Consider the following 144,179-nt stretch of genomic DNA (forward strand, 5'->3'; position numbering starts at 1 on the left):
AGGAACTGCATGTAATTGTAACATTCATGGGACATTCACAAAAAAAAAAATACACTGCTTCACCACCACGAGAGCCTCTGATTTTACTCTACGTCCAACATCAAGATGGGAGGCTTTAGAACTGCCACGCCCCCTCGCCTGAGTCTGTCCAATCACAGTGCTGCACCTGAGAGAGCGTGAGATGAGTTTAAATGGAACAAAACACACAAGTGTGTAGAAATGAGAGTACAAATGAAGAAAACAAGAACAGAGGAGAAAGAGAACCGAGCGAAAAACCAGAGCTTCTGCTCCTCGCTCCTCACTGCTGTGCGCTCGGGGGCGGGGTGAACAGCGAGCGGCTCGTTATCATTTAAAGAAACAGGCGCTAAAACTAAACACACTGAAAAGGGCTGTTCACACAGAGGGAGAACGCTGCTGTGGGGCTTGATCTGGCTTTTTGTTAACTTTTATTTAACCCTTTAAGTCCTGGGTTATAAATATTTTATTCAATGTTTATACACATGTTATAAAGCCTGTACGCAGATGCCGTGGAAATGCAACGTTTCCCACTGTGGGAGGTCGTGACGACTAAGTGGTTGTGTCCACATTTTGAAGTCTGAACACAGATCAGCAGAAGCGTGTTATTAGATTTCACACTGAAGTGAAGAGTGAAGGGCAGTTTTTCTCGTTGGCGAATCTTGAAATGTGTCTTTAACACCTCGTGTCGAACTGCGCCATAAAGTCCAGGTGTTCCTGTGGAGTTGAAAACTCAGTGGGGAATTAAAAAAAAATTAAAAAAGGAAATGAAAAATCGGGTTCTCTCCCTTTTCCTCCATTTCACTTTCTCTCTCTGGCCTCTGTCTGTAGGTCTCTCGTCCCTCTCTCTGTCCCGGGACCAGCCTCGTCATATTTCACTTTTTTACTTTAAAAATGACCCTTTCAGCAGCCCCCACACCCACGTTTTCCTCTCGTTCGTCCTGCTCAGCGTTCCCTTTCCACCAGGGGTTTACACTACATCCAGCGCTGTGGACGACAGGGCAGTGACACCAAACAACACAACTGTGACACCTTTTTCACGCCTCATCCTTCTTTTGAGAGATTATTCGTGGAGGACTTGTGCTTATGTGTAGACTTCATTCAGTCAGTCACAATCTGTTTGTCGGTCTCTCATTCGCAATATTCACTCAGTAAGTAATTTAGTCATTCACTCATCCAGTCACTCGCTCACTCACTCACTCACTCACTCACTCACTCATCCAGTTACTTATTCACTCATTCATTCATTCACTCACTCACTCATCCAGTCAGTCACTCACTCATTCACTCATCCAGTCACTCACTCATTCAATCACTCATTCACTTGCTCACTCACTCACTCACTCATTCAATCACTCATTCACTTGCTCACTCATTTGCTCACTCACTCACTCATTCAAACAGTCCAGCAGTCAGCCGGTCACATTCTGTCACTCAGATCTGGTTATTTTTAAACAGGGAAAGTTTTGAAAACTTCATCAGTGGCGTTGTGTTTACGGCAAAACTGAGCTTTTATAAATAAGCTGACGTCACACAGCGGCCTGTATCTGTCTGGAATTCAAATAGCTCCCCATTCCCTTTATAGTGAATTACACAAGTCATAAACTACAGTGTATACATTCAGATAGCACAAGATTTCAGGTTCCCACATGTGTACAAATAAAAACAGTGCTGTATTAGAAACATTAAATGCACTGTTAAGCTCTAGATTCAGTAATTTAACGACTTGTGGAGTGCACTACACTGGGAGTATGGGGTGATTTGGGATTAAACCTGTGTTTCTCTCATGCGTCGTGGTGTTTTGATGTCTCTTTTTAAGAGGAACTATTGTCCCCTACTGGACAGGTATGATAGTGCAGCCTTTTCATATTTGTCTGAAAGACTCAAAGACTCCTTCTGTCTCCCAGTGACACAGTCAGAATGTTAGAATTTCATTATTATTTTCAGCTCATCATACACACAGTCTCTCTCTCTCTCTCTCTCTCTCTCTCTCTCTCTCTCTCTCTTATAATTCTGTCCTAAGGCAGTGTTCCAGTTCTCTGGATAAGGTCACACATTTCAGCGTTGGTCCCTTGGGGACGAGAGTGAAGTCCACACCTTCGCGGGAACGCCGGCTCCCAGAGCCTGACAGCAATTACGGACCAAATTCCTGGGAATTAACATGCCAAAATCTATCTGAGCACGGCTGCTTAGCGAGAGGCTTTCCCCACACTGTGCTAGCTCAGGGTCGTGTGTAATAACGAGCTGTGGGACCCTGAGGAAACAACACGGGTCACGTGCTTCGTACGGTCTGCGTTCGACAGTTGTTTTCAATTAAACGTTACAGAATGGCTTTGTGATTTCAGATGGAGGCTACTAATGGCTAATTGCTAATCACGGCTGCGCGAGGCCTGTTGTGCAGGCGACCCGTGCCAAGACATCATCAGTGATTGCGGTAATTACTGCAAAAAGGCCTGATTTTTCAGGAACTTACGCTCAATCAAGTGCTTAAGAGGCAAAATCCCGAAAAAAAGTCTTCATTTGTCTCTGGAGGAACTCGGTGAAGATGAGGCCAGAGGCCTGGAAAGGTCACTGCTACGATGTCCAGACCTGGGTTCGGAGAAGTGGGGAACTCTTAGGGTTTTCTAGGCCATCCACATATTCCATTCATTCATTCATTCATTCATTCATTCATTCATTCATTGGTTAGAGCAGCAGACTTGGGACCAAAAGTGGCCAGAGTGGAGAAACTTTCTTCTCCCTCAACATCCATGAATGAAGTGCCCTTGAGCAAGGCACCTAACTCCAACTGCCTCCTAGCTCCAATCCACTCAGTCACACACTCACACTCACTTCATACACTCACCCAGTCACTCACACTGTTGGACAATTTCACACACTCGCCCTGTCACTCACACACACCTGTGGATGAACTCTGGACACTGGACATAATTGGAATTCATTCGTTCATTTGTTTGTTCATCCATTCATTCATTCATTAGTTAGTTAGTTCATTCGTTCATTAATTCATTCATCCATATATTCATCCATCCATTAATCCGTTGTCTCTAACTGCTTATTCAGGTTTGAATTCAGGAAACAGCCAATCAGGAATGCTTTTTCTTACTTGCTGTCTCTGCAGATTTGGCCAAGCTCTTTTCCTATTGGTCAGGACATCAGGAGCTGAACTGAAGGCTTTACTCATAACATGAACAACCATCATTACAAAATGACAGAGATATCAACTAATCATGCTCAGGTTAACACGGAGTAGTGAGTTAAAACATCACTCCAGAAGCTAACATAGTATTGGAAACCTCTTAGGTGTGCCAGTAAATATCAGCCTTATTGTGTTTGTTGCTGAAAAGAAGCATTCAGTACACCACAGGCTTTACACGAATCAAATAGTTACAACATTTCCACAGTTATAAAACAAATTATATCCAGGTCTATTAGAGTATGTTCTCATGGCGTTTACTGAGATAAGAAATGAAAACTGAATTACCCTTAGCAAGACAGCTACAAATAAGACACTAGCAAAAACATTAAAGAACAGAAGGACGTGGAAAAGCAAGCCCATGAAAGAAAAGAAAAGGGGCAGAAGAGAGAGAGAGAAAGAGAGAGAGAGAGTGTTAGGTTTTTGTCAAAATGAGACAGAGGTCACTTAGTCATCTGCAAAAGTGGAAAATGTGTCACATTGCACAATAAGGATGTGTAGCTAAGGCACAGTGTTCCAAACGAAAGCTGCTCTCTCCGGTGTAATTTCACTCGAATCCCTCGTCGTAGATGTTATGCAGACGCGGTGAGGTGGCCCAGGGCCAGAACCTGCCAACGTAGAGTTGGGGGAATCCCACCATCTGTAGAGAAAGAGGGAGAGAAGGGGGGGAAAGTAGGGAGAGGTTTACGTTAAACGCTCACGTCCCTCATTCATTTCCATCCAGCCCTGCACTTCTCCATTCCTCTGAAAGTTGCAGCAGTTCTCAGGCTGTTTCATCATTCTGTGTCTGGAGCTCAGCCCCAGACTGAACACTCACTCCGGCCGGCATTAAAGCAGCAGTTTGGCAGCAGGTCAAATTTATATGATTTTCGGTGGGTTGAGGGTCCTTCGTCCAGTAAAAGTACTGTTACTTGGGTATCGTCGCTGTCCAAAGAAACACATATATCTTTGAATGGCAGTCAATGTAAAAAAGATTTTATTCTGAAGTCATTCTGGCGCATTTCTATTGGCCCATTCATCAAGACATTGTCACACAATGTGAGCAACAGCTACTGTGGACAAATTAGACATGAAATGGGTACAAAAAATGACTGACGATTACAAATACCACTTTAATGTTAATTACCGCAAAAAATGTACGACTCTCACATAATTTACAGCACCAGCCAAAGTCGGAAAAGTCTCCCAGACGCACATCACCTAGCGTGGGTTTGTTTTGTGTCAGGGGAAAATCCGTGTGGTGCCTACTCTCACCTCCCTGTCGTGATTTCAGTCCCCAGTGACCCACTAAACCAGGGGTGGGTAAAACAGGATGGGGAGGTGAGATTGGGCACCACACCCAATCTAGCTTATGTAGCTGGATTAGCTTAATTATCTTATCAATATTAGCTTAATTAGCTTATTACTGAAGAGGAATAAGCTAATAGGCTAACAGGCTAACTAATGGGCTAACAGGCTAACTAATGGGCTAATGGGCTAACATGAACTGTTTATTATACACTAGCAGTAATAATGTGCTGGTTTAGTAATTTTGTTTTGTTTTTATTGACAAAGAATGCAACTTAGCCAGAATTACCACCCATTCCACCTTAAATGGTGCAGCGCTCCGTTCCACTTTAAATGGTACTGTAATTATGTGGGTGCCCCACCACCACTTTATATTATGTAAAATAATACAAGAGACTCTTTCTACCTTAAACTGTGCTTGATAATGTTCTAATGACAATATTAACATTAAGTTCCACCTTAAATGTATCGAGCACTTCTTCCCTTATGCGCTAGGAGCTGATTGAAGTAAACATGCCTGTGATAAAAAGACCTCGGTTTCGTCTTTGTGGCAAATGTATTTCCACGTAAAATTGATGTTCATACTCCTATGATATTTAATATTATATCATTAAAGGAAAAACCTAATAGAAAGATTACTATCTTAATCTCACGCGACTTTAACAGGTTTACAGAAGGGAAACAGAAAAAGAAGACTGCAAAGGCCTTGTGGAAGTTGTGTGTAGTGACAAGTCAAAGAGAGCATCCAACAATAAAGAAAGGCTTGTTCATCTCTTACACAGTGATAGGAAACTCAACAGGACATAGAAGGTTCAACCACACACCTACACACACACACACAGGCACACTGCAGTCAGACCCCAGCGTCCCCCCTCAGTGACGTGTGGCTGTGAGTGAGAGAGAGAGAGAGAGAGAGAGAGAGAGAGAGAGAGTGTGTGTTTGCTGAGACTCAGAGAGGTCAGTGGTCAATTTATAACCTCACTGTAACCACACAGAAGCGTCTGCTCTACTTCCCTTAGGTCCTTAGTATCTTCACATTCTCTCCATTCAGAGCTTGAAGACATTTCCTAATGGCTGACATCATCATTACATCATCATCATCTTTTTCATCACTCTTCAGTGTGATTTTAAAAAGCCTAGTGATATTTGTGGGCAACACTTAAGCGACAGAACACAAAAGGGAGTGAGTTACGTTTAAGATTATGGCTGTGGCCACGGTTTTCATACAGTTCTGGACATTAAAGGTGAGGTTCACGATTTTAATCAACTACGCCTTTTAGTAGTTTTCAGGGCACTGGGAAAAAGGTCCGGTGTTTGTACGCAATCCGGGCTCAGTAAATGAGAAACAAAGAAATCCCTCGGTCGAAACTGGCTCTTTCTCTCACTCTCAAAACAAAATCTGGAGGTGTTTGGATGGTGGAATATTTACGAACGTTGAAAAGCATGAAAAGAGATCGGGATGTTGCTCTATTCCTGCTCCAGAGGTGGGTTACACTGATTATTTTTGCTGTTACATTTACATTACTTAAGGTGGAAATGACACCTTACAATTGACTTTCTATGGTGATTCAAATATTCATTCATTCATTATCTGTAACCCTTATCCAATTCAGGGTCGCGGTGGGTCCAGAGTCTACCTGGAATCATTGGGCACAAGGCGGGAATACACCCTGGAGGGGGCGCTAGGAGGAAACCCACGCAGACACAGGGAGAACACAACACACTCCTCACAGACAGTCACCCGGAGGAAACCCACGCGGACACAGGGAGAACACAACACACTCCTCACAGACAGTCACCCGGAGGAAACCCACGCGGACACAGGGAGAACACACCACACTCCTCACAGACAGTCACCCGGAGGAAACCCACGCGGACACAGGGAGAACACACAACACTCCTCACAGACAGTCACTCGGAGGAAACCCACGCAGACACAGAGAGAACACACCACACTCCTCACAGACAGTCACTCGGAGGAAACCCACGCAGACACAAGGAGAACACACCACACTCCTCACAGTCACCCGGAGCGGGAATCAAACCCACGTCATTCAAACAGTTGAATTAAAAATTTAAACTTCAGACTTCAGTCTACAAGAAGCTACATTTGGCTTCATACTCAGAAATTCCATTCCACCTTAAGGTTGCAAAGATTCTGAACAAACACCAACTGGAGGTTTGAGTTTGTGTTGCTGTGAGAGCATTAGTTCCCCAGAATATTCTATACTGCCTTTAGGGAAACAATCGAAGCAAGAACCCCTTGTACAGAATATACTGACCCCCCTTTCCACCAAAATCAAGTAGCTCTACCATCAGTGGAGCCCAGTCCTCAGCACAGAACCCAACCCCAGGTCAAAAGAACCAGTTGATAAAGCTGAACTTGACTCTCTTAGTTCACCAGCTTCTTTGATTTTGCCATTCCACCTTAAATATTGAAGCGGTAAAATTCTGGCGGCTGGTGGAGGGGCAAATGCCGTACAATTCAAAGTGGTGTGGACAATTCAAATTTAAACTTGGACACAATTTATGGTGGAACAGAGGAACTTGGAAAAAAACTGCTGCACAATTTAAGGTGGAGTGGAGTGATACGGAATGGCCTCTACCCAAATAATGTGGTGTAATGGAGGTCCCATTCCATGGACGAAAGAAACAGGTTGGTACATTTTGTTTCTGATAAACTGGTCACTGCGTATCAGTATTTCATTTGGTGTGGTTCTGTACACCCCCTGTTGTTCCTCATAGTGAAATCAAATCCCAAACTTGTGAAAACGGAGGGTCTCTAGGGTTATTTAAGGTCAAATACAGCTGGAGAAAGACATTAGAAAGACCACTGTCATCTTATCCGAGTGAAAACAAAGGAGCTTCCTGTTGAGTTCCTCGTATGGAGCCACGAAGGCCATAAACAGAGCGCAGACGGCTCCTTCTGTCCCCACAGTCTTAAAGCAACAGTTTAGCCAACATTTACAGTTTCCCATTATTACTTATAAAAGTACAAAGACTACAGACACAGCACTAGCTTCTGGATGAATCCTGCTGTTGTTTTTAGCTTTATGCTGTGTTTATAGACAGCAGTGTATGACACAGTGTTAGAAACCACACAGTTTGATCAGGGAGAGATTATCAAACAAGTCCAAATGGATCGTCAATAACACTAATGCTAATTTGTTGGGCATAAGGTTCATCCACTTGCTAGCGACATTAGCCAAGTAGCTCCAGTGGAAAACAAACACGTCTAGACTGTTTTAGGGGTAAAGGAACTGGGACTTTCACCAAACCCTCACAGTAACCCTCTCACTGATGTAGTGCTAAAAATAAACAGTGGTTAACACCCGAAAACGGTGGGTAAATGCTAATTATTATGAAATGTTACAGCGTTTAAATTTGTTTAAAAACCACCACTACATTAGTTAAAATAATAAATAAATAAAACATTTGACTCCTCTTATCATCCCCCACTTTTTCTCTGATTGTTAGCTAGTGCTAGTGCTCTTTGTGCTAATGCTAACAGCAAAGCTATGAAATGTAATAAAAGAAATACACAGTAGGTCCTGTTTTCATTTAACTGGATTATTTTCAAAGTGTAGTGACAACAATATTATGCCCTTAGGAAAATGCAGCTGATGGGCAGCTTTACAGCAGTGTGCTTGATTTAATTAAGGTGAAATCTTAAGGTGGAATCCCAAAGTTTGTAACTAGCTTTAGGAGAGTGGACCAGTAAATGCTAATTCATATTTAAAATGGTAAGTAAAGACGGTTTAGGTGTGTTTTATCTGACAGTGTGATCTTTTACTACATTTGAGTGAACAGGGTTCAGTAGTTGAAGTAAACAATTTTTGGGGGCCTAACCGACTTGAGGGCTTCAAAATAAGGGTCTATTAAAGATAGTTAAGACAGTAGTAATCATTACTAATTGATTAGTCAACATCTAAATCCATTATAAACTAATGCTAACTCACATTATTTTGTTAATACGTGCAGTAATCTGACTCAGGACATAAACACTAATTAGGACAATATTAAACATTCATTCTTATGCTAATGCTAAACTAATGCTAGTATTAATACTGTTATTGGCTACCTTCGCTATAATTAGATGATTATTTGAGATATAACAATGCTTTAAAGCTACTGTACATTAATGTATCTTTATTGTAGAGTGTTACTGGCTAGTTTTAAGTGTGTGTTGGAGAAATGGAGGATGGTTTAATGTATGTTTTGCACCGGGGAAATGTGGCGTTGTCATGTTTTTGTTAATATGTCCTCGGCAACACATCATTAGCCACATGTTTATATTAGCGCTCTGACCTTTCATAACTACTCAACACGTTTTAAAATGAGGGTAAAACTTTTAATATTCTCCCCTCTTTCTCAAGCCCCTGTATAATATTCATAAACCAGTGGTGACCTCAGGCTTTCATTTCCCCATCTCTCTTCAGGCTCAGAGTGGACAAAGTGGCACTGCTTACACTCTCCTCGGCTTTTTAGAGCTTTCTAATCCTGGTGGTGTCGTGATGTCACCCCCTGAATTTCCTCTCTAGTGCTCTCTCTCTCTCTCTCGCTCACACATACACACACAGTCTCTCTCTCTCTCTCTCACTCTGTCTCTCATCCCTGCTGCAGGACATCCCGCCCCCGCTGACGGGTTTAGGTCTACAGTGAGGCGCTGGAGCCTGGGCAGCGAGCCTGGATCTCCCCCCTCTTTCTTTCAACCACCCTTCGCCTCTAAAAGACCTGCCCTCACCCATCCTCCCCTCCCCCCTCACTATGACCATGCTGCCGCATCATGTGACCAGGAAGTGTGGCTCCGGCCTTCCCCCTGCCGGCTGAAGGGGAACTCTGGTGGGTGGTGCCGGACCCTCTTACGCGCCGGGTTAAAAATAACCAACATATTTAAAGCGGAGAAGGAATCCCTGCACGAGCAGAGGCAGCGCTGCCTGCCTGAGGACAGGGTCTCTCTCTCTCTCTCTCTGTCTCCTCAGTGATTCATTTGAAGTCAACTCAAGTCAACTTTTACTGGCATTACGTTACAGTGTTAGCAAAACATTTAAAACTGTTTGTCATACATCAATCCATTAACCCCTTCAGTTCCAATTCTGGATGTCGGCGCAGAACGTCATAAATCACACAAAATAGGTTACAGTAGGTTATTATAAGTTAAACCACACTTAAAAAATTATAACCCAACTCAATAACTCCATAATTATATGAAATATATAATAATATAAAACCCTGAAATAATAGTAAAAAAACAAACCTATAATTAGTTTTAATAAGGCGACAATAATCTTATAATAAACATGTTATAAGCTCATAATAAGCCTGTAAAGGTCTGTTATAAGCCTTTAATAAGCCTATAATGGATCAAGTGAGTTAATAATTCAGTAAATGCTCGGACACACATCACCTGTTTCTTCTACAAGAACACACACACGCACACACACACACACACACACACACACACAACACATTCAAAGTTCACTGAACTTTCACTGGCTATTTTATGGGGACAGCCCCCTGTAGACACTAATCCTTAAAATGTCAGGTTAATGGAAGGTCAGATCAGGTCAGTTGCGATTAACAGAGATTAACAGAAAGACTTTTATTGTATATACTTTTAGAATAGATCCATGATAAGAACCTGCTGAAATTCATCTTCTGTAACAGCTTTATCCACATCATGGTGGGTCTGGACCCAACAAAACCATACGTGTATAAATTCTCTGTCCTGATTGGCTGTGGCTCATTCAGACTGCCTAAGAGGGCGGGGCTAAAGTGCTGTGAGCGGCTTGAATATATGTAAATAAATATTTAAATTTCTATGACGTTATAAAAGAAAGCCAATGAACTGAGGACAGGCTTGTGATCAGTGCCAAGTTCTGAAGTTTTGGACCATCTCTTTAAAGGAGAATTATTCTCCCGTGGGTCTCAATGCCACAAAACAGCAAAATACCACAAGGATCAAACCGCAGAGCAGCATTCTCCCAGTCTAAACAGCACTGTGCAGAACGCCTGCTTTCGTTCTCGTTTTCTCTGTTTTTACTCAGTGCTGATTTCTCCACACTTGTTGTGTCTGTTTTGCCTCGTTTAAACTCGTCTTTGCACTCTCACATAACTGCAGGTCCAGCTCTGTGATTGGACAGACTCAGACGAGGGGGCGGGGCAATTGTAAAATCTCTGCACTATGTAAGAAGTAGCGCAAAATCAGAATGACTCTCTTTACCCCGTGTTTTCTGACTTAGGCAGCTCACCAAACCACTGACTGGCTGATTGTTTCACAGTGTGTGGGTTGGTGGGCTCCAGATTCACACATTAACGTGAACAAGCATTGAGAAAGGGGTTATTAATGCTTTTCTAAATGGTTTTATAATCAAAGCCCATCATGTCTGTCAGCCGTGAGCAGTGTTTCTGTCTGCACTCCAGACTTGTGCTGAGTTAAAGTGCGTTAATGTTTTTGACTCGTCTGATTCTCTCGGTCAGACCTGTGCCGCTGTTGCTCTTGGCCCAGAGGAGCTCCTTTTAAATCTCCTCAACACCCCCCCAAACATCAAAATATTGAACTATGTGAGGCGTGGTGTGTCCAGTTGTGGAGAAATTACATCTAGCCTTTGACTGTGTAAACATTCCCTCTCTCTACCTGAGATAACTCCATTACCATGGAGACGGAGACATTCGCTTCCCATCAACAGCTCCCAGGTGTTGACACGGGGCCTTTTTTCCTAACTATGAGTGATATAATCTGCTGCCATCTATTTTTATATACATCAGTCCACACATTTAAGACCACGGAGGGGTAACGGGAATAATCTGTTACAATGGCTGCTGTTGAGAGGTGGGATATGAAGCAGCTAGTCGAGATCTGAGAGAGCTCCCCGTGTGCAGTGGTCATTACCTACCGAAGTGAACCGGCGACAGGGTCATGCTTGTCCAAATGCTGAGATTCCCGTCAGCTCTGCGTCCTTTCAGACCCATACTGCTGAGTCCTCGCCTCACAGATGGAGAATGGACACAAACAGCTGTGGACATTCAGACAGTTTTGGTGCAGTTTTGGTCGTTATAAGTCTACTCTGCTAATTAGCATATTAATGATATGCCTTTATTAAGATTAGCAGCACTTAAAACAGTAGGCGCTATGACAACACTTGAATTTTGGCTCTATTTTGGTCTAGGGTTAATGCTAATGGGTGAACATGCAGTTAGAACCATGCTAATTGACGTATATAAGCTTCCATTTCTTATTAGCGACATTAGCTTATTAGCGTCACTGTAAAACTACAAGCAAATTTAACAGACGAAACCAAACATCTTGTCTCAGGATCCCGGGTGATGCAGTGGTCTTAGCATTGACCCTGTTATTGGGAGTCAGCTAGTTTGATCCCCGGTGATGGTGTTAGTGTTCTCCTCCAAGCGTGTTGAGCTAGCCATTGGTGTTTTGTTAGCGGCAGTTTGAATCAAAGCTATAGTTGGCTTCACATGTTTCCGACGAAGCATGTGCTCCTCATCCTCCCAGGTTGTTGGCACTGTGTGTGACTGGTTGGTGGGGGGGGGTGTCTTTTAGCTTAAAGGCGGATTTGGCAATGAATAAATCAGGGAGAAAACAATAAAAAAAATGAGCCCCTGTCGTTTTACCATGCCATTTGTGCTCGGATTCATTGGGAAAACGTAAATGAGCTCCGAATAACGGGAGCAAAAGAGGACGAGGTATAAAGAGAGAAGGAGAAAAAGAAAAGCCTGCGAGTCAAAGGGAGAGGCTGCGAGACGGATGGGCCCAGGAGAACGAGTGTAATCTTATTAGCAGCGCTCTGGAGCTGTGTGTGGAGATGAATGAAGACGTGCGCGGCTGCTGTGAGCGAGGGAACGAGGGAAAGTGAAGACTTTAACCAGGAATGTGAACTGAAGCTTAATAACCACAGAGCATCTGAGGTAAAGAGAGAGAGAGAGAGAAAGAGAATCTCTGACAGAAGAGCAGTATGTGAAATACAGGGGTCCGAGGGGGTCCAGAGTGGTCCTGTTTTCCCAGACGAACCACAGTAAAGATTTGTTACAAGCTAAATGCTAGCTTAGTGCTATCATAATATGAGAAACCACATAGGTGGGCTAGCAGAAATTGGCACTGGCTATATAGTGGTTTACTCTGGTGACAACTTTTTTAGAGAGAATCCCAACTATTCCAGAAGCAGTTGAAGTCTTGTAACATTTTTATGTATGTGTGTGTGTGTGTGTGTGTCTAATAAGAGATGTGGAAGCAGGACTCACACACAGGTGAATCCTGATCTGCTTTGCCGTAGGCGAACGCTAGCTCATATATCAAAGGAGGGATCACCTGCTTGTTTGCATACCTCATTTGCATTTTTCTTCCCGGAGCTGTGAGAGAATTCCCGGCTCTCCCGCACAAACACTGTTTACCACGCCACACACACCACAGCCCCCAACCCCCATCCCCCGAGAGGTCAGTCACGACTGATGTGATCCACCCCTCCGTTGATGTTGAGCTCTAGGCTCTGGGAGTGGTCAGTGCATCATTCTGAGAACAACCAACAGCTTCAGGTGGTTCTTCTTTTTTGTCTATTTCCTTTTCCCAGTCCTGGTTTATTCTCTCCAGCTCCGTGTCCTTTCAGACCCATAGTGTCGGGTTATTCTCAAAGTGAATGAACGACAGATACATGGCTGTTCGCTCTCTGGAAGTGAGAGCGGAGCTGGCTGAGGACAGTTTTAGGGAAATGCTAAGTCTTGCACCGTTATTATGGGTTCCATTTCCCCAGGTCTTAACAATTCAGTCTGTAGTGTAACCAGGGTATGTAAACTAAAAGCTACTGGGGTATGGTGCCATCATTATAGACATTTGCAGTTGGATTCGGATCAGACTCTGTTGTATAAAATGTCATGCTTACACACAGTTACTATTACCATCTCCTCCATTTTGTGCTGTGTCTGAAATGGCTCCCTATTCACTATTCCCTACATCACTCACTATACAATGCACTATTTTAGTGAACTGAATTCAGGAGGGCCGTGAGTGATTTCGGACACTACCACATGCAGGTTTTTACCGAACAACGCAGTGGATTATGGGTATCTGCTACAAAATGGCAGAACCAAATACCCAAGTACTTATAGTGAATACTGAATATGGCACAGTTTCATTACTACTGTATTGCAGTAGAAAGCCCCGCCCCTTCAGCGTCACCGAAGCCAAAGCAGTAGCGCTACTGGTCGAAGTTTCACTCATGAAGTATATTGTCTCTGGTTGTCCACATCGAGTTCCATTCAAATTTCCACAAAATATGGCTGACTAATGTCTACAGTGACCACAGCTTTAAACTAAATAAGCAAAGGTCAGACATCAAGCACATTTTGGCTGATCTACATTTGGAGTAAGAGAGGAAGGGTTTTGGTACCGTTTGATTTCGGCCTAAATACCATGGTGTACTTACACTACTGAGGTCAGTGTAGGTCTTACAGCTTGTGATGAATCGTGCTAAAATGTGCACTCATCACATGCACTGACGGCCCCTCTGGGGTTTCAGGAGACCTGTTCCTTCCAGAAACATTCAGAAACACGCAATGGAAAACATGACCCGTTAAAAAGATTAGGTTACGATCACATGATCACGGTTGCTGTTACAATAACATTACCTAAATATTCCCCTCGGGCCGTGGAGTTCAGCTGATTGGGGTCCTCAGCCTGGTGCCAACCTGCTCTGCTTTCTGTCAGTGGATACCAGACTTACAGCGAGATCCGATCGTTTCTGATGCGAAAGTAAGAGTAAGAGTAAGACCCTGTGTGTCGTTTGAGGCTTTGCAAAGAAATGTCCCAAGTGAGAAGCCCTGCTCTGCTTTTTTTTGTGTGTTGGCAATGATGCAGGTTTTGGTGGGTACAGCACCCATCTTGGGCCACCGTCTGCGAAGTGCTGTTGCTGTGTTCTCCCTGCGTCTGTGTGGGTTTCCTCCAGGACCAATACGTAAATGTGTGTGAACATCCAAACCACTGGCACCAGAGGATCGCTGTTTCTATTCCCTCAAGTGGCAGGAAAGGTGGGGGCAGGGGAGGAGTGAAGGAACAGCACTGTCTCCTCCCTCAACATCCATGGCTGAAATGCCCTTGAGCAGGACACTTAACCCCTTGTGTGTGTGTGCTCCCTGCCATGGATGGGTTAAATGCAGAGACACAATTGCATGTTGCACCACAACACTAACAATAAAAAGTTTGTTTACTTTAACCTTTACGTTTTTAAAGCGGCCAGTGAGTGTCTCTGATGGAACCGAGCTATACATTAACTACAATCTACGGGAAGAGCAAAGACGATCACAGGAATCACTCTGTACACTTACATCACAAACTCAACTCTCCAAACAATCCTAATCATCCTGTAACACTGCCGCGAGATGACACTGTGGCTGCCCTCATCGTGTATTGTGTGTGTATTCAAACATATCAGGCATATTCAGCAGCTAAAGCGAAGGCTTTTTGTTGACTGAGTCAAACAGACAAGATCCTGATGCAACAGGATCGTCACTGAGCCGTGTTTGCTCTTCACACACACATTCATACACACACACACACACTCCAAACTCTGATACAGAAATGAGTTTATATTGGGCTTGATACCTCTGCAAACACAGCTCAGCCCTCTTCAAAAACATTCCCACTTCACAGGCGACGATAGCAGCTGATGAAATTACATTCATTGGCCACTTTATTAGAAACGCCCTCTTTCTACTTCACTCTCATTGGTCACTTTATTAGAAACACCCCCCCCCCCATCTACTTACACCCACTGGTTACATTATTAGAAACCCCCCCCCCCCCCTTTCAATTTTACTTGCACATACTGGTCACTTTATTAGAAACGCACTCATCTACTTACAGCCACTGGCCACTTTATTAGAAACACCCCCCTTTTACTTTCCTATCATTGTTCACTATATCAGAAAGGCTGATGTAGAATCATATTTTGTGATGAAGAACACCTTCCACAGAGGGTTTATCTGATCCTGGATCAGGGCTGCATTCTCATTCGAGGCCTGCAGGTTTTAATCTGCACCTTCAGCGTCGGCGTGTCTTCTGAGAGCAGATTAAATCCCAGACTGACAGGCACTTTCACAGGGGAATCCCCTATTCAAAGTGTAACACGGCTGCAAGACGTCTAATGGCTTAAACTTGAGTCTGGAAACCTTCAGACGTGTCTCTGAGATGTGTTTCTGGCAGAGAAGTTGGTGACATCAGTCACTACGGTGAAATGCTAGAGTGTAATGTGTGGATTAAAAACAGAAAAACAGCGCTACATTTTCTGTGTGTATTTTTTCGCTCCTTAAAGGTGACTTTCACAAATGAGATAAAAAACACTTTTTATAAAATTCAGAAGATGTTTCCTCGCCTTTTGCTGCTCTCCGATCTGTTTGTGTTCTTGTCTAAAGTGTTTACAAAGCCCTAGTGTTAAAAAACGAGTTTAAAAAACAAAGTGGCTAGGTCAGAAACGCTAGGCATTCTTTCTCTCAGCTCACAGTAGAAAAATGGCAAAAAGCCATCAACATGTTGAAAATCATGAAAGGAGAGATAATAATGGGTAATATTGACTCAGTTTTGTTGTTTTTGATCTTTTAGGTAGGAGCCCACTCAATTCAGGATAGAGCAAACTGCATTCAAGTAAATAAATAGCTACATTCGTCTTTCCACTGAATATCCCTGGATCACTGGACTATATCATGAAGGTAATGCTAACACAAGCTAACAATCCAGCACACGGAAATGATCAACATTTCCTGTGTGTATTAAGTGCTCTTGATTTTTCTGTAGACAGTCCAATGTTGTCAATAAGCTAAAGCTTGAAAATGTATGTAAAATCAAGCAGTTAGCAATGCTAATATTTACACTATAGGCTTCCCGCTACATTTGTATTTCCTGCTAAAACTCATCCTGTGGAGGTCAACCATGATTCAACATGTCTTGGTTAATCGACTACACTTGAGGTATGTTTGTTTATTTAAAGTACACTTCAGCTTTGTCCAAAATGACCCCCTATTTATGTTTTCTTAGGGTGCGATTGAGTACGTCTGCTATTTTCTCTGAGTGTCTGAGTTGTAAAATCGAATTCGAATGTAATTTTGAGGGCACTAGTCTCCCACAATGCACTTGTAAAGTACATTAAACATTGAAGTTGGAGCTAAATGTGGACCAAAAGGAAGTTTCTTTGTTGCTAAGCAATGGACAGTGGAAGTGTCTGAATTAACTTTTGTTTAGCGCTACTTTAGTGAACTAAATAGTGCCACACTATATAGCACACTGCTAATAAGGGATTTAGGATCCATTTTGTTCACATTTTCTTGGATGGTGGTTATCTTCAGCTTACTCTAACTGAACCTATTTGCATTGATACGGCGAGCCAGATTATAACAGACAAACGCAGCCAGGCCAGATTAAATATTTACAGTTATCACCGCAGAACGTTCCTGAGGCATCTGTCTTCTTCCTCCTGCAGCCCTAATGCTCCCTATCAGGAATCCACGGGTAATAATTACCACAGCGGCTGCTCGTTAGCATCCATCTGATATCATGCAGGAGGAATTCCACCAACACTGATGAAGATAATGGTGAGTTCCAGATCTTTTTTTTTTTCTTCTTTTGAAGCTTCAGACAGAGAAGTGAATGAGGGACACGGTGTGAGGAGCCAGACCAGTTTCACGGGTCAAACTCAACATCCACTTTTCAAACTTGTCCAAGAACCAAGGCTTTATCACTGACAGTTATGACTGGTAATGGCTACAGAATTAATATCCTGAAATGTGAAGCATCTCCTGGGGCTGGGACTCATAACAAGAACGTTCTGAGGAGAACACGGAAACTGCACAACGTTGGGCTAATGGTGAACTTAGGGTCAGAAAAGAGTTTTATATGTTCTGGTTCAAAGGAGGTTTGTTTTTAGAACAATGCTTAGCGTATGCCTCAGTTATGGATTATGCTGTGTTTAGCATTGCCTATATCCCACCAACCACAGGAGTCAAAGGTCCACCCACTAAAAATCTGGTTATGTTTGTCTGATTGTCTTCACTCATTGTGGTATGTTTGGGATTAGTTGTATTTGGAAAATCCCTGCTAGTCTGGGAGTTATTCCTGCATCGATTGAGACTTAGTTGGAAGGATTCCCATCACGTTAGCAGAGTTGACAAGCTACAAGCCAGGGACTTTCTTACCATCGTTGCGGAGTTGATAAAGCCTGAGCTGGGGATAGTCACACCACTGGAGTGGCAGAGTTTACTCACCAGGAGCCAAAGACTTCTTTTTCTTACCATGTGAGTTGACCAGCCTCTTGACTCTTGGCAGACTTGACCAAACTTGAGCCTTGGTCTCATGGTAGTAGAGTAGCTGATGAATCGCAATCTTTGGACTCAGATGAGAAGCCTTGCACTTGGGACTTTCTCATGGTGGTAGCAAACTGACCAGGTTGTGGAGATGACTGATTACAGGCTGTGAGTTTTCTTCCTGTAGGCTCACGACTATCTCACCACAGTAGGGGAGTTGACTGATCATGTGCCAAGGCCTTTTGTATTTAACAGTGTAGCACAGTTGAATATGCTTGAATGGATAATAACTCAAAAGGGCAGTGACACTGATCAGTCGCAAGCCTTGTCCTTTGTATGGCAATAGTGCTAGCTGCAGACTTTCTCACCAGAGTTGCGGAGTTGACTGGTTATATTCAGGTGGTTTGTTGCAAGCCAATGACTGTCTCACCACAACAGTGCAGTTGACCGACCATGTGGTCTGCTTCAGTATGGTGCCGGAGTTGAGCTTAGGTGAGGTTTGATGGAGGAGTTGCCTAGTCGTAAGCAGGGGACTTTCTCTCCATTGCTGTGGAGTAGTCCAAGCTTGAGCTTGGGCAGTTCTCATGGCAATAACACAAAGGACTGAACACGTGCTGGGCACTTTCTCACCACCATTGCGGAGTTGACTGACCATGTGCCAGCACCTGTTTCAGCACTGTAGCAGAGTTGAATAGACTTTGGTGTGGATGCGTTGACTAGCTGCAAACTGGGGACTTTTATCACAACCATTGCGAAGTTGACCAGGTTTGAGCTGGCGACTTTCTCATGGCAGTAGTGGAGTTGACTAGCCATTTTGTTCATGGTGGCGGACTCCAGTTTTTAGGTGCGTTAAAATCAGGCCGGCCAATCAGAGTGCCGTTGTCATGGTTGCAGACCAAACACATGAGCAGGAAGATGGCGGATGAACAGCTCATTACAAAAGGTTAAAGAACAAGTAACACACTGAATGCGATGGTTAAAAAACTCTGTTTAGCCGAGTACCTTGTGGTTGGCCGAATGTTCCTGTCGATTTGTAAATGTCTTGACTTTGAAGTCTCCATGAGGTTCAGAAAGGCACACTTGACATTAAAATAACTTATTTATTAGTAGTAGTAAACGTGTTATCTCTGAGGTCACGTCTGGCCTTGCGGGATTATCCACCTGAGATGACCCGAAGATATCCAAGGTCTGGATGGACTGGTTTGGTGAAGCCCCGGGGGAGGAATAACCTGCCTGTGAGGTGTTGCCCTGAATGTCATGAATGAAGCAGTGAGCAGATGAATGAACGAATGAAAGGGCAACAGGTGTAACTTCCTGTTGTTTTTTTTTTTTTTTTACGAGGCAACCTCTTCAACCTTGCAGCCATTGTTTGGAGCTTTTTTTTTTACAAACCGTACACACCTCAGATCTCTGGCAGACGGCCATGTGTGAGGGTGCAGCTTCAACCTGCGAACACTTACAAACAACGTAACACCACACACACTCTTTCTCACACGCTGGTTTGTTTTCATACACTATCAGGACATATCAGTATCTCCAAAAATAGTAACTTTACAGGACAAAAGATTGTATTCAGAGTAATTCCAAAGCTTCTCTATTGGTCTATTCCTTATAAAATTTCTGTGCAAAAGTCAGAGACCATGCTTCAATCAATTTCTAGTCAAAACAGTCATGAACTACACGTTAGACTTTTCCCTGAGGAGTTTAGAAACAAGAAAATCCACTCATGGGAAATGAGCAAAAAGAAAAAAAACCCAGTCAGAAAAACAACTCAAAACTATGGGTCAACCATGGGTCTGAAAGGATGTGGCGCTATCAAAGAAGAATCTCAAGTAGCTGCTGGAGTTCTCAGAAGAATGGACTCACCCCTGAGACCAGACCTCAACCTCACTGAATGTGCAACCATTTTCTAAGACTGACCTCCACTGATAACTTTGTAGTGTATTCCGTGGCTCTGTATACTTTGGGTATCCCCCTGTTCCTCAATGCTCAGGACCCCCACAGAGCAGGTGTGATGTGGTGGTGGATCATTCTCAGCGCTGCAGTGACACTGACGTGGTGGTGGTGTGTTAGTGTGTGTTGTGCTGGTGTAGAGTGGATCAGACACAGCAGTGCTGCTGGAGTTTTTAAACCCTGTGTCCACTCTCTGTCCACTCTGTGAGACACTCCTCCCTCGTTGGTCCACCTTGTAGATGTAAAGTCAGAGACAGTAGCTCATCTGTCGCTGCACAGTGTGTGTCGCTCGTCCTCTAGTCCTTCATCAGTGACACAGGATGCTGTCGGCTGGGTGTTTTTGCACTCGTACTAACACTGCTGTGTCTGATCCACTCTACACCAGCACAACACACACTAACACACCACCACCACGTCAGTGTCACTGCAGCGCTGAGAATGATCCACCACCACATCACACCTGCTCTGTGGGGGTCCTGAGCGCTGAAGAACATAGTGAACAAGGGCTAATAATGTATGCAGAGCAACAGAAGGACTACAGTCTGTTATTGAACTACAAAGTGCTTCAGTAGGGTCAAGTATTAAACAAGAATTTGGCTTTTATATTATGGCTGATCTGTGTGTATATCTATAGCTGTGTGTGTGTGTGGCTCGTTGCTAGCTGCTACCTCGTGTGTGTGTGTGTGTGTGTATAAACACAGGCTGAGGCTCGTTCTCTGGCCTGCTGCCCACTTCTCTCCCTCTTGTCGTCACACACCACGCAGACACATATACACACACACACACACATGCTGTGTTTTTTTTGTGTTGCTAGGGAACGGGGGGGCGTGTCCCGTGTTTAAGAGACAAGGGAAGCCCGGCGCAGTCACAGAGAGAGAGAAACACACACACACTGCACTCACTCACACACACGGACAGAGAAAGAGAGAGAGAGAGACTCACTGAGACTGAGAAACACTGAGATAGAGAGAGAGCCATGGAGTGAGTGGACAGTGTAGAGGACAACACGAGTACGGACTGGACACTGTGTTTATGTATGGGATTTCTAAACTGACCAGAGATGAGGTGAGAACTGATACTTCTCTCCCTCCTTACAGCAGCGGGCTGTCCTTCTCTCTCTCTCTTTATTCTCTCTCTCTTCTCTAGTTTCAGTCCGATTTCTCTTTCTTTTTATTCCATCTTTCTCTATTCTGTCTCTCACTCTCTAAGACTCTTTCTCTCTGTCTTTCTCTTTCTTTTACTTCTTTATGACTTTCCCTCTTCTCTTTACTGTGTACAAGGATCGGGACTCTCTCTCTCTCTCTACCATTCATTCACTCGTTCTTTCTCTGAGGTTCTGTAAACAGAGAAGTGTGTCTTATTTCTTTTTTTTTTTCATTTTCTCTCTCTGTTCTTTTTCTTAAAATCTGTTCTTTTTGGTTCTTTCTTTTCTTCAATTTTCTTACATTCTTCATCTATTTAAATCGTATTCTTTCTTCTTCCTCTGCCCCCCCCCTCTCTGTGTGTGTGTGTGTGTGTGTGTGTGTGTGTGAGAGAGAGAGAGAAAGTGTGTGTGTGTCTGTTTAGTTGCTGTATACATTGGAGTGTAACTTTTAACTGTCTTAATCCTGTCTGTCTAGTCTCTCTCTCTCTCTCTCACACACACACACACACTCACTGACACACTCACACACACTCTTTCTCTCTCCATTCTCTTGACCTCTACTCTCTACTCTCTTCTGTAATTATGTAGTCTTCTTTCCCATATGACTCTCTCTCTCTCTCTCTCTCTCTCTCTCCCCCTCTGTGTGTGTGTGTGTGTGTGTGTGTTTTCTCTGTTCACTTCAGGACTAATTCAGGCTTAAAATCAATATGGGCATATTTTAGTTTACTTTACTGTAGTTTGTGTTTCTGACTGTCTCTCTCTCTCTCTTTCTCTCTCTCAGGCAGCCTCCGAGTGATGTAGAGAGAGTGGCTCTTGGTGGTGGTGGTGCGCTCCTGCCCTCCATCTCCACCTTCAGCAGCAGCACTGCACACACAGTGAGTACACACACACACACCCCAGAGAATAAAGCTACTCATTAACCAGTATGAATTATGCCATACTCACTGTAAATTCTCCAGTATTTATTACTTTCTAAGTGGTTTTCCAAATCCAGCCCCAGTTCTTCAGTGGTTTTTAGAAGTTATTCATTACACAGTGTGAATTGTTGAGGGTGAACCGGCGGTTATTTATTGTCCAGTACGAATCCCTCAGTCTACAACCGGTCCCTGAGTCCAGTGTGAATTGTTCAGACTCTACTCTAAATGAGTTATGTAAGTTCATTCAGTTTGACTCTCTCTATCTCTTTATCTGTTTCATTTCTGTCTCTGTTTATCCTCTCTCCCTCCCTCCCTCTCTCTCTCTCCCCTCCTCTTCCTCTCTCGTTTTGGACTAAGAGATGGAAGGAAGAGAAGCGTTCGTTTGACGCTGTGCTCGCGATGACCAAGAAAGAGCCGGAGGAGCTGGAGCTGCTGGATTACGACTTCATCCTTTCGAACAGCACGCTCCAACAACAGCAGCAGCAGCTGCTGCAGCTGCAAAGCCACGCCCCTCAGGATGAGGACATGGGTGTGGCCGGCCGAGCCCCACCCACTCCCCCCGGAAGCTTCTCCGCGTACCAGGAGGGGGCGCTGTTCCCGATCGCCGAACTGAACGACGTCTCACCGTGCGGCGGCTTCGTGGCCGAGCTCATGAGGCCCGAACTGGACGCCGCGTACCTGCAGCCGCACGCCAGCGTCCACGGGAAGTTTGTGGTTAAAACTGCAGTCCACACGGACTACAGCCAGGGGGTGCCAGCGAGCAAAAGTGGCGCCGTGTCCTCGGAGCCTTCCGTGCTGTTCTCCTGTCGCACCATAAAGCAGGAATGTCCCAGCAAGTGCGCTGTGGGGCGGCAGGTGGACCCTCGCGGCTTTGGCCACGCTCCTTTGTCCTCGTGCGCCGCCTCTGACGAACATCACCTAATGGGACATCCACTCGGGTTCCCCCCGAACGCCGGGTTCTCCGCATTCCACTCGCAGCCCCCTCCGACGTCTCTGCAGTACCAAGGTCAGTCATTTATATTAACACTTGTCCGGTGGTGGGCAGGGGGGGCTAGGTCACACCTGGTCACTCTATGGATCCGGGTTCCAGGCCGGGATTTTAAAATGGCCTGCTGACATCACACCTGGTGCAGCTCTAGTGTCATAGCAGTTGGATATTTAAAAACCCCGGCCCGGAACCTGGATCCAGGGTCTGGATTTGAAGACCTCTGCTCTACAGAGTGTATTTTCTGAGGAGGATGTGTTCTGCTTTAGAGGTCAGTGTTAGTTTATATCGCTGTGTTATTATAATCCCATATCTGAAAATGGGAATTCCACCCATTCCTGAAATTCCCACCACAATCACAGCGTTGGAGCTGTAGACTGAAAACTAGTTGTTTGGAAGGAATCCGATTTCTTCACTAAAGCAGTGAATGGAACCAGACGTCTCCGTGTCTTTAACCCAAACCCGGTGTTTTATTCCCAGTGAACTCCACCAGTCTAAGGGGTTAATAACCGGACAGTCCCCTCTCAACAAGCTCCACCAGGAACAGAGTTGTAGACCAAGACCTTCTCAAGGCCGTGGTCCGCCATCGGCAGTGTGTTCAGAACCACGTCATAAATCAGTGTCTCAGAGGGACGTCTGGTTCCGTTCGCCACCGCTGTGAACAGTCCTGACCCGGTCAGTTTCCCTAGAAAGGATCCTTTCACGCCGAAGCAAAACACCTTAATGACTTTGTTTACATCTCTCCCAAATAATTATGTGGAAAGTTCAACAAAATCCCCAGTGGAGAAGTGGAATTCCTTTATCTTTGTCCAGTAGGAGGCGATTAAGGGCCAATGTCATTGTACAGGAACCGCTCAGGCCTTTTCTAGTTGTAATAACGTACAAGAAACACTTAGAATATGGGCTCAGTTCCTGTTCAAAACTAGGGAAGGAGGAGTGGATCTTTTAGAAATGATTGAACTCTTTTTCTGATCAGAATTGAAGGTGTTTGCTGTGTGTAAGTGTTAAAGTCACCCTCTCCCTGCGTCCTGTAGAGATGATGTCCCCGTCCGAGTGCGTGGCGGACGAGCCCAAGCCCAAGCGAGGCCGGCGTTCGTGGCCGAGGAAGAGGATCGCCACACACACCTGCGATTACGCCGGCTGTGGGAAAACGTACACCAAAAGCTCCCACCTGAAAGCTCACCACCGGACGCACACAGGTGAGCGGCCATCGGACCGACACTGTTTCACGTGTGGCTTAGCTGGCTATGGTGGTTTCGGCTCATGTGCAGCTGCTCCACATCCTCCAAATCCCATTCGGCTGGATAATGCTGAAAGAATTAAAGGGACAATAGAGAATGAAAAAGTGTGAGAGAAAAGGGAAAGAGAGAGAGTGAGAGAGAGAGAGAGAGGGCAGTTTGTAGGTGGAGTTGGCAGTAGTTGGAACAGGAGGCTGATAGTGATCCGTTCTCAAACAAAAACCCATGAGAACCTGATCGTTTTCTCCTCGTTCTCTGACGGACTGGACCGGCCACTTTTCTGCCGGAGCGTTGTTATTGTGTCCTCCCTCCTCCCCCTCTTCTGTTCGACGCTTATGTGTTTAGGAGTTTCTCATTCACGGCTTTATTGCTGTGTGTGTGTGTGTGGGCGGGAGTATCCAGATATCATCGCTGCCTGTAGAAAAAAATGTATCTCCATTTTTTTGAATCATAGTTGTTTTCTCCATCATTTGAACACATTGTGTGAATGGACCAATAGAAATGCTTCAAAAAAAATTTTTTTTAATTCCCCCTTCTCCTATAACATTAATTTTTTGGAGATACACGCTTTTCTTTGGACGGTGCTGATATGTATCACGCTGTCAGGACCAACATCTGTTTACACACCGACTTTTGCGCCAATCATCACGTCCCCACAACGTTTATCGTTACATTTGTAAGTGAAAACACACGTTTGTGTTAGAGTTGTGGCTGTGGATAAGGTTAGAACTAAGATAAAGGTTATTCTGAGGGGTTTGTCGCGTTGGTCGGTCAGTGGAGTCGTCGTTAGGGTTAGGTTTAAAGTAGGGGTCCGGGTTAGTAACGTGAGCTCAGGGTCTGTCTCCCCAAAGCCAAAGGAAGTCTATGGAAAGTCCCAACGTTGCATGGAAACGCGTTTCTGTGTGTGACCCACATCTGCCCTTAGTCTGACCACACCACCCTCCTGAAGTCACCTGTGGGTGATCACATTATATAGTTCTGTTCAGTCTGGTCTCAGTTTAACCCTTTGTTGACTTAAAGAGAGACTCCATCACTCAGCGAAGGGAGCTTCAGTGCAACGCCGCCCAACGCCAGGGGCCTTAACACCCCTCGAAACCTCTGTTTTCTGTTTGTGTTTAATCTCTGTAAATATGAACACCTTCTCTGACCTCAGACCAAAGCTCTAACAGTTCCCTGTGTGTGTCTGTGTGTGTGTGTGTGTTCAGGAGAGAAGCCATATCACTGTGACTGGGAAGGCTGTGGATGGAAATTCGCTCGCTCCGATGAGCTCACGCGTCACTACAGGAAACACACGGGCCATCGGCCGTTCCAGTGCCAGAAATGTGACCGAGCTTTCTCACGCTCGGACCACCTCGCCCTGCACATGAAGCGCCACCTATAGCCCACGGCATTGAACTGGGGAAATAGGCCAAAAACGGACCAAAAGTGACTGGAAACTAACCAAAAGTGTCCAGAACTGACTGGAAATGGAGCCAATACAAAAAGGAACCAGATCAAAACAAAGAAACGGAACCCAACCAAACTGGAACAGACTGGAGAAGGAACGTTAGAAACGTAGACGACCTGACTGCGAAAGGAAGTGAGGACGTCTACGCGGCCGTGTGCAAAAGTTTCAACCTCCTCTGGTTTAAGCTGCTTTGCTGATTTCCAGGGTGCAGTTCTCAGTGAGCGTTCCCTACTTCAACTCAACCTTCATGATGAACGTAACGTCTGCTCGTTAACATAATCACCACGTCATCACACACCAGGGGGTCCCCAAACTTTTGCACACCGCCTGTGTCCGAAACCACATGTTGCCTTTGAATGAAAAGACAACGAAAAAGACAGAAGCCGAAGCTTCACGACAGGCTGTGTCCTCCACGGCAGACGGCGGCCCCCACCACCGGGGGCCTAAAGCGTATTTATCGTCATTTCTCGTATCGTTCGTCATTTATTTGTCCTTATTATCGTCTTCCAACGCAAACATGACGACGCGGAGGAAACGCCTGCGTCTGATCTGGGAGAATTACTGGAAAAATGTGCCGAAAAACACAATCAGACTGGAAACGTAACAGAATCAGGGAAATATAATCATACAACTTTCAACAGAAGTCAATGTAAAAAGATCACATGAATAAGTCATTTTGGAGCATTTCTATTGGTCGATTCGTCACGTGATTTTCACACAGTGATATATACATACGGTTGTGTGCACAAGTTTCAGCGCCTGGGTCAAAAGTTCAAAATGTCCTCTGCAGGAAAACACTTGCAAAATGCACTACTAAAGAAGTGGTCATCATCTGAGCTAATGGCACTGGGACTAATAAGTTATTATTTGATTCAAAACCCATGAAACAGCAGTTCTCCGGCTGAAATATCCGTCCTCGGTTATAACTCGTTTACGGGACGTTGTATAATTTATGTATATTTCATTTGACGAGAGGTGCCCAAACTTTTGCACACAAGAGTGTAAATAAGAGACTAAACTGACAAACAAACAAACAAACAAACAACAAAAAGACGAGGCCTTTGACTCAGCACTCATTCCGTAAAAGAATTCAAACAAAGACACATCACGGTGTGTTTTGGACCAGCACTTCGTTTCAGGTACAGACGGTTTACAGCGTGTTTCAGAATGGTGCTCCGTATATCAGGTGTTTTTATTCTGTTTTTTTTACAATATAAAGGTGCCAAAGACGACTGGATGGATTTTAGAACACAGTCCGGGAGTTTCCTTTGGAATCGGTTTTGTTATGTTTTTGTTTTTTTGTTTTAAATCAGGGGACAAGGCTCAGCTTCTCCTCGGTGACGGCGAACCCTATCTGCACTGTGGCTGTTAGGTGCAATAATTTTGATATACTGAAAAAAAAAACAATAAAATAAGACACTCGTATTTTTGTAGAAATAAATATATACATAAAAATAAAAACTCAGAACAAAGCTTGTTCTTGTTTATAGTCAAATTTAATGTAATATAATCTTAAACTTTGTACATTTTTGTAAATATGTTTTGTTTCTTTTTGTATTTTATGTCATGAATATGATACTTATTAAAATCTAATAAATAAAATGTATTTCACATAAACATCGGTAATGTCTTTCACTGATCTGGACGTGAATGATTTTCATCATTAAAAAAATAATAATAATTAATTAATTAAAATCAAATAAAACCTATAATATAATGAAGTATAGTTGGATGAAAGATGTCATTTGAAATGTGTTTACATTTAATAGCTCTAGGTTATCAGTAGAAAGCTGTTTAAAGTTCATTTAAAACAAAACTGTTTTTATATTATGTATTATATAATTATATTTTATATATCTTTTTTTTTTTTTTACTGTTAATGGAGGTGGTTCGATTACCTCATGTTAGTTAATTATTAATTATTATTATTATTATTATTATTAATTACAAGTTTTTCCCTTAGATCTGTACCCAGAGATAATTAATAAATAAATAAATAATGACCTCTCTTGCTGACACTTGACAGGGTGACCTTAGGCGCCAGAGTGTCCGATATGGACAGTAATGGGTTAAACGGGCTTCAGGCAAAGGAGGATAAACACGTTTCAAACCGCGTCAAAGTGCGAATAGCAGTGGTTAACAATGACATCCCTGCAGATAATGAGACGAGGCCTAAGGCGATGGGAGAGTTTCCGCCTTAAAAAAATAAGACAAAAAAAGGGTGGAGAATGCAGTTCTAATGTGTCCTGTTGCTATGGCGCCACTCTTTCACCTGTCAGGCCGAAACACTGAGAACGAGAGCGTGTCTTTTTTAGTCGCTTTTCAACTGAGACACCGAATCTCCACACATCACTTTAACTCTCAAAGCTGAGGAGACTGGACTCCATTATTAGTTGCTGTGTCTCTTTAATGTTAGCAGAGACTTTCTCAGTTAGCATTGAATGCTAATGTTACCCAAAAGCTTAGCACTATAAGGTTTTAAAGAAAAGTTTCAGACTGATTACGTTTATGTTTAAAATGACAAAAATCATTCAAAGTTTTGTTTAACATTAGACTAAAGCGTTTTCTTTAAAACTTTATTTAAACATTTGCGTAACATTAGCCAAAGTTGTGGGAACGTTCCCTGCTAGCTGGGTTGCTTCCTTTTGCTCTCTTAGCCTTCCAGATTTCGATTAGCAACGGCTTTTATCCTGGATTACACCCAGCCACAAAATAACGGCAAGATCTTCGTTGTACAGTAGAATAATAGATGGTGAATTTTATTATTATTATTATATATATAAAAATTTTTTAATCTACATTAGAGTAGTACCTTTTCCAACTGAAACGAGCAAATTTACAGTAATTTTACTCATGAAGCTTTTTCTTTATGACAAAATAATTACGAATCCATATATATATATATATATATATATATATATATAGACACACACACACACACACACACATTACCACAAAATACGACCAGACATTGAGGTTTTTCCTCGTACATGGGCCACAAATATTTTGCTGTTGTGGGTTCACCTCTATCGTTTACAAGGAATCCCTTACATTCTAGGAATTTGTGGACTAAAATACATTGTGTTATTATTAAAATAATAACAAAAAGGCTTCCAAGTGTTGTACCCATCACTCTCTGTCTATCTTTTCTGGGTATAGTACTGCCCTCCCCCTTCCCTCAGACGTTTTGATAATAAACATCTGCATATTAATATCATCGGACTCAATACATGGTTCTCCATAACTATAAAGATTTCAGCTTCACTGTTCCACTCAGTTCTCCTTGAGCTGCTACTCAGTGTTGGGCATGCTGAAGTTAGGGCCAGGCCCAGCTACCTCCAGAGGGTCCCTTTTCTTCTCAGGCGGTTTATACAATCTGTATGTGGACAGGTGAACATCGGCGTCCACAACAGGTGGCCTGAATCCACCCATTAGAAAGGTGACCACATACAGTGCATAAAATAGGTACTTGGACATGCTTTTCATTTTTATACTCGTGATTGATTTATACTTACGTAATATTTATTTAATATACACATGTACAGTTTGACATGGAAATTCTGTAAAACGCCTTATTTATTGAACACAAGACCAGGGTATGATTTGTGCCCCGGTTTCTCTAGAAATATGCAGTCAACAGTGACTCCTGCAGGACATCAGTAGTATTACAACACAGTCTCTACGGGTCAGCAGAGGTCAGGTTACACGTTCACCATCACGGAACAAAAAAGGCATCTTTAGAGATTTATTAGATTTTTTTATAACTGCATCAGACGCAAGGAAAATATAACTCTGGGGCTCTCTGAAGTCAATAAGATAAATAAAAAAAATAGTAAACTATATCGTTTTTTTAAATATAATTTTAACAAAAATATACTGAGATGTAAAACTATCAAATCAAATCAAATCAAATTTATTTATATAGCGCTTTTCACAACTGATGTTGTCACAAAGCAGCTTCACAGAATTCCAGTAAGACAAGATTTGACATGAAATGTAAAGACAAATGTAAAACCCTCAAGTGAGCGAGGCCAGGGGCGACAGTGGCAAGGAAAAACTCCCCCAGCTGAGGAAGAAACCTTGGGAGGAACCAAGGCTCACAAGGGGTGACCCATCCTCCTCTGGTCAATCTACTGGTGATGATAGTTAGTAGTCCGTGAGAACTTCAGTGTAGGGGCAGCTTAAAGGCACTTGGTGGTTGCTGGAGCGTGGGCAGCTGGTCTGAAGAGTGGAGGAGGATCTCGACAGTCATCCATCAGTGTCCAGACAGACAGGTGGGCAGTCGTTTACTCGGAAAGATGTAAAGGGATGGAATTAGTTTTGAACTGTTTTGTGTTTGTAAAGTAGAAAATATGAAAATTTCCAGAGTGTGGCTAATGACTCCGGCAGATCTGACTATGACAGCATTAACTAAAAGGAGAGAACCAGAAGGACACACAGACACGGGAGCATCCTGAAACACTGGCATCCCTCCGCTCCACCGTCAACAAACCTGAGTGATCGCGAGAAGCGGCGGGACGACAGCACCGGCGTCTCAGTATACTATAATTCCCTGTGTCCATGGACCCCCCGGATCTGCCGCCTTTATCTATGGGGGAGCATTAGCTAAACTAGAATCAGGTTTGTACTTTGTGATACCAAACTGGTGTCAAACTTTCAGACTAATGTTTATTTTAATGTATTTATTAATTGTAGACCGGACTAAAAGACAATTTTACTTTTTATTCATTTATTTTATTTGTATTCATTTAATAATCCGCACCTGCTAACGAGTACTGTTACATGAACAACTTTAGGCATCAAAACACATCTTATATTCATGGGCCTCAGAACGTTTCACTGCAGGGCTCCTGAATGAAGACCAGTTAATGCTAACTCCATACTGCTCCCCATAAGTAAAAGTCCTAGGTTTCGAGCAAATATGAAGCTGAGTGTGCTCCTTTTGAACTGCTCTTGGTATAGAAATAAACTATTTAACACTGAGAAGGCATGCAGAGACCTTTCGACAACAAAAAACGCTGTTAAAACACTTTTAAACCTTGGTGTCTAACTGCGCACCCCCGACTCCATTTTGTTTTGTTCCCCATATGTAAAAGTCCTAGGCGTCGAGCAAGTATCACACTTTGTGTGCTTATTTTACCCAGGTTATTGCATATAAATAAGGTATATGCACAGAAAACATTCAGAGGACCATGGGCTGGTTTGCGTACCTTATTGACAGCGAGCAGTTTTTTAATCAGGCGTAACGTCAGCTGCCCAGGGGTCCTTGGGAAGGGGAATCAGGACGGGGATGTACAATTAGGCTTCGCACCTGCATAGTAAGCTAGTTAGCATAGCTGGCTAATCTTTTTACCTTCCGTTCTTTGACACGTTCCCTGAAACAGCTTGATAATGTCATATTCGACCCCCACACCAAAAAATAAAAACAATGAATTATAACCTTGGTTCTGGAGTCTGTGAAGCATTATTGGTTATTTAGAACCTGTACATTCTGGGAATTCCTAAGAACTTACCTCAAAACCCCCTCTTTCAGCTCTGTAGTTAATTATGAAATTAAAGCATTAAAATGAAGAAACTGAACCAAAATGTTTTATAGTTTGTAATCATTATTGTAAATAAAACACTGATTTAAATCATAAATATTCTACTTAAAAAAATCTATGCCGTGTTTAGAATCTGCATTTTCATCATAATATTCCACGTTTCGGTTCAGCACACTTCAGGCACCTACAGCATGATGTTATTACAGACATCTTCATGTCATAACACATGTCAAAATAAAAACAAAAAAATTACAGCAGATGGTGAAGAGTTAAAAATTTTAAGTTTAAGCACAATTTTTTTCCTAAGCCACTAAATTTGTATTGGTCCATTTGCCACTACTCTGCTACATAAGATATTTCTGTGTATTTGCCAATCTCCTCTGTCTTTGGCTAGGATTTTAGAAGTTTAACTTAAGGCTTCACATGTTAAACTACCAACATCATTAGGAAGTTATAGAGGTATCAAGAATATTATTTGTAAATGGCACAGCTTAGCAGTGTGCAGTTTGAATAATCCACACCTCACGGTTCCTTCTTCCATCCGTTTAAACCGAGTTGAAAGTGGAATTTTATTAAATAAAACATTGAAACCAGGCTCTGGACACTTGTCAAGTCAGGGAGATGAGGCAAGGAAGTGAAACAAGATATTATTGGTTAACCAAGACACACACACACACACACACAGGGGAAGAGAGAAGGAATTTAAGACTTTTCACACATTACTTCTTCGGGTCACCTCAACTACTACAAAAAGCCACTGCCGATTCTTGGACTCTGATTATCCTTTCCAAGTTTCAGTCGTCAGTGTGGTTCTCTTTACAATTTCCATTAATGTTCTTGCATGACCTATAAGCATTAGATATCTGTGCAGTGTAAATAATAAGTGAGCTGCTGCTGTGCTAGGTATGGGAGAACAAATCAACATGTCATCTGCCAATGCATTGTGACATCATCAAAAACCAGAACGTGTTTAAAAGGCAGAACAGTTAAGACATTTTCAGAAGTATATGAACATAGCATTTTATTTTGTCTAAATTTTACGATGAGGATGTATCCAGCATAATACGACCTCTGAAACGGTTTGGTTTTTGGTTGATTTTAATGAACCGTGTCGAAGAAATCATCTCAAACGTTCCCGCCGCCGTCCTCACCATCGAGCCATGGAAACGAACCAAAAAAAACATGATGCATGATGCGTGAGTTGATGCATTTTATGTTGAAAAGTTTTATTTCTTTCTGTAAAAATGACAGTAAATTTGTAGTGAGAGTAAATCATCAACACCAATTATAGCAACTATAAAGCAAATGTACATGCCTTTAACTTTTCTTTTTTTAAAGGAAGTGAGAGGGGGGCTGCATCTGTCACATCCAGAGACTGGGGGCTTTTACTGCCATGCCTCTCTGGACGAGGGTCTGTGCATGCACTACAAAGAACAGCTGATTTTCAATTGTTTTAATAGAGAAGAGAAAAAAAGAAAAAAGAAATGGTAACAGGACTGATGTTGCTTTAAAAATCATTTACTGTCATTTAAAACTGCAGTTTAAAGTGTTTTTTGGGGGTGGGGGCGGGGTTCTCTAGACCAGTCAATTATGACACGTGAAAGAGAGCAAGAGAAAGAGAGAAAAAGCTGAAATATAAACTTTGCCCTGGTGAATTTAACATAAACATTGATGACTTTGCCAAATAAACAAACCCTCCCAATCATAGGAGGGCGGGGGAAAAAAATTCCTTATACCAGTTAATTTCCAGAAAATGGAGAAAATTATATTTCATTTGAGTTTTAAAAAACAAAAAGAAGAAGAAAAAAAAAACCAGCAGAAACAGAATCAGGTAGCACTGAGTTATTGTCAGATGGTGGCTTTTTACTCAATTCTCCAATCAGAAAGGAGCAAACGAACGTATTTGCCCTCAACAAAACATGGAGTCATCCAGTGTGTCATAAAAGCAGATGCAAAAAAAATCCAAAAATATCACTGCCTGTATGTGTGTATATAACTTTTTATATTTTTCCAATATGATCGAGAGAGAGAGAGAGAGAGAGAGAGAGAGAGAGCGCAAGAGAGAAGGGGGAGTAAAGTAGGGGATAAATCAAAATGACTACATCTCCTTTTAGTCGTCGTCGAAGTTCTGTTGTAAAAGGAAGTTTGCGGCCAAGTTCTCGTTCTTCTCGCAGGCGAAGTAGGCCTGTATAACAAGTCCTTCTGGGAATCCTAGGGCCTTTAGCTGGAGAGAAAACAGAAGGAAATAAAAGATATGAAGGAGGTTAGCTTGCACTTCTAAAGCACCGTCGGCCCCCTGTCCGATGCACGACGTGCTCTCTAATCCTCTGCCAGAGCTCAGGCGCAGAAAATGATCATTAATAATTCATCCCCCAGTGTCCGGGAGCGTTTGAGCTCTTTCCCCACATCCTAATCAAGTCAGGAGTGGTTTGTAAAAGCTGAAAGGTGTTTCAGGTGGAGCAGGAGTACAACCCCGCAGTCTTTAACGCTTCTCATACAATCTCTAAAAACAAAAAGGACCGTAAGGCCAGGATCAGACTACAGGGGGGTCCTCGACTTACGACGTTGATCCGTTCCTACGTCGCGTCGTAACCTGATTTTCGGTGTAAATCGGAACATACGTACATACTGTACATAAATAACATACTGTAAGCACTTATCCTATCCTAACACCTATCCTCCTCGGTCCCGAGCCGCGTAACCGTGTATTCTTCCGCCGCGCCGCGCACACCAAACACGAAGTTCACGTTACGACGTTTACGACGCAAAACCACTTAAGTCGAAACAAGGCTTTATACAGTAAATGGGGGATGTGTCGTAACCACGAAGCATCGTAACTCGGGACTGACGTAACCCGAGGACCTCCTGTACAGGAATTTAGCTTGATTTTGATGTGGAGTGTGAAATAATCAAAGTACAGCAATGTGCTGTCTGCGACCACAACACCACAAAAAGAAATGTGTGCCTATTCTGACATCTCCTGCAACCTGTCCTTTGATTCTGATCGAGAGGACAGAGCAGTAGTGGATTTGGGCGTAAGAGTTGTGACCGTGAAAAATTAATAAATAAATTTAAATTTTAAAATTTCCCAGTGACTGAGAATACAGCTTTTATCACCAACTTTAATAAAAAGGTGAAATGTTCACAAGAGCAGCATGTCTCTTCTCCCACCCCCCGACACACTGAGATGTACCAGACAGGGAGGGAGGCGGAATAAGCGAAGCCCCCCCAGGCCTCAACGTATTTTACATTTAGAAGTAAAATAACAGGCAGAAACACTACGACGTGCCCCAAATAAACCACAGTTCAATTATAATGAAGTGATATTGTTACATTAATGTGAAACTGTTAAAAAGGGTTCACCATTAAAGGGAACGTCTGTAGTTATGGGTTTTTTTTGTTTTTTTAAAAGGTGGAACGGTGTGTTTGAGGGAAAGACTGCTGCTTGTACGTGGCTGTAGTTTAACTTGTCTGTACGTTTGTTCACTGTCTGAATTATCGATCTGAGATAGATGGGTTAGACTTGACTCGTGGTTGACAGCGATGGATTGTGGGTAATACTGATGCCAGAGTTGGGTGCCAAATGAACAACAAAAATGGATAACGTAAAACGGTAGATGTGCCCAGTTTAGGGGGGGGGGGGGACTTCATTGAGTTTCCTGACTGTGTCCATGATGATTGGCTCTGGTCCAACGTGTCAAACATTGTCAGTTTCCTGACCAAAATACAACATTACTTTATGGCATTTTTAATTCCTAATGTAACAGTGACAAACATTAAAAGACCGCTATCATGGTTCAGATCCTACCTTGCTGAACCCCCCCTCTGTTGGCCTCTGTTGCCTGCTCCTGACGCTTTGCGCTTTACAACATCAGACAAATTAGACCGTTTCTAACGCAACATGCCACTCAACTCCTGGTGCAGGCTGTGGTCATCTCGCGTCTTGACTACTGCAATGCAGTGCTAACGAGCCTTCCAGCCTGTGCTATAAAACCACTACAGATGATCCAGAATGCAGCAGCACATCTGGTCTTCAACAATCCAAAAAGGGCACGTCACCCCACTGTTCATTGAGCTCCACTGGCTTCCAGTTGCTGCTCGCATCACATATAAATCCTGCACGATCGCTTACAAAGTGATGACAGAGCAGGCGCCTTACTACCTGCACTTGCTCCTAAAAAAAAACCTTTAAATATTTCCTCACACAAACTTATCCAGCTTTGCTGCCTGAAAAGTATTAAGAGCTAATTAAGGGCTTCATTAAACCTAAATATAACACTGTTGTCCCCACCTACAAGATGTATCTTTGCAGACGTCTGAACACTTATCTATATACTACTTTATACAGCAATACTAGTCTTCAGTCGGAGAAAAGCAGGGGCACATTCACGATAAACACTGAGACTCTTACCCTTTCGATGGCTTCCTTTTCCTGGGGTGTGACCTGGATATAGTTCATGTGCCCGCCTCCAGCTTCAGCCACGCCTCCTCCACCTCCCTGGCCCGCCTCCTGTGCAGGCTCATTCAACATCTGGATGAACTGCTCCTGGTGGCTGCTGATTTGCTGCAAGGACGATAAAGAAGGGCGAGACATGACTGAGGCACAAGACGGAGGCGAAAGCAGTACTGAAAACAGAACGGCGGGTTTTCGGTGCACACCTGCAGTAGCTGTGGGTTCTCTCGGCCAATCTGTTGCAACAGCGCTGGGAGCAGTGATGGGTTCTGCTGAATGATCTGCCTCATCTGCAGGAACTGAGGCTGATTTCTCAGGAACTCCAGTGGGTTAGCTATGAAAACACACAGTTCAAATCCACCCAATATAAATTACACTGACTCCAATCTTGTACAGAGCTTGTTGTTAAGCTGTAAACCTTAGTTTTGTAGTAAATATTAAACCATGCACAAGCCCAGGCTTCACAGAGCAATTATGTTCTTTTTAAAGATTAGAAAAAAGCACTTCCACATTAAAAAAACAATAATAAAAAAAGTGGAAATTTGTTGACAAAATATGCATAAAATATAAAGTTGCGTGTGTGTGTCTCCCTCACCCCCTGATGCCGCGGTGGTCTGTGTTGGAGCTGTGCTTGCGGGGGAAGTGAGGCCAGTGGTGGCAGCAGTAATATCGGCCCCTGCTGGAGAAACTGAGTCAGCACCACCTGCATTGCCTTCACCCTCCAATGGGAGGCCCTAAAAAACACATACATACACCAACACTAACACTAGACATTTTATGACAACATAAAATCACAACTGCATCAGTACTTTTCAAAAATATCAGGGCCGGTAATAAACAAGGGAAGAAAAAGAGTCTTGAATTGATGACTACAGCACAACAGCACTCTCCGGCCTTTTCCTCCAAGTCTCTCTAATTCTCACCGTCAGCAGGTACTCCACAGCCCGGTCCGGGTTATTAAAGCTCGCTCTCAGCGCTGCCACCACTTGTTCTCTCTCATAACCCATCAACATAATCTCAGTCACCATATTCTCATACGACTGACCAGTCACTGCACAGAGAAAGAGCGAGAGACACAGTCACAACAAACCTGTATCACCATAATAAACTGTAGTGCTTGCAGTTCTGGTGTGTAGCTGCATTGCATTTATGTTTATATCACACAGCCTTCCAGGTCCTGGATTAGAAACACGTGGGGGGGGGGGGTGTATTAGCCCAAAGTTAGGGGTATTCACTGTCCAATAGGAGTGGAGGGATTGGACAATCCAAAACACTAGACATCTACAAATGTGGCTAACTGCGAACGTCACGTAGGGGCTGTTCCACAAAGCATTACTGATGAGCTAGCTCACAAACCCAGTGTAGAGAAGTGTCCAATAAGACAGGCTCTCAGTTCTTCTTCTATTGGAGTCACGTGACTTGAGGAGCAAGTTAAATTATTGTTGAATATGTCTGAGCAGAAATGTTTAAATATAAAACCCTTACCCAGAGCAGAGGTTGCCTCATCGAATATGTTCATGTTTGTCAGTCCAACAGAACTGCGACACCAGGAGAGAGAAGAGAGATTAGAGACAGACAGGTAGGTTATCTGGACATGACAAACTATACAGCAGCATTAGGGAAAAGCCTGGCTGTCTTCTGATAAGGAAAAAAAACACAAAACATAAAACAAACTGACATTTCTGATCATTGCATAAGCCGTCAGGACACTCGACACATTCTGGGAGAACACACTGGCAGCAAAATGCCCCCCCCCCCCCGGGTATATCTCCCCTCAACAAGTTCCAGTGTCCTGAGGTAACAGCCTTCACTTCCTCTCTCAGCAGCTGTAACGCTGTGAATGATCACCCCCTGCTGGTCAGGGGGAGCGCTGTGTACCTGACAGGTGTGGAGGCGGGCGCTGCACTCGACGGCTGTTCCTCCGCAGCTGGTTTCTCGTCTTTCGGAGCGCTCTCGGCCGGCGTGTCGCTGGCTCCTGCCGAGGAGGTGCTGGCGACTGTGGGAGTTGTAGTGCTAGAGGAGGCGCTGCAGGTCGTCGTGGCAGCGGTGGAAGGCTGAGCGGCTGCAGGGGCCGCCTTAGGCTGAGCGCAGGGAGAGTTCAGTCAGATTTAATAATGTCTCCTTAGCACAAATACAAGAGGAATCACCTGATCTGGGTTCCTGTAATTGTTTCAATTATTTTTTTTTATGGTTCTGAATGTTGGTATAAACTCTGTGCTCTTTAGTTGTATCATTATGATTTTGCCTCGTGATATTTCTTTTGCTTAAAACTGTTAAGCACTCATTTCCAGTAACGTATGAAATGTGCTATATAAATAAACCCGCCCTGCCAATGCTGCATGGAATTTTTATCAGTGTTTTTCTAAAGCCGGTCTAACCTTACATCAGCAGCTACAAGGGAACACATCGGTGGGTGGAGCATGAAAAAGGAAATTTAACTATTGTTAAAACTTCAAAAAACAAAGCCTTTCAGTGCCTTTAGCCTTCAGTGAATAGAAGAACACAACTCCTTAAGGTCTAGCTCAAGCCATCGAGAGGCTAGAGTTAATTTATATGAATCAGCTATTCCTTCTACACCCTCCCGGTACGTCACAGAGCAGGTCTCTCCTGGCCAGCCCCTTAGTTATTCATCACTGATAACAGATCTCTCACCTTTGCTACCATGACGACCACGAAGTTCTTCTCATCTATCTTATACTCCTTAAGCGCGGTGTCATCATTAAGGATTTTGCCTGCGGGGGATGAAATAATTAAAAGAAATTACATGTAATTTATCAGCTGGTACAAGTGCCTGCAAATTTCTCGCTCCTTCTGTCTGACAGCTACGAGCCCCCCTGCCATCGCTTCGACTCATCGGGAGCCAGGTTACCCTCCAGCTGGCGAATTTAATTCAAGTGAAGAGCTGAAATTGTGCAAAAAATGGATGCAAATAGGGCTGCTTTTCCCTTTAGCAGCGCCCGGAAGAGTCAAGGGGTGTTTATACTTTTAGCTGGTTTCCCTTGTGCCAGACCGGATCAGGAAATGATCCACTGGGCTTCTTAGAACTCCATCACCTGGAGGTCACACCCTCGAATTTATTCCAGGTTATTCCTCACTCATCTAAGATGCTAATAAGCAGCCACAGGTGAATTCCAGAAAATGTCTGGAGAATCAGGTGTGGATTTTCTGTTTCATTACAATTATAGCGTACAGCCAGACAACATCCACTCGTCCAACAACTAATGTTTTGTGTGGTTTAGGGAGGGAGAGGAGGTGGTTTCCTACACTCCTACATAAGCTACATAGTGCAGGTTCTGTCACACAGCTCCAGAATCCTGGGGTTGTGGATTCGAGTTCCGCTCCGGGTGACTGTCTGTGAGGAGTGTGGTGTGTTCTCCCTGTGTCTGCGTGGGTTTCCTCCGGGTGACTGTCTGTGAGGAGTGTGGTGTGTTCTCCCTGTGTCTGCGTGGGTTTCCTCCGAATGACTGTCTGTGAGGAGCGTGGTGTGTTCTCCGTGTCTGCGTGGGCTTCCTCCGGGTGACTGTCTGTGAGGAGTGTGGTGTGTTCTCTCTGTGTCTGCGTGAGTTTCCTCCGAATGACTGTCTGTGAGGAGTGTAGTGTGTTCTCTCTGTGTCTGCGTGGGTTTCCTCCGAATGACTGTCTGTGAGGAGCGTGGTGTGTTCTCCCTGTGTCTGCGTGGGTTTCCTCCGGGTGACTGTCTGTGAGGAGTGTAGTGTGTTCTCTCTGTGTCTGCGTGGGTTTCCTCCGAATGACTGTCTGTGAGGAGTGTGTGGTGTGTTCTCCCTGTGTCTGCGTGGGTTTCCTCCCACAGTCCAAAAACACACGTTGGTAGGTGGATTGGAGACTCAAAGTGTCCACAGGTGGGAGTGTGTGTCGCTCTGTGGTGAAGGACTGCTGCCCCCTCCAGGGTGTGTTCCTGCCTTGCGCCCAGTAATTCCAGGTAGGCTCCAAACCCACTCCCACCCTGAACTGGATAAGCGCTTACAGACTAAGTGAGTGAGTGAGTGAGGTTCTGCAGTGCTGAATCCAGATTAGAAGAGATAGAGACTCTATTCTTCATATTACATGTCAATAAAGCATCACAACAAACTCTTAAGCTGTAATTTTAAAGATTACAATACTACCTAGTGCTCCACTAATCAAACCAAACCTGCCAGGATCGAACAAATACAAAACCAAGTCTGTCACTCCATTTCACATTATTACCAAGCTCAGAAACAGTGACAACAAATCACATACATATCTCTGGGCTGTTTCCTTATCAGGGCTGGACAGGACAGTCGTATAATTAAATCAGAACTGCCCCATTTCCATCAAAGCTTTATGAAAATGTCAGTGGGAAGAGGGGGGGGGGGGTGTGAGAGAGCGAGAGAGAGAGAGAAAGACAGACATATACCTGCATAGATCAGCTTCTGTCCAGCAACAGGAAAGCTCTCCTTCCCCTTTTCATTCTCGATTTTCTCCTTTAAGGCCTTTACCTGTAAAAGCAGAGAGAGTTACCTGTTAGGAAAGTAGAAACATGACAGACCCCACTCTTCACTCTGTACAGCTCAAAACAACAAACAACTGACCACAGTAATTAGTTTAAAAATAAAAGAGTAGCGACTTTAAAGCCCATAAACTAGGGCTGAGTCGTGTTAACGTTATTTTATATACGGGTTCATTCATCACGGTGGCTTGGTTGTTAGCATGTCCGCTCCCCAGCGCTGGGATCTCTGAGTGGATCTCCAGTGTTCTCCCACAGTCCAAAAGCCTGTAGATGTGTTTAATTGGCTACTCGAAACTGTCCTGGTGTCTATGAATGAGTGTGTGTGTGCGCGCAAGTATGAATGAGTGTTTGTATGTGTGTATGCCCAGATATGGAATGGCACTTCAGGTGGACGGTCGTTCCTGGTTGAGAGGATGCTTTGCGTGTTTGGCTGACGCTCCTCGCCAGTGTGTGTGTGTGTGTGTGTGTATTGAATGCTAAATGTAATGGCGTTCTGTGTTGATTGTAAAGCATCCTCTGGTGTCTAGAAACGCGCTTCACAGTGTAACTTTCTTACAGAAAAATTGTACAGTGGCAAATATGTCCGGTTAACATGAGACTGAATAGAACAACAACATGGTCTAGTTTTTACTTAGCCCCCGTGTAAGCTACACTCAACCTGAACTTACAAAACTTGAAGCCAGAAAAACACAAGGAAATTAAAATAATATTTCCATAACTGCAACTTGGCACATGGCCCTGAATCAATAAGAAGCACTTACACATACCCATCCCTACTGTACCAACACTGTATGCTCTTTCAGCAACCTGAAACTGCATGAATGTCTGTCTATCAGCTGCTGAAAATCATTAATCCCACCTTCTATAATTCACAGTAAAGTACTGAGCCAATGACATATAAAGAGCACAACAGAACCTATGTATACACCGATCTATAGAGTGAAATAACCAGTGAAACCTCACCAAAACAACAACAGTGTCTCGTGCGTTAAAAATAACACCCCAAAAAACTAACTAACGATCAGACATTTTAATCAAACCCAAACCAGTCTTAAAGCGCATAAACACGTCTTTGACTTTCAGTTTAAATCAGACAAACTCCACAATGATCCAAGAGCAATAAGCCTGCAGTGAAGCATGGGGGTGGTAGCACTGATTTATGAGGCAGTTTTTCTAAGGCATCACACGCCATTGCAGAAAACAGGGTGTACGTGGGGGGGTATAAAGAGGAGTAACTGACTCTGCTAGTCTTGTTGAAAAGCCTGTCGTCTTCCCAAACACACATCCGACAAACAAGTCGTTTCTACGAAAACAAAAACTGCCAAATCGGGACTTTAGTCACTTATCGGGTCTGGTGACAGGAAAAAGGGCACAGCACTTCAAACAGCAAATTATTTACAATAGATGTCTCAAAGCTATTAACAAACAGTGATTTTTATATTAAGACATAACCTTAGTGAAAGTCTAAAAACACATGGTGAAAAGCCGTACTTCTGCAGTGATTCAAAGTGAAAAATCTGCACAATTTAAAGCCCTCTTACTGTTTATTTGCTCGTTTTAACACTGCATTCTTTTGGCTTTTGTAAAGTGCATCATTTTCTCTAATGTTCTCTGTTCTTCTGAAGATGTTAGTCGACTTGATCAGTATTTGACAGGATTGGTTTCTAAGGCTTGTGATGTCAGAAAACCTATCTGTGTGAATTCACATGTTTAAAACTGTCCTTGGAACACTGCTTGTCACAGCATTGACATTTCACTCATTAAATGCCTTCTGGCAATTAATTGAAAACGAAGAAAATAAATTAATTAAAAATAAAAACAGCGAAAACACTTGCTCAAAAATCTTGATAGGGTCTTTAAATTGTTTACCCCGATTTTTATTTTAAACCAACAAAATGTGTCATTTGACAAGGGGGTGTCCAACTTTTGCACAAAACTGTAAAATAAATAAATAAATAAATAATTTAGAGCCAAAAGACATTTTTGAGCAGCGTGAAATTGATTTATACCCGGGAAAATTCAACTACAAATGGGGAAAACAAAAAACCCTGTAAATATTTTTTGCACTTCACTGTAATTTCACTGAGTCACTACAGGCTAACTTTACCCTAACTTTAAAATCTCGCCTTCAAATAAAAAATGGCCAGGCAACAGAAGTCAAACACTACACTGCTATTATATTCTGTAATGTTGAATAATTCTCCGTTTTAACGTAGGAAAAAAATATTAATAACTAAATTAAAACTGTGCAGCTCAGGCCACAGCCTGTTAGCCAATTAGCTAGCTTCAGCTAACATATGACAGTTTTTAAACAGACTTAGATGGACATTTGAGGAATATTAAGTGTCTATTGTTCCAAAACACAGATACAATCACTTAAACTGTGCTGACAAAAGCTTGTTTCACAGTTGAAAAAGGAAAAAAAAAAAAACAGTTCTTCTTTAGCTTTAAGCTAAAGCTAATTAGCTTCCAACTCTTGGGTAATGAAATACGTCATAAAATTAAATTTAGCATTTTTTACATACAATCAACTTATGATATAATCGAATAAACACCTATGTTTTATTTAAGTGTTTGTAAAATATTTTTTAATAAATAAAAAAAAGACAAAAAATGTTAGTACTATGCTAAGCTATGAAACATTCGGCAGCTTCTACTTGGAATTCCCCGTCCCACCTTAAACGGCGCAGCAGTTACACGGCGTTGCCTTCTGGCGCCCCCGGGCACTGGCATGTAAACTCTGCGACATTTAAGGTGGAAACGCAAATTCCAGATAAGAAGCTTGGCAAACGTGACTATAATTTTTACTCTCTTTGAGTTCTCACCGTCTCCTCCGCGTCGATGTCGATTTTGAACGTCTGCTGCTGGAGCGTTTTCAGCGTGATCTGCATTATTTTCACTGTAATTTGAATTCACTTTTCTCCAATTCTTTCGAAAAGAGAGAAACTGTTGTTAGCCGCTCGGCTCTTAGTCTTTCCTCGGAACGTTTTCACTCTGGAGTCCAGCCCCCGTTGCGCATTGATTGGTTAATAGTGCTCACCACCTGTGCGTGATTGGTCAATACGTCGTAGATTCAAAAGTGAGTGATACGGGTGGGGGGAAATCAAACATAACACACCGCATCTCCGCGGGTCAACTGTGAGAACGCCATCACACTGCGTGCTGGGAAATGTAGTTTGCAACACATTATACTATTACTACTACTACTACTTATAATAATAATAATAATAATAATAATAATAATAATAATAATAATAATAATAAACTACTGCTTATTTATTTCTATTGCTTTACTTGTGTGTAAATCTTTGGATTATCTAATATAATTTAATTAATTCATCCTGGAGTGTCGCGGTGGGTCCAGAGCCTACCTGGAATCATTTGGCGCAAGGCGGGAACGCACCCTGGAGTGGGCACCAATCCTTCACAGGGCAACACACACTCACACCTATGGACACTTTTGTAAGTAGCCAATCCACCTACTAATGTGTGTTTTTTGTGTTTTTGGACAGTGGGAGGAAACCAGAACATCCGGAGGAAACCCACGTAGACACAGGGAGAACACACCACACTCCTCACAGACAGTCACCCGGAGGAAACCCACGCGGACACAGGGAGAACACACCACACTCCTCACAGACAGTCACCCGGAGGAAACCCACACAGACACAGAGAGAACACACCACACTCCTCACAGACAGTCACCTGGAGGAAACCCAAGCAGACACAGGGAGAACACACCAAACTCCTCACAGACAGTCACTCGGAGGAAACCCACGCGGACACAGGGAGAACACACCACACTCCTCACAGACAGTCACTCGGAGAAAACCCACGCAGACACAGGGTGAACACACCACACTCCTCACAGACAGTCACCCGGAGGAAACCCACGCAGACACAGGGAGAACACACCACACTCCTCACAGACAGTAACCCGGAGGAAACCCACACAGACACAGAGAGAACACACCACACTCCTCACAGACAGTCACCTGGAGGAAACCCAAGCAGACACAGGGAGAACACACCAAACTCCTCACAGACAGTCACTCGGAGGAAACCCACGCGGACACAGGGAGAACACACCAAACTCCTCACAGACAGTCACTCGGAGGAAACCCACGCAGACACAGAGAGAACACACCACACTCTTCACAGACAGTCACCCGGAGGAAACCCACGCAGACACAGGAAGAACACACCACACTCCTCACAGACAGTCACCCGGAGGAAACCCACGCAGACACAGGGAGAACACACCACACTCCTCACAGACAGTCACCCAGAGGAAACCCACGCAGACACAGGGAGAACACACCACACTCCTCACAGACAGTCACCTGGAGGAAACCCAAGCAGACACAGGGAGAACACACCAAACTCCTCACAGACAGTCACCCGGAGGAAACCCACGCAGACACAGGGAGAACACACCGCACTCCTCACAGACAGTCACCCAGAGGAAACCCACGCAGACACAGGGAGAACACACCACACTCCTCACAGACAGTCACTCGGAGGAAACCCACGCGGACACAGGGAGAACACACCACACTCCTCACAGACAGTCACTCGGAGGAAACCCACGCAGACACAGAGAGAACACACCACACTCTTCACAGACAGTCACCTGAAGCGGAACTTAAACCCACAACAATAATACGTATTATTATTTTTATTATTAGTTGTAGTTGTAGTCAAAGTAGAAGTAGTATGGGTAGCACAGTGGCACTACAGTTGCCACACAGCCCCAAGATCTTGAGATCGTGGCTTAGATGTTCTCCTTCTGTGAGGTCTGTTCTCCCTGTGTCTGTGTGGGTTCCCTCTGTAATCTGGTTAGACTGTTAAGACAGTGATGTGTTTAAGGCAGAAACAACACTGCTGTCCCTCAGTGGCCAGCAGGGGTTGGTGTTTAAATTGTCACAGTGCCTGCTGGGAAATGTAGTTTTGCAGGGCTAACCTGAAAGACATCAAAAAGGAGTTGATATTTGCTAAAAGGATGTGTACATTGTGTTTTCACAGTACCATAGTATAAAAATGACTACATTAAAAGTGTTTTCCTCATATTTTCAGACTGAAGAGAGGAGAGGTTGGTGACAGATGACCAGGCGATGGGGGGCACGGCCTGTGGGAACAGAACCAGTTCCCAGTTTCTAAAAGAACCTACCGAGTACGTCACCGCAGCCACAGGGATCAGCCGAAAAAGAACCTGCTGCCAAATGGCTTTTTAAAGAATAACTACAGGTTCCTGCTCACTTGCAGTCCAGGTCTGAAATGGTATGGCATCTGAAGTTGTGTATATAACAAGAAAGAATTAAAACATTGCTTCGTCATTTTGAAATTCCAAGGACACATCTGCCAGTGATTTACCACAGTGAACAAACAGAGGAGACCCATATGACACATTGTGTGACAGAGCACACACAGTCCGGACTCTACTGGAAGGCTGTAGAGTAGAGGCTGGAGCACTGCTCTGATCAGTTGAAGGCATTAACCATGAGGTGAGGTCAGTTAAGGTTGTGTGAAAGTTCTGCATCACACATCTCTAGAGAATACAGTTCCTCTGCTCCACTATATATTGCTGGGGCTTTATATCCCTCTGGCCCATGCTTGGCACTGGGCAAGGTGTCTTAAGGCTCATGTGCAGCTGTTCCAGAGCATCCCCTGTTGTTAGTCAGTGTGTAAATCTAAATTGTGACTTTTAGTCAAAAACCTCACCACCAGCTCTGACCTCTCCTCGATGAATTATCCAACAGACACTTTAACGTGTTCAATAAAAGATGAGTAGATTTTGGCTCCTGAGGACAGACCTCTGCCTCTGTTCCTGAGGGTAAGTTGACTTCTGTGACCCAGACCCTCCCACAGCTCTGTTTTAAAGTGATAGTGCAGAGGAAACTCAATGTATTAATCCTTTCCTTCCTGTCCAAAGTCATGTTGGGTGTTTGGAGTTTGCTTCTTTGGTTTTTACTGGAGTGGAGGTATATTGCTATTCAGTGTTGGGTAGTAACGTGATACATGTAACAGCATTGTGTATTTAAACATGTAAATATGTGTAGTAACAGTAAATTCTATACAAAAACGGAATCATTTATGTTTGTCTAATATGTTTCACCCATAACATTTGTGGAATTAGTCAAGGGAGTATTGGGCCTTTTTTCCTTAGTTTCTATAACCAGTGAAGACCTTACATTTTTACATACACTTATAGCCTTATAATCAGCTATATATTTTGAAGTATTCCAAGTTTTCCAAAGTATTCAGAATATGTTACTTCAGCTGGGTAATGTACACCTCGCATGTATTTTTATTCTGTATTGGAATACATTTTAAAAATAACACCACCCACACTGTTGCTAAGGCAGTGCTAAATTATGGGGTGTCAGCTTCCAACAAGATAAATGAAAACTCAACAAGTTAGCATCATGCTAAGCGCATTAGCAATGTTTACCTCAGCTGATAACAGAGACTCAGTTTATCATTTCACAAATACTTCCTACAGCTTTTCAGCTAAGATATGTGTTTAGAGTTATTTATATAATGTTTTAGACTAGAGTTATAAGGCTATGTCGCTGATGCAGTTAGGACCTTAACAAATAGGGTGCTAGCTTACAACATTTCCCACCCCGTAAGCTTAGTGCTAACTGCACGGCTGCTTTTAACCTGTCATTGCTGCTCTGGGCTCAGCACTGCAACTACATAACATTTGGAGGAGGGTAGAAAATATTTTCTGGTCAAATTAGGAGATTCTAATTCAAAAATCATCAAAACTGCACTGAATTAAAAAACTCCATTCATAAATTCATTTATTCTTTATCTGTAACTGCTTATCCAGTTCAGGGTCGCCGTGGATCCAGAGCCTACCTGGAATCATAGGGCGCAAGGCGGGAATACATCCTGGAGGGGGCGCCAGTCCTTCACAGGGCAACACAGACACACACACACACATTCACTCACACCTACGGACACTTTTGAGTCACCAATCCGCCTACCAACGTGTGTTTTTGGACTGTGGGAGGAAACCGGAGCACACACCACACTCCTCACAGACAGTCACCCGGAGGAAACCCACGCAGACACAGAGAGAACACCCCACACTCCTCACAGCCAGTCACCCAGAGGAAACCTACGCAGACACAGAGAGAACACACCACACTCCTCACAGACAGTCACCCGGAGGAAACCCACGCAGACACGGAGAGAACACACCACACTCCTCACAGACAGTCACCCGGAGGAAACCCACGTAGACACGGAGAGAACACACCACACTCCTCACAGACAGTCACCCGGAGGAAACCCACGCAGACACAGGGAGAACACACCACACTCCTCACAGACAGTCACCCGGAGCAGGAATCGAACCCACAACCTCCAGGTTCCTGGAGCTGTGTGACTGCAACACTACCTGCTGCGCCCCCATTCATATATGCCTTCCAAAAATACAAGTACATTTTAACTATTGTTGTAATGCAATTGTTTTAATCGGTACTACAAATATAATTCAATACCATTTTGTTGATATTATATTAAATATGTATTTGACCTTATAATAGCCATTACTGAAGCTTAAGTTTTAAGAAGTGACACAGTTTTGTTTCGTTTTTGTTAATTTTTAGTTGTAAGTTACGTTTGACTGATCAACTGATGGATTGATTGATTGATTGATTGATTAATACTCTGCTCTAGATGTAACACTAGAACAAAAGTACTATCTTTAACAACCAAAAAAGCACTTTTGACATCTACAAAAACAGCCATTGGGAGTTAAAACATCTTCATAAGGTCTTTTTCTACACAGCAACAGTGTCCTCTCATCTGTTTTCTTCACACTGTGGGGACCTAGAACCGACGGAAAAGTGAAGACGCTGTTCGCTGGCTCTGGTTTTAATATCTAAAGGTCTGGACGAGGTCGTTGCCTTTGGCCTGGTCATGGCGTCCGTTAAAGCGGTTCTCATCAGCCATTCTTTCAGTAGTGCTAAAGCAGACAGAACTGTGTCCCTGGGGTCTCCGGGCTGTGTGAAGTTGAGCTGCTGAGATTACGCCCTGATCCCTGGCGTCTCACACACACTTTTAAAAGATGACGTTAGACCTGTGAAATCAGGAGCTTCAGAAAACCAGCCCTAGATTCTCAGCGCTCACTCACTTTCAGCAAGGTCACCCTTCATGTGCGGGAAGAAGAGCTGCGTGCTGTAGGGTTCCACCGTGGTCTAGAGTGACTGCCTTGTATGTTCCGCCATGTTCTATCATACCCTATGTCTACTACCTAGTACTTGAATACTACTGTCTTCACTTCTAAATGGGTGTTAATTCTGCATGGGTTCCACCATCTTCTGGACCTACAATCATGTATATGTTCTACCATGTTATGTGCCATACTGTGTATGTTCCACCATGTTCTAACCTGTGTATGTTCCACCATGTTCTAGATCTGCTGTTCTGCATAGTCCTCACCATGTCCTAAACCTCCATCTGCCAACTTAACCGGCTTCAACACTGAAGATCACTGCTCTTTCTTCTCATTGTCCATCTGTATTCCTCCTGAATCGGAGTCGGGGGGTGCAGAAGAGGGCTGCGAATATCAGACGTGTTCGTGGTTCGTTTTTCACGCTCTGAATGACTGTCTGTCACTTCGCTTTAGAAAAGCTGAGACTGAAGGTGTTTGTGTGTGTGTGTATGTGTGTGTGTGTGTCTGGAATTGATGTGTTCGTCCACATCAGTCTTCGTCTTTTGTCTCCAACCCTGGAGCACGTTTTTAAATCAGCAGCGAATGAAAAACTTGTCCAGGACGTTGACCTTCAGATGGACGCTGTGAGAAATGAGGACGAAGCTGATTTGTATTTACAATTTACACATCTCTATTTTAAATTTTTGCTTTTCAAATATCCTAATTTTTATATTACATATCATTTATGCTATAAAAAATTGGGCTGTGTGTTTAGAAGAGATGTGCAGAAAACTATTCCAGAATTAGTCGGTGTATGCACTGAATAGTGAAAGTGGCATAGATTTAGACACAGCCCACTACAGGGTATAGTTTCATATATGGCCACGGGTATAGTGTGTAGACTACTGTACTGGTAGTAGGGACTTAAAGTAGGAACGATCACTGGATTAGGAACACCTACAATGTATCTACATTCATTGTCCATCCTCTCAGCTTCAGTGACAATACAGAAGCACTTTGTAGTCCATCTGTTCCTCTGCGTACTTTGTTAGCACCCCTGTTCCTCAGCGCTCAGGACCCCCACAGAGCAGGTGTGACGTGGTGGTGGATCATTCTCAGCGCTGCAGTGACACTGACGTGGTGGTGGTGTGTTAGTGTGTGTTGTGCTGGTGTAGAGTGGATCAGACACAGCAGTGCTGCTGGAGTTTAAAGCCACCATATCCAGCTGACAGCGTCCAGCAGATCGTACATCTACAAGGTGGACCAACGAGTGAACACAGGGTTTGAAAACTCCAGCAGCACTGCTGTGTCTGATCCACTCTACACCAGCACAACACACACTAACACACCACCACCACGTCAGTGTCACTGCAGCGCTGAGAATGATCCACCACCACATCACACCTGCCCTGTGGGGGGTGTCTGTAATTGTAGAACTACAATGACTTTGGACACAGCCCAAAATAGTGTTAGTGTATCGTATACAGACACTGTAGGAATAGTATATGAATAGGGCGCAGTTCTAGATATAGACCCACACTAGTTCACTGTATAGCTTCATTATATACAGGGCTATTGAGGGTCCACATACACTGACCCCCAGATATCTGCAGCTGCTGTGGACGGTGCAATGACAGAGCGGCTCAGTCCTCTGTCAGACGCTTCATCTCCTACTGCAGCACTTTGTCCTTGAAAGCAGACGTTCCTTATTTATTTCCTTTCTTTGCCATTGGCGTTCCCTGGAGCTTGCTTACTTTAAGAACTTATCCTTTCAGTCTTCCTTTCTCCGTGACGAGCATGAGGAGAAGCAGGCGGATCCGGAACGCCACCACCGGGGACGTCTACAGCAACAGATGAAATTCAGATGTGAAGTGAAACAGAAATAAACAAATAAATAAATAAACAAATAAAGGCTACTCCTTGTTTCTACATTCATTGCCCACTTCATCAGCTCCACTGAGAATACAGATGGACTTTGTTTTTCTACAATTACAGACGGGAAAGGTGTATCTGTTGCTCTGCATACTCCGTTAACCCCATTTCACAATGTTGTTTGTGAACAGAGCAGGTGTGATTCAAGTATGAGTGGATCAGACACAGCAGTGCTGCTGGAGTTTTTAAACCCTGTGTCCACTCTCTGTCCACTCTGTGAGACACTCCTCCCTCGTTGGTCCACCTTGTAGATGTAGAGTCAGAGACAGTAGCTCATCTGTCGCTGCACAGTGTGTGTCGCTCGTCCTCTAGTCCTTCATCAGTGACACAGGACGCTGTCGGCTGGATGTTTTTGGTCGGTGGACTGTTCTCAGTGCAGACTCTGAGGGGTTTAAAAACTCCAGCAGTCACTGCTGTGTCTGATCCACTCAACACCACACTGCTTCTTCCTGAGCACTGAAGAACAAGGTGAAAGGGGGGTTAAAATAAGTATGCAGAGCAACTGATGGATTACAGTCTGTAACTGTAGAGCTACAAAGTAGAACTACAAAGGAAGTCACTCCGGAAGGATGTCGGCGTTATCTGATAACTTTATTAACAAGTTAAAAAAACAATGAATTACAATATTTACAGAATATCCAGAAAGAAATGGAATAAAATTGTAAACAACCATTCTAGTCAACGTCACAAAACCCATCATCGGGAAGTGGGTTTTCACAGGGAGAAGAAGGCAAAGATGGAGAGAAGGTGGAGGATCTACTGGAAGTCGAACTATTATGGCCAACAGTCAGAAAAAAGTGGAACAAAAATAAAGAAACTAAAAAAAAAAACAAACAAACAAACAAAAAAACCTAAATAATATATACAGGTATCCAGTGTGTTACGAATGGGACGCGTCCGGCTGGGCACCCCCCGAGAAAAGCTTATTTCTTGTCTCTAAATGGGTTTGTCTTTTAGAAAGGTTCAGGCGAGTCCTTATAAAGGAAACGAGACCCCCATTTCCCCGCCTCATCTTTTTTTTTTTCTCAAAGGTACAAAAAAGAAGCATCAGTTTTTTTTCTTTGTTTCTAAACCCCACACACAGCGCTGAACATTGGAGAGCTGAAAATAAAAGACTTATTCTTGTTTTTTTTTCTCGTTAAATATGACGACGACACCTAAAGGAAAGAGTACAGTATTCCTTTCTGAAACACCACAGTCTCAAAACACTTGACAAGAAGGTTTATTATTTTTTTCTTCAGGTTTCTTTTTTTTTTTTTTGTCTATACACGGCTGCAGGAAAAAGACGGCATGCAGAGGACCCCGGAAGGTTGCCGGGGTCCTCCCTCCTCGCCCCGGAGGATTCCAGAAGGAAAATCGAACGCTGGAAGGCCGACACTTTTGGTACGAAGAAGACATCTTGTTGATTGTGGATTTTCGTTTTTTTTTCGTTCTATTGTCAAAGCGGTGAGATTTTCCTTCGCTGTTGGGAAGAAAGCATTCGAACATCGAATAAGGCTTTGGGGTTTTTGAGCAGCAACTTCCACCGCATACAATCTCTGCCACTCTTCCAGAGGTGGGTAGTGACCATTTCTGTTAACTAGTACATTTACTTCAGTCCACTCCATAATGCACTACGTAGTGATTAGGACATAGATTCAGACACAGCCCGGGATAGAGAATGATTTAACGTACAGGGTATAGTTTGGCCAGCCCCAGCTGTAGTGCACTATAAAGCAAGGGGACTACATTTATGGACACAACCTCACTGTGGTGCACTGTATAGTGAACAGAGTACAATTTGGACACAGCCCCACTCTAGTACAAAATATATTTTTGGAAACCCATTGTAGTACAAAATAGAGTGTACAGGGTATAGTTTGGCCAGCCCCTGCTGTAGTGCACTATAAAGCAAGGGGACTACATTAATGGACACAACCTCAATGTGGTGCACCCATTGTAGTACAGGGTATGGTTTTGGACACAGCCCCACAGTAGTGCACTATACAGTTAACAGATATAGTTTTGGACACTGCCCTCTACAACAAACAGGGCAAAGTTTAGACTGATATCCCCAAAGCAGTGCCCTACATAGTGAGTCTGGATTGCTTTTGGACAAAGCCAGATAAGGACCAAATGCATCTGTCCTTTTATTTAAGACTAAAACGATCTAAAAAGGGAAGATCCGAATGGTACACACTCAGAGTTCCTGTGCTGTGCAGATGCTGGTCATTCTGAGAAGATCCACTGACCACAACTCACTCAAGAAGAGTCTGCTGACCTGACCGGGGAAGTCAGGTAACTCGGAGTATGGATTTATGAGTACGCTACCCACCTCTGGATACTTTTATTTATTTAGCTTCCTTTAAAGATGAAAGGACAGAATCTTGTCTCGTTGCTAGGAAACGTCACGGTCCCTCTTTTACCGCCGCAAGCGCTGGGACCGGCCGCTCAGAAAAAGACAGCCTCCGTCTATGCGCTCAGAGCTGTCGTCACTCACATGGGAAAAGGTCAGTGGTCAGAGGTCAAATGTCACGACACGGCGGCAGTTTCTTTTTTTGTTGTTTGTGTTTTTTTTTTATTTTTTATTATTATTTTTTAACGGTCGTCAAAGGTGCTAAAAACTAGAAATGCTTACGTTCGTCGGTGCTTTTTCACTCCTCGGGCGAGTGGCAAATACAAGCAGTTTATACATGAGGAAGTGCAGAACATGCCTAAAAGCAGCGAAAAATAAAAATTAGATAATAATCATAATAATAAAAAAAATAAACAACATAAAAACAAATAGAAAAAAACTACAGTAGCAATTTGCTACAAACTTTGGGGCCAGTGTCGATATTCTAAAAAAATCAAACGTCTGATACACAGATAAATAAGATGGCGACTATTCCTGAAGGAATTCTGCTACAGGAAGATTAACACAAGGCTAAAAATGTAAAAAAATACAGAAGCCGTACGGGTCAGTGTTCGGGTCAGATTGCAGCTCGCCGGGTTCGAACCGCTCTTAGAACCTGGTTCCTCGCCTTCCTTTAGCTCATAGTGCGGATACAAAATGGAGCCAATGCCCTGAACCTGCGTGAATGCAATTCAGAGCTGAGTTCCTGCTCAGCTACAGGCTTGTGCGGAAGTTTGGGCCACACTCGAGGAGAGTTCCTAAAGCTACACGATGCCTACGGAAGACCTTCACTGCAACTGTCCTGGGCCTACACATGGGTGTCCATTTTGAGGTGGTTTCACCTCCCGGTGAATGCTGGGACAGCAGTTGGAACAAGGCTTTGTGAATATATATGTAGGTGTATGTCGTCAGGGCTGATTTATGTAGCTTTATGAACATCGCCACACGCATGTTTGAGAAATGTAAGCGAGGTGTGCCCAAACTTCAGCGCAAGGAAGCTCGGTCACTCGACACAGTGTGACTACACGCAAGACGTCCAAATGGAAGATCTTGGTCAGTATAAAAAAAGCAAGTGTTGCTTCATAACATACAAGACATGCCAATGAAATATTTCCTTATTACTTACATACATTTATATCTGGCCTAAAAGAATAAAGCCAAGGAAAATATGTAATATATGAATATATTACATATATACAATAACGTTTGACATTATCAAGGCAACTGAGCTCAAAACTGGTGCAACAAAGAACGGGGGCCTAATGCAACGAAGAATAAAGAACTTTTCAGAGCTGTGTCTCTGACCCGAACAAAGTCCGTACGGTTTCCTCAACTATTGGTTACCAATATATTAGCATCTGTCCTATGGGACCAAGTCACACTTCTTAAGGATCAGCAAATCGAACAAACAGCTAGGATGTAACACAACCTATATATCAATGTTTAACACTTAAAATCTAATGATGCTCCAAAGTTCTTATGACAAATCTCTTCTGTCTCTGTCTCTGTCTTTTTATTTTTCCTCAGATCAAGTGTCTGTGAAGCAGCCTACGTTTCATTTTCCAACAACAACACCAAAATAAAAAAGATTAAAAAAAAAACTAACAAAGACAAAACAAAACAATTAAATAAAATTAAAATAAAAAAAAAAGAAAAGGAAAATAACATTCTGGAGCCGTGTCCGTGGTCTAAAGCTGTTCTGACCTCTGCGGGTCTCTACAGGTCGCTGTTTTTGGTCTCGTGGGGTTCTGTGTAAATTTGCACGGGTTTGAACTCCCTCTCGGCCAGTGTAGTGTTGTTCATGGACAGGTCCAGGCCAGCATCCGATACAGGAACCAAGCCGATGGTCAGAGGTGCCGCCGTTCCGATGGAAGGGGCGGGGCTAGTGTCCGTCCTGCTGCTGTTAAAAGTCCTAAAATGGACATAAAAAGGTGTAAACACATGACTGGACGGTAAGATTGATGGATAGGTGTGTGTGGACGTATCCATGGATTGTAGTTGCGCTGGAGAGAGTCTCACAGCACTCAGAAGCACTAAAAGTGTCGACAGAAACAATAAAACAATTTAAACCTCAGTTTTATTTCAGTAATGAGTAAGTAATTAATATGGCAGCCACTATACACTGTGACATCACCTCTAACCCACGGATATAGAAGAGTACTTCATTTCAGAGAGAGAGAGAGAGAGAGAGAGAGAGAGAGAGAGAGACACTCACATCCCATGGCGGAGGACATGGCGTTCCCACTCTGAGCTGAGGGAAAACGTTCGGCCACAGAACTCACAGGGAATACGTTTTTCACTTCCGGAGAACATCACAGCACTGCTGACACTCACACTGCTGCTGCTGCTTGGAGACACCATCGGGATCCCTGGGGTCCACCGGAGATCAGGTACCACACACAAGGAGATAAAAAAAACAGAGCACTATCAGAAAACAAGCTCCTCAACACAGGTGCATCCTTGACGAGGCAGGAAAACTTATCACAGGGTAACTCTGATAAATCTGGGACTATTTGGCCTCACAACACCCTGAATATGTATCTATCCGCCTGGAGAACAGTGTAAAGTGTTTACCAGCCGCCTCTTGTCTCCTGGCCTCTTCTTCTTGCTTCTCCTCCGGAGTCTCTGCCGTTTCCTCCACCATCTCCTCTTCATCATCATCTTCCTCCTCTACAGCCACCTGCTCCTCCTCTTCCTCCTCTTCTTCTTCCACAGCAGCTGGTTCTTCCTGTTCCTTGTTGACTGCTCCCTCCTCTTCCTCCTCCACGTCGACAGCTCGTTCCTCCTCTTCATCCTTGGTGGCAGGAACTTCCTGTGTGTCTTCCTCCTCTTCCTCAGCGCTACTCAGACTCATCTTGTCCTGTAGAGCCTCCAGCTGCTCCAGGTTCACCCGGCCCATCAGTTCAAAGTTGCGGATCACCTGGGAACAGAGGTGAAACGATGCACATCTTCAAGCTCCATGTGATTTCGGATAAATTCTGTATTAAAGGGCCCATACCTTACAATTTTACCTTACAACATTATCATTTAAAGGAATAGGTGCTGAAGTCTGAACAGGACTGTTTAGACAGCGGGAACACTGCTGTGGGGGTTGATCCTTGTGTTTTTTTTTTTATTAAAGCAGGTCACAGATGTATAATCTGTGTATAATCAGGACTGTGCTAATTTCTATTATTCTATTATTCACAGTAGGATTTATGCATTTTAGAAGACGCTCATAAACATCTCTGCGCATGTCCAGCCCCAGGTGAGGGTTTAAAGCATTAGTCCTGACCTTGTGCTCGTCCCGCAAGTGTTTCTCCAGCTGTTGTCGGTGTTTTGTGTCGTAGTAACAGAGCTGACACTGATAGGGTTTCAGCTCTTCGTGTTTGTGCACATGCTGCTGTAGACTCTCATCACTCGAACACGTGAACGTACACTTGTGACAACGAAACACCAGGCCTTCCAAATAACGAGAGAGCTTTGAGCGAGAGACTTCCAGAGGAACCACTCTCTCCTCTACAGAGAGAGAGAGAGAGAGAGAGAGAGAAAGAGAGACAGGGAGCGAGAGAGAGAGAGAGAGAGAGAGAGAGAGAGACAATGGGAGAGAGACAGGGAGCGAGAGAGAGAGAGAGAGAGAGAGAGAGAGAGAGAGAGGAGAGAGAGAGAGAGAGAGAGAGAGAGAGAGAGAGATAGAGAGAGAGATAGAGAGAGAGACAGAGAGAGAGAGAGAGAGAGAGAGAGAGAGTGATAGAGAGAGCGAGAGAGAGAGAGCGAGAGAGAGAGACAGAGTGAGAGAGAGAGAGAGAGAGTGATAGAGAGAGAGAGAAAGAGGGGGGGGGAGAGAGAGAGAGAGAGCGAGAGAGAGAGAGAGAGAGAGAGAGAGAGAGAGAGAGAGAGACTGTTAGCGGACACAGAAATAAACAAATAAAGGCCCATATTTTATATTAAATATACTTTATTTGATGCACAGTTTTTATTGTGACATCACAATAGCCAAACTATTTACACATATTTTGCAATACCTATTCAGCCTACCGAAATAAAGCTATCAAACCTGCTCATTGTTTCTCAAGTTATAAAAAGTGTTTCAGTTCGGGAATACAGCTAATTTACATACAAAAGTACTTAGTCCATCTCTTGCTCTGCATACTTTGTTAGCCCCCTTTCACCCTTTCCTTCAATGGTCAAGACCCCCACAGAGCAGGTACGATTCAGTGTCACACTGCACTGTTGTGATAATAGGAGTGGATCAGACACAGCAGTGCTTCCTGGAGTTTTTAAAGCCCTCAGTGTCACTGCTGGACTGAGAATTCAGAGTGAATGTGGTATCTACACAGATAATAAAAGACCTCAGAGTGACCACCCTAGTATCCGGACGTACCTCTGTGTAGGATGATGTGGTCGATCATGTGGCTCTTGTATTTGGTGTGGTAGAGGCAGAAGGGGCAGCGCAGGTCTTTGGGACCCTCGTCCGGAGTGCTATTGTGTCCTGCCTCCACATGCATCGTGAACGTAGACCTGCGCAAAAAGAACACATACTTCAGGAACAGATCCCTTCCCATTGTCTCACACAGCAAACACTACGTACAGTACATAGTTCTCCACTCTGTCCTAACTGTGGCTGATGAGCCAAGATACATGTGGTGTCTGTAGTTTGATCTGTTGGTTTTAGCACAGGAGCTATGTTGCTAATATGCCTAACAAAACAGTGCTGTCTGTCGAGAAACAAAATGAAACAAATAATTGCACAGTTCACTGCAATTAATCAAGATCGATCGCATTGTCCCTTCTTAAGATTGAACCTTGTAATAAGTCATTCATTCGTTCATTATCTGTAACCCTTATCCAGTTCAGGATCGCGGTGGGTCCAGAGCCTACCTGAAATCATTGGGCGCAAGGTGGGAATACACCCTGGAGGGGGCGCCAGTCCTTCACAGGGCAACACAGACACATACATTCACTCTCACCTACGGACACTTGTGAGTCACCAATCCACCTACCAACGTGTGTTTTTGGACTGTGGGAGGAAACCGGAGCACTCGGAGGAAACCCAAGCAGACACAGGGAGAACACACCACACTCCTCACAGACAGTCACCCGGAGGAAACCCACGCAGACACAGGGAGAACACACCACACTCCTCAGACAGTCACCCGGAGGAAACCCACGCAGACACAGAGAGAACACACCACACTCCTCATAGACAGTCACCCGGAAGAAACCCACGCAGACACAGGGAGAACACACCACACTCCTCACAGACAGTCACCCGGAGGAAACCCACGCAGGCACAGGGAGAACACACCACACTCTTCACAGACAGTCACCTGGAGGAAATCCACGCAGACACAGGAAGAACACATCGCACTCCTCACAGACAGTCACCCGAAGGAAACCCATGCAGACACAGGGAGAACACACCACACTCCTCACAGACAGTCACCCGGAGGAAACCCACGCAGACACAGAGAGAACACACCACACTCCTCACAGACAGTCACCCGGAGGAAACCCACGCAGACACAGGGAGAACACACCGCACTCCTCACAGACAGTCACCCAGAGGAAACCCACGCAGACACAGAGAGAACACACCACACTCCTCACAGACAGTCACCTGGAGCGGGAATCGAACCCACAACCTCCAGGTCCCTGGAGCTGTGTGACTGCGACACTACCTGCTGCACCAAAGTGCCGCATATCTTGTAATAATGTATATTTAAATATAAAATAAACAAAGCAATGTTAGATCAGCACAGTGAAATCGTGCTTATGTATTTATAACGTGGCCTGGTGGTTAGGGAACTGAGCTTGTAACCTCTCATGACATCTCCAGGTCATGACAAAAGTGCCTTTGGGCAAGGCACCTAACCCCCAACTGCTCCCTGAGTGCTGCGGCTAGGGCTGCGCACCGCTCCAGGCATGTGTGCTTACCGCCCCCTAGTGTGTGTGTAAATGTGTGTTTCACGGCACAGATTGGGTTAAATACGGAAAACAAATCCCCCTCTTCCCCAGGGATAACTTGTCTCACTTGTTGCAGGTGAAGAAGGAGCAGTCTTTGCACTTGAAGAGTTTTTTGCCGCCGTGCCGATCGCGGTAGTGACGCCGCAGGCTCTGCATGTACCCCGAACTGAACTCGCAGAACTCGCAGGTGAGCAAGGGGGCGGAGCCTGAGGAGTCCAGAGTCAGTGAGGGGGCAGGAACGGATGAGTCTTGGGTGGAGCCAGATGAGTCAATGGCAGGGCTGCTGGACACGATGGGCGGGCGAGTTCGCGACGCGAGCTGATAATGATTCAACTGTTGCTGAACATCTGCAGGCTCTAAATACATCAGTGACTCTGTGAGAGAGAGAGAGAGAGAGAGAGAGAGAGAGAGAGAGAGAGAGAGAAGATTAAATGACTGAGGCTTTTCACACAGGGCAGATATTATTTGGGTGGTGGACTGAAAGATGTCTAACACATGATGTACACACAGATGTGCTACTGTCTCTGACTTTACATCTACAAGGTGGACCAACGAGGGAGGAGTGTCTCACAGAGTGGACAGAGAGTGGACACAGGGTTTAAAAACTCCAGCAGCACTGCTGTGTCTGATCCACTCTACACCAGCACAACACACACTAACACACCACCACCACGTCAGTGTCACTGCAGCGCTGAGAATGATCCACCACCACATCACACCTGCTCTGTGGGGGTCCTGAGCGCTGAAGAACAGGGGGAACAAGAGCAACTAAGTATGCAGAGCCACATATGGACTGCAATCTGTAACTGTAGAACTAAAAAAACGCTCCCGTATGGTCACTGGAGTTCTTAATGTTATGGCTGATTGGTAAATACAATGATTTATGACGACAGAAGGCAGAAATTAATTATTAATAAAGAAAATGATAAAAAATGATGATCATAAATTCGTAGCTAGACTTCTTCTCCCTCTCAGTCTAGAGAGTAAAGACAGACACCACCACCTAGTGCACTGGAGTAGCAACTGTTTCCCCAGAGGAAAGAAAGCTCAAGATCTCAATGTCTGTGTATTTTCTCCTAGAAAACAGTGTGATCAGATGGAAAGACAAATGAGATATTAGCAAAAGTCTCCTGCTGCTCAAATGTGTCTCCTGAGATAAAGACCTCAGTGATGTCACATGTGTCTCCTCATGAGTTTTAGTGGAGATCTCAGTAAAGTCACAAATTGTCCAACAAACTAAACCCTACTCTTTGCTTCGTCTATTTATCTCTCTCTCGTGTCTCATGTCTCCTTTTTGTCTCATTCTTTTCCTCCCAAGCAATTTTAGGAAGTCTCCTGAGCCATCACAGAGCAATAAAATGTTCCTCTGAATTTTACTATGTAAAAATAATCAGCTCTGATATCGCTCACTGGTGTTTTATTTCTTAATAAAGGACACCTGCACATCTTCACGTTCCCAGACCCTGAGTTTAGACTGGTTTAATAAATAAAGCTGGTCTCTTCTGCCGTCCATCTGCAGAGCGCTGAAGTCAGCGCTGAAATCAGCGCAAAACCTAGATCTCACATCACACAGTGGAGAGGAAACCCTGTGTGTCCTGGAGCTAGCGCTAAACACCAGCACAGCGCTCAGTCAGGACCAGACGGAGATGAGCCAGCACTTTAACGTTCCTCACACAGTGTGATTTATCTACAGCGGAGAGAACAGGGGACCTGCGACGACAAGGGCCGAGCACTGCAGGATATTAGCAAACACATGGACAACCTCCGTCTGAGAGGAATGGGCAGATTCACCAACGATACCATACTATTAACATTATCATGATACTATAGCCACGATGGAATATCATGATACTTAGGGAATATGACACTATTACTATGAAATGATTATCATACTGGAGCCATAATATGATAATACCAGGTCCCGAGCCATGATTCACTCAAATGTTATGACCATATTTGACATACACGATGTATGTATCACCATAGGGTACAATAACGTGAGCCATAATAGGATAATCTCTAGAATAGAACCACTATATGATATCCTAATCAATTCCACAGACCTTGTTATCAGAGCCTTTAGACAATATTATCACAATACGACAGCCATGATATGATATTATTACAATAGTAGAGAACTAACAGGATATTATCTCCATACTAGAGCCATGATAATTATTATTACTTTCTGACAGCAGATTTACAATAGAAAATCATTACAGTTCTAACACTAGAGCCTTGATGTGATGTATTCACAATACTAGAACCATATGGAGGACAAAAAAGTACAACTAAATAAACATATAAATAAATAAACACACAATGAATAAATAAATAAACAAACAAAAGCACAAATAAAACTTTAGTACATAAATAACGTTTACGTTTATTTTTATCACGAAAAAGGAAATGAATAAATGTCTCAAGTCGGTTTCTATATTTTCATACGTCAACATTTATTTCGATTTTATTTCGAAGTCATTTATGGTCCTCCATAGAGCCATTAAATATTTTATCAAGGTATTAGAGCCTTGAAATGATATTACCTTGATATCAGAGCCATGATATGACGTGTCACAATACTAGAAAGATGATAGAGTATTATCAAAGTAGCTGAGGTACAGTACAATATAATTCAAATATATTTACAGTACTACAGCCTTGATATATTGTCACAAAAAGTAAGCCATGATACGATATAATCGATTCAACTGTCACTTTGATTTAGCTACAAATAATGTTGTAAAAAATAACAGAAATTTGGAATCACTGTCACTGGGAAGCATGATCATTTCCCCACAGTATTCCTTCAAGGAGCCCCCTGAAAAAAAGTCTGGCATCTCACAGCCACCTTCGATAAGAGTCGGCGATGAGAGCTGCTGCTCTGGAAAACATGAGCAGTGCATTCCAGAGGGGAGCTTGCTTTGAAAGCCTCCGAGAGCCAGCAGCAGGACTGTTCTGGAAAGCAGCAGACAGCGTGAACCAGCAGAAACAGTGGCCAAATTTTAAACCCTACAGGCAGCACCATAGCAGCCGGGACAGAGTCGAGGATAAATGACCTCACAGTTGCTCTACTAAAGTAGGAGAGGAACATGCAAAGTCCAAATGCTGTTATTTTTAATACTTGTTCAAAACCTTGACCTTACCATTGGAGTTGTCTTAAGTTCTTTATATTAGGGTTAAAGGAACACTGTGTAATATTTTTACCTTAAAATTACAGCTTCAAAAACACTGTGATGCCGAGCTGTAATAGGGAGAACACAGCCTCCGTCGTTACTAATCTGGGCTCAACACTGCAGAACCTTCACTATGTAACTTTTAGAGGAGGGTAGGGTTTTACAGTGCTGTCAAAATTAATTACCCCCCAGGAGCAAAAAATGTCATCTAGTGATACTTTATGTGCTGGGTACTAGGGCATGACCTTACCATTAGTTTCAGGGTCGAGTTCTGTTTGTTGGGAGTCCATGGTGGGGCTGGGGTTGGGTCTCGTGGTGCGGAGCGCCGTTCCTGCACGAAGTTTGGGCAGGGTAAGGTTCTCTCCGTGGTCCCGCAGCGAATGTTCCTTCAGCTGACTGATGGTCATCGTGGAGAAGGAGCAGGAGATGCACTTGTAGGTGTTCTCACCTGAGAAGACAAAGCTGATTTAAAGCCACAGTTCAGCTAATTCTCCCCTGTAGCTCAAATACTAACCAGTCAGTCGAGACCGGTTTCAGCGTACGCAGTTTGCTTTGATAGATTTGCACTGGAGCCATGAGGCTAATGTAGCTAAAAAGTAATGGAAGCACAAACCCCACCCATATAACAGCATACCTACATCTTCAAGCACTTACTCCACACTTGAGCCACTTTATTAGATTGTACATCCATTCACCGACCCTGTTATTACAGACACTTTAAAGAAGTTGTGCACAATGCCACAAAAAGGAGCTGAAAAAGGCCACACTCGTTTTCTGCAGCTGTTTTCTTGAATAGCGAACATTTCCAAGGATTCGATAAAGTGGGCTTGAGGAGTCATGTTTCTGTTAATGTGGCCAGGTGAATGTTATATAAGCTGTGGAGTATCGATCTGACTCATCTGCTTTTCTCTTTCATTTTTCAGCCATGACAGATAACGCTATTCATTCAGCAACTGTCCATCGACTGCCGCTGCGCACTCTCGTCAATTTGGTCGCAAAGATTTCATCGAGAGGAGGCATGAAGTTGAAAACAAATCGATAAGATTTAATTTGTGGAAATAAGCAGGAAAAATATCTCAGTTTGTTTGTCTTTGGCAGGTGGCATTTCAGCTTGAGATTTCCGCAGGTAGGTGACACCGCTCTGTGAGATGTGTGCAGGCAGATGGGTTGATTGTGTGTGATTAGTACAGGTGTGTGACGTGATACAGGATGTTTAGTAGACTTACCTGCGTGGGATTTGTGCAGATGATTCTTGAGGCGGCTTAGGTACGCAGATTTAAACGGACAAAGCTTGCAGCGAAATGGCTTGTGATGACCATGGTGAGACTGGACATGTCGGTCCAAACTAGACAGAGAGAAAGAAGGAAAATGTGAATATTTGCATGACATTTACATACTTCTTTTAACCTAACGAAGAGCTAAGGCACCCAGGTGACTCCACGAGACTTGTGACGTTAAACATTGAGACTGAGATGTTGCTAATGAGTCCTGGTGGCAGGGAAGTGCCCGTGAAAGCCCGGGGAGAGTCTCTGGCAACCCGTCCCCTCTCTCTTTGGGAATAGGCCCTGTGTTTTCATGGGAACGCTCCCGATTTCTGGGTCACAGAACATCCCGTAAAGGCGGATTACACCTGGGAGCTCAACAAAGACGTGCTCTTCGGCTTCTGATAAGACAAATTGCTCCATCAAAATACCCAGCGGTCTCGCAGGAGCTCCACAAAGCCTCCGTCCACGATTTAACAGAGCTACATTTACAGGAAAGTGCTATTTTTTCATGACGGATGACATTATAGTGAAGTGTGTGTTATTGCAAAGCACCATTTTTGTTCAGTATGCATGTCTGTATAACAGTCTTAGCGCTCGTCTACAGGTGGAGATTAGCTAAAGCTCAAGCTAAGGGACCAAAACAAGGTTCCCTCTAACCAAAAATACCCCCAATAGACCCCAAAGCTCACAGCAAAACTAATATTAATCAACATGACAGCATGCAGTATCAGTTGTCAAATGGCTCTCCTTCTTCTGTCCTGAGTTATTTCACAGTCTCTGAAGAGTGCAGCTCCAAACACAGCTCAGTGTCTAGACGTCTAGAATAGAAATCATAACCTAATCTGTCTCTGAGGGATCAAAGCTTCCTCACCTTCTGCTCCAGAGCAGGATACTTCTAATTATTCCTAGAAAAACAGCCAGGAGAGTGTCCTCACTCAACACAATCAGAGTAGTGTTTCACCAGACAGCGCTAATTGAGTTAACGGCTAATGAAATCTAGCGAGATCTAGCAAAGCTTTCACTTTTAAGTATGTAGTCAGGTTAAAAATCAAACTGACACAATGTGTTAAATCTGTCTAAATGTGCTTGGTGTCTGATGTTTGTGCTTCTAGTTCTACACTGGATCTAGAAGGCTAAATGTATCTAAAGCGGATGCTAATGCTTAAAAAAATAGCTAGCATTTTCTCTATGTAGTAGCTAACAGCCTTTATGATATGTTCTCTGATGCTATATAAAACAATTTAATTTAAAAATATGGAATAAAGTTTAGATTACAGCAACTGTGTGATGTTTTAAACATGCAGTTAGCCCACCATGCCAACTGCTGTTGTAGCAGATTCCTGTTAGCTACATTAGCCAACTAGCTCCAGCGCACCAACAAGCAAAGTTCTAGTTCGTCAACTATATTTGTAAATCCATAACCTCAAGGCTGTCTGTTTATCTCTAAACTCTAAGGGTCTGTTTGGGTCCTCATTTATAACTACAAATCTTACTCATTAGGTTTGTATTTTTAATTTAATAATGGTAGCCTATAATTTAACACAAGTACTTTACTAGATTTGAGTTAATAATGGTAGCCTACAATTTGACACAAGTATTAATTACTATCTACTACGCAAATTGTATGATGCAGTTGTGCTTAAATAATTGGGAACCCTTTAGGAATTTCTATATTTCTGCATAAATGTGACCTATGGTACCTTTAAAAGTACAACAGTGTTTAAAAGTCCAGTTTTGTTCCTTAAAGGTACATTACATCTTCTCCAGAAAGAGAGATACGTGTTTGTAATATTTCATTACAGAACTTTGTCATATAAAAAACACAATAAAAGTCCTGGAGATGAAACGAGGTGTATGAAATCAACACAAAATAAGATACCATTATGTTCCCTTATTAAAGGTACAAATATATACCCTTGATGGTACCACAGAGACAGCAAAAGGTACCACCACAGTAACAAAATGTCTGACGATGTAGAGCTTGTGTGAAAATCTGACTTTTTTAATGTACTAATTTATTAATTTCCAGAAATACAGAAACTTCTAAAGGGTTCAAAGTTTAGTGACCTACTATAAATAATGTGATACTGAATATTAAATACTGATTATAAAATAATCTATAGTAGACTGTTTGTAGTAGTTTCTTGTCTGTTTTTCTCTCTCTCTCTCTCTCTCTCTCTCTCTCTCTCTCTCTCTCTCACTGTTGTTCTTACTTGTGTCTGAATGGAGACTGGAACTGGCAGTACTGGCAGCTGTATTTGTGCTCCCTGTTAATGAGGGCGACAGCCGAGTGGCTCCTCTCGTGTGACCTCAGTCCCTGCATGGACATGAAGACTCGATCACAGTGTCCACAGGGGTGTCCAGGGACCTCATGCTCCTTCTCTCGCTCTAAAGTGGGTGATATCGCCTCTGCCGTTGCCATGGGGACCGCCCCGCCTGCTGTTACCATGGATCCTGCTCCGCCCACAGTTGCCATCGACACGCCATCCTCCATTACTGTGCCAACCCCGTCCTCCGGCTCTGGGTTCACATGCGTTGCAACTGTGTTTACGTTCAACACTTCCTCTTCATTGCCATTAGCGACGCTGTTCACATCTACAGCCACAGGCATGTTCGCTGCTTCCTGTTGAGAAAACAGACATGATTTACACATGTTCGTTTACACAGTCTGCTCATACTGCAAATTGTGAAAGTTGTAACTACCAGTTGTGTTTTGGGACATAGAGACCTACACCACTTTAGCAATCATCATGCAACACTCTAGCAACAACCTGGAACACAACAACAGCCAAACCCCCAGGGAACTACACAGCAACCACCTACTAACAACCTAGCATCCACTTTGGTAACTGAACCAACCACATAGTGTAACCAACTAAGATTTAGATGTTTACTTATTATAAAACTACAAATAATTAATACACATAAGGTGTGTATGTAGCTAGCCTTTATAAGGTAGATAGCCTTCACTATTTCAAACCTTCTTGAGAACCATAGTGACCACCTAGCAACAACATATAGCAACCTAACAAGATCCTAGCAACCACCAATGTAATGTAGGAACAGCTGAGCAACAATATTAGTATACCATAGTAGAATACCCTAGAAACCATCTAGCAACACCCTAGCAACCACCTGGGAAATTACTTTATGATTATTCAAATTTGCATATATTTCAAAAAGGAATAGATAATAAATACAAAATGTGCAGAAAATGGTGGTTCCTTACATTCCACTTGATTAGAGATGCTCAGAAGTCTTCACAGAAATGTAGACTTTATTTTATTACTTTTCCAATTTATTTATTGTTAATCACGAACTGTTTATGCATGGTATGAGGCTGGAGGGGTCATTAAGCCTGTGGTGTTAAGGTGGACTGTGTTTGATTACAGGGATGTAAAGCTTTCAGAGGCCTCTTTGGTGCCACAGAATCCCTCAGTCTTAATTTGGAATGAGTGCTGCTGGAATATTTTTTACTGCCTACAGGAAACGCAGTGGACCTGACCATGCACTTCAGCCATAAATAACACACTCACATTCACACAGTCACCAACATGAGCAGCGCTGCACTGTCAGCTCCTTCACACAGTCACAGGAGATGGAAAAGAATGGAGGTGGGGGTGGGGAGGTATCAGTGGGTATCAGTGGACTCAGACTAGCATCTCAACTCAGCAATGGTCTGTAGAGCAGTCGAATCGTGTTCTCTGGAGTGATACAGATCCATCCGATAAATTTGAAATGAGTTGGAGTGCTGTTTGTGATCCAGAACTTACCAACTTCATAACAACTCCTTTGGCAGAAATAACAGCTTGCAAGCGCTTCTTAGGTCAGGGGTCTGTGAGAGCCATTCCAAAACCACACCAATTCAGTCTGTGTCTCTGCAGGTAGACCATGGTGACCTTTGCTTCCAGGATATGCTTGGTATATTGTGGAATCCATTTTTCCCTCCACCTGTGCAGTATTTTCAATGCCACTTACGACAACCCACCTCCAAACTGTGAGATGCAATCCATGTTTCACAGATGGCTAAGTGCAGTTTTCACAAAACGCAGTTCCTTTTTTCAGTTCCTGTTTCTTTTTAACTCTCCAAAATATACCTTTGCTGATTGTGGCCAAAGAATCCCAGCACTTCATCAGTCCACAGCACGTTTCCAAAAACTTGGCCTGTCTAGATTTTGTGTGTCCTACTTCAATGTTGATTTTTATTTAGTTTATTTTCGACAAGGTCCAAAGTAAAGTTTCCTACTTACGACTCTTGTAAGAAAGATTATGTTAGTGCAAGCAATGCTGCACACTGCACCACCCTTCCTAGCTCAGCTCAATCTTCCTGCAGGTTCCGGCCAGTCATTCGGGGCTTCTGATTTGCATTTCACACAAACAAATGAGTAGTTTTCTGTGAGACTTTTCATGTTCTTCCAGATCTCACTGTGACCTCCACAACTCTGAACTGCCATTTCTTACGTTCTACAGACGGTTCCCTGCCTTGAGGTCATTGATTACTTTTGATTTTGGATCTTTAGACAGTTGCTTAAAGGACCCCATAATTGCTGAGTGTTAGCACAAGGTTTAAAGAGTCAGACAGTGTAGGAAGTCGGAATGTGAGTTCAGGCCTGACTTGCTAGTCAAGGTCTGAAATATCCTTTGGCCCAGGGTGCTTTTAAAAATAAAATTACAAAAACAACTAAGATGTAGAGGTTGCAGACAGACTTTCATCAAATTCAAATCATTAAATGCCTCTTCTACCTACAAACAGAGACGTGGCATGTGTTGAACGTTGAGAATCTGCACTTTATACGTAACATCACACGCCTTGATCATAAACTTCAACGGAGGTCTTGGAGGGTTAGGGGTTAAGCTTCAGCACATCCCACTCATTTCTGTGGTGGTATCCCTCACTCTCGCCGCTGCCCCCTAGTGAGGAGCGGCTGAGCCTCACTTGGCTTTTCTGTCATGGGACGAAGCACTAAATCCTTGGGGCCAAGCCAAGCACCGACACTAGAATACTAATAGCTCAGCCCAAGCTCTTTAAGGCAAGCGTTCTTCCTGCCCAGGACATGAAACCAGCTCTACCTCACTTGTCTTGTTTAGTTTTTTTTTTACTTCGGGTGGACTGAAGGGGTTTGAATGCCACTAGCCATGCTGACACGTCTGCACATTTTAAAACATTCCTGTATGCAATATTAACTGTTTTCCAAACTATAACTGGTGTTTTGACCACTGGCGTCCACACAGTTTGATGCATCTGTGTCCAACAAAAGGAGGCATTCCCTAAAAAAAAGTCCAGTTTGGGTTGTTTTTGGGAAGAAAGTGCAGTTGAGAAATCCATTAGTCTTCACACAAAGGCAATCAGGCCACAGCACTGGCTCCGAGTCCAGCGCAGAAAGAGGAGGGGAGGGGGCTCAACGATTAAAACAGCCACTTTCAGAGTCGTCTAAACTGGTGCAAAAAAATAATGGAGAGGGTTCAAGGCGGCGGCTGCAGCTTTTCAACGAATGATTAAAAAAGACTGAATGGAAAAAGCAAAGGTGGCTGGCGCTGAGCTCAAGGTTAAACAGTTTGAACTGGTATGGTATCTATTCAAGGGCATTCAAAAATTGAGTGAATAGGTGAGGAAAAATTATCCATTGATTCATGCCTGCAGTATGTAAACAGGATCCAAAGAACAAGGCTAGAAAATCAGAAAATCTAAATTAAGACTATCAAGCTCAAGGTTTACACATGTCTCTCTCTCTCTCTCTCTCTCTCAGTTCATCCCTGGTCCTTTTGTATCGCGCCAGAGGACTTGCTCTTAATTGAACATGCAGCCATTTAACCATCCAAATAACAGCGAGAGACACTCGAGGAGCAGGCTGAGCGAAGCAGGGCTGGAATGGCCTCCGTAAGGAGTTTATGACACATTGCTATTGCATTAACGCAGGATTAGAGGGTACCCCAGGGGAGAACGTGTGTCGGGCGAAAATCTGACCAGAAACGGCAGTGCTTTTGGACTGTTGTCGCTGATGTATGAAGCTGGTTATATAGAGAACATAAAAAGCCATAGTAGAAAGAGCAGCGGGGCAAAAGGCACCTGTTTACAGCAAGGAAATCATTCAAGGGGCTCCCAAGTGGTGCTGCTGTTGGTAAGTGTGGGTTTGATCCTCAATGACACCATAGCCTTCTGTAACCGGGGGCCTCATTTATAAAACACTGCGTGGAAGCTAGCGTGAAAGTGTGCTTGCGCACAAATGCCTGGAAACGGAATCCTCCAATATAAGCCAGATATTTATAAAACCAGGCGTATGAACAACTGAAAACTGTTTCCTCTTTTCCTCTTCCTCAAACTGTGCACAGATGAACCAGCCTCGTGTCCCACTTGGGTACAACTTTTGATTTGTCGTTGGGCTAGGTCTCCTAGTAGACCTATGCTTTTGGGGAAGTCGTTAAAGCTGTTTAAACTGGTGGGTCCAGAGCCTACCCGGAATCACTGGGCACAAGGTGGGAACACACCCTGGGGCGCCATTACTTCACAGGGCGACACACACTCACACTTATGGACACTTTTGAGTTGCCGATCCACCTACCAACATGGGCAGTATGATGCAAACCAGTATAGGCATTGTTAACATAAAAGAACTGGGCATTTCTCCTTCAAGCACGTTGACTTCAAACATCAAAAAGTAGTAGTATGTCTTGGAGTTCAGCCCCATGCTGCTAATATCCTGTGGTTGGAGGAGTACTAGCCAATATGGGAACTGAAATTTCAGGAAAGTATAGCTCATAATAATAAACCCAACTATTAAACCCCACTTGTGTCTAAGCAGAAAAAGAGGTATCCAATTAATATTGAAACTGAAATGTTTTTGGCATCTGTACGGTCTAGTGTTGTGAAACTCTCAGATTTACCAACAAGGAAATAGGAAATGCACCAAGTTTAGCTTGTTTATATCTGCCGGATCATATTACCTTCACATGGCCTTCTTTGACTTCCCCGTACTGGACATGTTTCCTCAGATGGTTGCAGATAGCTCGAAGGGTGGGGTGCATCTCAACGCAGAAGTTGCATCGGTAGCCAATGGGAGCCTTATCGGCTTGGCCATCACTCTGGAGAAAAAAAAAAACAAGGAAATGACATGACACTGATTTAGTTAAAAAGAAACTAACTTGAGAAACCCTGCATGTCTTGTAGTAATTTTACCTTCTGGGCATAACTGTCTCTCAAAGCAAAGGTTGGTGGAAGCCATACACTGGAAAGCAATTCACTGGAAGCTTCGCTGTTGTTCATAATTGGGTCATCAAAGACCTTTGCGAACTAATGAATGCGAAATGCAAGACGCAATCACTGAGATACTCTTCTTAACAGCTCACAAAAGCTGTGTGAATGACAAATTCCTGATTATTTAGGGGAGCTATTATAATTAAGTTTTTACAATTCATTTGATTAGCTCTGTCCCTGGGCCCCGTTTTGGTTCTGGAATGGATTATTTTAAAGTAAAACATGTATCTCCAAAAACATTAAAAGAGTAGGAAAAAAAAACCTTTAACTTTCAATTGAAGTCTACATAAAAAAGAGTCATTTTGGAGCATTTCTACTGGTCCATTCATCATGACATTTTCACACAGTGTGAAGGACAGCTGCTGGGTTCAAATGATGTCGTAAACTCATCCACAAAAATGGAGATGCATGTTTTTCATTGGACAGATGAGATATGTAAATACCCCATGACTGTGTCACTGTTCCATTACAGGGCTTTAACACATTGGTTGTGCTTTGCTGTAAATTGCCAGTAAAGGTCCACTGAAGGTTGAACCACAATCAAAACAATGAATGCACTTATGTTGGTGACTTTAGGTTCATATGGCTTCTAATTCCTTTCTCAGAATCACTGGGTTCAAAGCTGGGATATATTCTCAAGAGGGCAGGGCATCACCCAATCACTCGCTCTCTCTCTCAGTCTACCTACCAGCTTATTTTTAGACTGTGGGCGGTAACTGGAGAACCCGGAGGAAACCCACACAGACACAGGGAGAACACACCACACTCCTCACAGACAGTGACCCGGAGGAAACCCACACAGACACAGGGAGAACACACCACACTCCTCACAGACAGTGACCCGGAGGAAACCCACACAGACACAGGGAGAACACACCACACTCCTCACAGACAGTCACCCGGAGAAAACCCACGCAGACACAGAGAGAACACACCACACTCCTCACAGACAGTCACCCGGAGGAAACCCACGCAGACACAGGGAGAACACACCACACTCCTCACAGGCAGTCACCCGGAGGAAACCCACTCAGACACAGGGAGAACACACCACTCTCCTCATAAACAGTAACCAGGAGCAGGGTTTAAACCCCAGGACCCTGGAGCTGCATGGCAGTGACCCTAACTGTGTCACCACTGTTGCTTTAGGATCTTAGTATTGTAAAGTATCTTACAATAATAACAACTTACCTTGTTTTCCGGTTTCGCCTCATTTGGCTCGGCGGTCTTCATCTTGCTCTGGAGCTGCTTCCTCCTCTCCTGGCGTGTCGCTTTCTTCTGGAACTCTTCATTGTGGTCTGTTAGGTGGGTGCTGAGGTCAGGAAGGGTCAGGAACTTGATTTCACAGTGAACACACTGGTAGAGCTCTGTGTCATCCTCAGCGGGGCTTGGTATAGTGACAAAGTCCCGCTTCAACTCCTTGCCGTGGCAGTCATTGTAATGATTTACCAGTAAGTCTGCACTGCTAAAGGACAACTTGAAGCACTTCATGCACTTGAACTGCAACCATTCCATGTCGTTCTCCTGTTCAGCTTCCGATTTCACCTCCACTAGTTCAATGTCCTCTATGGTGGTAGATTTTTCCGTCTCCTTGGGGTAAATCACAGTGAAGTAACGCCCAAGCTTGCTAGAGTGCTGCCTTTTAGGAAAAACCCCCGGATGGCGTTTGATGTAGTGTGAGACGATGCTTTTCCTGCTGAACGCCTGAAAGGAGCACAGTGAGCACTTCCTACGGTCCACTGCCTCCCTCAGCTCCTCACTCATCGCTGGTCCATCTTCTTCAGAGGCTAAGGGCACCATTACTTTACTCGGCTTTTCTCCTATAGTTTTAGATGCAGCTAAGCAATGAGTGTAGTAGGCGTCTATGTCGTGACGTTTCTGGTAGTGAGCTGCCAGGCCTTTCCGGATGGGATTGGTGTAGGAGCAGAGGGCGCATTTGAAGACGTTGTTTTTGCCCTCTGGCTGAGCACGTACATTGTTGTGCTTGATGCGATAATGGCGAGCGATGCCTTTCCTTGTGGAGCAGAAGTACTTGCAAAGTTGGCATTTGAATATGGCATGCTTTTCTCCCTTCGCGATTTCCGAAAGAGTAAGGTCAAAGTCACTGGACTCAGAGACTTCATTCACACTTGTGGTACTGCATTCAGCAACACTGTCCTCTTTGTTAGCTGGAGACTGCACGTGTGCTGAAGTGAACATATCGGATGCTGACTGATTGTGATATTTCTCGTAATGTATCTTCAATTTTTCAAGCGTTCCATGAGTGTAAGGGCACATCTTGCATCTGTAGGCACCGTAGCCCTGCCTCTGGTTCTTGGAACGCTCATCTCCCTCAGTCCCCAACTCTTTCACTTCCTCTATATCGTCAGCAAAGTCCTCGGCTGTGACTTTGACCAGTGGATGCCGTTTCTGGTAGTGCGTGAGAACCCCGTGAATGCGGGAGTTCACATACGGACAGTGTCTGCACTTGTAAACCGAACTAGGGTTGATGTCTGCTTCCTGTGCAAAGTCTGCAGCCTTCACTTTCATGCCTGGATGTTTCTTACCATAGTGGGTCAAAAGACCATGAAGGCTGTTGTACTCTGACAAACACACAGTGCACTGATAAGGATTGTTAGATATCAAGGAGGTGGTGGAGAAGGCAAGGAGGGGTTGACGTTCAGATGCCATTCTGCCTGTCTCCACAGTGCCCTCATCAGTTTGGTGGCTGTTGAATGGGCTGGACATTGAGATATTTCCCTTAGCCATTTGGGGTAACAGCTTTTCCGCTGTTGGATTCCCTTTGATGATATCGAGGAGGACCGATTCGTCTCCTTTGATAGCCCACGGATGAACAGCTTGGTAATGGTTGGTGATATCCCATATGGAACAAGCCTCAAAGGCACAATCTCTGCACTGGTAATGCTTTGTTTCAGAGTTCCCCATTTGTCTGGAGATGGAAGTATCAGGACCTGCCCACAATTTGCTGGCCATGTACGCGTAATCAACGTTGTGCTCTGGGTGTCGTCTTTGGTAATGCATGAGCAACCCGTTGGGTTCAGCATGGGAATAGATGCACCACTCACAGTGATAACCAGCCTCCAAGATGCCATCTTGATAAGCCCAGTGTAGAATGGTCATGGCCGTGGCCTTCACAGTAGGATGATCCTTCTTCAGATGTTTCTTCAAGGCATACACATACGGGGATGTGTAGACACAATGCCTGCACTTTAAAGATCTAAGCGGTCTAGGTTTTTCTCCTTCTGTTGCTGAGGTTGCAGTGGATGTGGAGCTTCCAGTTTGGTTCATTTGAGCCCTTTCTCTCTGACTGCGAACCACAGCTGTATGCCTTCGAACCAAATCCGCATTCGCCTTTACATCTCTGTGCTTCTTCTGGTAATGGATCAAGACACCTTTCACAGTACGATTCCCGTAGTCGCAGTGCTGACAGAAAAAGAGCATCTCGCCCTCTCCTTTCTCTGCTGCTCCTTTTGGATGCAAATTGTTTGACCCATCAGCTGAATTGGCACTGAACTGCTTCATAAACTGTTTCGGAGGTGCGATCTGCAGCTCTTCCATAAGCTTCATCAACCCTGGCGTAGGAGGGGCGTGCTTTATGTACTTTGCTGTTACCTTGATTTCCGGGTGCCTCTTTTGGTAATGGACAAGAACGCCCACCACAGATCTATTGTTGTAAACACAGTGCTTGCAGTAGAAAACCTCTTCATCCATACCCATGGGCATAGCCACATTCGAGGACTTGGGGGTACTGGACAAATTATAATTTGAGTTGGTTGACGATTGCGCTCTGTCTACTGATATGACCCGCATTGTTTTCTGGATGCGGAAGTAGGAGGCCTTCTGTTCAGGGTGCTTCTTCTGATAGTGAACCAACACCGAGTGCATGTTGGGGCTTGCAAAGGAGCACATGTCACAGTCATAAACGACAACATTACCATCAAGTGTTTCCCTAAAGGCTTCAGATTCTGCACTCGAGTCGGGGGTCTTGCACAAATTTTTGAGGGAGGGACTTGACAAAGAAGACCGTGGCACAGACGTTGTGAAGTTCTTAGGCCCAGAGTTCAAGATTTCTCTCAGCGTTTGCGACTCTGGTGTTCCCTTCTGAGGTTGATCCACCACGTAGCTTGAGAAAATCATGGCGTTGTTGATTTTCACAGAAGGGTGCATTCTTTGGTAATGAGGCATTAAGCTTCTAACGTTTGGACTGGTGTACGAACAGAAACGGCACGTGTACACCAAATCCGGCTGGTTAAAGTTGAGAACATTGCTAGCTTCTGGATGGTGATCCATGTAGTGCTGGTGTAAGTCATTGAAGCTGTTGTATTCTATGAAACACTCCAGACAACGGAAGACGGCACTCTGATCCTCAGGATCAAGAATGTATCTAAAGCTAAACTTAATGTAGGGATGCATTCGCTGGTAATGGGTACTAACACTGCGGGCTGACTTGTTTTGATACTCACAGTGTTTACAGTAGAAAAGGTTTGCAGGGTCCTCAGTGTAGTCAACGTTTTCTTGATACGCTTCTCTGCTGTCTTGACTGCTTTGATCTTGGATATCTTTAGACTCTATAGAGGCACTAAAATGGCTGTCCTCATCATCAGAGACAGTGACTTGGATGGGAACAGCTCTGGAGCTTAATTTGGGATGCAAGCTACGTTTCCTTTTGCCAACGCCACGCTCTGCCTGAGCACCGCCCGATTTCCTAATGAACAGATGCTGCGTATTATAGGTGAACCTCTGACTCTGAATCTCAGAGTTCTCCCTTTCCTTTTGCTCATCGTCAATATGGTTTTCGTTTTCATCTTCTTCTTCCTCCATCTCCTCAAGGTTTATGATGTCCTCATGCTGTTGACTCTGACTGATCTTGCTTTGGAGGTTGTTTGCAATTTCATCAATTCTTGTTCGTTTCTTGACAGGCGACAGATCCAGTGGCAGGTCATTGATAGACTTCCTGGCCGTTTTTCCAATAAGGTGCTTTCTGGAGGAAAACCCAAGGATTGACGTTTGAGTTTTTTGCACAAAATTTAATGAGTTGTATGATTCAGTCTCAGAATCTTGCTGCTCATTTGATGAGCCCTCTTGACCTGAGCCTTGAATCTCATCGCAGTACGAGTGCTTATGTTGCTGGTGGACACGTAAGCCTTTCAGTGTTGCTGTAGAAAAGTTACAGAGTGCACAATGATGAGAGTTTTGCTGCTCATCTACAGCAGTGAATTTCTTCCCATTCATTTTGGAGCTGCCATTCCCTCCGTTCACGGGTTCGGAGACTTCTTTTTGAGTATCTGGGCTTTCGTTTGTTAGGTCCATGGTGTCCCATTCAGAGGAGCCACCATGACATTGCTTGTGTGCAGTGAGTTTTAGACTACTGGTGCAAAGAAACGGGCACTCATCACATTTGTACAAAGTGGTTTTGCCGGACAGGTGGATGTTCTCTATGTGCCGAGAGATGCTCCGGCGATGTGTTGTCAAGAAGGAGCAGAAGGGGCACTGGAACCTATTCAGATGTCTTCTGATTGGAATCCCTTTAGTCTCCAGCAATTTATTATCCTCCTCTGACAAAAGCAGCTTAGCAGAATCCTCAGCTGACAATGGGTCAGTGTAATTGGGATCATCCATGTCACAGAGTTCGCCATCAGAGCTGCTTCTTGAATCATTCATAACGCTGGAATCCAAGTCTACTGCAGAGTTGGAGATGTCAGACGCTGCGAATGTCGACCTCTCTGACAATATGGAAGATCCTGTGCTGTTGGGTACTTTCATTGTGATTTGGGAATACTGAAAACTCGACAGCCCTGATGTGGCCTTCCCTTTCAAAGACGAAACATTAGTTACGGATACTTCATGTCCGCTCAGATCGTTTGATATTAAGTTGGACGTTGGAGTGCTTCTTGGTGATAAAGGAGACGCGGATTTGGAGGATCCTGCACTTCCCTCATCTCCCTTAGGCTTCTTCAAAGATACCATGATCTTCACCATGTTGCGATGCTTCTTCATCATGTGATCGCATAAGCGCTGCCTCTGCAAGGTCTGAAAGCCACACCACTCACAGCTGAAACCATCTCTGGTTTGGGTTTTGATCATGGAATCCAGAATATTATGCTCTGCAAGAACATCTTGAGCCTCCTCGCAATGTTCTTCTGAAGACAAGGCATCAGAGTCCGCATCCATAGTCTCTGTATCAGGTTCTGCGTCAGCAGCAGACTCTGAATGTCCTACCAAAGTGTCTTTATGATACATCCTCTGATGTTTCAAGATTCTGGCTTTGCGAGGAGACTTGTATGTGCAATACTGACAGGAGTACACCTTTTCTATGCCATCATCCATCGTAGCATTGAAGGCGGACTGCTTGGAAGCATTGAGTGAATTGCCATCGCCCGGAGAAGCTCCTCCTGCAATGCCATGGACCTTCCTAGTGTGCTCATTGAGGAGAGATTTTGATCTAAAGTAGCGAACGCAGAACTTGCACTGGAAAAACGGGTTTGTTGTCTTGCTGGACTGGCTGGATGTTGTTTGGTTTGAACTTGACAAATCTGAGTCAAAAGAGTTGAGGCCTGAAACAGAAACCGAGAAACCCAACAGTTATGTATTTTCCCAATGAACACTAGAGGCAAAATTTTATTTCACATGGCACACATTAAGCCAGATATCATCTATTCTACAATGGTATGAATTACTATTACATTTTGCTTAATGCCACCATAAAACTAAAATAAATGCTCATTAAAACCATTTTACAAACACTGGATTCACATGTGAAATGCATGGAGCACAGACACCATTAAGAGGCACCTGCTTCCTTGTGTGGCAACTCATATTCGTTACTGGTCAGGTCCTCCTCATCCTCCTCTGTGTGACTGAGGGAATTTAAGGAATTGGACCTTGACTGTTGCAGTGACCCATCCCCAACCTCCGTGGGCTGCAAGAAGGCAGTGTGGACGTCCTGAATGTGCGACTTCAGCTCGTCATTGGAGTCGGCACGGAAGTCACAGCCGTCGCATTGTAGCACCTCCATCGCTAAGGCCTCCCTGGAAAATCAGGGACAGCTGGAGAGAGACCAAGAGAGAAGAAAGAGATAAAGCATAATGAGCTTAAATTCCAAAGAAGTATCATATCATTCAAGGGTCTTGAATGCTGACAATATGTGACACATAAGAATCTTTTCTCTCTGTTTTGGGGTTGAATGGATGGCCTGTTCCAAGAACAACAGTTGAAGAGGGATTATGGGCTGATTTGTTCCCTTTTTTTTATTACCTTGGGATAAGCCGCAGCTGGAGAACACCAGTGTGTCTCCGTATTTACATCAGACAATTCCGTCAGATTGCATCAAGCCCTTCTGAAATAAGATTGAGCGAATCCAGAGAGGGATGAAGACAGCTCTGGGCCCTGAGGTTGCCATGCAAACATGAAGGATTATGGGACCATCTCTTGGAGGTGGCATAATTATGCTTTGTGCCCCGGGAGCACCCTGTGGCAGAATTAATCAATGTCCGTCAACAAAGACCTATTATCAGCTTCACGAAGTGTGATTATCTTTTTTTTTTGGTGTGTTTCGGATCAATATTTTTTCATTAAAATATGGACGGCTGCCATTTTCAGCACGGATTCGTGCCACTGTGACACAGATCTCTGACATATTTTGTGGAGGTCTTTCCCTGGAGAAATGGAGTGAGTGTAGTGTGCAACAAGGAAAATTGTGAAAACCCCACTGAGAAGATGAAAGATGATGTGCGCTATGTATATTAGGCAGATATAATATCGCATTACTTCTGCATACATAAAAATCGATCCGCCACTAAATTAAAACAACCCCCTTGTTGTAAGTCCGTTTTGTCGGCTACACTTACTGTAAGAGCGCACTGAAGAACAGGATGAAAGGGGGCTGACAAAGAAGCAGAGCAACAGATGGACTGCAGCCTGTAATTTTAGAACTACAAAACGCAGCTGTATGGTCAGCAGAGCTGATAAAATGGCCAGTGGAGAAGTCATTTTTAACGCAACGGCAGATTGGTTCATACAGGGAGAAGACTAGTTTGGACAAATGGGAGTTGTCTGGAAAGTAAAATTTTGAAACATATTTGACACCAAAATCAATGGCCAGCTGCAGCAACTTCTTCAGCCCCTGCACAAACTCAATGACACTTTTGATAATATCACTTACGATCACTTACACATATCAGTACAAATGATAATCAAAAATTCTACACCAGTCAGAGTATGTTCATGCATTACAGGGCTGGCTCTTGATTTGTTTCACGCTACATTTTTGCTACATAACGATGATAAAATATGAACATTAGAACGTAAACAAGACTATAATAAATTTAATTCAATGCTCGTGTGTGTATTAAGAATAATAATTAAATATATTATTTGATGTAACTGGTAGTGTCTCTGTCACAGCTCAAGGGTCCTGCAGGTTGTGCGTTCTAGTCCTGCTCCGGGTGTGGTGTGTTCTCCCTGTGTCTGCGTGGGTTTCCTCCGGGTGACTGTCTGTGAGGAGTGTGGTGTGTTCTCCCTGTGTCTGCGTGGGTTTCCTCTGGGTGACTGTCTGTGAGGAGTGTGGTGTGTTCTCTCTGTGTCTGCGTGGGTTTCCTCCAGGTGACTGTCTGTGAGGAGTGTGGTGTGTTCTCCCTGTGTCTGCGTGGGTTTCCTCCGGGTGACTGTCTGTGAGGAGTGTGGTGTGTTCTCCCTGTGCCTGCGTGGGTTTCCTCCGGGTGACTGTCTGTGAGGAGTGTGGTGTGTTCTCCCTGTGTCTGCGTGTGTTTCCTCCGGGTGACTGTCTGTGAGGAGTGTGGTGTGTTCTCCCTGTGTCTGCGTGGGTTTCCTCAGGGTGACTGTCTGTGAGGAGTGTGGTGTGTTCTCCCTGTGTCTGCATGGGTTTCCTCCGGGTGACTGTCTGTGAGGAGTGTGGTGTGTTCTCCCTGTGTCTGCGTGGGTTTCCTCCAGGTGACTGTCTGTGAGGAGTGTGGTGTGTTCTCTCTGTGTCTGCGTGGGTTTCCTCCGGGTGACTGTCTGTGAGGAGTGTGGTGTGTTCTCTCTGTGTCTGCGTGTCTGCTCTGGCTCTCACAAGGTGGACTCTCCACACATAAGGTGGGTTTAACTTTGTGCAAATGTAATTTTCCTCCTGTGAAATGCTTGCATGAAAACATGAAATACAACTCTTCTAATGGGTGAAGTGTAACAGTTGGGCATGATTATTTATTTATTTATTCGTTTTTATCTTTTAATTGATCATGTTAGTCTTTCTAATTCTTCAAAAGCTTGAGGTGCTAATGCCCTCAGAATGTTTTCACGACAAAACACAGATAACAGATGACTTTTTTTCATGATTAGAAGTGAGTTTTTCATGACCCGGAGAGGGTAATTAAACTGATTTACATTGTTCTAGTGAAATCCTACCCTGTGGATTTAAGTGCTTTGCATAATATGTGCATATTCTGTATATTATGTTCAGATATTGATGTTAATATTATCTAATAAAGAACATGTGGAGTATTCAGTTTCCATTTTTAGAAGAATGCCCTGTAAAAACTGTCAGTGTTTCAAAATTTTACATCATGATAAATATCGAGATTTATTATCAGAAAAACTGATCGTGATATCGTTTTTTAACCACATCGCCCAGCTCTAGTGCATCTCTCTATTTAGTAAGTGAACAGAAGCAGGGGATACAGTATGCGGCCCTAATATGGTGCAAGGGTTGTAGTGCTCCTGGGTGGTAAGGATGTGAAATTAAGTCCTCTACTGCAGGCTTGGGCACTTTTGAAATCTGCATAGTTTAGTTGTAATCCGTTAGCCTTGGCAGGAAAATACACCAGAGCACACACTTGGGGCTGGTTTCACCAGGAGAGCACAGATGTCAATGAACATCACACGTATTAAGCATTACGTAGGTGTTCCACATTCTTTCATGGCCTTGAAATCTTTTTTTTTTAAACAAAATAAAACAAAAACAAACTAACCACCCCCCAATCCAGAATCAACCCTAGCCTCACTCTGAGGCAAACGGACTTATAAAAGCCTGGAAGATCCACAGCTTGGGCTAATAAACAAGAATGTTACAGAGTCAGGGACATGGATACAAGGATACGAGGCCATGAGGTGCACGCGCAAGGCTTTCAACTTGCTACAAACAAGGCCACAGCTTGGATTTACCGAACATAACCGAGGCAGGGGTTTTATTCAGTAATATCACTGATGTACGAGCACAATCATCAATCACATTATGTGTTGCCAAGTGTTTTCCCTGCGAAAGCAGTAAGCCACTCAAGGCCATGTGTTACAGAGTTTTTACTCCACAGTCTTGGTAAGCTACACTATTAATCCAGGACCCCACCTTGCAAATGCTCAAGTTATGGCTGAATGCAATCAGAGCCTCACAGAAATACCACAAGACCTAGTCTATCACATTCCAGGAACAGCAAAGTGAACAAGATCCTTTATTTGGAAAGAAACACTGGATGGAGAGGAGGCCTTTCAAAGTATTTTTACCCTTGATTCATTCATTCATACTCTGTAACTGCTTCATCTTAGTCAAGGTCCCAGTGGTCCCAGACTTAGACACACCATTGACAGGGCTTCAGTCTGTCGTAGGCCATCACACACTCACCCAGTCACTTACACACTCACCCTGTCACTCACACACACACACACACCTGTGGACAGTTTCACACACTCACCCAGTCACTCACACGCTCTCGTTTTTGGACAGTTTCACACACTCACCCAGTCACTCACACACACACACCTGTGGACAGTTTCACACACTCACCCAGTCACTCAAACACTCACACCTGTGGACAGTTTCACACACTCACCCAGTCACTCACACACACACCTGTGGACAGTTTCACACACTCACCCTGTCACTCACACACACACCTGTGGACAGTTTCACACACTCACCCAGTCACTCACACCTGTGGACAGTTTCACACACTCACCCAGTCACTCACACACTCACACCTGTGGACAGTTTCACACACTCACCCAGTCACTCACACACACACCTGTGGACAGTTTCACACACTCACTCAGTCACTCACACACTCACACCTGTGGACAGTTTCACACACTCACCCAGTCACTCACACCTGTGGACAGTTTCACACACTCACCCAGTCACTCACACACTCACACCTGTGGACAGTTTCACACACTCACCCAGTCACTAATAACCTGTGGACAGTTTCACACACTCACCCAGTCACTCACACACACACACACCTGTGGACAGTTTCACACACTCACCCAGTCACTCACACACACACACACCTGTGGACAGTTTCACACACTCACCCTGTCACTCACACACTCACACCTGTGGATAGTTAAACACACTCACCCAGTCACTCACACACTCACCCAGTCACTCACACACTCACACCTGTGGACAGTTTAACACACTCACTATGTCACTCACACACTCACCCAGTCACTCACACACTCACACCTGTGGACAGTTTAACACACTCACTATGTCACTCATACACTCACACCTGTGGACAGTTTCACACACTCATCCAGTCACACACACACACACACCCAGTCACTCACACACTCACCCAGTCACTCACACACTCACACCTGTGGACAGTTTCACACACTCACCCAGTCACTCACACCTGTGGACAGTTTCACACACTCACACAGTCATTTACACACTCACCCAGTCACACACACACTCCCCCAGTCACTCACAGACTCACCCAGTCATTTACACACTCACCCAGTCACTCACACACTCACCCTGTCATTTACACACTCACCCAGTCACTCACACACACATACCTGTGGACAGTTTCACACACTCATCCTGTCACTCACACATTCACCCAGTCACTCACACACTCACACCTGTGGACAGTTTAACACACTCACTATGTCACTCACACACTCACCCAGTCACTCACACACTCACACCTGTGGACAGTTTCACACACTCACCCAGTCACTCACACACTCACACCTGTGGACAGTTTCACACACTCATCCAGTCACTCACACACTCACCCAGTCATTTACACACTCACCCAGTCACACACACACACCCCCAGTCACTCACACACTCACCCAGTCACTCACACACTCACACCTGTGGACAGTTTCACACACTCACCCAGTCACTCACACACTCACACCTGTGGACAGTTTCACACACTCACCCAGTCACTCACACACTCACACCTGTGGACAGTTTCACACACTCACCCAGTCACTCACACACTCACACCTGTGGACAGTTTCACACACTCACCCAGTCACTCACACACTCACCCAGTCACTCACACACTCACACCTGTGGACAGTTTCACACACTCACCCAGTCACTCACACCTGTGGACAGTTTCACACACTCACCCAGTCACTCACACACTCACACCTGTGGACAGTTTCACACACTCACCCAGTCACTCACACACTCACCCAGTCATTTACACACTCACCCAGTCACACACACACACCCCCAGTCACTCACACACTCACACCTGTGGACAGTTTCACACACTCACCCAGTCACTCACACACTCACACCTGTGGACAGTTTCACACACTCACACAGTCACTCACACACTCACCCAGTCATTTACACACTCACCCTGTCACTCACACACTCACCCTGTCATTTACACACTCACCCAGTCACTCACACACTCACCCAGTCATTTACACACTCACCCAGTCAATCACACACTCACCCTGTCATTTACACACTCACCCAGTCACTCACACGCTCACCCAGTCATTTACACACTCACCCAGTCACAGACACACACTCCCCCAGTCACTCACCCACTCCATCTTCCATCGTGTGTTTTCAGACTGTAGGGGGAAACCTGAGCAGCACAATGCCGCATTATTTCTAATATATATTATGAATTTAATGTGAAGCAGAACTAAAACAGGAGAACTGAACAATGCAAACCCAACATTAGAATCAACCCCTGTAACATGAACAAAAGCTTAAAATAATAATAATAATAATAATAATAATAATAATAATAATAATAATAATAATAAATAACACTGTGAAAAATAATAATTTGTAAAGGCTTCTTTAAGAAAACTGAGCATCACGTTATTACCAGGGGCAGAAAAGCAGCTCGAGTGAGAAGATTGAATGGTGTAAATTCCTTGTAGGTGAGCACACAGTCACATGAGCCCTCTCAGCTACTGAGAAGCACCTCTGGCCTCAAAACGTAAGGCTGAGCGTCCGTTCCGAACAAACCCTGCTAGCGTCTGAAGTCTGAAAGAGGCCCAGTCCACGCATTGTCTCCGCAGGTCGGGTTACAGCCCCAGTGACAAGCTCCACCCTGATCTGTTGGAACGCCGAGCAAAGATATGCTCGATGCCAAGCTTCATCACATGTCAGGAGGACCCGTTTGAGACCACCCTTTACCTGTCTTAGAGCTTCTATTCTTTTCAGGAGCCGTGCTTTCAGTTCCTCTGAGAACTTTACAGCTACTGGTTCAGACGTATCTATTTCTCAATGATGAAAGCTTTATACACACTGAACTACACTCACTGTTGTGCTGGTGTAGAGTGGATCAGACACAGCAGTGCTGCTGGAGTTTTTAAACCCTGTGTCCACTCTCTGTCCACTCTGTGAGACACTCCTCCCTCGTTGGTCCACCTTGTAGATGTAAAGTCAGAGACAGTAGCTCGTCTGTCGCTGCACAGTGTGTGTCGCTCGTCCTCTAGTCCTTCATCAGTGACACAGGACGCTGTCGGCTGGGTATTTTTGGTCGGTGGACTGTTCTCAGTCCAGACACTGAGGGGTTTAAACTCCAGCAGCACTGCTGTGTCTGATCCACTCTACACCAGCACCACACACACTAACACACCACCACCACGTCAGTGTCACTGCAGCGCTGAGAATGATCCACCACCACATCACACCTACTCTGTGAGTGTCTTGTGGGGATAATAAAGTATGCAGAGCAACGGGTGGACTTCAGTCTGAAAGTGTAGAACTACAAAGTGCTCCTGTGTGGTCAGTGGAGCTGATCAATTGGACAATGAGTGTAAGGTAAGTCCCTAAACCAGTGAAATCTGACTGATCACAGATATCTAATTTAGAAAATGCACAGCTCGAACTTAAGGTTGTTTCAAGTGGAAATCAAAGGCGGTCTCTCACTTTTGCTCACTAGAGTAGCGAGCTGTCCTTTTCTGGTTCAGCTCCGCCAGTCTAATGAGGTGAAACCTCTACGCCTTTTCATCTGACAGACGTGATCACTGCAGGTCCTTCTGAGCTTGAAGAGCAGCCATTTTAGGTGTTGAAGCTGCACACAACATGGACCCACGGACTGGAGCTTCCTCGCAGACTCTGGAGAGCTGCTGACAGAGAAATCTAACTGCCAGATGCATGGTACCCAAGTCCTTCCACAGAAAAATAGCACAAACTATATCCCATACATATTACAGCCTCTGGATGGGGTCAGGAGGACACTCGCTTCTTCAGAAACCAGGCAAAATATAAATAATCAGGGTTTTTTTTTTTTTTTTTTTTTTTTGGGAACTGCCAGCTAAGCTCCACAAGGGGGTCGAAAAATGCAAAGCATGTCTGAACTTCCTCTTTTTTCAAAAGCTCAGAAAACATCTGCAGCCTTGGGGTGAGGAGCAGAAGAGAGAGAGAGAGAGAGAGAGAGAGAGAGAGAGAGAGAGAGAGAGAGAGGAAACAAGTTGATGATCACATAATAAAACAGGGTAAAAGAAATTAAGCTAGCGAGAGGAGACCAGTACGACCAAGAAAGAGCGAGAGAGAATGAATGGAGAGGTAGATAGAGTGAAAGAACCAGACAATCAGAGGTGGAAACCACTGAGAGAAAGAGCGAGAGAGAGAGAGACAGAGAGAGAGAGAGAGAGAGAGAGAAGAGCAAGTAAAAGTAGTAGAACTATAATGGACAGGTATGTGGAACAATGGAGGCCTGAAGGAGGGCCAGAAGGAAAAGGAAAGGAAGGGAGAGATACAAACAGTGAGAAAACAGTTGGAGAATTAGAAAGCAACAAAGTAGAAAAGTGGAGAAAAGAATGGAGGAAGCGTGGGATGGAATCATGGAGATGAGAAGATTGGAGAATGGAGAGAGCGAGAGTGACACAGAAGGCTACAAGATGGGGAGAGAGAGAGAGAGAGAGAGAGAGAGAGAGAGAGAGAGAGAGAATGAAGAGAATAGAAAGGGCGCTGGGGGGCGGGTTGTGAAGTGGGGAGCATGCCAGCCTGCCCCGGCCACCTGGGAGTCTCTCCCTCTCTCTCTTTCTCTCTGCACACATAGAGGACAGACAGCCGTCTGACTGCTTCTCATTCCAAAGTCTACTGACATTCGTTAATCACCAACCGCTTGGTCACTCCCTCCACACACACACAAAAAAAAAAAAAAAAAAAAAAAACCCACCGGCCACAGCAGCTGCTCCTCCAAACTCGGCCTTCAGTAAGCCAGCAGTAAGCTGATTACAGCACAGGGGTTCTGTCCTTAACCACGGCCCAGCAGAGAAGAGAGGGAGTGGAAAAGGAGGAGGAGGGGGTTTGGAGAGAGGAGCAGATTACACTATCTGGCTGGAGATTCACATCCGTCATAATGCGTGTTTCAGCAGACACGTCTAATCAACCCTCGGTGAGAAATAATGATGGAATGATTGAGAAAATTGGAGTCTAATGTTTGTCCAGATTTACATTCACAGACCATGAGAAAAACAGCAAAGATCCACACGACCAAGGGCCGTTATTATATCATGCGGGTGTCTTGTAACTCTTTAGTAAATCTATTAATTGCCTATAAAAAGACTTGAAACAACTTTAGCATCGGGCCGCTGTTTTAAACAAAAGGGAAGAAAGAAACTAGTAGGTCTGTGTTAATAAGCAGCCAATGCTAACGCTAGAGCTATCTGGCACAACACTGAATGCTGCTCAACCTCATTCTCCTCAGTGGATGAAGTGTCAGCACGTAAATTTGACAGAGGAATTTAGTTTCACTGTTTCTTAAATTGGCTAACATCAAATAGCAATAAAGCTAATAGCTACTGCTAACATCAGCCTCATTAGCAGTTAAGCTAATGCTGTCTCAGTGACATTTCTGACAACATTCAGGCACTCAGTTTTCTTAGTAGAGAAATATAATATAATATATTCACACATATGAGCAAAACTGTCATATTTTACAGTCCCTTTAATTATATGTGATATATAAATATCCATCCATCCATTATCTGTAACCGCTTATCCAAGTTAGGGTCGCGGGGGGTCCAGAGCCTACCTGGAATCATCGGGCGCAAGGCGGGTATACACCCTGGAGGGGGCGCCAGTCCTTCACAGGGCAACACAGACACACACACATTCACTCACACACTCACACCTACGGACACTTTCGAGTCGCCAATCCACCTGCAACGTGTGTTTTTGGACTGTGGGAGGAAACCGGAGCACCCGGAGGAAACCCACGCGGACACGGGGAGAACACACCAACTCCTCACAGACAGTCACCCGGAGCGGGAATCGAACCCACAACCTCCAGGTTCCTGGAGCTGTGTGACTGCAACACTACCTGCTGCGCCACCGTGCCGATATATAAATATAAATATTATAAATATGTTATAATATAAACTGTGACTGTAAGCTTGGTTTTCTCCAAAACGCTAAAAAAAATGGAGATTCAAACCTTGAGACCAAGAAAAACCCTAATGGAACCATAAATGTTCAAAAGCTTATAAAACTGTAAGTGATATTATAGCAATTTTAGCTAAAGTAAAATTGGCACAACTATAACTAGTAGCAGCCCCTTGAGTCTTGTCCAAGAAAAAACAACTCCACGATTGATGAAAAGTGTGCATTGATTATATAATATGCTATGTGATTATTACATGCTAGCTATTAGCCTCATAGTAATGACTGTTTCAAATACTTGTTAGCTACATTAGCCTTGTAGCTCCACAGCTAAAACTGAAAATCTGTAACTAGCTTGATTTACTACATTACCACTATAACTTCATTATAGCAATCACTTTAAGATCATCACGTCAGTGATACTCATCTATTTCAAATTCATTAAGCTTTATTAAGCCTTAGTCAACACCAAAACACCATCAGCAAGCAGACCAGTGTGGGAGCATGGTTCTGAGGCTGAGTTTGCCCACACCAGGCCATTACATAACATTATGGATCACATTATGTAAAATGCCAGACGCTGGAGGACTGGGTCAATCAACATATTTCTCTTCACAAACACTGTGACAGAAGGGTTGTCTGAAAACAAACAGGAAAAACCCATTGCAGTGACATCAATGAACTAGAAGAACCTGCCGATTAATGGCGATCCATATTGTCATCTCCTTAACTTCTGGACTAAATGATATGGACATTAAATGTAATGATCACGAAAACGGTTTATTAATTATTATTATGTTTATTAATATATCTGTTTTCTGTTGTGTAAACTGAGAATAAGCAACTTGAAAGCTTAAAAACAAAAGCTTATTGTGCTGAGCAGTTGATGCTAGCACTAGAGCTAACTGGCACAACACTGAATAATGATTCGACCCTGTTCTTCTCAGTGGACAAAAGACCTACAGATACAAAAACATATATGTATTTTTACTGTTCCTGAACATAGCTAACGATAGCTAGCAATAAAGCTAACTGCTAATACCTACTTCAACCTCTTTAGCACAGAAGCTACTGCCGTTTCAGTCACATCCTTGACAGCATTAAGGCACTCAAAAATCACAGCTGCACAGTATAACATACAATAGTCACAAATATGACATAAATAAATCATATTTGATATGAATTTAGACACTTAATTATGAGATTAGTTTTCTCTAAAACAAATACTGATATCAGTTTTAAAATAGACTTATTCTTAGCAAACATCCTCTGGTTTGTTCCTGTGGTTTTCTTTTGTTTCCTGTAATAGCTGAAACAAATGTGTTTATATAAAGCTTACAAAAACAATTAAACATATTTATATTTTATTCTAAATGTTCCTTATAGTGATGCAGGTTTATTCGGACAATAGCTGCGTCTGTGAATTTAGCAGCGTGAATGAAAACATCATCAGATTTGAATAATATTTCCTGTTTAGCAGATTTTTTGACACAGCACCTTCTGATTCATGCTGTGTGTGTTCAGTTCTGAAAGTTACTCCATGTGTCGGTTAAACCCAGTTTATGGAAACTCTCACTGAACCTAACGCCATGATTAATAATTAACATAGTCTAACTCTAACTCTAATGCTGTGTGTGTGTGTGTGATGTTTTGATTTGCATTGTTAGCAGTAAGTTTATTGTGGGGAGTTACATAACGATATTATAAAAATGTGATTAATCGTATCCCTTGTTTCTAACATGAACCTCGGATACGACTGAAGATCAGCCCGACCCACACTTCTGCAGATTCTCGACCTGACGCAGCAGTTGGTGACACAAAGCGATGACTCCGTAACTAATGCTTACTCTTAAGGCCTCTTCTGGAGGCCGAAAGGCCCCAGGGGGCCGACAACGTGAATCACTTTACATGTGTCTGTGGAATGTTCTCCGCTCTGAGGAACACTGAGAGGCCCTGAGTGGGTTAGAACATCTCAGACCTTTAAAGAGTAACTACACCCTAAGACCTTGCCTTTTCATTAACACCTGAAATGCATGGTTTGTTGTAATTAAAAAATGGCTTAAAATACAAAAATAAAAATGATTGTTGTCAGTTCCACCTCAGCAGCACCTCTGAAGTTCTTCTCTGTAATAGGCGCATATGATGCAACTCTGTACTGGAATCTTGAAGTCATTCATTTATTCATTTTCTGTAAACACTTCATCCTGTTCAGGGTTCCTGTGGGCATCACACACTCACCCAGTCCTTTACACACTCACATCTGCACAACCCATCCACCGACCCCCATGTGTGTTTGGACTGTGGGAGCCAAACGGAGAACATGGAAGAAACCCACACAGACACAGGGAGAACACACCAAACTTCTTAAAAGTATTGACCCTGTATGACAGTGAAACTACCTGTTGCGCTAACATGCTATCCACATGCTACGAAACCAGTCAAAACTTTGGACACACCTTGTAAGTCAATGTTTTTTTCTTTATTTTATTATTTCTCCATCGTAGATTCATACTTTTCAAAACATCAAAACCATGAATCATCATCATCACCACCTTTTCCGCTTAATCCACTTCAGAGTCACAGACAAAGAAGCCCAGGAATCTCCCACAACTTCAACCAGGGGATCCCCAGACGTTCCCAGGCTAACCGGGAGATCAGACGCCTCAACCACCTCCACTAGCTCCTCTCAATGTGAAGGAGGTCCTGAATAAATTCAACTCTTCACATGGGTTAGTTTCTCAACCACCTCCCACCGCACCTAAAGGGACCATGCCTTGTTTCCAAGGAGATAACCAAAGACTCAGACTTGGTAGGTTCAACCAGAGTTGGAGTTAGCTGAAGCTAGAAGGTATATTCATACTTTAAAAGGTATTTACTCTCTTCATTTTGAAACAGATTTGAACTTCTCAAAATGGAGGATAGAAAATGACAAAACACAACTGATGAATACACTCTACAGTAACAAACAACAACAATATAGCCATCTATAGCCCAGTGCAGAGGGAAGGAGGGAAGAGAGGGGTGGTTTCCTACGCTCCACCAAAAGCTACATAGTGCGGTTTTCTTTCATAGTGCTGAGCCCAGACTACTCTCCCTATTACAGGTCAATGGAGCATCACCATGACTTTGAAGCTGTCATTTTTATAGTGTTGCTTTAATGTAGATCTTATCTAAAGTACAATTCATTTTTAATAATAAAGGTTCAGAAAATTAGAAGTCTTGTCCAAGGATGTTTACTGTTGTAGCACAGTGTTCCTGGTGGGTTTAGACCAAAGAGGGAAGAATCCTAAACAATCTGAGAAAATGCCTTAGTTGAATCTTCTGTTCCACCTTAAATGGTGGAGCTGGTACGTTGCGGTGGCTGAGGCAAGGAAACTTTGAATAAAAATCCACTTTTAGCCTCTCAGTTCCTATGCGGATGGATGTTCTAAGACGTTCCACTGACCACAACACAACTCACTGGAGTAGTTTTTTGAACAGACATTTTGATCTGGACACTGGAAACAGTTTCCTGTTCTGTTATCCTTCTGGATAATGAAGCCCTGCTTAGTGAGCTGGAATCCTGCTGGAGGTGCAGGGTTCTGATGCTAAAAAATCTCCAGCAAAACCAAACCCACACGGTGCTAATGTCTCTCCCAGGCTCTACACATTTAAAACCATTTAAATTTAGACTCCACAAGGCTCCTCAAACATCCAGTTCCTGTGGTTTGAGACCCAGACAAGTCTCTTCCTCTTACCCTGTGCTCTTAAAGCAACGGTTTGGCCACCATTTTCAGCTGAAATGTAGCCGAGGAGCTTGGTGATTGGTGCTGAATTATTTACCAGTTCAAAATCTTGTCCTTGGATTTGTCCTTTGCCACCTCACTCTGTCACATTTCTAAAGGACATTCATCGCTGGCCACCAGTGAAAACACAGATTTGGACGGTAGCCCATGCATACACATCAGGCCAGGCCTTCAGTTCATCATGAGCCAGGTTCTATTCTGACCATCTTCTCTCCACATGCCATCACTTGCATTCTTGATATAATTAGAAGCACGTTCTCCGTCATTTATGCTGAACAGCGACGGCTCTGCCTTCACTCAAAACCTGGAGCAGCTGCACATGAGCCTAGAGTCATCAGGCTCAATGTCAAGCATGGGCTAAAAGTCTATAAACCCTCGGGTTGTGAAACACAGGAACAGAGGAGTTCCCTAGAGTTATGGAGTGCAGTCCAGACAAGTTCTGAACAGCTAGAAAACAATGTTTGCATATCACCACTTGTGATTCATACTGGTCGTACCTCTGGAGAACCCACACAATATTTGTACTTGCCAAGCTCCTTTCAGTTGCCTCTGTCTCCTTGTTGTGGTTCTCCTCCGCAAATATCACACAGCGACCAACGAGACTTTGAGGAGAACTTCCTGACACTCACTTCAGGAGTTATTTTGGTTTGGGTTTGGATACGATGCCCCTACTGAGCGCACAAAGGTTACGCAAGCAACAGAAATAACCACTGCCACACCGTGGCCTGCATGTTGAAGATGAACCTTTTGCAGATGAGTCTGGGACCACCCTGGAGACAGTCACAGTTTGGTGGACTCTGTTTTGGCAAAGAAAAAGAGTGCCAATGACCTCAATAAGACCTTTCTGAAAAAAAAATGGTGCCTTTTTTTCAGGACAGAAAGATTCCTGCATTTGTTCTGAAGTTCTTACTTGTCTGAGACTAATATGGAAACTGTGGATCGATGCCAATAATAGATTAATATAAACGTACATTAAAAGGCATTCGTTTTTTTAGCTTCAAGAAAGAAAAGGAAAAGTCAACAGGAAATGACATAGAAGTGTGAAAAACTAAATATAGTGTGGCCTTTGTTACACCTTTCTTACTTTCGGTTTATCAGAATAACCCACAGCCACACTCCCAAAGTTCAGTATTTGAAGTTGTTTTCTCACAATCCAAGAAATTCACTCACTCATTCACATTTAGCAGGCTGAAGATGCACCATAATGGGTCACTGTTGGTCCTGCATTAACTATCACTGTGTTTATGTCTGTTTCAATTCATCAAACTCATCAGGAACAACATTGTGATACAAATGATGGAAATGGCTTCCCGTATCACCATGTAATATTGTTGCCATATCGTCCCACCTCTGTCAGAAATGCTGAACCACAAGCTCCAAGCAAGTGCAGCAAGGGGAATATTACCGCTAATGGTAACAGGATGGAACTGAAAAGTCGGAGAGACTTTAGAGATCTTGAAAAACGCCGGGTTCTCTCAGGAACCATCACCAAAGGTCATGAGCCACCTCGCAGAACTTCCTCAAACCTGCTGATCATGTGCCTCAGCTGAAATTAGGAAGTCAGACGCCTGTGAGACGACACTTGGATCTGATCTGCCAACGTTTCTGACTGCAGACTGAAATCAATGCTAGTGTTCCACTGCTAGGAGACGAAACACCAGCGGAAAAGACACCGCTCTTCAGGACGAACCAGTCTGGATTTTCAAGTCCCTCTGCTTTTATCTCCTCTTTCACATCTACTCTACTGTTCAACCGCTTGAATTCACCTGCTGAATGCACAAAGAGGATTTGAATATTTCATTAATATTCAATATGATGCAAACTGGTCATTAAAAAGTATTTTTAGAGGATCCCCTCCCCCCAAACCTCTTCACCATAATCAGAGTCATGGTGTGTCCAGAGCCTAGCTGGAATCATTGGGCGCAACACACTCACCCAGTCACTCAAACACACACTGACACCTGTTGACACTTTTATACAGAAGGAAAAAGCCTTAATTTTCAATAGAAGTCAATGTGAAAAGCATTCCTATTGGTCCATTCATGATCACATTTTCACAAAAAGAAAGCAAGATTTTAATCAAGAGTGTCTCCATTCATCTTCCTTCAGTTATGTGAAGGGTGCCATTGCCTGCACCGTGATGTTCCCACCTCTAAACGTCACTGTTGGTGTGGTGTTTTTGGGACGATATACAGTGCCTTTTGACCTCCAAACACAGGGTGTATTAAGGCATCCAAAGAATTCAACTTTGATCTCATCTGACCGGACTATGATCTCCCGGTGTTTCACAGGCTTGTCTAAATGTCGTTGAGCAAACTTTAAACATGCTTCAACATGCTCTTCCTTCAGCAGTGGAGTCTTGCGCGGTGAGCGTTTATACAGGCCGTGGCAGCTGTACCTCCTGATTCCAGGTCCTTGGTTCTTGGACAACTCTTCCAGATGATGGCCCCAACAGTGCTCTATAACCAATGCCATCAGTGTGTTTTGCAACAACACGGTCGCAAAGGTCTTGAGAGAGCTACTGGTTTTATCATCACGAGATGTTGAGATGTTTCTTGTGTGGCACCTTGGTAATGAGACCTTTTTATAAGCCATCAGTTGAACCAACTAATATTAATTTGCACTGATTGGCAGGATTGCTTTCTAATAACTGGTAGATTTCAGCTGGTGTCATGATTTTCCATGTTATTTTCCACCTCTCTTTCTTCATGTGTTCAATACTTTTTCCCTGTGTCATGTCTCATTATTAAACATAACTTAATTTATGAAATCTAAGGTTTGATTTCTTTGCATGTGTTGATGGGAACGGGTTGTTACCGGCATCTGGTGAGAATTTCATGTCAATAGCACCTTTAGAAAATATATTTACTTTGAAAACTGGTGGCGTGTTCACTATTTACATGAACTACACATACAAAGGTATTTTTAGAGGATTTATTAAAAAAGTAATGGTGTATTTGAAGCCTAGCTGGAATCATTGGGCGCAACACACTCACCCAGTCACACACACACACACTCACACTCAGGTGACACTTTTGTACAGCCAGTCAATCTACCAACATGAGTGGGGGTTGTTTTCTTGGAATGTTGTAGGAAGATGGAGCCCCAGGAGGAAACCCATGAAGACAGAGAGAGAACACACCCGTTCATCAAGAAACAGCCAATTTAGGCCATTTAAACATCATGAAACATTGACAATTTAATGCAACTTCTTTCTGGTTGTTTATATCTTTCTTAGCCATTTTAGATCCTGGTTGTTGACAGGTTTGACAGGTTTATAATAGCAACACATAAATACCGATAAATCAACAGATTCTATACTGTTGAAAACAGCCGATTTACATGTTGGAATGGTACTGTATATAACTATGGATATAAGACTGAACCCAAGTCTGTTTCTAAGGCTGCTTTGACATCCCAGATAAATACATTTTCCAGACAAAAACACAACAGCATCAGCAAGTAGGACGCTGCGAGTGTTGCGATACTTAATAGCATGAAATGACTTCATGCGGCCACAGAAACAGGGCAGTGAACTGAACGCCAGTCTGTAACCGTGTACAAATCATACATCGCTTTCATATTCATAACACAGGGCTCTCTGGATCTCCCAGTATGACATGGCCTGTAATCTTCTTCTTCCCCAAAAATCATTGGCTTTTATTTCACAGCAAATCCGTTCCAGGAACCAGATGGCAGCGGAACTAGGTCAACCATTAACCAACTAACATCTCAAAGAAGCAACCAACACAAGCCCCCTTTCCAAAGAGCAGATTTCAGCCCTCTAACCTTCGTGATGCTTAAAAAAAACAAAAAAGAAAAAAACAGTGATGAGAAAGAAAGAACAAAAACAGATCATACACAAGAAAAAGGTTGTAGAGCAGTGAGTTTCTTTCTTCGTAGTCAGAAATATGGGACAGTAACAAAGGACCTGTTTGTGCTGGTCTGGCCTTCGAGACTGGTACTGCTAGCTGTTCTTCCGCTGATAAAAAAAAAACAAGTCCCTCGTCAGATCACATAGCACAGGTGTAACTGAAACTAATGTAAATGTTCTGATATCTGTGTTTAGATGCAGGTAAGAACAGGGCAAATATATTATTTCAAATCTAATATTTATTTATCTATATGCAGCTCCCTTTGCTTCACAGTAAGGTATTGTACATAAAAGAGAGAACTGTGACATTAAGACATTATCACAATTCAAACTAAGTTTCAAGATGTTTCCACTCAGAATAGTGCCATACTTAATATCCATCCATCCATTATCTGTAACCCTTATCCAGTTCAGGGTCGCGGTGGGTCCAGAGCCTACCTGGAATCATTGGGCGCAAGGCAGGAATACACCCTGGAGGGGGCGCCAGTCCTTCACAGGGCAACACACACACACACACACACTCACACCCACGGACACATTTGAGTCACCAATACACCTACCAACGTGTGTTTTTTGGACTGTAGGAGGAAACCGGAGCACCTGGAGGAAACCCACGCAGACACAGAGAGAACACACCACACTCCTCACAGACAGTCACCTGGAGGAAACCCACGCAGACACAGGGAGAACACAACACACTCCTCACACACAGTCCCCCAGAGGAAACCCACGCAGACACAGGGAGAACACACCACACTCCTCACAGACAGTCACCCAGAGGAAACCCACGCAGACACAGGGAGAACACACCACACTCCTCACAGACAGTCACCCGGAGGAAACCCACGTGGACACAGGGAGAACACAACACACTCCTCACACACAGTCACCCAGAGGAAACCCACACAGACACAGGGAGAACACACCACACTCCTCACACACAGTCACCCGGAGGAAACCCACGCAGACACAGAGAGAACACACCACACTCCTCACGGACAGTCACCCAGAGGAAACCCACGCAGACACAGGGAGAACACACCACACTCCTCACAGACAGTCACCTGGAGGAAACCCACGTGGACACAGGGAGAACAAACCACACTCCTCACAGACAGTCACCCGGAGGAAACCCACACAGACACAGGGAGAACACACCACACTCCTCACAGACAGTCACCCGGAGGAAACCCACGCAGACACAGAGAGAACACACCACACTCCTCACAGACAGTCACCCGGAGGAAACCCACGCGGACACAGGGAGAACACACCACACTCCTCACAGACAGCCTTTTTTTTGCCTCACACTATGATGAGTCTTGTTCTGTAAATAAGCTCCAATATCAAAGCTTGTCCATCTCTTTAATTTATTATTACTGTTCACACAGGTGCATCTCAATAAATTAGAATGTCATATTGTATAGATTCATTACAAACAGAGTGATCTATTTCAAGCGTTTATTTCTTTTAATGTTGAAGATTATGGCTTACAGCCAGTGAAAACCCAGCTGTTTTATTTTCGAGTCGCTGTTTACATCGATTAGAATTTCTAAATGTTGATTTCTAATTTTTAAAAATTATTTTATTATTAATTGCCCAGCCCTAACGTCGGATTCCATTCACCACCACTGTGAGCATTTCACACATAATCACTCTCATTCACTGTTGTTCACATCTCAGTCATTTAATCGTGCAGAAGAATGGTGGAATTATACGAGGCATGATCTCACTCAACCTGAGTGGGTGCTATTTCAGGACAGAGTTGGATTCTAGTCAGTTATCTAGTCATTTCACAACCAATCCAGACAGAGCCTGGCATTTCAAAGTGCGGTATATGTTTGATCTGATGCTAGTCAGGGTGGTCATTCACAACATTAGCATTAGCCGCACTACCAACAAACATCGTCAACACAAATCCAAACAAACAAGTCCACCATCTCTTTCGATGACTTGGAGAGCTTAAAGCTCGACTTCTCCTTCACAAATACCATTAGTGGCAGCTGTGACTTTATGCTAATCCTTTACTGAAATTATAATTTGCTGTTTGATGTCTGGGAACCTGAACAGGAAGGTCTAGTTTGAAACCGTAGCAGATGGCTAACTTCACCTCAGCTACCCTTTAATACTGAATAATACCCCGTAGCATTCCTCCAGATGAATCACACGCTCCTCGTCTTCTCTCCTGCTTATGAGTCAAAGGCCGACGGCGGTTTAAACAACCTTCCTTTAGGGACTTTACCTTTGTGTTCACCGAAGGGGCTCCAGTGTCTGCTCAGAAAGAGGCAGATTCAGCATGAATCTCAGGAGATGCGATGAAATGTCCGACTGAAAACGGCCAGAAATGGTACTCAAGCTTCTCAGAATAGAGAAAAAAAAACTGCTGAAAATTATAACTGTGATTACAATGATGTTTCTTTAGAACTGATGATGAAGCTGTAGGCTGTGTTCAGTTCCAACAACAACAACAACAACATCAACACGCCAATACACAATGAGTAAACAACGCTTAACGTTACTGCCGCCATTGACTAGAGAGTAAAGCTGAGTAGAGTCAAGTAGAGTAGGTATCATGCTGTGGAAAAACACCTCTTGATTAAAGTCAACAGGTACAAATGGTGAAAAATATGTCTTAAAGACACCGCCCAGTGACAATCAACTGTTTAACTGTTTCTCCCTGTGTCTGCGTGGGTTTCCTCCGGGTGACTGTCTGTGAGGAGTGTGGTGTGTTCTCCCTGTGTCTGCGTGGGTTTTCTCCAGGTGACTGTCTGTGAGGAGTGTGGTGTGTTCTCCCTGTGTCTGCGTGGGTTTCCTCCGGGTGACTGTCTGTGAGGAGTGTGGTGTGTTCTCCCTGTGTCTGCGTGGGTTTCCTCCGGGTGACTGTCTGAGAGGAGTGTGGTGTGTTCTCCCTGTGTCTGTGTGGGTTTCCTCCGGGTGACTGTCTGTGAGGAGTGTGGTGTTTTCTCTCTGTGTCTGCATGGGTTTCCTCCAGGTGACTTTCTGTGAGGAGTGTGGTGTGTTCTCCCTGTGTCTGCATGGGTTTCCTCTGGGTGACTGTCTGTGAGGAGTGTGGTGTGTTCTCCCTGTGTCTGCATGGGTTTCCTCCGGGTGACTGTCTGTCTCCGGACCCACCGCCACCCTGAACTGGATAAGTGCTTACAAACAACGAATGATTTGGATGGTAGTTATAGTGAATGTAGCATATAGATACTTAATTTTAAGATTTTTTTTTGTCGCTAAATAAAATGACAATTATAATATTTAATACTACACAAGTTACGAGGAAAAGACAAAGAGCGGGAGAAAGCTGAAATTTTGAATAACAAAATCTTACGCAAAAACGTCTTTATAAACTGTGTAAAAAAAGCACAGGAACAGCATTGTAACTCCATCGTAAGCAAAATATTGAGAACTTTACCAAAGAACCAGAAGATTTTTATAAGGAAATATTATGTATGTTTTATGTTTCATAAAACTGAGCTCTGATTCTGGAAGTCCTCTTCAGAAAACCCTAAAGCGTGAACAAATACCTGGCCTGAACTTGCCCAGCAATTTTTAAATGGGGATAAAGATCATCATCAATGATCTACTGACAACACCTAAAGCTAGTTAGCATAAAAAAATAGCATAACAACATCCAAATCTCTGCTTGGAGATAGAGTGATAAGGTCCATCTCGTGAGTGCCGGTGAAGAGGTGACCCTGTGTCTCTCTCGCTCTCTCTTGGCTGAGGAAATTATCTTCTGCATCAGAGCAGTGGTGGCTGTCCAAGCGCTAGCGTAGCGTCACTCACAGGACTCCATTTCACACACACTCAGCCACAGCAGCGTCGCAGCACCACTGACACTGGTCAGCCACCATTTTGTGGCTGCTCAAGGCCATGAAGAGGGCCTCTTTCTCTCTCTCTCTCTCTCTTTCTTTTTTGTTTCTCCTTGCCCACTTTTACAAGCCTCGCTATCTTATTACACAGATGGGATGGAGTAACCTAGAGCAAAAGACCTTAGCCAACTTCCTCTCTTGCTTTTTCTCATTCTCTCTCTCGCTCTCTCTCTCTCTCTCTCTCTCTTCTTTTCTCCCCCCCTAGAGCTCGCATTGCCATTGGTGCTTGTGAAAGCAGAACTAAGAAGCACTCTTTATGGAAGGCCACCTCAAGGTCTTCTCCACTGCTGACACCATCCCAGAAGACCTCATGACATGCCCCAGAGAAGAAGCAGCGGAAGACGAAGACAAAGAAGGAGAATTCAGCTTCCATTTAGACAATCTGGGAGATGTTATCGAAGGTACACTATGTTCTGGAGGACCTACAAAGGGGGGGCCATCTGTCAAGATTCTGCCAGTTGGTCTACGTCTCCTAGACCTGCATTCGTCCACTGATGGAGCTGCCAGACCTGCTGAATGCAACCCAGTCCTCACAGCAATGTTAAAAAAAGAAAAAAAAAAGCTATTTCCGTAGCAAGAGGGGGAACAAACTCCAGAGGAACACGCTTCTTTTCAGTTCAACAAACTTTGGGGCTCGGACTCAGACTGCAGTGTGGAAGAGTGTCATTTTGATTACATCTTCCATTATTCAAGGTTTGCGTTAAGCTGAGAAATTTAACCCAGAGAAGCAGCAGTGTGGAGGAAGAGCCTGGTCTCGGGCACAGAGCTTTATGTCCTTGGAGGCCTCCAGAGCAGCCTGTAACTCCACCCGCCTGCTGTAACTGTAGCATTTGCAATGTCAGGATTGCACAGAAGGAGCAAAGCTGCAAAAGCTTGGCCGACGTCCACCGGCAGTAGAGTGGAAAGTCTGGCCTGAACTTCCCTCAGATCAGCTGCAGCTGGACATGTGAAAGAACGAAGGTGTGTTTGTTTTAGAGAAAGCTGGTCACCCATGGTTTGGAGTTGGTGGAAGGACAGCCTGATATAGAATAGCGAAGAGGATCCTTAGCACTGTTACCTGGGGGACAAAACAATAGGATCTTCTCAGAACATCTCTCAGCACAGGAACTGAAGTGTGTACCTCTCTGGTCTTCTCTATTTTTGGATCATCTTGGTCTAAGTTAAAAGGCTGAAGGTCCAGTATAAGTGGTGGGAGCCAATGATAAAACTCTCCATTTTAATGCAGTTGTTGTTTTTTTGCCCGTCCTGAAGCCACGCCCTCATTCCACCTGGGCTAGGGACCATCCCACAAAGCAGCTCAGTGGCAGGCTCAGGGAGAACACACTAAACTCCACAAAGATATGAATTGAATATACCCTTAAACCCCTTCTCTGGGGCATGAGGCCAGCTCACTGCTTCTTTTCGAACTGCTACTTGAGGCTGGTCTTAACCCAGTTGTTCCCTATAGGATTCACCATACACGACCACAGATAACATCACGGTTTGTCCTCAAGAACCTGCTCTTCTTTGGTTCCAGCTGGGAACACACTGTTCTGTTTTGGGAACCAACATGTGTTGATGGAAACATGATGAATGATTCCAAAATATGTTTGCGAATGAGAACTAAACAGGTTCCACGTTGGTGTAAAATGGCTACCAGATGGCTGAGGCATCTCCTGGACTTGAACCTGCGATCTCCAGGTGATTGGGCCAATATTTAGATAGCTGGGCCACTCCGGAGAGCTTAACCCATATTTACGTTTTTTAACAGTGGTTTTAAAGTTCAGCTGTGGTCCCTAAAGGCATATGGAGCGTATGAAATCAACACAATTTACATAACTACAATTCTAATAAAATAAGGTACCTTTTGAGGGTACCACCACGGTGCTAATTTTTCTGACGGTGTCCAGAGAGAGTATTTTTGCTTAGAAAGTGAAGGACAAACACACGTTTGATCAGTGGTGTCTAAAATCGAGCAAACAGCTGCATCTCTTCACACACAAACTCCACAGGAGCCGCTCTGTGTGGGAATCTCCTTGGAGAAATTCTCCCAATGCAATCGTGTGGTAAGAAGGAGTTGTTGCGGCGGGGTGCCAGGTGTTGCGTTTTTTCCTCCTCCTGAGCCCTGAGGTTGTGCTGATCTCTCTGTGCCTGGAGCTGAGGAAACGTTTCTTCATGGGTCAAGAATTCCAGACGCTCGGTCCAGTCTTTGATCCATAATTCAGTTTGATCTAAACAAGTCCAAGCAAACCTGCCCAAATGGAGCAAAGAGGAGGAACAGCGCCTCCTTCTCCAGGGTCTCCTCCAGCAACCATCTCCACCTCAGTGGGAAAACATTTCACGGGATATTCTCATGTTCTGGGACCTCAGGGGGCTACAGGTACCTCTCCTTCTCATCTTTTTTTTTTGTCCAAGTATACACCCACCAGCCACAAGAATAAAATCACTGACATGTTAAGAGGTTAGTGTAGTGTCACGGGGTTCTGGAGGTTGTGGGTTCGAGTACGGCTCCAGGTGACTGTCTGTGAGGAGTGTGGTGTGTTCTCCCTGTGTCTGCGTGGGTTTCCTCTGGGTGACTGTCTGTGAGGAGTGTGGTGTGTTCTCCCTGTGTCTGCGTGGGTTTCCTCCGGGTGACTGTCTGTGAGTAGTGTGGTGTGTTCTCTCTGTGTCTGCGTGGGTTTCCTCCGGGTCCCTGTGTGTGAGGAGTGTGGTGTGTTCTCTCTGTGTCTGCGTGGGTTTCCTCCGGGTGACTGTCTGTGAGGAGTGTGGTGTGTTCTCCCTGTGTCTGCGTGGGTTTCCTCCGGGTCCCTGTGTGTGAGGAGTGTGGTGTGTTCTCTCTGTGTCTGCGTGGGTTTCCTCTGGGTGACTGTCTGTGAGGAGTGTGGTGTGTTCTCTCTGTGTCTGCGTGGGTTTCCTCCGGGTCACTGTGTGTGAGGAGTGTGGTGTGTTCTCTCTGTGTCTGCGTGGGTTTCCTCCGGGTGACTGTCTGTGAGTAGTGTGGTGTGTTCTCTCTGTGTCTGTGTGGGTTTTCTCCGGGTGACTGTCTGTGAGGAGTGTGGTGTGTTCTCTCTGTGTCTGTGTGGGTTTCCTCCGGGTGACTGTCTGTGAGTAGTGTGGTGTGTTCTCTTTGTGTCTGCGTGGGTTTCCTCCGGGTGACTGTGTGAGGAGTGTGGTGTGTTCTCCCTGTGTCTGCGTGGGTTTCCTCCGGGTGACTGTCTGTGAGGAGTGTGGTGTGTTCTCTTTGTGTCTGCGTGGGTTTCCTCCAGTTGACTGTCTGTGAGGAACCACTGTATTCTAGGGACACCTCGCAAGACCTGGGTTTTGGAGATGCTCTGACCAAAACATTATGACCAGCACAGTTTATGAAAGTGGCTCAGGTGCTTATAATCCTTACCAACATCCACTTCAACAACTGATTGCTCCTTTGCTCACTGATCTATGAGAGAATACAGCAAAAATCTCTTCTGAAACAGAAGGTGTTTAAAGAAAGGTCCTTCCCCATTGACTTCGCCAACAGCACCTACTCTTTTGGGAAGGCTTTCAACTAGATGTTGGAACATTGCTGTGAGGATCTGATGGCATTCACCTACAACATTCACGTTCATTAAAAACCAAACGGGTGTTGGTGTGACGGCACACGCCTTTGTTCTCTTTCAGTTCTGGATAATACAGTGTTAATCCACACGACACACAACAACTGTGTGCCTAAAAACTCAGTGTAATATTACCACAGGTGGAAGTGCAGGTTAACTGACCATAGAAGAACAAACCCTGAGGATGTGTAGCAGCCATATTCCATATCAGCATCATTGAGATTAATACAGGGCCCGTGAGTGTGTTTATTTACTGCATGGAAGATGTTACAGTGTCTTGGGAAGAGACTATTACACTGAAATACACATAAAGTGACTATGATAGAGTGCTCCTTGTGGTGCAGTTCTTAACCACGAGTGTGTATGTGAGTGAGTGAGCGAACGAGGTACAAGCCAGTTCTGTGAGGTGCTTCACGTCTACTTTTTACAAAACACAGTACAAGGGACGCATAACAACCGCCGTCAGCACTTAAAGTAACACTAGGTAAGATTTAGGTTCTTCTCCTTGGGCTCCCCCTAGTGTAATTCAGATTTACAGCACTGTACTGAAATCAATGGGGAGCGGGAGGGAGAGCAGTGGTTTCCTACCCTCCTCCACATGTTATATAGTGCAGTTTCTGTAGTGCTGCGCATGGAGTAGCAACGAAGGCAGCCCTATTCTCCGTATTACAGCTCAGTAGATCATCACAATGACATTGAAGCTGTAATGTTAAGGTATAAATATTACATAGTGTTCCTTTAAAGCCTTCATCAACCCCCACTGTTAAATTAAGCTGCTTGTATTCACTGATCTCCCCAGAGCCACGACCTCAACATCACTGGGTTTAAAGGTAATGTAGATGATCCTAACAGCAACGCAAACACCGCCTCCCGTTTGTGTTCATTCAGAGGTCTTTTAAGGCGGAATGGAATGTTTGCAGTAAAGTTTTTATTCACTGTTTGAATTACCAAAGAAAACTCATTTGTGTCTCGAGCTGAGCACTTTCGGTTTGTGTTTACTTTCATGCAGTTAGCGCTCTCCTGAATCTGGAGTCAACTAGAAATAAGTCATTTCTTCTAACATTCTCTGCATTTTATTAAAATGTTTTGGATCAAAATCATGAATGTCACCTTTAATTAGAAAACATTAATTGGAAAACGCACACCCAGCTTCTTTGTGGATTTCTTTGAAACGCACAGAAGCTTTAACAACAGCGAGGGCTGGGCGCAGTAAACACAGAACCATGTGGTGTTAGATTTACTTGCTGAGGGATCTGTGTAATTCCCTCGTAACGTGTTTTCTCTGTGTTCCCGCTGAGCCGAGACGTTTAAACGCTCTTCAGAAAGATCCACAGCTTAAGACCAAGTCATGGTGGAAGCGCTCCATTAATATTAACTCACTGGTGAGGCCTTCCCTGTCCAACTTCTTCAATGTTTAATCAGACTTGGAAACCAGCACCTCCTCTAGCTCAGAGGAACCGAGAGCAGTGGATCTCTCTCTCACTCTCTCTCTCTCTCTCTCTCTCTCTCTCTCCCCCACAAGACCACTCCTGTTCCCTCTGAAAGGAAGCCTTGTCCTGGCTGGGCTCTGGGCCTCCAAAGGGAACAGGCTTCTCCATACAGCTCAGGATTTTTCCATTCACAGCAGCGAGGCTGGAAGAATTTGTGCACTCGCTGTCTTACTTTAGCAGCCTAAAGAAAAGGAGGCCAGTCTAGAAGCCTGGGTTCTCTTGAAGATGTAGACACAGTTATGTAGAGCTCTGTTAATGACTGCAGTTAAAAGTAGCTTCCCACATAAACAACCACAGAAAACATACACGAGTAGCAGCTCCAGAACCACAGGAGTAGCATCGGCACAGGAACTGGAGGGTGCACCGCTCTGTTTGTCTCCTCTTGGATCAATTTGGGCAGAGGTGGCCAATCACAAAACAGCAGCGCTGTAAAACTCCCAATCAGATCTGTCTCAACCCATGAAACTCCAGCAGCACTGACGTGTCTGATCCATGCATACCAGCGCAACACACACTAACACAACACGACCACATCAGTGTCACTGACTGCTCTGGCCCGGGGGGGTCCCGGCCATTGAATAACTGAGTGAAAGGGGGCGAACAAAGTATGCAGAGCAACACGCAGACTACAGTCTGTAATTGTAGAACTACAAAGTTCACCTTTATGGTCAGTGGAGCTGATAAAATACACAATGAGTGTATCTCTCACACACTCACCACTGTGGACAACATCACACACACACTCAGTCATTTACACACACTACATGAACAGTTTCACTCTGGCCCATCCTCCCACCAACCTGTGTGTTTGGACTGTGGGAGGAAACCCAAACAGACACAGGGAGAACACACCACACTCCTCGCAGACATTCACCCGGAGGAAACCCACGCAGACACAGGGAGAACACACCACACTCCTCACAGACAGTCACCCGGAGGAAACCCACGCAGACACAGAGAGAACACACCACACTCCTCACAGACAGTCACCCGGAGGAGAGGCTCCCACCCTGGACACCAAGACCCTGGAATATGCACAAAGTGCTGCATTACAACAATTTGTTTATTTATTCTCAAAGAATATTCTCAAACATCCGACAGGTTTCTCGACACCGAGTTCCTAAATGAAAATATTCAAAAGTCGCAGCCTTTCTACCGAGTCCTAAACAATATATATCTGTCTTGGAAAAAAAACCAGGGACATCTAAATGCCCGAGGGGCAGGTTGGCATCGTCGCTGGCGTCTGGGGACTCTGAAAAAATGGAGGAAATGTGCGATATGTGATATGTGTCAGTGTTTCGTGTGCATCAGCGTTAGTGGGTCCTATGCAAAGTGCTTCGATTCCTGACGGCTCAGGATGCAAAGGCAAGGAGTTCAGAGCTGAGAGAGTGGAGGAGAATATGACATTGGAGTTTCGCCTGCAGCAAACGCAGCGCTGCATAGAGAGAAAACAACATCTCCGACTATGGCAAACAGCACCAACTCATACTGGATACACTACACGGCTAAAAGCTTGTTTGTTCTACTGAAATGAAGGGAAGTAATCGGTAGTTTCTTCCCTGGTTCCTGCAGTAACAGCCTCTACTCTTCTGGGATAGCTTTACAGAGGATTTGACAGAATTCAGACATAACAGATATGAGTTAGATGAAGTACTAATGGTTTATGGCTTTATCTTGGCTTCAAACATGGTTATTCAGAGCATCCCATCCTATTGGTCAGAGCTTTTCTATACAAACGGTGTGTGGGCAATGAATGCTTAGCTTAAAATAGAAGAAGTCACTCATTATCCGAGGATTCGGCTACATTTTCAACACTCACTGTAGGGCACTGTTGGGTTTAGGGCTGGACAATAGTCGGGTGATATTTATATCACGATATGTTTCTTAATTTCGGGAAAAATATCATTCTGATTTTGATATGAACAGCATAAAAGCTAGAGAATAACCGGCAAGAACAAACAAGATATATGACATCACAGTCAAACATAAACGTCTTTGATTGTCAATACGTTTTTTACATTAATTACTGTCCAGCCCTAGTAGTGTTACTGACTGATTTCTTTATAGCAGCTGTGATAGATCTCAAAACTATGTTCTCACACAAGCTGTGTGAAACTATTTCAACAGAAGAGCGATCAGAGGCGGATCTGGTTCCATTCACCGCCACTGTGAACAGTTCAAACATTTCTCTAGAACGTAGGACTTCCCCCCAAACCAAATCTTACTAATAATGCTTTGTTGGTGAAGTGAAAGTAGAGTGTGAGTGAAAGAAAAAGTGTACACTCAGGCAAGCAGGATGAGCTCCTATCAAATCTGCACTGTGGTCTGAGGTGGCAACAGAAAGCAGACTGCCACTTCCTATCTGTGGGTCCCTGAGGTGGGGGGGAAGACTTCCGCCAACATCGTACATAGCAAGATAACACTCAGAGAAAACACTTAAAGAGCTCTGGAGGTGCTGGAGAATGTTTCAGAAGGTCCACGACTTCACAGGTTTCTCGGTTACACAGAAATTCAGTAATTGAATTCACGACATCAAGTATCTAAAATCTCCATGTTATTCAGCTGAAATGGTCGGTAATAGAGACGTAATAATACAACGTATCAGACTTCATCAGACTGTACTGCATTGCATTGTAGTGTATTGTGTTATATCAAGTTAGACTGAACTATATATTAGATGACAATGTATAACTGTGTATTGCGGTGTATCAAACTGTATCGGTTGCACTGTATCATATTGTATTTTATCAAATTACATTGACTCTTACACTTCACAATCACAATATATTGTATTCTTTCAAATTGTATTGCACTAATTGCAGCACACCGAATCAAAATATATTGAAAACTGTATAAATCCAAAACCCCAGTGCATCACATCAAAGTAATTGTGTATTTTTATAATCCTAATTCTCCCGTAAAATTAAAACTCAGACATCATTTTTTTGCTTTTAACTTTTCTGATTTATAACTCATCAACATCTGCTTTGTGATTTAGCATAAGGTACAGGAAAAAAAAGTACCGGGTATCAGTATCGAGGTCTAGGTGTCTGTTTTGGTATCGACTTTGAACAATATCCATAATTATTTGGATAGTCCTTTAATTAAGAACATGAAAAAACGCTGGCATTTCCCAATGCACTTATCTCTCATTGTACAAATGTGAAAAGGCACATAAACTGCCAAGAAACAATGGTGAGAAATTTCTCGGAGGAGGGTAATGATCCACAATAATGAACCATTCAGCAAGAGCGTGTTAAACAGATCAACTCGTTTGGCGTTAATGCTAATCAATTAGCCTAGTCTTGAACCAATTAGATGATCCATAAAAAAACAGTGTACAGCGGAGTGTGTGATGTAAAATTAATAGCGAGTTTGCTCGGCCAATTAAAAAGTTACATAACTTTGGGGCTTTTTTTGGGAAGTGGGGAAGGCTTACAAAAATAGCTGCGGATTTGAATGAATGCACTCCAGGAGGATGTTTTAAAAAACGAAGAAAAATATAAGAAAAAAAAAAAGAAAGTACCTGCCGCTCGGTTAAGTGTGCCGGCCGGTTTGTGTGAGGAAGAGCAGGGCAGCGATTCCCCAGGAGCCAATGCATCATGTCAAGAAAGCAGCCAGTGGACCATTTCAATTGGCTTTTGTGTGTGTTTTAGCCTCTCTCTCTCACTCTCTTGCTCGTTTTTCCCTTCCTCTTCTCTCTCTCTCTGAAGAATCAGCTCAGGGTTTCGGAGCTCGCAAGCTCTCCACCACTTCCTCCTGTGGCCTGTCTGGACTGAGAGGTCCATTTTGTTGCACACTTCACTTATTTTCCACCCTGTCCTCCTCCCCTACTCCCCCACTTCCATCAAAATGGAGGAGTACTGTCATCTCATCTCAACAACAAAGGGAAGTTCACCTTCCTTATTGTCATGTAAGACGACTGCAAGTCATCAAACAAAAACCACAGCCTTGACTTTTTTAAAATCATTGTCGTACCCTTTACTAGGGGGAAATAAAACTAGGGGTACAGCAATGGAGCACTCATGGCCTAATCGTATATCAGATAGATTGGACACACTGGATGTTCTCCTCATTCTCCCAGATTAGTGACTTATTCTGAGGGAGCCTCAAAACAAACTCATGCTAGCCTTAACTTTCCTAGCATGTAGCATTATATGACTAAGTAACACAGACAATCAGCTATGACTGTAACTGTGGAGAAAAGTGTGAGAAAAACAAAAACCAAAACAATATTTCGGCCATAGCAAGAAGATATTATGACAATAACAAATTAGCCAAAATAACACCCCAGCCAGATGTGAATGCGCTAGTCATTTGTTGATTATTTACTTTAGCCAAAAGTATGCTACCACAGGTTAAGCAAAAATAATGTGCAGCTCAATAGTTAAAATACCATCCAAGTTAATATGTTAGCCTAAAGCTAACATGCTCCTCTAAAGCTAAAACACTAGCCACTAGCTTAGAATATTACTCAGTGTAAAAATGGTGTATGACTGGACCGATGTCCCATCTTTGTGTTTCTCATAATAACAATTAAAGTACTTCCTGTTAAATTTACCCATTCCTTTTCCGGACACCAGCAGCTATCCCTGTGTCCTGTGACTACTAAAATGTGTGCTGGAGTTCACAATCCTCTTTCTGGACTCATAATTCATTCCAACTCTATTCAGCCATAGCCTGTTCAGCAAGTGGGATGACGGTTTACAGCAGGGCCCCTTCATTCAACATGGTAACAAAACATAGCACAATATATTTTAATGTGAAAGCATTAGCAATCTCACATTGCTTAATGACTATGGTAATTAAAACAGTAACTTCTTTTTCATACGAGTTCTATGTTCAATATTATATCGACAATCAGCTAGTTTCTGATTTAAAATCTCCATTAAATCTCCAGTGAATTTCTTAAATTCCACCTCAAATGGTGCAGCAATTACATTAAATTAAGTAAACATACATAAAGCCTCAAACTAAGCTCAATGCTAATCATTGTTACACAAGCTAAAACGTTATCCCTAAGCTAATAGGTTAGCCCCAAGCTAACACACCAGCCACAAATGTGTTTCCCCAAAGCTAAAACACTATCTATAAGTTAATATATTTAACCCAGGCTAACATCATGAACAAATGTTTTATTTAAAATTAACTACAGTTAAACATGTAATGAGATAATTTCTGCCTCCAAGTAACTAGGCTAAAGCTAACAGTCGATACAATAAACACAGTGCAATACACTGTCATTAAATTAAAAAAGTTATGAATACATTTTTATGCGTATAATAAAGTGTTTGTATGTAATAGGTATTGTTTATTGTTAATAATGATGTCATTACATTATTGTTGTCTGACTCTAGACAAAAGAAATACTTAACGGCCACATTTATGCCACCACCTGCCTTTTAAGCCCAGAATTATTCAAATTAAATCTTCACATCAGAATCAGGAGCCCACACAGGCTAGAGAAGACCGCCATAACCCCCCAACCCCCTCCCTCACTGTCCCAGTGGGCTTTAAGGGGGCATCTGGCCTGGACTTCTGTGAACATGAGCTGTTATGTAGATGTCAGTTCAAGGTTCTCTGTGACAAATCTAACAAAAGGTTATGGATAGTGTTGCTGTTTGCCATAACACTATACGGCCTGAAGTTTTTGTACACCTGCTTGCCCAAAATTTCTTATAAATTTAAGGGTATTAATAGGGATTTTGCCCGATTATGCTACGTCTGTGAGGACTTGATGGCACAGAGCAACTGTAGTGCGTTCTGTTACTGATGTAGCGTGACTATTGGATCTAAAATCATGCCAAACTTGGTGCTTCATCACTTCAGAGATTTTCACAGTTCCACAGCCCCAAACTAAGGCCTTTATACCATTCTATACCATTCATGGCATATTGCGTAGTGAACTTAGGCTTATGAGCAGCTGCTCCTGAAAGCCCTGTTCTACTAGCAATGAGTTTCTATAGAATTTATACAGACTGAAGTGGTGGATTAAGAGAGATGATTCTGTGACATCACAAAAACACTTAATGTTTTTGCAACTTATAGTTTCCATATGAGGGCTGTACAGGCTGTTTTAAAATATCTGAAGCAATTACTCTCTGAAAACACAAAAAAACATACCATTCGCTAAAATATAGGCAGTAAATATGGTTTGGAACATAGTTCAGCTTCTTAAACACAGGTTCAGACCACAATGCTAATGTTGCTAACCATACAGGAAGTGATTTATGGTCAATTAGCAGTAATTATATTGGGCTGACTATTAGCTTCCACTGTAACTAACATTAGCATGCATGAATAAGGTATCACTTTACAGTTACTCAAAAATATGATCCTGAGCAAATTCATACATGACAAAGAGTTTGATTTCGATCTCTGGAGTTGCTGGTTTGACCTGTTTTGTTTTATTTTGTTGATTGAAAAGCCTGATAGTGATCAAGCTGCATTTAACTCTAAATCAGCCTGATTGAGGCTTTCATTACACTGTAAAAAAAGCATAAAAATATAAATCTGAAAGCTAAAAAAGTGCTTCAAGATGCCTTCCAAAACAAAATGAGCACAAAATACCTCACTAGCACTGGCGATTTGGGCCTGCTGATGCACCAGAAAATGCAGAAGTGTTAACTATTCAAAGTACAAGTGCTCTTTCACAGAGGTCAGGACTTTACACTTGACTTTTAAAAACATGAACAACTTGCAAAGCCTTGGCCCTGGGTTTTTACAGACAAATGTACCAACCCTGAAATAAATTCTAATAAAAACCCTAACTGGTACAGCCTGTGATCAGACACGCACTGTACACTGTGATTTGAAGTTAGCAAATTGTTAGTGGTTAGCAAAGATGTAGTGTAGTGGATAACATGGCTAGGCTTCATTTCCGCAGACCACTGTTCGCACACCACACTACACCAGTAAAGCGTAGTCCTTGGGCAAGACGTCTAACACTAAGAGGCCCGAGAGTCCAGTGTAATGTGATTAAAACTGTAAGTCGCTTGAGAGAAGAACATCTGCTAAATGCTGGCAATGTAACATGCATGCTAGCTGTTAGCATGAATACCCAGGCCTGCTAGAGGGGAAAAACAAAAAGCCTCTGGAGTTGGAATGGAACAGATGCACTGCTGATCTGCACGTAGACCTGATGGACTGCTGGACTGATCCAGTAATACCATAATCTCAACATGAAAAGAAGCAAAATTGTTTTTTATTTTGCGCCCATTCTGTGTTGTCACTCTCCATCGCAGTCAAGGCTAGGAATTCCAGAGCATTGTTTATCAAACTGTAAATAAATCATTGTGAGTGGTTTGGAAGTCATGAAAGGCTCCTTTCTAGACAGTGGTGGTAAATGGAACCAGACATCCACCAACTAAAAATGCTCGTGAAGGGGTTATGAATGAGCGACGTCTGACACTAGTTTTGAAGACGGTGATGGATTAAACTGTGGAGTAAATACATTTTAGTTTACGATGCAGACGTAGAGACATCAGGTTCTATTCCCACCGTGGAATGGAGAAAAACACATTACAACGACTATACATCCACATCACAACCATTGAGACTAATTTCGAAAACCTGGTGGACTTCCCCACTAAGGTTACAAAAGGTCAAGTGAATGAAGTGGTGCTACCTAACCTGCTTATTATTATCAACACATGCCAAATGATTCGTGATCTGTTCATTGTAATAAAGGCAGAAATATATAGAGTGTGTGGCAAACAAGACACAGAAAACAGGAGATTCTGTAGGAACCTTAAATAAACTCCGAAAAGTCAGACTTGAGCACAAAAACAAACGTTCTGAACTCTCCTGGATAAATGGGTCAGTGGAGAACTTGAACCTTGGGCTATCTCTGAACGTTCCACGGTTGCATAAGGGGGCTTTTAGCTTTTCCAGGTCAGACACACAAAGGGATCAAAGACATTATTCGGCTACTACAGCCGTGTCATCACAGATATTTGATTAATTCTCATGTGGTCACCTTAAAGAGGGAAGAATTCAGGAGTTAAAGGGCACATACCTTCTTCTTCGTTTGTTTGGTTGGGGTCTTTTTTTTTTTTTTTAAAAAAAGCCCATTTGTGAAATTGGTGTAGGTTTATGTACCCTATTTCTGCCTATGTTGGTTACTATGCCTTTAAGACTGATATGCAAATGAGCTCTTTTCGGAAGCACTGAAACACTGCTTATAACTTCAGCCTGAACAGCTGAGCTACAGACAGGGCCTATTAGTTAGTAGCTACAGACATATTTTCAGAAGTCTGGTCCTGTCTTCAGACTTAAGTTTTACTGATATACAAACACAGCTTTTTGTGACATCACAAACCACAGTTTGGCAGCTACTTAGACCGCATGAACTGGAGCACTACTTCTTGAAACTTCAGACTAATGTTTACCCACCACATCCAAACTCTTATCTGATGCTGATTTCCCAAAGCTCTTTCGTTTCCCATGCCATGGGCCCTTTAACACTGTCAGGAACACAAAAGAACATGTTCAAACTGGACTGACAGGTTGCAAGGACAAGCTAGAGGGCCAAAACATACTTTGTCCTTCAGGAAGAACCCCGATCTTCAAAACAAAAGTCCTTCAGGACACGAGGGACACTGCTGAGAACGCTGGGAAAGGGAGGAAGGAGCCGAGGAGGGGAGCGGCGCAGGGCAGGAATGAGTGGACGGTGGCCTGTTCCTGTCAGAATGCCTGTCTGAGGGAACCTGGGTGGTTGACATGAGAGCCGTGCCACCATTTTGAGAGCTCCTCCTTGCCGTGGGCTGTCGCAGAGAGACGGTGTCTCGCTCAGGCTCTTAGTGCTCGTCAGCAGGATTCCTCAGCGAGCGAGTTGGTGCAGAAGCAAGCACTCTCTCTCTCTCTCTCTCTCTCTACACCGGAAAAACAAGCTGGTTTCATGGTCCATACGATGGAATGAGAAGATAGAGAGTGAGGCATGTGCTTGATATCCTCTAACGCTTTCTAAAGTAGCAGGCTAATATATAAAAATAATATTAATACCCTCATATCCTTTAGATTTTCATTCTGTCATTTCATCTGGGAATGTAAGCTAACACCACAGAAGATGCAGGTGAAAACTGATCCTTCCAGCAGCCACAATGACCACAAACTAATCATCTCCCCAAACCAAAGGTGGGCAATACAGTGGGAGATACACAATACTTATTGTAATAATCAAGCTTTCCTGAGATAGCCGTGGATAAATATGCTCCACAACTCCATTCTCTCAGCTCCACTGACCACACAGGAGCACTTTGTAGTTCTACAGTTACAGACTGTGGTCCATCTATCACCCTGTATACTTCATTAACCCTTTTCACCCAGTTTTGTAGCGGTCAGGACCTCCAGAGGGTCCCCACAAAACAGGTGTGACGTGGTGGAACGTGGTGGTGGTGTGTTAGTGTGTGTTGCGCTGGTGTAGAGTGGATCAGACACAGCAGTACCTGCTGGAGACCCCTCAGACAAAAAAAAACAACCAGCCGACAGCGTCCTGATACAAAGCTACGGTCTCTGTCTTTACATCTACAAGGTGTTTAAAAACTCCAGCAGCACTGCCGTGTCTGATCCACTCGTCACAACAAAGCATGTAGAGCCACAGCGTTACTACAGCTCGCGATTGTTGAACAACAAAGTGCACCTGTGTGAACAGTTGGAGCTGAGGGAATGGCCAGTGAAATGTAGAAACAAGGAGGTCATTGTTCCTGCAACGTATATCATGTATATATATTTTTTTTCATAGCTGAAAATATCCCAATATATATCGAAGTATCGTCCAAGCCCTGGTGGAAAGCACAAGCCAAAAGGCACAGAAAGTTAAAACGTCCCAGCAGCAGGAACTTTCCAACTCTCTCTCTCTCTCTCTCTCTCTCTCTCTCTCGCAAACACTTTCCCTCTCGCCGCGGCTCTTCGGAGAACATTAAGGACATTAAAATTCCCATCTCATCTTCCTTCTCCCCATTCCTCCTTATCCTTCCTTCCCTCCTCCGAAGACAAACCTCCCAGTAGCAGTTGAACAAAAGCCATCAGCGCGCACACACACACACACACACACAAACAGAAGTGTTTGGAGTCTAACCTTGAACTTGGCGAGCGCTGGTCAGATAAAAAAAATACACTATTCCTCATAATAAACCCTACATCCAGAAAAGGAAAGGCTTGTTTGTTTGATGTAGGTGGTGCGCGAGGAAGTGCTCGAGCGCCCGGTGACCGGGAGAAGAGCAGAACAAGAGAAAGAGAAGTCGACCTTTGTTCTAGCTCAGTGTCTCACTCCTCCTCTCTCCTGCGAGACTCATCTGCCTTCCTCCATTTTATGGAGAAGCCCACAATGACACACTGGCTACCTGCCTTCAGAGCACGTAGCCTACTCTTCCAGCACCAGCCAGCCCTTCAACACACACTCACACACACACTCACACACACTCACTTTACAGTGTCTCTAGATCTCTATAGTTCACCTCCTCCAGAAGCATTACAGCAGATATAAAGACCTCCAAAGTGACCAGAACCACGCTCAGAGCTTCTAATGGCCACAGGCTCAGTGCACGAGACGCCCTAATGCACGCTCACCTCCCCATGGGCAGCTTTCGCTTCTCCACCTTCTCGTCCTTCTCCTCCACCTCCTCGTCCTGCTCCAACCAGCCGAAAGAGACGGTGAGGGGAGTGAGGGTGAGGGAGTGGGGGGGTGTGGGGTGGTGGTGGTGGGGGTTATCAGACGAGCGCGAGCAGACTCATTCACCTCGCGCTTTGACCAAAAAACAGAAGCAGCACCAGCAGCAACAACAACAACAACAACAACAGCGGCCGGATCAGTCCACTGCGCGTCCACTAAGGTCCATGGCTCCTTCCTAAGTCCAGCTCTGGTTTATAAATAGCCAAAGAAAGCGGCACCTCCAGGCTTGGTTTTGGTGGACGTCCAAACGCTCCAGAGACCAGAAACGAGTGTCTCTCGCTCTCTCTCGCTCTCTCAAACGCAGGCGCACACGCACGCACGCGCACACACACACACACATATGCGCGCCGCACCGCACCGCACCGGACAGGACGCCCCTTTCGTCGCGCGCTCCCGTTGTTTGTCGTGGGTCTGTTTTTGTCTACTCACAGCTCTCGTCCTGATCCTCTGTCCGCTCCACTACTGCACGGTCGCCATCTTCCCCCGCTCCTCCTCCTCCTCTTCCTCTTCCTCCTCCTCTTCCTCTTCTCTCCGTCCGGCTCCACACACACAGACGCACGGCGGCAGCACAAAAGAAGAAGACGAAGAAGAGGAAGAAGTTTATTTCTTGTCGGGGAGCACCAGAGGGTGCGCGAGAGCCCGGTGTCACAGACGCACGCGCGCGCGCGCGCGCTCACTCACCCACCAAGGCTAACGCCAAATGTAAAATGTAAAAAACAAATAAATAAATAATAAAACGTTGGGTTGTGAGGGTGTCCTCACAAAGTGAGGATTACAATCGCACACACAAACACACACAGTTGCCATGTATAGGCCTACATCACGTGGGGTCAGTCTGGGGTCACTAGGAGAGTCCACAGTTCACGCTGCTGCCCGGCTTCTCGACACGTAACCATGGTAACCTCGCCCTCAAAATGTACACACTGGACTATATAAAAACGCACTATTATCTATATTTATATTCTCCTGACCAATGATGGCAGGTGCATGAGCGTTCATTCATTCATTCATAACATACCGCCCATTCATAACTTTCCATGTTAGGAATAATTTATAGTCGTATGTGAATAATTCATAACGCTGTGTTCACACCAGCAGCGACACAGAGCTACAGTGCACAACAGCGGACATCATTTATTGTCATTGCACAACGCATAACGAAATTGTGCCTTCCCATTTAACCTATCCTTAGTGGTGAACACACACACACACCCAGTAAACAATTAGCCGTTGATTCAACGTTGAAATAGCGTAATGACTGCCGTCTAATCAACGTTCTCTTAAGGTTGAAAATGAAAGTTGAAAAGACGTCCAAACACAGACATTGAAAAGTCGACTATTAGACGTATTTTGGACGTCCATTGACGTTATTAATTGGTCCCGAAATAAATTACTTGTATAAAACGCGTTTTGGACGTCCACTGACGTTATCGATTGGTCACCACTTAACTAACTTATTAAGATGAATTTTGGACGTCCATTGACGTTTGAAATATGTTCGTGACGGACAGACTACTTTAAGACCTATTTTGAATGTCCAGGGACGTCCCTTGTTTACTGGGCACAAACGTCTGCTCATTCCCTTCCTGCCTTTTCACTTGTTAAAGCATTTCAAATTTCTTAAAACACAGTACTGTCTCAGTGTCATTGCCCCCACCTCTGGTGGCATCCCACTGGTGTCAGAAGTGGGATATGACCCCTTAACAATCCATTGGGACCTCCCTTGCACTGAGCTTGTGGAAATGCACTGAGGCAAAACCATGGAGGACTGAAGTTGGTGGGGAAAAAATCGGGGCAGGCGTGGCCTAATGGAGACAGACAGGTTTGGGACTGGGAGGTTGCTGATTCGATCCAGGAGTTCTCCTCCCTCGGTCTATTCCCGAACCCCAAGTGCTCCCCAGTCACCAGGAATGGCCGCCTGCTGCCTGTGTGTTTACTTCCCCTAGTGAACTAAAGAGTTTGTGTGTGTGTGTTGGCTGCCAAAAATAGAAAATCGAAGACAAATTTCGATGCATGTTGTACATTTACATTCACAAGCACACACTACTTCAAAAGGGGTAGTGAGCACCAAAACCAACCTGGCATCTCATACACACCCTTGCTTAATGGCACCTCTGTGGATGTTGAGGGAGGAGACATTGCTGTTCCTTGCATCTACATTTCCTGCCGGTCTAGGGCATCAAACCAGCAACATTCGCAACCATCAATCATTTTCAATGAGACCTAGCGATTACTGCCAACAGGAGGCAAAAAGAATGCTGGCAGCGTGAAGTGGGTGGAGTCTGCAACTCAAAACTGTGGAGCAAATATTGCCCCATGTCCAATGGTATTCAGGCAAGACTGTACATGCTTTATAAAGAGATGATTGAAGGTGTCCTGGAGGATGTGTAGAGGTTATATGCTATTTTGCGGCCATTTTGTATTTGTAGGAACATGAGTGTCTGTGGGGTTTGGTATCAGTGCAGCCAATCCAACTGCAGATAGGGGGCAGACCGTAGTTACTGAATGAATCATGGTAAGAACTGATAAATATTGATGTGTTAGTGTGTAACTACATAGTATTAGAGACAGTGTAAAGTAAGACCCCAACATATGACACTTGACCTCTTTTACTCTGCGTTTAAGGCTCATAGCACGTACCACACATCCCAGTAATTCACAAATCCTGATTCTGTACGTCAAAACGACTCAAAGCCCTCGAGGCATGAGCCAGACATCAATTATTTACTCAGAAACCTTTCACGTGCCGTGGCTGTAGCGTGTTGTACACAATGTTGTACGAGTGCAGCTCTTGTTTGTCATGTCATCTGTCAGTGGAGTTCACCGCACGTCTGTCGTACGGACCGCAGTGGACTGTATTTACCATCCTGCTGTGAAACTGTTAACCCTTAGATCACCGTCCACAGAGCAGCATCCTTCGATATCGTTTTCAGTAATACAGTGAACCTGACCACCTGGCCACTTTATTGGAAACATCCTGTCTTCTACGTCCACTCACTGGCCACTTTATTGGAAACATCCTGTCTTCTACGTCCACTCACTGGCCACTTTATTAGAAACACCTCCTTCTACTTCCACTCACTGGTCACTTTATTAGAAACACCTTCTACTTCCACACAGTGGCCACTTTATTAGAAACACCTCCTTCTATTTCCACACACTGGCCACTTTATTAGAAAACCCTTCTACTTCCACACAGTGGCCACTTTATTAGAAACACCTCCTTCTATTTCCACACACTGGCCACTTTATTAGAAACACTCTCATCTACGTCCACACACTGGCCACTTTATTAGAAACATGCCCTTCTACGTCCACTCACTGGCCACTTTATTAGAAACATGCCCTTCTACGTCCACACACTGGCCACTTTATTAGAAACACCCCCTTCTACTTCCACTCACTGGCCACTTTATTAGAAACATGCCCTACTTCCACTCACTGGCCACTTTATTAGAAACATGCCCTTCTACTTCCACTCACTGGCCACTTTATCAGAAACCCCTCCGTTTAGTTCCACACACTGTGCTTTAAGGACTGAGCTACAGCCTCTGTTCACCAGCTGGGATGGCTTTCTAATAAAGTGGCCACAGGAGAGTGTGTGTTTGTTAATCTGTTACAGAGCGAGGGACAGCGGAGGAGGAAAAATGGCCGACTGTATGTTTGGAAGGCCGTCGAGATCTGGGAGATGATAAGGGCTCATGCCATGAAGAAGATAAAGGGGAAATGATGGCATTGTTTCCTTGTCCCGGGCTGCCTCCACTCTGCTCCAGCGAGCGCCACAGTGTCTCCGATAAATATTTGAAGAACGGGACAGAACTAATGAAAAGTAACCTTGCTGTAGCCAAAGTGAAAACTCATCAAACAGGAGCAGGTGTCTCTGAGGATCTCCTCCAGGAATCAGCGCTACACCTCCAAACAATCAACAAACAAACAAACAAACAAACATGTAAACACACAAATACAGATAGCAGGATCAAACCAGTGTGAGCTGGCGCATGATTACAGAGCCAAACACAAACTCTGCTCCATTTGTTGCTGTTCCCTTAAGAGCTTTTCCCACACACACACACACATTGTTCATATACCTTCTGAGGACATTTCAGAGGTCATTAGATATAAATCAAACCACTTGCTATTACTATTCCAGCTGTCTGTGCCCATACTTCCACTGTGATGAGAACCACTCAACACTATGGGTTTGAAAGAATGGGTAGCCAACAAAGAGTACATAAAAGGAAATAGACACAAAAGGAGCTGCTGGTGTACTCAGGACAATGGGCTGACTGCCCCAGAGCCCAGACCTCAGCATCACTGAATGGACGGCGAAAACACTGCATAAAAATGAGCCGTTCTGATTCTGCTCTTCTGCTCAAGTCAAGTGCAGAGACTTTAGAATTGCCCCGCCCCCTTCTCTGAGTCTCTCCAATCACAGCGCTGGACCTGCATTTACGTGAGAGCGCAAAGACGAGTTTAATTCACATTGAGCACTGAGATATAAGAGCACTGACAAACAAACAAAACAGAGAACCGAGTGAGAAAGGCTAATAACCAGCGCTCCTCGCTCCTCACTGCTGTGCGCTCGGGGTCGGGGTGAACAGCGAGCGGATCATTATCATTTAAAGCAACAGTCGCTGAAAGCGGGCGTTCTGAACAGGTCCAGCGTCCAGAGCCCCGGCTTTGTGTACTGTAAAATCTGACCCCAGATCAGTCCTACTGTGCCTGTGGCATTCATTCATACAGGTGGAAGCTGGTTCTAGATCAGGGTCGCTCAGTCAGACCCTGCAGAGTCCAGTTCAAGCTGCTGCGACATATGGGCATTGTGGTAAATCTGATTAATGCCGAGAGCCAGCACAGGGCTGCAGCGGGAATGCCCAGCCGCTTCCGTGTTGCTAGCTGCCAGCAGACTCCTCCAGCGAGGCTAAAAACAGACAAACACACGTCAGACGCTCAGATGGCCACTCTGCGGAGGCTGGAAGGCCAGAACTGGGACCTGCAGCGGAACAGGAGAACAAGAACCGCAAACCTGAGATCAAACCCGGAGCAGTGGGTGGCTACTGAGGCCAGAATAACATCAGCTGTCATGGTTTTACAGTAATATCCCACACTGATTGTGAGGATGGAGATTTTGCATCAGGAGAGAATTGTTAAAGGAAGAGTCTGATGAAGAATCGCAGGTTTCCACCCACACTCATGTCCCACCAGTCAAGGGCATTACTCTCTATTACAGTCCCATACATGTACCACTGCTAGACAATAGCTTAAAGGAGCAATAGGTATGTTCTTTTTTTATTGTTATTATTGTTATTATTATTAGTAGAATTATTTTTGATCCTGGGGCACCCCCTAGTGTAATGTTTACAGCACAATATTGAAATCTATGGGGTCGGAGGTGGGGGGGGTTGTGGTTTCCTACCCTCTTCCAGAAGTTACATAGTGCAGTTTCTTAAGGGGGGAGCTGTAGTTGCAAGGATAGAGGCTCTCTATTCTCTCTATTACAGCTCAGTGAAAGATCACAATGATTTTAAAACTGTAATTTTAAGGTTAAAATATTACATAGCGTTGCTTTAAGGTCACCATGCCTAATGTCAGGTGTCAGCAAGAAGGGCATGAAGCCCCTCTATCATCCAGCACCTTTGGCACACAACTAAGGTTCAGTTTCTTAGTAACATTAGCCATGTAGCTCCACTGCAGACTCCAGACACCAAACCTGGAGAACGAGAGAGAGAGAGAGAGAGAGAGAGAGAGAGAGAGAGTTTTATGTTTCAGCTCATAAATATTGATGAATATCAGAGGAAAGAAAAAAACACCTCCAAGGCCAGAGGGACAGTGTCTAAGTGAGGCCATGAAACTAGTTCCTCGGGGCTCTGTATTAAAATAAATAATTATATATATATATATATATACACACACACACACACACACACACACACACACCCCGAACCCCATCTTCTGATTCAGAAGATGACTCCGTAAAGCACTGACAATTCTCATACAGTGCTCTGCAATGTTTTTGGGACCAAAGCAATAACATCTGTGTTGTGCCAGTGTTGAAAACAGGAAATTCCAGTGACATCATCATCACCATCATCATCAATCTTCATCAGAAAATAAATACCGGAATCTTGGATCGTCAGTATCCATTTCGCCCTGATGAGGGTCAGGATGGGTCCTGATCCTACCCCGAATCATTGGGCACAAGGCAGAACACACCCTGGACTATATACGGTACAATGGGGTAGGAGAGGAGCAGTAGGAAAACAAGGTGGCGCACAGGAGCAGTAGCAAATGTTTCTGAAAGTAGGGTGTGCATTTTCAAGTCTCTGTATTCACTGGAGGACATAGAGCGCATAACAGTCCTGCTGTAGTGTCCTTACCTTTGTCCCCTGAGAGCAAGGAGACGGCGGACCACTGTTGATCCACTGAGGGCAAAGTTGGAGGTGCACTAGTGTTTTACACAGCGTTTTCTGGGCAGGTTTCTTTTGTTATTCTTTATAAATAAGATTAATAAATAACTTTAATCAGCACAGTGTCTACATTTTTATCATGTAATCATTTTATATCAGTCTTATACTCATTGTTATATCTCAGAGTTGCTGGTAATATTTGTATTAGTGTGTTTTACAGAATAAAAGTCCCTGTGAATGTAATATCTGTGTGAGGAGATTATAAATGAGTTATATCCTGTACAGGACAGTATTCTGAGTGCTCCGATGGTGGACCAGCAGTGGTCTACAGTCAGTGGTGTGCCAGCCTTTTTAACGCCAGTGGACTGATATATGCATGTATGGATCTTTACACTTATATAGCGCCTTTCTAGACACCCAAGGATGCTTTACAATCCACAGGAAGCTCAATCCACACACACACACACACACTGGTGAGAAGCGGCAGCCAAACGCGCACAGCGTACTCTTGACCAGGAATGACCGTCCACCTGGAGGACTGCATCGGGCACTAGGGTTTCACCCAGGACAGAGTGCCAATCCATATCTGGGCACACACACATTCACTCACACATACAGACATTCATTCACACACACACACTCATTCACTCACACACCAGGACAGTTATTAGAGAAGCCAATTCACCTACCCTCCATGTTTTTGGACTGTGGGAGGAAACCGGATACCCCGGAGGAAACCCACGCAGACACGGGGAGAACACACCAACTCCTCACAGACAGTCAGCTGGAGGAAACCCACGCAGACACAGAGAAAACACACCACACTCCTCACAGACAGTCACCTGGAGGAAACCCACGCAGACACAGAGAGAACACACCAACTCCTCACAGACAGTCACCTGGAGGAAACCCACGCAGACACAGAGAGAACACACCACACTCCTCACAGACAGTCACCCAGAGGAAACCCACGCAGACACAGAGAGAACACACCACACTCCTCACAGACAGTCACCCGGAGGAAACCCACGCAGACACGGGGAGAACACACCAAACTCCTCACAGACAGTCACCCGGAGGAAACCCACGCAGACACAGAGAGAACACACCACACTCCTCACAGACAGTCACCCGGAGGAAACCCATGCAGACACAGAGAGAACACACCACACTCCTCACAGACAGTCACCCGAAGGAAACCCACGCAGACACAGGGAGAACACACCACACTCCTCACAGACAGACACCAGGAGGAAACCCACGCAGACACAGAGAGAACACACCAACTCCTCACAGACAGTCACCCGGAGGAAACCCACGCAGACACGGGGAGAACACACCAAACTCCTCACAGACAGTCACCCGGAGGAAACCCACGCAGACACAGAGAGAACACACCACACTCCTCACAGACAGTCACCCGGAGGAAACCCACACAGACACGGGAAGAACACACCACACTCCTCACAGGCAGTCACCCGGAGGAAACCCACGCAGACACAGAGAGAACACACCACACTCCTCACAGACAGTCACCCGAAGGAAACCCACGCAGACACAGAGAGAACACACCACACTCCTCACAGGCAGTCACCCGGAGGAAACCCACACAGACACGGGAAGAACACACCACACTCCTCACAAGCAGTCACCCGGAGGAAACCCACACAGACATGGGAAGAACACACCACACTCCTCACAGACAGTCACCCGGAGGAAACCCACGCAGACACAGGGAGAACACACCACACTCCTCACAGACAGTCACCCGGAGGAAACCCACACAGACACGGGAAGAACACACCACACTCCTCACAGACAGTCACCCGGAGGAAACCCACACAGACACAGGGAGAACACACCACACTCCTCACAGACAGTCACCCGGAGGAAACCCACGCAGACACAGGGAGAACACACCACACTCCTCACAGACAGTCACCCGGAGGAAACCCACACAGACACGGGAAGAACACACTATACTCCTCACAGACAGTCACCCGGAAGAAACCCACACAGACACGGGAAGAACACACCACACTTCATATATGGATCCCATATATATTTTGCTACTGCTTTTGAAATCTCCAGCTGCTCTTTACTTACCAGAAAAACCGTGGAGCTATCCATTTTGTATCACGTAGGAGTCTAGGACTTTATTGACATAACATCGGATGGTTGCCTGAGTTGAGACTTGAATCCCAGTCTGCATCATAGCAACACTCTACTAAAACAACAACTGAACTCATGTTTTAAAACTGCAATTGCGAGAACATAATCCTGATCAATAAACATGATTCAGAATGACATTGAGTCGAGTCCGGAAAGGGTTTTCCCTTCCACTGCAAAAGGTACAGTGTGAGTTTGATTGGCATTTGATCATATTCAAAAACCCAGCTGACGTGTGTGAGATGTGCTCCGTTATCCTCGGCTTCATGCGGCCCACAGAGGAGGAACATTTACACAGAAAAACTGCTGAATCAAACTGCTGATTCAACGCCTGGCTTCAGGACTCAATCCATCACCGCTACCGCACTACACACACACACACACACACACACACACCTGCTGAGAGAATACTCCCTCTGCTCACACTGCATCTTCACCATTAGCTGCTAAACTGAAACCTGAATTAACACTACTACTGACTACATCCAAGGGTTGAAGACGTTGAGCGATGGGGGTGGATTTTATGCTTGATTCTGTCCAACGCGATACCAGTAGTAGACAGGGTTTAACTCCTCCCTCTCCCCTTTCACAACCTATGAAATAAGCATGGCTGTCTTTGAAAAAGACGTCATATAGAAGGCTGCATTATGATCAGCATTAATAACACCTTATAAATGCCAGCGTACTGTAGACGTGAACGAAAACTGATTTAAAATGCACTTCTCTTCAAGTGCTTCTGAAGTTTCCTTTCTGTTAATGAATGTTTTATTCTGCGAGTCTGAGGTTGAAGTTTAACAAACGTAGCCTTAATAAGAAAGGGAGGCATGACTTTTGCAAATAGCTAGTTCAGTTTCTTCCCTCTGTCCAGATAAAACCTTGTATATTCTTCTTATTTTTGTCCTTTTCCATTTTTCTGACATTATTTGAAACAGATAGTTGCATTCTATTAGCATTTTATGAAGAAAGGACCAATGGAATTGTCTCAAACAGCTCAGAATGTAACCTTTACTTGCAATATGTTTTTTTTTTTCCTGAAAATGTCAAAGAGCGCAGCAGGTGGCGCAGCAGGTAGTGTCGCAATCACACAGCTCCAGGGACCTCCGGGTGACTGTCTGTGAGGAGTTGGTGTGTTCTCTCTATGTCCGAGTGGGTTTCTTCCGGGTGACTGTCTGTGAGGAGTGTGGTGTGTTCTCCCTGTGTCTGCGTGGGTTTCCTCCGGGTGACTGTCTGTGAGGAGTTGGTGTGTTCTCTCTATGTCCGAGTGGGTTTCCTCCGGGTGACTGTCTGTGAGGAGTTGGTGTGTTCTCTCTATGTCCGAGTGGGTTTCCTCCGGGTGACTGTCTGTGAGGAGTTGGTGTGTTCTCTCTATGTCCGAGTGGGTTTCCTCCGGGTGACTGTCTGTGAGGAGTTGGTGTGTTCTCTCTATGTCCGAGTGGGTTTCCTCTGGGTGACTGTCTGTGAGGAGTTGGTTTGTTCTCTCTATGTCTGAGTGGGTTTCTTCCGGGTGACTGTCTGTGAGGAGTTGGTGCGTTCTCCCTGTGTCTGCGTGGGTTTCCTCCGGGTGACTGTCTGTGAGGAGTTGGTGTGTTCTCTCTATGTCCGAGTGGGTTTCCTCCGGGTGACTGTCTGTGAGGAGTTGGTGTGTTCTCGCTGTGTCTGTGTGGGTTTCCTCCGGGTGACTGTCTGTGAGAAGTTGGTGTGTTCTCCCTGTGTCTGCGTGGGTTTCCTCCGGGTGACTGTCTGTGAGGAGTTGGTGTGTTCTCCCTGTGTCCGCGTGGGTTTCCTCCGGGTGCTCCGGTTACCTCCCACAGTCCAATAACACACGTTGGTAGGTGGATTGGCGACTCAAAAGTGTCCGTAGGTGTGAGTGTGTGAGTGAATGAGTGTGTGTTGCCCTGTGAAGGACTGGCGCCCCCTCCAGGGTGTATTCCCGCCTTGCGCCCAATGATTCCAGGTAGGCTCTGGACCCACTGCGACCCTGAATTGGATAAGCGCTTACAGATAATGAATGAATGAATGAAAATGTCAAAAAAAATTCCAAAAATGTGGGGGTGTTTTTAGATATGGATAGCATTTTTATTTAAGGATTCTTTAAGAATTATTGCTATTTACTTTCAATAAACATGCTCCTGTCCTCTGGTGGCGCTGTGTTACTAAATCCACATAAACTCTCTGTTATTTAACAGAAGAAGAGTCACAGAAACAATGCTGTAAACTTCAGTCGGGAAATCATTCAGTTGTGAATGGTATTTAGTCAAAAATGATGACAGCAATGACTTATGTGGTGATTATTTCTTTATTTTTGTTAAAGTTGTCTTCCAGATTCTTACAAACACTGTAACTTTAACAGAAGTATTTTTAATGGAAACTATGCCGTGACGCCTCCCTCAGCAAAGTGGGAATGTAGAGAATCAATAGAGAGAGAGAGAGAAGGAGAAAAACTGCTCTGTGCCATACGTGAGGGAAAATAAAGGTTAAAATATAAACCCACAACATCCCGCTCCAACAAAACAAAACAGGAGTAGGTGTCGGACCTCATGTCAAAATAAGAGTGACAGGAATAAAGCGGTGATGGATTTATTTGGAGAATTAGTTGCAGTCCTGCTGCGATGTGGACTGTAAGAGTGGTCTGAAGCGGTATTCAAGGATCAGGGACGGTTCCCTTTCAAAAGAATCTCTAAAGCTCATTTAGAAGTGAACCAATGAAAAGATTAGAAGCTCGTTATTGATCCGGCCATTCAGAAACCACAGCTTGTGTTTGGAGGCTCTTTTGATTCCAGGGACGAAGACCAAATCAGAAAAAAAAATGAAAAAAGTGGAGGAACAGAAAACGGCTGTGAAAACACTTGGGGACACAAATCAAAAAATAAATTACATCAGGAAAAAAAAAATAAAAAAAGATTCCCGCTGTGTAACTGTGTAATTTGAATGCAATTTCAGAACGTGGTCCTTTCAATGAAAACTATTACATCTTACCTGGAGCTGTTTGATGTAGTTTTGAAGCACAGAGGAAGGCGCCTCATTTAAAAGAAACCTTTCACATCCCTTAAAAATGTGCCAAATGGCGGCCTGGTCTTCACCATCATGGGCTCTAAATATTATAGGATGTCCAGTCAGAGTGTAAATGTGGTAAACGTTGTCCAATCATGCAACTTAATGGTCACGTTTCAAATGAAGGTACTGTCTAACTTTGGCTAAATGTGTTTAAGGTGGAATGGAATATTAGAGTTTAATAACCCAGCTGTAACACAGGTTCTTTGTTAATCATTTTGCTCACTCTTAAGGTGAATCCTATTTCACCGCTTGCCTCTACTTAGCCCTACACCTCACTATTTTCTAGGTGTAAGGTTTCTCAACATTTGTTGGGATAGTTGGGTATTGTGCTAAAGGGAACGTCGACAATTGTGGGCAATCACAGTTCTCTCTGGTTGTTTACATTTACAAGCTAAGCGTATTTTAATGTGGAACGTTGTGTTTGAATTACCACAACAACTAATTAGGTAACACAGTTAGTTAGAAATTAGACAGACATTTGCACCTTAAGCAAAAATAAGTCAATATTACGCACCTATGGAGGAGGAATAGAGCAATATCCTCATCGCGGTTCATGCTTTTCAACGTTTGTGGCCTCTCCGTTATCTTCGGGCGGCGCGGTGGCCCAGCAGGTAGTGTTGTCTGCGTGGGTTTCCTCCGGGTGACTGTCTGTGAGGAGTGTGGTGTGTTCTCTCTGTGTCTGCGTGGGTTTCCTCCGGTGACTGTCTGTGAGGAGTGTGGTGTGTTCTCTCTGTGTCTGCGTGGGTTTCCTCCGGTGACTGTCTGTGAGGAGTGTGGTGTGTTCTCCCTGTGTCTGCGTGGGTTTCCTCCGGGTGACTGTCTGTGAGGAATGTGGTGTGTTCTCTCTGTGTCCGCGTGGGTTTCCTCCGGGTGACTGTCTGTGAGAAGTGTGGTGTGTTCTTTCTGTGTCCTTGTGGGTTTCCTCCGGGTGACTGTCTGTGAGGAGTGTGGTGTGTTCTCTCTGTGTCTGCGTGGGTTTCCTCCAGGTGACTGTCTGTGAGGAGCGTGGTGTGTTCTTTCTGTGTCCGTGTGGGTTTCCTCCGGGTGACTGTCTGTGAGGAGTGTGGTGTGTTCTCTCTGTGTCCGCATGGGTTTCCTCCAGGTGACTGTCTGTGAGGAGCGTGGTGTGTTCTCTTTGTGTCTGCGTGGGTTTCCTCCGGGTGACTGTCTGTGAGGAGTGTGGTGTGTTCTCCCTGTGTTTGCGTGGGTTTCCTCCGGGTGACTGTCTGTGAGGAGCGTGGTGTGTTCTCCCTGTGTCTGCGTGGGTTTCCTCCGGGTGACTGTCTGTGAGGAGTGTGGTGTGTTCTCTCTGTGTCCGCGTGGGTTTCCTCCAGGTGACTGTCTGTGAGGAGCGTGGTGTGTTCTCTTTGTGTCTGCGTGGGTTTCCTCCGGGTGACTGTCTGTGAGGAGTGTGGTGTGTTCTCCCTGTGTCTGCGTGGGTTTCCTCCGGGTGACTGTTTGTGAGGAGGGGGGAGTGTTCTCTCTGTGTCCGCGTGGGTTTCCTCCGGGTGACTGTCTGTGAGGAGTGTGGTGTGTTCTTTCTGTGTCCGTGTGGGTTTCCTCCGGGTGACTGTCTGTGAGGAGTGTGGTGTGTTCTCTCTGTGTCCGCGTGGGTTTCCTCCAGGTGACTGTCTGTGAGGAGCGTGGTGTGTTCTCTCTGTGTCTGCGTGGGTTTCCTCTGGGTGACTGTCTGTGTGGAGTGTGGTGTGTTCTCTCTGTGTCTGCGTGGGTTTCCCCCGGGTGACTGTCTGTGAGGAGTGTGGTGTGTTCTCCCTGTGTCTGCGTGGGTTTCTTCCGGGTGACTGTCTGTGAGGAGTGTGGTGTGTTCTCTCTGTGTCCGCGTGGGTTTCCTCCGGGTGACTGTCTGTGAGGAGCGTGGTGTGTTCTCTCTGTGTCTGCGTGGGTTTCCTCCGGGTGACTGTCTGTGAGGAGTGTGGTGTGTTCTCCCTGTGTTTGCGTGGGTTTCCTCCGGGTGACTGTCTGTGAGGAGCGTGGTGTGTTCTCCCTGTGTCTGCGTAGGTTTCCTCCGGGTGACTGTCTGTGAGGAGTGTGGTGTGTTCTTTCTGTGTCCGTGTGGGTTTCCTCCGGGTGACTGTCTGTGAGGAGTGTGGTGTGTTCTCTCTGTGTCCGCATGGGTTTCCTCCAGGTGACTGTCTGTGAGGAGCGTGGTGTGTTCTCTTTGTGTCTGCGTGGGTTTCCTCCGGGTGACTGTCTGTGAGGAGTGTGGTGTGTTCTCCCTGTGTCTGCGTGGGTTTCCTCTGGGTGACTGTCTGTGAGGAGTGTGGTGTGTTCTCTCTGTGTCTGCGTGGGTTTCCTCCGGGGGACTGTCTATGAGGAGTGTGGTGTGTTCTCTCTGTGTCCGCGTGGGTTTCCTCCAGGTGACTGTCTGTGAGGAGCGTGGTGTGTTCTCTTTGTGTCTGCGTGGGTTTCCTCCGGGTGACTGTCTGTGAGGAGTGTGGTGTGTTCTCCCTGTGTCTGCGTGGGTTTCCTCTGGGTGACTGTCTGTGAGGAGTGTGGTGTGTTCTCTCTGTGTCTGTGTGGGTTTCCTCCGGGTGACTGTCTGTGAGGAGTGTGGTGTGTTCTTTCTGTGTCCGTGTGGGTTTCCTCCGGGTGACTGTCTGTGAGGAGTGTGGTGTGTTCTCCCTGTGTCCGTGTGGGTTTCCTCCGGGTGACTGTCTGTGAGGAGTGTGGTGTGTTCTTTCTGTGTCCGTGTGGGTTTCCTCCGGGTGACTGTCTGTGAGGAGTGTGGTGTGTTCTCTCTGTGTCCGCGTGGGTTTCCTCCAGGTGACTGTCTGTGAGGAGCGTGGTGTGTTCTCTTTGTGTCTGCGTGGGTTTCCTCCGGGTGACTGTCTGTGAGGAGTGTGGTGTGTTCTCCCTGTGTCTGCATGGGTTTCCTCCGGGTGACTGTTTGTGAGGAGTGTGGTGTGTTCTCTCTGTGTCCGCGTGGGTTTCCTCCGGGTGACTGTCTGTGAGGAGTTTGGTGTGTTCTCCCCGTGTCTGCGTGGGTTTCCTCCGGGTGACTGTCTGTGAGGAGTTTGGTGTGTTCTTCCTGTGTCTGCGTGGGTTTCCTCCGGGTGACTGTCTGTGAGGAGCGTGGTGTGTTCTCTCTGTGTCTGCGTGGGTTTCCTCCGGGTGACTGTCTGTGAGGAGTGTGGTGTGTTCTCTCTGTGTCCGCGTGGGTTTCCTCCAGGTGACTGTCTGTGAGGAGCGTGGTGTGTTCTCTCTGTGTCTGCGTGGGTTTCCTCCGGGTGACTGTCTGTGAGGAGTGTGGTGTGTTCTCCCTGTGTCTGCGTGGGTTTCCTCCAGGTGACTGTCTGTGAGGAGTGTGGTGTGTTCTCTCTGTGTCCTTATGGGTTTCCTCCAGGTGACTGTCTGTGAGGAGCGTGGTGTGTTCTCTTTGTGTCTGCGTGGGTTTCCTCCGGGTGACTGTCTGTGAGGAGTGTGGTGTGTTCTCCCTGTGTCTGCGTGGGTTTCCTCTGGGTGACTGTCTGTGAGGAGTGTGGTGTGTTCTCTCTGTGTCTGCGTGGGTTTCCTCCGGGTGACTGTCTGTGAGGAGTGTGGTGTGTTCTTTCTGTGTCCGTGTGGGTTTCCTCCGGGTGACTGTCTGTGAGGAGTGTGGTGTGTTCTCCCTGTGTCTGCGTGGGTTTCCTCTGGGTGACTGTCTGTGAGGAGTGTGGTGTGTTCTCTCTGTGTCTGCGTGGGTTTTCTCCGGGTGCTCTGGTTTCTTCCCACAGTCCAAAAACACACGTTGGTAGGTGGATTGGCGACTCAAAAGTGTACGTAGGTGTGAATGTGTGTGTCTGTGTTGCCCTGTGAAGGACTGGCGCCCCCTCCAGGGTGTATTCCCGCCTTGCGCCCAATGAATCCAGGTAGGCTCTGGACCCACCGCGACCCTGAACTGGATAACCCACAGGCGCTGGTGGGTTTCCAGAGAATGTGTGAAATCTCTCGGTCAGATGGAGGTCTGCGAGCGAATGTAAATGCGAGGGTTGTTTACCAGCGCCGCCGTCACCCTCAGCAGACGTTCCTCGCACCAGTGAAGGATCGGGACGCCGCGGATTTGCATAGCACTTACACACCTCATTTGGCTATGATATTTCAATCAGACACTGCTGTCACTAACTGACACCAGCCTCCTTCTGTGAGGGATTGGCCTGCCACTTCTGTTTATAAGCCATTATAAACACACACACAGTCAGCCCACGCCGCAGAGGCTCATGCCCACGGCCTCTAACACCACACAGCAATTACCAAGCATTCAAGAAACGCAGGCGAAATGCTAAACCCTCCAACAACAGACCACGGAGGGAGCTTTTACTCCACGGATTCCTTCACTCTTTCCATTACTAGCAGAAATGTTTACTTCATAAACAGCACACTCTAATTCTGTTACATTTCTGATGTATTCCCTCGTGACTATCCATCCATCCATCCATTATCTGTAACCGCTTATCCAATTTAGGGTCGCGGGGGGTCCAGAGCCCACCTGGAATCATCGGGCGCAAGGCAGGAATACACCCTGGAGGGGACGCCAGTCCTTCACAGGGCAACACAGACACACACACATTCACACCTACGGACACTTTTGAGTCGCCAATCCACCTGCAACGTGTGTTTTTGGACTGTGGGAGGAAACCGGAGCACCCGGAGGAAACCCACGCAGACACAGGGAGAACACACCACACTCCTCACAGACAGTCACCCGGAGGAAACCCACGCAGACACAGGGAGAACACACCGCACTCCTCACAGACAGTCACCCGGAGGAAACCCACGCAGACACGGGGAGAACACACCAACTCCTCACAGACAGTCACCCGGAGCGGGAATCGAACCCACAACCTCCAGGTGAACGGTGGTTCATTGTCATTTAAAGCAACGGGGCAGTTGAAGGGGGAGAACATTGCTGTGGGGTTTGGTCCTTGTGGTATTTTGACCAAAGCAGTTCACAGACATTTCATTTTGACCCAGAACTCTGTTCCCTGGTGAGCAGAAAAAAGGCTGTAATGGAAAGAAATATATTTCCACTTGTGAGGTCCAGAACAGTACATGTTTTTCCACAGGTGTGTGTGTGTGTGTGTGTGTGTGTGTGTGTGTGTGTGTGTGTGTGTGTGTGTGTGTGAAACTGTCCACAGGTGTGTGTGTGTGTGTGTGTGTGTGTGTGAGTGTGTGAGTGACTGGGTGTGTGTGAGTGGCTGGGTGAGTGTGCCCACGTGTGTGTATGTATGAGTGACTGGGTGAGTGTGTGAATGTGTCCACAGGTGTGAGTGTGTGAGTGACTGGGTGAGTGTGTGAATTTGTCCACAGGTGTGAGTGTGTGAGTGACTGGATGAGTGTGTGAATGTGTCCACAGGTGTGAGTGTGTGAGTGACTGGATGAGTGTGTGAATTTGTCCACAGGTGTGTGTGAGTGACTGGGTGAGTGTGTGAATTTGTCCACAGGTGTGAGTGTGTGAGTGACTGGGTGAGTGTGTGAATTTGTCCACAGGTGTGAGTGTGTGAGTGACTGGATGAGTGTGTGAATGTGTCCACAGGTGTGTGTGAGTGACTGGGTGAGTGTGTGAATTTGTCCACAGGTGTGAGTGTGTGAGTGACTGGGTGAGTGTGTGAATTTGTCCACAGGTGTGAGTGTGTGAGTGACTGGGTGAGTGTGTGAATGTGTCCACAGGTGTGAGTGACTGGATGAGTGTGTGAATTTGTCCACAGGTGTGAGTGTGTGAGTGACTGGGTGAGTGTGTGAATTTGTCCACAGGTGTGAGTGTGTGAGTGACTGGATGAGTGTGTGAATTTCTTCACAGGTGTGTGTGTGTGTGAGTGACTGGGTGAGTGTGTGAATTTGTCCACAGGTGTGAGTGTGTGAGTGACTGGGTGAGTGTGTGAATGTGTCCACAGGTGTGAGTGACTGGATGAGTGTGTGAATGTGTCCACAGGTGTGAGTGTGTGAGTGACTGGGTGAGTGTGTGAATTTGTCCACAGGTGTGAGTGTGTGAGTGACTGGATGAGTGTGTGAATGTGTCCACAGGTGTGAGTGTGTGAGTGACTGGATGAGTGTGTGAATTTGTCCACAGGTGTGAGTGTGTGAGTGACTGGATGAGTGTGTGAATTTGTCCACAGGTGTGAGTGTGTGAGTGACTGGATGAGTGTGTGAATTTGTCCACAGGTGTGAGTGTGTGAGTGACTGGATGAGTGTGTGAATGTGTCCACAGGTGTGAGTGTGTGAGTGACTGGATGAGTGTGTGAATTTGTCCACCTTTGTGTGTGTGAGTGACTGGGTGAGTGTGTGAATTTGTCCACAGGTGTGAGTGTGTGAGTGACTGGATGAGTGTGTGAATGTGTCCACAGGTGTGAGTGTGTGAGTGACTGGATGAGTGTGTGAATTTGTCCACAGGTGTGAGTGTGTGAGTGACTGGATGAGTGTGTGAATGTGTCCACAGGTGTGAGTGTGTGAGTGACTGGATGAGTGTGTGAATTTGTCCACAGGTGTGTGTGTGAGTGACTGGGTGAGTGTGTGAATTTGTCCACAGGTGTGAGTGTGTAAGTGACTGGATGAGTGTGTGACTAGGTGAGTGTGTGGAGTTATCTGGACAAAATTTGCTCTGTGGTAGTATGCATCAGCAGATGAAGCTGCATGCATGTTTGTGTGTGTGTGTGTGTGTGTGTGTGTGTCTGTAAATAATGAAGTGTGTTAATACGGGATTAAAGCTGCCTACCTCACTGATTACTCACAAGCTACATGCACATGCTAATCCAAACACAGCGTCAAATCTCTTTGACCACACTTTGTCCTGCCTTGCCCTTGTCTCGTATCACCTTTCTTCTTCCTCCCTCATCTCTCTGGCCATGTATTTTTTTGGGGGTTGGGGGGGCGGGGCTGCCCTTCCCTGCTCCGCCCCTGGCTCCTCCCTTTCTCCACTCTCACTATGTCCTGCTATGTCCTGTACTGTGCACCTATGTCTTGTGTATTGCCTTAGTTTCCAATCATTCAGCCAATGTGTTTTCAAAAAGCGCTAAAATGCTAATGTAGCTAACAAGCAACAGCAGCTTATAACCCAACAGTTAGCAATGTGAGCTACATTGTCTAAACCAAATAGTTTCTCCAAATGTTAGTACATATTCAGTTCAGGTTTATTTATATAGTGGCTTTCATAATGAATATCAAGGCCTCCTTTAAACAAGTTAAATGGAAAGTGACAGTTGTAAAGGTGGTTAATATGTGACTAAAATATAGGACAGGAATTCATAAAAATCATTACCATTTATAGGTATTTTACAACCATTAAGTGAGCTCCTGTCCACTGGTGGCGCTGTGTCACTAAATCCACTCAAAATGTCTGTTTTGTACCAGAAGAAGGGCTACTAACTCTTATCAGTTAGCGATAGCTTCACAAAAACAATCTTACAGTTAAGTTTAGGGTAGTTTTGTTGGTAGTGTTAGCGTTTTGAAGTTTAGAGTTTGATTTTCAGTTACTTTTAATGTTACGGTTTTATGATTAGCTTCCATATCTACATTTTCTAGTTTAGCTTTAGGTTCATAGTTGTGTTTAGGGTTTCAGCTGGGTTTATTTTGGGCGACCAGACGTCCTCTTTTACCCGGACATGTCCTCTTTTCCATTTTGTTTTTCTAGAGCTTACATAGAACTTCGAGAAGTTTCGTTCACAAACTAATCCCGCCCTCCCCTACTCCGATTGGTTCGCTTGAGTGAGAAGGGGGCGTGGTGAAGTAGCCTAAAATCTTCTGATTGGACGGTCTGACTGTAGAGCTACCGTTATTGGTCGATAACCTTCTCTGTAAACATTTAATTGGTCAGTCAGGGTTAAGGTTAGGGGATATTTTAGAGCTGATTTTTCACACTGGGTTGCCAGATATTCCCCCAAAAATATTATACACATATTTCCTATGGCAGTTTTCTGGAATGGTCTTTTAGTCAAATATGTACCAACACATGCTGAGACCAGTCTGTCTAAACACCTTCAGCACTGTGAGTTTAAGAAACAACAAGAGAGGATTCAATACCGAGTTGGAATCACCACTGGAATAATCAGAGTTAGAGTGAAAAGGCCCAATTTCTGGAGCTCAGCGAGGAGAAAGCATTTTAATAACAGGTTCTGTCATGACCACGACTCGCCTTTGTGTATGAAAGTGTCAGGAAAATTACAAATCGCCTCCTATCTGCGGCTGCGGCTTCGTGCAGTGATTTGTCAAAAAGACGGAGGTGAAAAATCGATGGATTCAATTAGCCGAATATACCTGTGTGTCAGAGATTTCCTGTTTTTTTTTTGGGGCGCTCATGTGTTCCACATCAACCAATCAGGATCAGCCAGGCCTTGTTCTGTACGGCGTTGTCCTCGTTTACACTCCCCTTATTTAGGTGCTCAACTATAAAGTGCAACTATTGTAAACACAGACGTTTTCACGTACACTCTTTATTTAGCGATGAGCTTTACCTGACCTTACTTATGTTTACGTGAGGGCTAAATGCCATCAAATCCTCACAGCAATGTTCAACACCTAGTGCAAATCCTTCCTCGAAAATGACAAAGTGCTACTGCAGCATAGAAGGGACAATTCCCCTGTTAATACCCTTCATTTCCGAAGAAATGCCATGGTCTATGTATATTTGTATACGCTGAGTATGAGATGACCTCAGATCTGGCTTCATTGCTATGCAACAGGAGGAAGGAGGAAGGAGGAGGATATGAGCCGCACTGGCTCTGAAATGGAGGGGGACAAACGCCTCAGACTTGTCCTCCTTTTCTCCTAAATGGTTATTCGTCCATCTTTTCCCATGCTCCCTGCTGTGGCCTAACTTCCAGCGGTCCCGGATCTGCCGGCGAGGATGACCTACATCGGCCCGAGGATTCAATCCGCCTCAAATTGGTTCTTCAGACGTTCGACTGGCCCAGTAATGTCTTCCAGAAATGAGATGGCATGTCATAGCAGCTACTTCTTTACTGAAATCAGAATTTCCCATCACGGCATCGACCGGTCAGCGTTCCGCCAGCACGGGAAAAAGGAAATAATGCCAGGGACAGTGACGTACAAGCACAGTTTCTACTTTGGAATTTACCATGCATGGACATACCGAGGCATAGACACCACTCCTTACATTCGGTCAAATCATTCCAGACTCTGAAGCTTAGATAATGCTGTTAAAAACAATGATTGAAAATATTTGTTAATGACCTATTTTTCACAACGAAAGTTAAACTAAATAAATATAATAATTTGAATATGAGAACTATGATGAAGTGGGTTCGATTCCCACTCCGGGTGACTGTCTGTGAGGAGTGTGGTGTGTTCTCCCTGTGTCTGTGTGGGTTTCCTCCAGGTGACTGTCTGTGAGGAGTGTGGTGTGTTCTCCCTGTGTCTGTGTGGGTTTCCTCCGGGTGACTGTCTGTGAGGAGTGTGGTGTGTTCTCCCTGTGTCTGTGTGGGTTTCCTCCGGGTGACTGTCTGTGAGGAGTGTGGTGTGTTCTCCTTGTGTCTGCGTGGGTTTCCTCCGGGTGACTGTCTGTGAGGAGTGTTCTTGTGTTCTCCTTGTGTCTGCGTGGGTTTCCTCAGGGTGACTGTCTGTGAGGAGTGTGGTGTGTTCTCCCTGTGTCTGTGTGGGTTTCCTCCAGGTGACTGTCTGTGAGGAGTGTGGTGTGTTCTCCCTGTGTCTGTGTGGGTTTCCTCCGGGTGACTGTCTGTGAGGAGTGTGGTGTGTTCTCCTTGTGTCTGCGTGGGTTTCCTCCGGGTGACTGTCTGTGAGGAGTGTGGTGTGTTCTCTCTGTGTCTGCGTGGGTTTCCTCCGGGTGACTGTCTGTGAGGAGTGTGGTGTGTTCTCCTTGTGTCTGCGTGGGTTTCCTCAGGGTGACTGTCTGTGAGGAGTGTGGCGTGTTCTCCCTGTGTCTGTGTGGGTTTCCTCCAGGTGACTGTCTGTGAGGAGTGTGGTGTGTTCTCCCCGTGTCTGTGTGGGTTTCCTCCGGGTGACTGTCTGTGAGGAGTGTGGTGTGTTCTCCTTGTGTCTGCGTGGGTTTCCTCCGGGTGACTGTCTGTGAGGAGTGTGGTGTGTTCTCTCTGTGTCTGCGTGGGTTTCCTCCGGGTGACTGTCTGTGAGGAGTGTGGTGTGTTCTCCTTGTGTCTGCGTGGGTTTCCTCAGGGTGACTGTCTGTGAGGAGTGTGGTGTGTTCTCCCTGTGTCTGCGTGGGTTTCCTCAGGGTGACTGTCTGTGAGGAGTGTGGTGTGTTTTCCCTGTGTCTGCGTGGGTTTCCTCCGGGTGCTCCGGTTTCAAATGTGTCCGTAGGTGTGAGTGTGTGAGTGAATGTGTGTGTGTGTCTGTGTTGCCCTGTAAGGGACTGGCGCCCCCTCCAGGGTGTAGGCTCTGGACCCACCGCAACCCTGAATTGGATAAGCGGTTACAGATAATGAATGAATGAATGAATGAATGATAAATGACGTTTTTCAGTGCATTCACTCATTCATTGTTTATAACCCTTATCCAGTTTAGGGTCGTCGTGAGTCCGGAGCCTACCCGGAATCACTGGGCGCAAGGCAGGAACACAGCCTGGAGGGGGCGCCAGTCCTTCACAGGGCGACACACACTCACACATTCACCTCTGGACACTTTTGAGTCTGCAATCCACCTACCAACATTATCCAACATTTCCTTTGTACGCCTTCTCTCTTCACCAGCTCCCCCTACAGTTGTGGAGTGTAATTACGTTTTACAGCACTGTCCTGAAATCAAGGGGCAAGGGGTTTTTTTCTCACCCTCGTAAAAGTGTCACAGTGCAGTTTCTGCAGTGCTGAGTCCGGAGTAGCAAAGACAGATCCTCTATTATCCCTTTTACAGATCTGTGGAGCATCACAATGACACTGAAGTTGCAGTTTTAAGGTACTTAATGTTGTTTTAAAGTAGCTGGGTGACCACAAAATTTTGGACAGTCTTTGTATCTACAGTGTGGTTGATTCTGATTCTGATTTTGCATCATGGCTCAGGGGTCGTAATAGTGTCGTATGGTCTGTGACATTAATTAATTCATTCATTCATTTCCTGTATCTGCTTCGTCCTGTGCATTGTGGAAGTGGCAGTGAGATCCCGGGGCGCAGATGTAGCCTTGGACTCAGAGCGCTGTGCCCAGGGAGCTATGAAATCTACTGACTTTACTTAAATGGGTTTGTAAGAGGTTTCAAAGTGCAGGCCATGGCTGGGGGTGGCCATTAAACACAACCCAACCACAATGACCACCACGATTCATCATCAACCAGAGAGAGAGAGAGAGAGAGAGAGAGAGAGAGAGAGAGAGAGAGAGAGAGAGAGCGAGAGAAAGAGAGAGAGAGAGAGAGAGAGAGAGAGGTAATGATAGCTCACGGCCACATGTGAGACGCTCCACAGCGGACATGCTCACTGGGGACACTGTCAATAATAACAGCCTTTTTAATATGATGTCCCAGTACTACTACTCCTCCTCTCTCTCTCTCTCTCTCTCTCTCTTTTCAATACTCTCTACCACTTTGGCTCTAGCACTCAATATTTCACTCACTCACAGTATCTCTTGGTCTCTTTCTCTCACTATCTTTTGGCTCTTTTCCACTCTGCTTCTCTCTCTCTATCTATCTATCTATCTATCTATCTATCTATCTATCTATCTATCTGAATGTTCATCTGTTCCTGTCCTCATTAATAATCTCATGGCTGAGTTCCATCAAATCCTCACAGCGATCTAGCGATTCACAACACTGTCTCCTGGTTCTACATATATTCACATTCCAGTGACCAGTACCTTGACTCAGACTCGATTCACAGGACTATGACTTGACTCAGATCCGATTACCAGTGACTCGACTTAGAGTCCATTCAGTGACTCACAACTGGACTCTGATTCATATTTCAGTGACTCGTGAATTGATTCGCGGGGACTCATGACTCCGCTCAGTTTCCCATCCCAGTGAATCACGCAAAAGTCTCTTCACATCTTACTCAAGGCATCACACAGATTCACATTTAATTGACTCATGTCTTGACTCAGATTGGATCTACAGTGACTAGTGACTCGACTCAGAATTGCAGCCGTGTGACTTGACTCAGAGACTCATCACAGTGTCGTCACTAAGACTCGATAATTCAGTGACTCATGACTTGACTCAGAGTCTATTCCCAGTTCTCACAACATTCTGATTCGTATTTCAGTGACTCGTGACTATGTATAGATTTGCATCCGAAAGGCTTTACTCAGACTTGATTCACACAACTTGACTCACAACTTCGATTCTTATTTCAGTGACTCCTACACTGACTCCTTACACAATGACTCCTAGTGCCTCGATTCAGATCAGTCAAGATCAGTTCTAACTCACATCCCAGTGACTCGAGTCATCATGGGAAAATTGTATGATTTTAAATTACCGCTTCAAAAACTATTGATGTCATTGTCGTATCTTTCAGCTGTTTGTCCTCATTATGTTTGTGTTTTAAATTAATTTACAGTAGCAGTGGAGCGACAGTGAGGAGATTAGCCCCGAGTCTGTGCCTCTGTATTAAAGGTAGAGGAGAGATTACAGTGAAAAATAATCTCTACATGAAAAAGACACGTAGACCACCTTCCTCCACTTCTATCCCACTCCAAAGAGGAGCAGAGCTTTCCGAAGGATCATTAACCCTGGTCTGGGGTTTGCCTTTCCTCTTTTCCTTTGTTTTTAAGGTGGGGGGCTTGAAAAGGGTGGGATTTGAATAGCAATGTGCCAGAGGGCCTGGACATGAGGCGCTGAGGGGGAAAAAAAAACGAGGGGGCAGAAGGAGATGGAAGGAGAGAAGGAGAAAGAGGAGGGGTGGAAGATGTAAAGAAAGGAAGGTTGGAGGGAGGAAGGGAGGGGTGGCACACTTTGGCAGAGAGAGAGAGAGAGAGAGAGAGAGAGAGAGATGTGTCATTTGTTCAGTTTTCCACCTGCTCCCCCCCCCACCCCAGACTAACCGTGGCTACATCTCCGTCCGAAAGAAAAAAAAAAGAAGAAAGGGAAGAAAGGAAAAGGAAAAAAAGTGAAAAACACAACACGCTGACATCTGATGGGTGAGGAGTGAGGTGAGGGAGGAGTGGAGCGAGGGAGGGCGAGAAATATATGCATGCCATTGCGGATTCTGGGCGCAAAGGGCCCGAGATGCAGTAGTTAACAACAGGGGCTGGCAGCTATGCAAATGGAAAGGATGTAGCGAGTCAGGCAGCAGATTACATTCCCTGCATTTGCTATTCATATATTTGCAAGGTGACTCACTCCAGACAAAGCAGGTGATCAACAGCTCTCCCAGAGAGAGAGAGAGAGAGAGAGAGAGAGAAGGAAAAAGGAAGGAACACCAGAGCCCCTCTCTCAGAGCGCGAGAGTGAGAAAAAGAGAGCAAAAGATGAGAAAGAAAAAAAGAAAAAAGAAAAAAAAGGTGCGATGAAAGAGAAACAGGTTTAAGAGTTAGAATCCAAAGTGTGAGAGACAGAGAAAAGGGAGAAAGAGGAAGAGATGGAGTGAAAGATGATAAAGGGGAAGAGAGCGAGAGAGACGGCGAAAACAGGAAAAGAGAGAACAAATAGAAGATAAAGAACAAGGGTGAAAGAAGGGATGAGAGAGTGAAGATGCAAAGGAAGAAAGAACAGAAAGAAGGAAAAATAAAGCTAGAGAGAGAGAGGGAAAGAAAGAGAGCGAGAGGAATGGAAGACATGATTGATCCGAAGCTTCAGCAGAAGTCATAAGCCTTGCAAATGCCGCTCCGGCGCAATTGTGTGGTGCAGATTTGATATGTATTCCGTCGGCAAAGCCCATTTCATCCATTCTGCTGTCAGGTGCCTCAAAAAAAAAAGGCCGTCTGCAGACGGAGGGAGAGACAGGAAAGGAGACGGAGACTGGGACGGGGCGAGGGAAAAGGGGAAGCCGAAATGCTTCCGATATTAAGAGCTTTTAGACAAATTTGCCAAGCAATGGCAGGCGCCTCTGGGAGAAACATGAGGCCGTCATGAGGCCGAATCCTCACCCAGGGCTTGTTACGCAGCCGACATGTAAAGAGAAACACGGAGAAATGTTTTCCTCTTTTCGGGGAACGCGCATAACAGCTTTAGGATTGATGTAAATTACATGCGCGGCGGCCTGAACGTTGCTTTCCTCCCGCTGTTAGTTTAATGAGGACCTGCGAAACAGGACAAAAGCAAGCGGCTCGGCGCCACGCATACAAATGCGACCCTTTTAGCCCCACAAATGCACGTGTTTATTAGGAAAACAACAATTTTTTCCCCCCAAAATGCAAATCCAATGCAATCTCAATTTACAGATTGGATTCCTCAGCACCTCTTTGACTTCCCGTGGAAAGCTGAAGCTGAATCAGTGCAGATCAAACCGACGTTATTATTATTCCACTTTTACGTACTCAACCGTGAGCACTTTAGGCCGCCTGACGTCCATTTCCACTCGCCACGTCCCGCCGCAGACCTGTCAGCAGGCCTCAGAGACGTAATCCTTGTCCTAGCCTTGTTTGTTCCTCAAATTTCTGTATGTACAGGGTTCTGAAATACAGAATTTTCCAATAACACAATGCATGCTTCCCAAATCCGTACGCACTGAGATCCCACAGCAGTCTCTGAGGTGAATGAGTCCTGGAGTTGCTGGAGTGAACCAGAGTCAAGTCTAAAGACTCTGAGGTGAGAGTTTGTCGAGTCTTAAGTCTCTGGGATTAGAGTCAAAGTTAGCTCTCGAGTCTTTGAAGTGAGACTGAGTTCCAGAGTCTTTGGGTTGAGAGTCTAAGTCAAGTGTCAAGTCTGTGGGGTGAGAGGTCAAGTCAAGTCTTGAGTCCCTGAGGTGAGACTGAGTCGAGTCTTGAGCGTCTGGGGTGAGAGTCCCTGTCAAGTCTTGAGTCTCTGGATTTGGAGACTGTCTTTGAAGTGAGACTGATTTGATTGCTTTGATTCCTACGAGTCTAAGTCAAGTCTTGAGTCTCTGAGTCGAGGCCTGAGTTTTTGGGGGTGAGTCTCTGAAGGAGTCTTTGGGGAGTTCCTGAGATGAGGCTGAGGCTAATCTTGAGCCTATGAGGTGAGCCCAAGTCAAGTCTTGAGTCTCTAGGGTGAGAGTCAAGAGTCAAAGTCAACTCCTGAGTCTTTGCGGTGAGAGTTCAATCTCTGGGTGAAAATCTAAGTCTCAAGTCAGTAAGGTGAGTCAAGTCTTGAATCTGGGGCAGGGTTCCAAGTCAAGTCTCGAGTCTCATGTGAGAGTTTAAGTAAAGTTTGGAATCTCTGGGGTCAGGGTCTGAGTCGATTCTCAAGTCCCTGGGTTTTAGAGTCTGAGTCACCCTCTAACGTCTCTGTGGTGCGAGTCGGAGTCATCTCTGATATGAATCACAATCAAGTCTTGAGTCTTTGAGGTGAGACAGAGTCGAGTTTTGGATCTGGGGCGAGAGTCTCATGTGAATCTCTGGACTCAGGGAATGAGTCATATGTCAAGTCTCTGAGGTGCGAGTCGGAGTCATCTCTGAAGTGAATCACAGTGAAGTCTTGAGTCAAGTCTGAGAAGAGTCAGGATTGAGTCTTGAGTCTAAGTCTTTTTTGCTCAGTACTGGGGGGACCTTCCAGAGCTGTAGCCCACATTTGACAATGGCCATGGTGACCTATAGCCTCATGGGCAGCTGCTTCTGGAGCCAATGCTCTTTAGTGGAGATTATACAAGGTTTATCAGGAATGACCATCCTGTAAAGTTGCAAAACTCACTCATTAGAAGGGATTTTGCAACAGATACAATATTCCCTGATTCCCCAGCACACGTCTGTTTGGAATCACTGTGAGAAACTGCATTCTGTTCCCAGTTCTGTACGGTCTTCAGCTCTAAAATAACTAATTAAGGCCAATAGTTTGTGCATCGACTTCAACCGAGCAAAGGTCACAGACGGAAACCCACGCCGGACGTAAGAAAATGAAAAAAAAAAGCCACGGTCGATGTCTGAAGACGCCAACGTGCGGATTATCTCGGATATGTCCGAGGAGTGTTAAAGGCAAACAGCTTAATGCTAATAACTGACGCCAACGTCAATAGTGTCTGTGAGCGGCAGGTAATAATTCAAAAGGTCACTCAGCATCGATGACCGCAGCTACAGAGAGCGCGCCGGCACAAAAAGCAGAGAGGCACTGGGCCGGGGAAGGAGAGACTGTGGTGGTGGTTGTTGGCGAGGGGGGGGGCAGGGTGGGTTCAGAAAGTTGCCGTTTTAATTTCAGCACATTGTTGGGATTCTGGAGACACGGCAGCATGTCAGCAAAATGCTGCTGTCCCACAATGCAATGGGACTGAAAGCGATGTCAGCACTTTTTCCTCCCTGGGCTCAGGCTGAAAGGACAGCAGGCTTGTCAGGGTCCTCCGAGAGAGAGAGAGAGAGAGAGAGAGAGAGAGAGAGACATCAAATAAACATGCCTGTCTCAGCCTCTTCTCCAGGTGAAACATCACAATATACAGCAGGATTGGTGTTTATTTACTGAATATGAAAACGTTTATTTCCAAGAAACTCACTCCGAGATCAAACAACAAATAAAATTGACTCATAAAAATTAAGTCTTAGAAATAAATGTCATTTCTGACTCACTTTGTGTTTCTTAAAACCCAGTAATAACCCAGTTCCCAATAAACAAGGAACGTCCCTGGACGTTCAAAATAGATCTAAAAGTAGTCTGTCCGTCATGGACATATTTTAAACGTCAATGGATGTACAAATTCCATCTTAATAAGTTAGTTTGTCAAGTGGTGACCAATCGATAACGTCAGTGGACGTCCAAAACGCGTTTTATACAAGTAATTTATTTCGGGACCAAATAATAACGTCAATGGACGTCCAAAATACGTCTAATAGTCGACTTTTCAATGTCTGTGTTTGGACGTCTTTTCAACTTTCATTTTCAACCTTAAGAGAACGTAGATTAGACGGCAGTCATTACGTTATTTCAACGTTGAATCAACGGCTAATTGTTTGCTGGGGTAGCACATGTCTGTCCAGGGCTAGGATTAGATCTAGTGGACTGGCTGGGATACTGTCCACAGGTGTGAGAGTGTGAGTGACTGGGTGAGTGTGTGATGGCTTGTGATGTGTCCAGGGAAAGGCCAATGCTGGGAATGGTCTTGTGATCAAATATGAACACAGTCCCATTCACATATATTTCATCATTTTAAAATAGTAAATAAAGCCTGTGGAATTATAAGTGCACCTCAGAAGAAAGAACCCAAAGCATCGTCTCATTTTTATTCTAATACATATCCCTTTTGATGTCCCATAGATCTGTGTGTGTGTGTGTGAAAGTGAAAGTGTGTGTGATGTTATGAAGAGAGTTACGTCCTGAATGCTGACAGGTGTAGTGTTATCTGCTTTGTGTCCTTCTAATGAGGGAGTGGGAGTGAGATGTAATTTCACTGTAATACTCACCCCTCTCCAAGAAACCCGACTGGCAGCCCACCGGGACCCCCTTAAAATCTCATTAGGAACCGAATGAGAGGTCGGTTAGTACTCACATATACACATATTTCAGCCCTAACACTGAAGCCACCTCGTTGTCCATTTTGTCAGCTCCACTGACCATAGTGGAGTGTTTCCCACTAAACAAGGAACGTCCCTGGACGTTCAAAATAGGTCTAAAAGTAGTCTGTCCGTCAATGACATATTTTAAACATCAATGGACGTCCAAAATCCATCTTAATAAGTTAGTTAAGTGGTGACCAATCGATAACGTCAGTGGACGTCCAAAATGCGTTTTATACAAGTCATTTATTTTGGGACCAATTAATAACGTCAATGGACGTCCAAAATACGTCTAATAGTCGTCTTTTCAACGTCTGTGTTTGGACGTCTTTTCAACTTTCATTTTCAACCTTAAGAGAACGTTGATTAGACGGCAGTCATTACGTTATTTCAACGTTGAATCAATGGCTAGCTCTGATTTCCTCCGACGGTCCAAAAACACACGTTGGTAGGTGGATTGGCGACTCAAACGTGTCCATAAGTGTGAATGTGTGAGTGTGTCTGTGTTGCCCTGTGAAGAACTGGCGCCCCCTCCAGGGTGTATTCCCGCCTTGCACCCAATGATTCCAGGTAGGCTCTGGACCCACTGTGACCCTGAACTGGATAAAGGTTACAGATAATGAATGAATGAATCAATCAATCAATCAACGGCTAATTGTTTACTGGGTTTGTAGTTCTAAAATTACAGACTGTAGTCCATCTGCTGCTCTGCACTCATTGCCCCATTTCCCCCTGTTCTTCAATGGTCAGGACCCCCACAGAGCAGGTGTGATTTGGGCGGTGGGTCATTCTCAGCGCTGCAGTGACATTGACGTGTTGGTGTGTTCAGTGTGTGCTGTGCTGATACGAGTGGATCAGACACAACAACATATTGTTTGGTCTGAAGTTTAGAGCTGGTTCTGTCTGGTTTTGTGTGATAAATAAAATAAAACCAATTCACACACGACATGCACACACTAATGACTCCAACCAGAACAACTCACCTAATAAACGAATAATAAATCATCCTTTTAATTTGAACTGAACTGAATGAGCTCACTTAACCAGGTAATGGCCTGCAGAGGAGCTACCGAACAACTGAAAAAGAGAGAGCAGAGC

General features: G+C 44.6%; 3 protein-coding genes across 10 annotated transcripts; 1 reads left to right on the plus strand and 2 right to left on the minus strand.

The window, feature by feature from the left end:
- Positions 1 to 20,632: 20,632 nt before the first annotated feature.
- klf4 (Kruppel like factor 4) lies at positions 20,633 to 27,065 on the plus strand. Of its 2 annotated transcripts, XM_066646648.1 has the most exons (5): positions 20,633 to 20,815; positions 21,676 to 21,769; positions 22,169 to 22,817; positions 23,831 to 23,995; positions 25,240 to 27,065. In XM_066646648.1, exons 1-5 carry the CDS (start codon positions 20,811 to 20,813, stop codon positions 25,413 to 25,415), a joined length of 1,089 nt encoding a protein of 362 aa, XP_066502745.1. In that variant the 5' UTR covers positions 20,633 to 20,810; the 3' UTR covers positions 25,416 to 27,065. The 2 variants fall into 2 exon arrangements, with proteins under 2 accessions (XP_066502745.1, XP_066502746.1); XM_066646649.1 differs by lacking the exon at positions 20,633 to 20,815 and having other exon boundaries at positions 22,171 to 22,817.
- Positions 27,066 to 32,526: 5,461 nt separating this feature from the next.
- On the minus strand, positions 32,527 to 42,982 carry rad23b (RAD23 homolog B, nucleotide excision repair protein). Its single transcript, XM_066646544.1, has 10 exons — positions 42,792 to 42,982; positions 39,874 to 39,955; positions 38,130 to 38,209; positions 37,356 to 37,558; positions 36,963 to 37,015; positions 36,401 to 36,528; positions 36,073 to 36,211; positions 35,684 to 35,811; positions 35,436 to 35,588; positions 32,527 to 33,248 (listed from the first exon to the last, which is right to left on the minus strand). The coding sequence occupies exons 1-10, from the start codon at positions 42,855 to 42,857 to the stop codon at positions 33,135 to 33,137; spliced, it is 1,146 nt and encodes a 381-aa protein (XP_066502641.1). The 5' UTR covers positions 42,858 to 42,982; the 3' UTR covers positions 32,527 to 33,134.
- Positions 42,983 to 49,892: 6,910 nt separating this feature from the next.
- znf462 (zinc finger protein 462) lies at positions 49,893 to 114,441 on the minus strand. Of its 7 annotated transcripts, XR_010795478.1 has the most exons (15): positions 114,379 to 114,441; positions 76,871 to 77,124; positions 71,270 to 76,632; positions 69,769 to 69,906; positions 65,040 to 65,449; positions 62,788 to 62,906; positions 61,812 to 62,009; positions 58,453 to 58,759; positions 56,803 to 56,939; positions 55,714 to 55,937; positions 55,014 to 55,359; positions 54,655 to 54,808; positions 54,144 to 54,351; positions 52,683 to 52,758; positions 49,893 to 49,974 (listed from the first exon to the last, which is right to left on the minus strand). XR_010795478.1 is itself a non-coding variant. In XM_066645534.1 (14 exons), the coding sequence occupies exons 2-13, from the start codon at positions 77,091 to 77,093 to the stop codon at positions 54,156 to 54,158; spliced, it is 7,815 nt and encodes a 2,604-aa protein (XP_066501631.1). In that variant the 5' UTR covers positions 77,094 to 77,124; positions 114,379 to 114,441; the 3' UTR covers positions 50,645 to 52,758; positions 54,144 to 54,155. The 7 variants fall into 7 exon arrangements, 5 of the variants coding, with proteins under 5 accessions (XP_066501631.1, XP_066501628.1, XP_066501629.1 ...); XR_010795477.1 differs by having other exon boundaries at positions 49,896 to 49,974; positions 52,683 to 54,351; XM_066645534.1 differs by lacking the exon at positions 49,893 to 49,974 and having other exon boundaries at positions 50,645 to 52,758.
- Between the last annotated feature and the right edge of the window lie 29,738 nt (positions 114,442 to 144,179).

The sequence above is a fragment of the Hoplias malabaricus genome, chromosome 15, assembly GCF_029633855.1.
Source record: "Hoplias malabaricus isolate fHopMal1 chromosome 15, fHopMal1.hap1, whole genome shotgun sequence".
NCBI lineage: Eukaryota > Metazoa > Chordata > Actinopteri > Characiformes > Erythrinidae > Hoplias > Hoplias malabaricus.

Bases quoted from the DNA above. Each gene is read 5' to 3' on its own strand.
- rad23b (XM_066646544.1), bottom strand. From the start codon at position 42,857: ATGCAGATCACGCTGAAAACGCTCCAGCAGCAGACGTTCAAAATCGAC. The intron at 36,212-36,400 runs GTGAGAATTAGA...TGTGTTTTTTAG, and splicing joins CTGTGGAGTACCTGCTGACG to GGCCTCCCATTGGAGGGTGA. The intron at 35,589-35,683 runs GTGTGCACCGAA...TCGTCCTTGCAG, and splicing joins AGAACCCACAGCTACTGCAG to CAAATCAGCAGCCACCAGGA.
- klf4 (XM_066646648.1), top strand. The intron at 21,770-22,168 runs GTGAGTACACAC...TTTTGGACTAAG, and splicing joins GCAGCAGCACTGCACACACA to AGATGGAAGGAAGAGAAGCG. The intron at 23,996-25,239 runs GTGAGCGGCCAT...GTGTGTGTTCAG, and splicing joins TCACCACCGGACGCACACAG to GAGAGAAGCCATATCACTGT.
- znf462 (XM_066645534.1), bottom strand. From the start codon at position 77,093: ATGGAGGTGCTACAATGCGACGGCTGTGACTTCCGTGCCGACTCCAAT. The intron at 76,633-76,870 runs GTGCCTCTTAAT...TTTCTGTTTCAG, and splicing joins GTTGCCACACAAGGAAGCAG to GCCTCAACTCTTTTGACTCA. The intron at 54,352-54,654 runs GTGAGTGTCTCT...TGTCCATTTTAG, and splicing joins CATGTCCTCCGCCATGGGAT to GACTTTTAACAGCAGCAGGA.